This window comes from Semicossyphus pulcher, unplaced genomic scaffold (genome assembly GCF_022749685.1).
Source record: "Semicossyphus pulcher isolate SPU_LCO1_2020_fin unplaced genomic scaffold, fSemPul1.0.p SCAF_13, whole genome shotgun sequence".
In the NCBI taxonomy this organism is placed as follows: domain Eukaryota; kingdom Metazoa; phylum Chordata; class Actinopteri; order Labriformes; family Labridae; genus Semicossyphus; species Semicossyphus pulcher.
In genome coordinates, this window is record NW_027211637.1 from 20,396,099 (window position 1) to 20,540,277 (window position 144,179).

At 44.2% G+C, this 144,179-nt stretch overlaps 4 protein-coding genes across 6 annotated transcripts; 1 reads left to right on the forward strand and 3 right to left on the reverse strand.

Moving 5' to 3' along the window:
• Positions 1-248: 248 nt before the first annotated feature.
• Positions 249-42,658, reverse strand: slc2a4rg (SLC2A4 regulator). 2 transcript variants are annotated; one of them, XM_069660592.1, is made up of 9 exons: positions 42,203-42,658; positions 40,769-41,004; positions 20,876-20,976; positions 17,909-18,147; positions 15,422-15,522; positions 8,440-8,713; positions 7,365-7,505; positions 5,837-5,964; positions 249-4,952 (listed from the first exon to the last, which is right to left on the reverse strand). In XM_069660592.1, exons 1-9 carry the CDS (start codon positions 42,470-42,472, stop codon positions 4,841-4,843), a joined length of 1,602 nt encoding a protein of 533 aa, XP_069516693.1. In that variant the 5' UTR covers positions 42,473-42,658; the 3' UTR covers positions 249-4,840. The 2 variants fall into 2 exon arrangements, with proteins under 2 accessions (XP_069516693.1, XP_069516694.1); XM_069660593.1 differs by lacking the exon at positions 7,365-7,505.
• A 1,218-nt stretch (positions 42,659-43,876) lies between these two features.
• LOC138589374 (uncharacterized) lies at positions 43,877-86,769 on the reverse strand. The gene is made up of 9 exons (XM_069659637.1): positions 86,477-86,769; positions 57,109-57,319; positions 54,755-54,809; positions 54,549-54,636; positions 53,990-54,417; positions 53,587-53,751; positions 52,743-52,904; positions 50,687-50,821; positions 43,877-47,616 (listed from the first exon to the last, which is right to left on the reverse strand). Exons 2-9 carry the CDS (start codon positions 57,237-57,239, stop codon positions 47,053-47,055), a joined length of 1,728 nt encoding a protein of 575 aa, XP_069515738.1. The 5' UTR covers positions 57,240-57,319; positions 86,477-86,769; the 3' UTR covers positions 43,877-47,052.
• Positions 86,770-93,951: 7,182 nt separating this feature from the next.
• Positions 93,952-136,916, forward strand: nkain4 (sodium/potassium transporting ATPase interacting 4). 2 transcript variants are annotated; one of them, XM_069659939.1, is made up of 7 exons: positions 93,952-94,400; positions 111,894-112,031; positions 113,219-113,299; positions 118,119-118,319; positions 127,482-127,542; positions 134,962-135,046; positions 136,811-136,896. In XM_069659939.1, the coding sequence occupies exons 1-7, from the start codon at positions 94,347-94,349 to the stop codon at positions 136,818-136,820; spliced, it is 630 nt and encodes a 209-aa protein (XP_069516040.1). In that variant the 5' UTR covers positions 93,952-94,346; the 3' UTR covers positions 136,821-136,896. The 2 variants fall into 2 exon arrangements, with proteins under 2 accessions (XP_069516040.1, XP_069516041.1); XM_069659940.1 differs by lacking the exon at positions 134,962-135,046 and having other exon boundaries at positions 136,811-136,916.
• A 2,332-nt stretch (positions 136,917-139,248) lies between these two features.
• Positions 139,249-142,163, reverse strand: birc7 (baculoviral IAP repeat containing 7). The gene is given in 6 exon segments (XM_069660900.1): positions 139,249-139,448; positions 139,613-139,678; positions 139,736-140,005; positions 140,847-140,926; positions 141,050-141,149; positions 141,623-142,163. Coding segments are annotated over 6 exon segments (1,257 nt in total).
• Positions 142,164-144,179: the final 2,016 nt, after the last annotated feature.

Below are 144,179 nucleotides of genomic sequence, written 5' to 3' on the forward strand. Positions count from 1 at the left end.
GGAGCTGCCATTGCAATGCATTACATTACATTTGATTTGGAAGGAGATCTATTGGCTTTGCTGCTGCTGGTTTACACACACATGAAAACTGACATTCAAGAAAGCAGCACATACATTTTTTGACATATGTGGAAAAAAAATATGAAGGCTATTTTTTTTTTTTATGCACATTTCAAGGGTTTTTAGTTTAGCTTAATATACTGGGTAAAGGCTTGGGTGGGACCACAGTAAAGCTGGATAGCACGAGAACAGGAAAAGGCTCACTGTAGTGAGTAGAAAACAGGAAGGACGAGTCTATAAGGAAACAAGTGGAAGACACTAAAAAGCGTGCTGTCTGTTGGAATGTGCGGGGCAGGATAAAGATTCCCACAAGGTTAATATTCATCGAAGGTTATCCTGCCGAACAACAACTAAACGTCACAACCACAAACTACAACCACACATAATCAGAAAAAAGACTATTTGGCAGGGAGAAAGACAAAACGTGACAGAGTGAGCGAGTCGCCCACGTGTCACCAAAAAGCTCAGGTTAGTTCTTGTTCCATTATAAAGCATCTCATTGCACGGAGTCAGAAAGTAAAGCAATACTGCATGGTTGTGTTATCTGATATGACTTAGCAGTGTGGCGACAGCTGTCTGTGGGTGTTAGAAGATTTGGATACCAAAATCAGGACGCGCTACAGGTTCACTACGAACTAGCCAGCAAACAAAACAACAAAATAAAAGACGTTTCTTTCTGTGGGTTTTACATTCAACAGGGTTTGTTTTTCTCCCCTTTGCCTCTAAGCTACAATATACATTGAATCTTTACGTGTTATGTTCACTATAGCTTCTCAATTGACTTTTTTTTTTTCTTTTTAAAGAAAGAAAATATTCAAAGCAACTATACTGTAAAAAAAAAACTTTTCATATAACAAGATACAACAACAAAGAAAAACAACAATATATGAAAAAAAGCCTCACGGTTCTCTTTATGTTGCATATGTACAAGAAAGCCCTGAAACTGCGAATCCATCTCCATCGTCACTGCGCGTCTCCAGTCTGCTTTCCATCGACTGTAATCGTTTAAAAATTCCCTGCAAACCCATAAACAGTCGGCTCCAATCTCCATCTCCCATCTTCTGGGTGAAAGTTCTAAATGAATGATCAATTCTGTAGAAAATCACCAATTAAGTTCTCTTATGTGAGATCTGTGCGCAAGAGCAGCTCAGTACCCACAGTTCTGTCTGGTCATAACGACCGACATAATGGCTGCACTCACTGAGCCGAGCTCTTGATGATACGACTTAGGCCTCGATCGTCGCCAGGCCGGTTTTAGTGCAACTTTAAAAAAAGGTGGAAAAGTGGCCAGTGAACGTAGAAACCTGTTAGCTTAAAATATGCCCACGGTTCCATTCACTGCCAGCGAAAGCGTCGGCCTCTGACCCTGCTGGTGGATCTAAAAGTGCTTACACTGAGGATGGAGAGAGACCTGATGGGCTGCGTGCGACACTCCAACAACGAAACCAGAGATAACAGATAAAAAGTGGTATCCAGCACTAATAAAAGTATCTACACAGCTTCTACCTCAGCTCAGTAAAATGTCAATAAGCAGAAACCAGATTTTGAGTGAGTAAAGGAAGCACAAAGATGAGCGTTACGGGTAAAAAGTGTGAGCATTTTGGAAAAACAGTGTAAAAGCATCTGTTAGCAAGACGTGTAGCATCTAACTGAGACCGGTGTTTTCCCATCGCTGAGACAAGGCAGGTGCTGCTTACGGCCCTTGGCACTCCTCCAAGAAAAGGCAAAGTGACTGACTACCTAAGTACCTCTATGTACTCCTCAGTACCGCGCCTCTGAAACAGCCAACACCACTATGTTTAGTACAATAAATCTGACACAGAGAGCAAGTAATTAGCTGTCAACATCACTTGCTAACAATGGGGGGACCCCAGAGGTACAGCACCTCTTTCCCTGACACCCCATTTATTCCATCGGGCAGTGACGACCCCCTCGAACACTTCAAAATGTGTGTATATAAAACGTTTATGTATAAAACACGTCTTTGTGCAGTGCAACGTAGTGCAATTTCATCAGGTCAGTACACCTTTTCCTTTTTATGTTCTTTTCATTGGCACTTTGTGAAGTTTCTGACCGGAAGAGTCACGCGCTGAAAGAGACGGAGACCTAGCTTATCTGGGATGCTGCTGGGAAAAAAACCCACTTACAGGTTTCAAAATAAAATGGTGTGAGTGAGATATTATTAACCACAGTTACGGCGAACGTGTGCTTAACATTTTCTGCCAATTTACTTCACCAATTAACACTCAAGGTTCTGCTTTCACGGCGACGCGATAACTGGTCGCCTATCAGTCGCGTGCAGACAGCACGAGCGGCCCTGTGGTGACAAAGGACAGCACAGGTGTTTTTACGGCGACAGAGTCTTAAGGCGTGCTGTACCGCGGTCAAGGAGTCTGCTCGACGGCCTGCTCGTATAGGAAAGGAAAGGCACTGTGTGTGTGTGTGTGTGTGTGTGTGTGTGTGTGTGTGTGTGTGTCACATGTCTGTGGTGGTCAGGTCAGTGTCAGGAGAGCGGGGGACACACAGAACTTACATTAAAAATATACAAGTACAAGACTCGCCTGTCAGATCTGAGACATACCTGTCAGAGGGTTTGTTTTTTTTTAAGTTGGAGTATCCAAATTGAGTATTTGGGGTCAGTGTGTCAAATGTACTCAGTTTGTGATGTTGGGCTACAGAAGTAAATGAACGGACTTGCCTATAATTAATCGGAAGTAGGTTAGCAACTTAAAAAAGATCAGACTTTTGTTAATTAAAGTCATTTAAATAAAAAATAATAACTGAGGCGAATCAGGGCAAGTTAACAAATAGACCTTAACATTTTTGGGGGGAAATCTAAATGCAGGAACTGCTTAAAAACACTATTTTCTTTACTTAGTTCTGTTCTTTACTTTCACTATTTTCACCACAAATTGTCCCTCTGTAAGTATTATCACCACTAATAGATCACTAACTTGTCTATACATGTTATTAAGCTAATAATAAATAAACGTCACCATGCAGGTGCACAGTTTTAGGCTGTAATCCTTTAAACAAAATCCTAGCTGACTTTTTTTAATGATCTAAAGCAAAGGGCCGAGGACGGGAGCCGAGCCCAGGGCCACCGCATCGAGGACTATAGCCTCCACGCATGGGTCGCAGATTCAACCACTGAGCCAAACCAGCGCCCCATCTTAAGCTCCTCTTAAATGCATCTGCATTATATTCTATTCTTGTATCTTAAAGAAATACAAAACAGTTGACAAAATTCAACGGGTGTTATTTTCATACATTGGCCACTACTTCTACAAATAAATGGGATGTATCAAAAACTACACTTTCTAAACTCTCATAAAATCTACCACTTATATTTAATCGAATGCTTTGAAAAGGAGGCCTGTCATTTGGTGGTACAGACCTGTTCTAAAAAATCTAAACTCCACTTTGGTAACAACATTTTTAAACTCAACGGTTTAAAAGAGAAGAAGAAGACGACGTCGGGTTCCTATGACGTTACAACTGGTATCTAAAAACGTAGTAATGCTGGTCAATGATTGGGTAACGTCTCCGTTTCAAACTGTAAATAATGAATTAGAATGCCTGACTTATTATCAGGTAGTGATTGTGGGTTACAATCTTGAATAATTACCTTAAATACACAAATTACATCAGTCAGACTGTGTGTTAAAGTTTCAAAGGGCTGTCTCATTCACTGTGGTAAACAATCTCTTTAAGCACATCAGCTGTCAAAGGAACAAACGGAGCCTGGACTCACCTTAATAACAACCACAAAGCAAGAAAGACAATATTAAATGCTGTAATCCTGCTGATTGCACGGTGCAACTGCTAGTTGCTTCAGCATGTCACTGCTGAAAATAAAGTCTATATCAGAAATAGATATCCGCTCTCTCAGACACACGCTGTGGTAACAGTGATTTTCTAAAAGAGGACTTATTTCTTCAAGGTGCATATCTTTAGGGTACGAGTAAAGAGAAGAAGAGCTATCTCATGTATTGTGTACGTCTCTCAAAAATATTCCAGGGGAAACTTTTTGTACCACTTACTGTGAGGGTTTTGTGCATCTTTGCAATCTTACAGGAAGTGTAGCTGGCTGTGTTGAATTTGCTTAAAGAAAAAGTAGATAGTGAGCTGTATGTACTCAAACGTGTCGTCAATATCCAGTAAGGCTGCAGAGGACAGTGATGTTAGATTGAGGATTATAACACCTAAACGGTTGGTTGGAAGTGAACAGGCTTTTAGCCTTTGCTAGCTTTGAATTCCCTCAAACAGTGACAATGAAAAGGATATGCTACAAAGGTTTGACCGAGCAAATCTGGTGTTAACCCTTGAACTTCCAAAAAGAGTCATGATCTAGCTCATTAACAGCACATTACATGATGATCCTATACTGAACAGAGTATACCAAAAAGCTTATCTGTAGTCTTTTAACACAGCCTCGAAGTTGAGGCTGTGAAAATGGCAAGTGAAAAAAACATAAAAAATCAAATCAGAATCCAATTTCTCTTCTTGTTGTTTCAGTCTTAGAAAAAGTCTCCAAACCTGCAAAAAGTCATTTTTTCTCGCTGATTTCTTTTTGTTTGTTTTTACCCACCGCTTTTATTTTCTCTTTGTGTTTGGAAAAGGGAAATAGAGAAGGCAAACCCCTGCTGGGCTGGAGAAAGACGCGCTGAGAGATCCATCGTGGTGAAATCTCCTCTCGTCTCCTCGGCGGAAGAGTCCACCTAGCTGTCGCTCCGAATGAGGAAGATCTCTTCTCACGGACTCAGGGAAGGGGACTGGATTAGTCGGTGAATCTCTGACAGGCTTTTTTCCAGCGACAGGCTGTGCACCACATGTCTCTCTTCTCCATGCCGTACACCTTTCGGCACTTCTTTGCCTCCCCACGGGGTTTCCTTGGTAACAGCAGATGTGACAGCATAAGGACATGCACACACAGACATCCAGACGCCCACTCGGGCATAAAAGCACACATGTATGTGCAGCAGAGCTCAAAGGCAAAATGTGCATGTAGAGGCAGGGTCAAGGACACAAGAGCAGACGAGTCTTTCCTTATGATAAATCAATATATAAATGTGATGTCAACAAGGCAGCAGTCACTGAAGGGGCTGATTATTTGATGCAACTGTTTATGATATCAGATGTGACCTGATTCAGCACCGTATATAGCATCCTTGTCGTGGCTCATTCCTGCTGTTATTATTCAGACTTCACAAGAGTCGCTCTGCTAGAAAGGTTTAACGTTTGACCATAACCCAAAATTAGTTTGAACAACCACTTTAAGGCTGCAACTAATTATTTTTAATATTGATTTAACATGAGTAGTAGATGGTTCCTAACATGTAGAAATAAGATGTTTAGTCTGACATTTTCACGTCTGAGCCTGAACCAGAATATGTTGTTTAGTCTGCTTGGAAAAATGACTCGAGTGATTAATCATTATAAAATAGCTAGCGGTTAATTTTCTGTTCATCGGCTAATTGATTAAGAAACTGTTTCAGCCCTAGACCACTTACAATTCATTGCAGCGAATGCCTGTAATTTATCATGATGGCTGCTTAACAACAACCATGGTCACAAAGGAAAAGCAGCTCATTTCAGGCGGCAGTGATATGGCAAACAAACAAAGGAAGAGAGACGAATACAGAAAGATAAAGAAAAAATGTTTTATCTGGAACACAGTCCCACAATTGTGAATCACTACACATAACTGGAGAAAAACTAAACCCACTTTCCTCATATAAGAAGAAGAATTAGACACATGCTTGCTGCAGCGTACCTGGTTCCTGGTGCTGATTTGGGCGCCTGTGTCGTTACCGCATGGTTCTTGTTGACAGTGGTGTGTGTGCTGGCCGCCGGCTGCCTCTTCTCACCGATGCTGACTGTTCGCACTTGAGTCACAGGCCCCTGCAAAAGTGGGAAGACATCATAAGGACACTGTTCAATATCCTACTGACACAGTGCAGCTTAGCTCTATACTATACTCTGACAAAATATACAGGAAGACACAACTTTAACTCTGTCCCTTTCAGAATAAAACACACAAAAAACTAACTAGTGTGAGCCTCTGTTCCAATCGGAGAACTCATTGCACATGTTATGTGCAGGTCATTTTCCTTATATAATTGTTACGTGCCGTAGTTTTGTGTTGTGTTTTCCGTGTGTGTGTGTGTGTGTCTTTCTCCTGTGCTCCTCAGGTGCTGATCTCCCCTTGCTGCAGCAGGTGATCAGGCTCACCTGTTACCACTCCAGCAATCAGGAGAGAGTATAAAGAGCAGCAGAGATGAGACAGCCAGGGCCAGTGGGCCATTCGGCTGTGTGTGTGACACATGTCTTCGGGTTTACTCATTCAGTGGAAGGAGGGCGTTTCTTCGAGGCCTTAGTGTTTATTGTTATTTGCAGTTTTGGTTTATAGTGTTTTGTCTTAAAGAGCAGCTTCTCTTTTGTTTAGAAGAAGCTCGCTTTGTGTTTCCTTTTTGCTTTAGTTTGTTAATAAATCCCTTCAACTTTGCCTATACTTTGTTCATCCCTTCTTTTTCCTGGGTTTTAATTCATTGTTACTCCCCTCATCCCGTAGCCCAGCTTGACATTTATAAGGCTTTTTTATGACCTAAAAAATAATAACATGAATGTTGCTGCTTACGCTGCAAAGCCCAACACTCGCTGGCTACACTATCTTGCTGAAGTCTTTCTGATCTGCCCAAAAACAAAGCAACAGTTCAGAGGCCGCTCATACAAAATTCATCACTACATGTTTTTGGTACAACCAGGAGAGCTCACATTACATGTGTTTTGTGTCCCTGCAGTGGTTTCCTGCCAGTTCTTTTTATTGATTTTAAGCTCTTTTTTATTGGTTTGTAAATCTTTAAACAGTTGTGTGCCTGCAGACGTCTGATGTGCCTTTAAGACACAATATCTGCCCCCTCAGAGTCTTGAGTCACGACAAAGCTGTCTTCAAACATTTTGACCCCCGACCTTTTGTATTTTTTGTTGTTTTAATCCCAATATTTTACTAATTTTTATTTCTATTTAATTGCATAAACCTCACAAAAACAGCATTGCGACACGTACAATATAAAGTTGTTTAATGTTGAACCTGCATGCACATCTTATCTTGATTATATGTGAAGCACTTTGGATGAATTGTGCGATATAAAGAATCTGTGCCTCTGTAAATAAAGAGATGATGGTATTGAGAAGCAAGGGAGTAAAAAACCAGAGAGAGAAAAAGCTGGGAAAAACAGCGGAAAGGGGAGGATAAAAGTAAAGATGAAGATAAAAAGGAGCAAGACAAAAGCCTCACTCACCGGAGCGCCTTTGAAAATGACAGGAGGGGACTGCCACGACACACTGATGCCATTCTCAGTCCCAATTCCAGGCCCGGTCCCATTACCAATGCCTAACTCAGCCAGCTCAGGACCCACTGGGATGCTCACTGGAGCAGTGGCCTGGAACACGGACAAGCGCCCCAACAAAGCCAGGAGAGGAGACGACAGGAGGAGAGGAGGAGGGAGAGGAGAAGTGCAGAGAGGCAGAGAGCACAGAAGTAAAAAAAAATCATGTGAAGAGGAGGAAAGGCAGATCTCTGCTTCCACATGAAATGTGCTTTCATATCAACTCTGTGATTTATATAAAGACTGTTAAACTGTTGCACTCTAACACAGCGTGAAGAATATCAGAGAGGACAGAAGTCAGCAGGAGTGTACAGAGAGTACAGTGGACCACAGAGAAAGTTTACACACTGTAAGCCTATTTTTACAAGCATCTAGTGTTGTCATGACAACTGAGTTCAACACTACCTTGAACCATTGCGAGGGGCTGAATTCACTACTGAATATTTTAAAGATTTGTACTTTAAGCAAATGTGTTCTTCCAGTTAACCCTTCCATTAATACCTCCATAAAATGAGGAGTGCACAGTTAGAGGAAGAAGAAGACGAAAAAGAAGAAGAAGAAAAAGAACGAGAAGAGGAAGAAATAGGAGAAGAAGACGACGGGAAATAAAGGGAGAAGGCACGGATACCCAAAGTTGCTACAAGCAAGTTCAAATCAAAAGTGGCGAGCAGGAATTTGAGCACGATTAAATCAGATGACTAAAACTAAAATATTCAGCCTTCATTCTTCATGTGACCTTATGTTAGTTTTCCCTCATATAAACTCCCACACTGGTGTAGGAGTTAAGTAATTCAGCCTGACCTTAAAGCTTCTTTTCCCACACTGACCTCAGAAACTGCCTCTGCAGATTCCACATGATTGAAAATCTCAAACTTTTAGGTCTGACTGATGTTGTCTTTGGTATTTTAGAAGGAGCCGTGTCAGAGATTAAATTAAGTAATGACTGTTTTTGTCTGCGTGTGTGTGTGTGTGTCTGTCTGTGAGCTACCTGGTAGGCGTGGTCAGTGCGGATGTGGCAGAGCGTGGAGGGAGCCGACTGACTGAGCAGTGTCGGGGCGTGGCTCTGTGAACCGTTCATGTTGATGTGCTCAGAGTGAGGGACGTCATCGAGCGGTGGAGGGAAGACGGGCGGAGGGCCGGCCGTGGTTGGGGAGGTGGGCGTGAGGCTGGACAGGCCCTCTGTCAGGCTGTCCATGTTGACCTCGATCTCTGAGTAGTAGAAGTCCTCCTCTCCGTCGCTGTAGTCCGAGTCGCTGTTTCGCCTGGAGGAGAGGAAGAGCAACAACTTAACGCTTCTGCTTCTCCTTAAACGAAGATTATTTAACATCCAGTATCATTTCACTCTGAGCTTATAAGTCTTAAATGACGGCATTGGATCGCTTCAACTTTGGGTCAAGCAAATTTTGAATAACCAACAACATTAATCACGTATTGCAGCCCTTTCTTCTTGGACTTGCTAAGCATTTTGACAGGAACTTGACTAATGTAGTGCGACAATCTGCTGGCCACACATGCTGTTATGCTAAGTATGATAAATCATATCTGTTGGGCATCTCTCTCTTTATGTATGTCCTCTAAAATTAAAATGATTTGGTCACTTTCAATGCATATTTATAAACAGGGGTGGCAGAAAATGCTTTATACCTTATATTTAAAATTACTTTGATGAATTCTCTCTCATCTCTCGCCAATGATCAGTGAACATTTTAAGGTGGACTGTAACCAAACAAACAATACTGAGAAAAAGAGGATTAAAAAGCTTAAAACATGAGCAGTGGAAAAGCCCTGGGAGGGGCGCACACAGCCTCAATCTGGTGCCAGACACGGCCTCATTCAATTTAAGGTGCTGCATCAAGTCAGGCTGTCCAAGATGTTCCCAGATAAACTCTCCCCTGCCTCCTTAGCACACTCATTCTGGCTATGTCCTAATCTATTCACTTATTGAAATTCAATCCTCCAAACTTTACGTGGCTCCTCTGACAACTTCGACAAAACACGGAAAACATTTTTGAACTACATTAAAGTGAAACTTATGCTGCGTTCCAGACAACCGGGAACTTGAGAACTTCCAAGTGATATTTCCGACTTCTGAACTACCGACTTCTGCAGCCTGTTCTTCATGTGCAGGTGTTTGTTAAACAGGTAACAGGATACAGAGAGAAAACACTGTTACTGTGTTTTATTAGTATTCATACAGAGCACATGTGTGCAGACACAAACAGCTGTTAAAGCAGACTGACAGCTGATCCGTCATCACAAACAGACGTCGCTGCACGTGACGCTTCATCAGAAAGGACGTCTCATGTCTCTTGAAAAACATTCCCTCGTTTCCTCGCTCCTCTCTTGGTTTCCTCGCGTCTCTCCATGCATCTCTGGTGGGAGGGACTAAGACGCAAGTGAAGGATGCAATTTAAGAGACATGAGAAGCAGCCCATATGACAGATGTGACCATAGTTTCCCCTCTGGCATCACTTCTGAATGCTGTCCTCTAACTTAATGTGCCACAAAGAGCACCGAAGACCGCTTGTGGTGGTGGTCAGAGGCCTGGGTTGGTCAAACAGACGGGATTTTCAACCAGGAGACTGGGTGTGATTCGTATTTGAAACCAGTCTGTCGACTTTTTGAAGATGACAACTTCTGTTTGAGTTGATGTTAGTTACGTAACATACATGACAGCAAGATAGACGGACACATCAGTTACATTATTTGCTTAATTTAAACCCAAACATGATCCAAAAGGCGTGAAACGTCTTCAAGAACTTCAACCAAGTCCAGTTGCCTTCTGGATTGACCTTAGAATGACCATGACCTGGATGACTGAGAACCTTCACAGAACAAACATGATCTTTTTTCAAAACCAAACTGTCCCTATATCTCACAATGATAACCAAAAAGTTAATCCACACTGGAAACACTGACAAGGTTTCAAAGAACAACAAAGTGATCGTCATAGAAACCGCCGTAGAATAGAACTGTCTGATGAAGGGAACTGATGTCATCATGGGACTGTGACAGAAATCATGGAATCCTGTTGGGTTAGAAGTTGATCCACTCTTCAGTTCACCTACAGTTGAAGCAGTTCACTACCTACCAGAGCTTGCTGAGATATTTCATTTGTTCATTTGTGTGGAAAACCTCTTTTATTGACAACATGTCACAGAATCCACGATCCTCCAGCTGTTCAACAGCAGACACAGCAGATAAGAAGGAGTCAGAAGAGTGGCTTGAGGTGCAAAAGTACGACGTACTACAAAGCCTCACAAATCGCTACCTCATCCTGGACTTCATTGGAAAGGGAGTCTACGGTAAAGTTGCCAAGTCAGCAGATTTAATCACGGCCAAGGACGTGGCCATGAAGATTCTGGATCCTGAGATGAGCAGAGCCTCTGAAGGAGAGCTCCAAATACTCGAAGCTGTGAGCCTTCTTGATCCAGTCAAGACAAATATTGTGCAGTTCTTCGAAATGTTCCAGCACAAAGGAAATACCTGCCTAGTTTTTGAGATGCTAGACCAGAGTCTTTACCACCTAATGAGTGGCAGACACTGGAAGCCGCTGTCTCTCGGTGAGATTCGGCCAATTGCCCAGCAGCTGCTGACAGCCTTTGACGCCCTCAAGGGCATTGGTGTCATTCACGGTGACCTGAAGACCGACAATATCATGCTTGTAAACCATGACAACCAGCCCTTCAGAGTCAAACTCATAGACTTTGGCTTGTCGCTGAAGACCTCTGAAGTGGAGGATGGTGAGATGTTGCACGTTATCGGTCACAGGGCACCTGAAATGATCCTGGGCCTCCGTTTCTCTGAGGCAATAGACATGTGGGCTCTTGGCTGTGTCCTCTCATCGCTGTACCTCTCCAACCACCTGTTCGGGGTACACTGTGAGTACCAGGTGATGAAGAACATTGTTGACATTGTGGGCCAGCCTGCTGACCACCTCCTCAGTGCTGGCTTTTTCACTGATATGTACTTCAAGGAGAACCAGCACTTGGACTATCAAAAATGGTGGCTGAAGACACCGATGGAATACCAGCTGGAAACTGGCAATGCGCCTAAAATATTCCAAAGGTCTGTCAATTCTCTGGATGACATGATAACAAATGAGCCGGAGATACAAGAGTCCATTGAGGTTGAGGATCGCAGAGCCTTCGTGAGCCTCCTGACGTGTCTCTTAGAAACAGACCCTGAGCAGAGGATCAGTCCTGACGAGGCCCTGAAGCACCCGTTCGTCTCCAGGGTTCACCTAAAAGAGGAGATGGACATCAGCTCATACGCCCAAGACTCCTGCGCCAAAATGAATGTCATCCCAATGGACAACTCAGAGGAGGACCTAACTCCCGCTAATGAGACTGAGGAAGAGCTCAACGCTGAAGATGTTCCGGTTATCTGTCCAACTGCTGCAGGATCAGTCTCTCCTGGCTCCTGTGACGACATTACAAACGTGCCTGATGGAGCAACAGCTGCTGAACGTGCAGATCCAGCTGTCAGCCAACACAGAGCCAGTAGCGGTCCAGCTGAGGTGGAGCCGAGGTCCGACACCGATGGTTCACCCGGTGATGGTGCAACCGTGAAAGTGAAGAGGAGCCGACTGCGAAGGATCAGGAAGTTCTTCAGCAGGGCCATAAGGACCATGTTTGGAATGAGGAAAACTTAGAATGCTGATATATGTGCTTCTAAGTGATTTCAAAAAACAAGAATTAATGAATAAATAACTGAAAGATAAGCTTTTTTGTTATCAGGCATCTGTCTTTATACGTGATCTTGTAAAATCAATATTTTAGAAACGTATTACATTAGTTCTCTGTATTGTAGCTAAGTATAAATTATATTACTGTGATTTTCTTTTTCAGCCCTTAAACTCAAACAACTTTTGAAGCCCCAAAGAATATTTATTTAGATTCATTTAATGTAGTCAAAGTGCAAAGTGTTGTCTAATTACCTGAAGTAACAACTTCTTATCCACTAAGAAATCACTTGGTCAGGGACGGCCCTAAATGTCCCCCGTCCTCAGGTTTTGCTAATGTGATGTAGCCAGAGTTTAACACCTTGTTGTTGTTGAATTAAATGTTTTGAAGTGTGGTAAGTCAAAATGTCACAAACATTAACTATAAATGTCGTCAAGCTGCCGACATACTGCAGCGTGTGCACTTCTTGCAGCAGTCACAGGTACCCCAGGGCACAGTTCTTGGCCCCCTTGTCATCTCCCTCTACATGCTTGGTTAAATAATACATAAGCTGACAACACACAGTTTTATCTATCAAGACTTAATGATCCACAGTGAAGTAAGTGAAAACGAAAACCTTTTCTTCTACCAATGAATGGATCACAAATCAAGTGATTTCTTTGGCATGCTGATTTGGAGGAGATAATTCATGCTTTGATTTCATCCGTTTTTTCATCTTATCTTTTATTCATCTTTTGATTCCTGCCTCTGCCGAAAACGCATCACATGTCTCAAGCTCATCCAAAGTACTAACTTTAACTGGCACTAAATGTAGACCCCATATCACCCCTGCCATAGCACACCTTCTCTGGCAGCAGTGCTCCGGCTTCCTCCTACAGTCCAAAGACATGCTTGTTAGGTTCATTGGTCACTCTAAATTGCCCATAGGTGTGAGCGTGAAAGGTTGTCTGTCTCATGTGTCAGCCCTGTGATTATAATATATATATTATGTATCCCTCAAACTTTGAGCCTAATCAATAATTTTCATAGTTCATGAACAGACAGTATTTGGTCTGATTAAATAATGAATTCAGATCAGATTATCAGTAATCAAAAATGTAAATAATGAATAAATCATATAAAAGCATAGTGCCGGTAGGTGTCTGTATGGCTCTAAGCAGCAGCAACACAGACTGCAGCCTGTTCTTCATGTGCAGGTGTTTGTTAAACAGGTAACAGGATACAGAGAGAAAACACTGTTACTGTGTGTGGCAGACTGACAGCTGATCCAGCGGTTTCCGACTTCTGAAGACAGTCCAGGTGCCAGGTGCAAACATGGCCGACCGTGACGAACTGATGTCTCTTTGGCAAGTCTTTAGCCAATTTAACAGTCAGCGGTTCAGCCTGCTTGCCTAACTTAACTTTTGTGGAGAGAAGATAACTTTCAGAGATTGTTTATAGTAACCAGCTCAGCGACGTTTCTTATCAAACATGTCATGCAGAACATGTCTTACTATATGAGATTAGTTGATATTTAAGTAAATGCAGGCAAATATATAGCATGTTGCTTTCAGTTGATAGTTTACCATTAAAGATTTGCCTCTCCATGGGTGCGGCCACTGTTGTGTGACGTAAGAAATCTGATTTTCGGGGTAGATTAATCTGCCCCGAGTTCTCAAGTAGGAACTCCGACTTTGAATGGCGTTCCAGAGCAATTTTTCTAGACGAAGGTCAGAAAAACTCAAGTTCCCAGTTGTCTCGAACGCAGCATTAGCCCCTCACCCAGTTAAATACAACCTCACAAGAGACAGGCACTGTCTTTGTGACCCAGCACGTACAACGTCTTAATATCATATTTTGTGCAACTGCCCTTTTAATATTTATTTAATATATTTTTTCCTTTTTGTCTGTTGGATCACTTTTCTTTCAGTCAACTCTGTGTTTTTTTTGCCTCTCTTGCTTGTATGTTCTAGAAAGAAAAACTAATAAAAATATGTTTTTATTAAAAAATGTAAAAAAAAAAAATCGAATATGGATTTAAGTGTTAATCAAGGGCGCCAGTATCTTCGCCTGCCACGTTCCATTTTACAAAGTAAGTACACATAAGCACAGCTGTTTGTCAGTTACAGCGCCGACAGGAAGTTGTTCCTCCTCTCAGCAGCAGGGGGCAGTAAAAGCCAGTGTGCTGCAGAGCTCCTCAAACAAACAGGCTGTTGATGAAATGTCAATAACTGCGAGGACACAGTCGAGAGGATGCCTCTTTACTCAAAACTGTACGAGGTTAAACTGAATCACAGAGTTTAAGTTGCACGATCTCTCTCCCTCATTAATTCTCATAATGACAGCCCCTTTCAGATCTTTCTGACAAAACCATCTATTCAAACTGAGAGTTGTAACTGCTCTGTATTGCAAAGGGTGTCAACAGTTATATTTTATATTATAAGTGTGCGTGCTGCATGTGAAGAGGAAAGGAAGTGAAAGTAAACTGATTCAGAGTTACTAAAAACCATAATTCAGATGACTAATGTGATACCTTTTATATTATCATTCAGTCACCTTTTAAGCATTGTGATACAAAAGTATGAGTTGCTCGTATGGTTGGAGAAATGTTACTTCTGTTGGTCCTCATTGGACAATATATCTCTAAGCACACGTGTGAATAAGCAGTAAATCAGCAGCTCTGTAAGTCGGCTGTAAAAGCAGGCAGTTGGACATCATCCAGGCTGTAAAAACTCAGACGAGTGTCACTTTTCTTGTCTTACCACATTATCTAAATCAAAGTTTAACACTACTACCCCGAAGCTGCAGATATAGATTACTTAAGTGACGCCTACACAGTGAAGGTCTTTATCAAAGTGTGAAACACAGCCTGCAGATCTATAAAGCAGCCAGATGTCATCAGTAACAATGTGTGCATTTACAGACTTTATTCTTCACAAAGTACATCAGTATGACTACAGATAGAAACAAACTTTTTAACTACGTCAATGTCACGATGAAGATCACCACTGTGACTCATACAGATCATCATACTGCCCTGCAGCGGTGTGTGTGGGTGGGTGTGTGTAGTGGTTCAGCTAAGACATGTCTAGATGCATAATAAACAACTAGGCAGCAAGTCAGACTGTATAAAGAGAGAAAATACTGAGAGCTAATGATGTGAACTAAACCTTCAAAAACATTGTTCAGCTGTAAGAGAAGATTAAAGCTTGTCGTTGCTCCTAAAGCCTTGTTAATGGGGCAGCTGAAACCCAGGAGACTGAGCACTGTGTGGGTTCAGTTTTCCTTTAATGACGAGCGACTCACCCGAGGTGGACGGTGCGGACGTGTCGCTGGATCCCTGAGGAGGTGCTGAGGACCTTTTCACAGTTCTTCCACAAGCACTTGAACATCACCTTCATGGAGTTCTGAAAGACACCACGAAACCACCATGAGTCAGACGACAACTGATTTTTGTGTCACAATATTTGCAACACAGCGTCTGACAGAAACGGTGTCACAATATTTAATAAACGGGGAAATCACTGATAAGATAAGACAATCAGTGATATCTGTGTATTTATGCTACCACTATCTTTATATAAACTGTTTAACTATTTGGTTTGTGACTCATAGTCTTAAAAAGAAAGAAAACAACAGCTGTCAGCCCTGATAAAACGACAAATGTTAAATGCAGAACAGTGGTGAGATTTTCATGGGAAATAAAGGTCCATGCAGCCTTTTAGATCTCACTGGCAGCCTCAATAGAAAGGCCTTCATGGGGAATTGAGATCCACTCTACAAGGGGCCAAACACTACACCTCATTAGAGAGCTATTACAGCACCAAGCCTATAAAAATAGAAACCAGATATGTGACATGTTCAGACACAGGCTGGGTAAAAGAGAGGAACAGAAAGGACAGGGAGAGAAGGGACAACTGAAACTGCATTGTGTTCTCTCTACCTCCACCTTTCATGTTCACTGACAGATTGACGAGTACACTACATGCTTTAGTTTGATCTCTTCCTGCTGTCTGTGCATGTTGAGGGCTGAGGTGAAAATCTAACAGGAAATAGCTAGGGTAAGGGTGCTGCCAAAGGGGGTGTCCCTAAAGCTTAACATAACATTATGCCTTCAGAGAAGGACATATACATGCATGTGCACCGCTCTGACCTCTTTGTAACCTCTGATCTCAAAAGTAGCATTTCAAATGCGCATTATATCTGATCCTCCTTAAATGGGATTTTACATTACGCCAAGCATAATTCTCCTTGGCTTTAAAAGCAAGCTTGTGGGGAGATGGATAGATAGATGTAATGAGTATTTGCATGTATTATTTTTTCATATCAGGGGCTGGCAGCTGTCCCATGAGCAGGCAGGGACCTGCATCACCACTGAGCAGTGGGTGCGTACTCTCATTACCTTTCAACAGTGTCTGGAGAAGGAAGGGAGGGAGGGAGCAGGAGAGGTAGAGAGGAAAGCTGAGCGAGATAAGTGAGAGTGGAACAGGTTTTTTATCAATGGTTATGTTCACTCTTTTCTCACATTGGTATCTTAGTAGCATCTAGACATTTCCTCTTTGCCTGTCACTCCCTTCTAACAGTCACAGGCCGTTAAACTGCTCTACTGCTGCTGGTTCCCGACCATGCTGCTGAAAACAACCCTGCTAATAAAAATGACACAGCAAAGCTAGCCATTAATCCCACAAACAATCACTTAATTCCCTAAGCGTTTTTCTTGCATCTTAACACTGTTACAGTAAGACTGGTGATTGCCATGTTTAATAATCCTCTTAACCCACTGCCTGCATAAAATCAAACAGCCTGCATTTCAAGGGGCAGCTGCTCACTGAGGGTTAAGACCTCTGGGGTTGGTGTCAGCTATATTGCAGCGCAAAGCTAGCTCACTTTTTTAGCCCTCTTCCACACAACTTATGTGTGTATATTCCCCCCAGCGCCATCCTACTTAATTTCCTGTCTGCTTATCTATGGTATGGCACTGGTCTCTGGCAGCATCGTCCTCTGAGTCTTTACGGTTTTATATATTTGGCAGCTCAATAGTCTCCACTGCAGCTCCACTCATGGGAGATTGAATTGCAAACTCCCACATATTGTACAGTATATGAGCTCTCCTCTGTCACTATATGGCTGCAGGAAATATTGAGATTCATTTCTCCTGCTGTTGCTACCTTCATTGTCGATTCCCCTCTCCTCCTTCGCCCCCCCTCCCGAGTGTGACTGTCCTGATTTCTATGCATCCCTCGAACCTTTGATACCTCCCGCTGTTCAATCCTCGCCTCTCCTTCATTCTTACTAAATCTCCCCACCTCTGACCTGAAAGGACTAAAAAGGGGAAAGAAAAAGGAAAACACTTTACATACTGGGCTGTTTCTATAATCCATCATGCACACAAGCAGAAAGGGATGGGCCTTTTGTCAGAGCCTGTTTAACTGCATGGTGCTTAAAGTTTCTGAATGAATCTTGTGGGTTTTCAGAGGTGTCTTCCTGCTGCTACTTTATAGAAATAACAAAAGCACAACACAGTTGTTTATCTACAACTGTGGCCCTGAAGTACAACGCAGAGTGAGCTCATTTTTGGTTTAAGTTATAGTGGAGAGGAAAGCATCTGATGGTGCTGTGAAAACCATAAAAAACACAGCTGTGTCAAGCAACAACAAAATTGTACATATTAGCTTCCTTACCTGACAACTGACCCTAGAAGTATTACAACATTTCCTGTAATGGGATTTGATGTTAAAAACATGAACACCTTTCCCGTGCTTCTTGCAGCAGGAAGTGAAAATTCATCTCTACCTTTCGCTTTCGAGGTATGGGGTCCTCAAACATGAAGTGCGTGCTCTCTGTGACATCCTCGCTGACATCATCACCCTGGGACGAGAGCAGGAAGTTCTTGTTGGCATCGTTGGAAAGAGGTGGGGACGGCGTGGAGGGCACTGACTGGTCGCTGGCATCCCAGCTCCAGTTGCCGCTGGTCGAACTGCTGTAGCTGGCTGACAGCACCTCCTTCCAAGCCCTGCTGGCTAGCTCTGGGACTGCAGGATCAAAAAAGTTACAGTTAAAGCTCGGGAAGGAAATCTATTTTAGAGTCATATTTGTCAAATTCTTTTTACACTCTGACAGCAATCAGTAGAAATGCAATGTAACCCTAAGTCCCTCCAATCATTTCATTCAGACCAAATCAAATTATTAATCCAGACCAAATTAAATAATGCATAGTCTACCTGTCTGTCCACTTACATACCTAATTACCTGAGCTCACTTTCTCCATGCACTTACCTAAAGCTAAACTAGCTAGCTGGCTGAACAAGAATGACAATGAACAAGAGTTACATAGGGTTAGTGAGAACAATGTCATGATGTGCTCTCCTGTGGACTATTCTGCACTGGTAACCAGGAGGCAGTGCATGTTCAAAAGTTAAGGGTATAATAAGTAGGATTTTCTTAGAAAAATAAAATATAGACATTTACAAATATAATATAATATAAATCATCACTTATGGGCCTCTATACATGTGTGTTGGCAGGTGTGTGAGGCCTTTCACTCTGCATCTATTCTGTTGTTTTGCTTTGCACGGGACATTTTCAGGAGGGGCGCTGTTGTGGTTCCCTGAGCCAATCACAGCGTATAGGTGAGTGTGGGAGTGGTTCAAATTAGCAACTGGGCCCCATTCAGACCGGCGAACATGGCGAAAGAGTGTTGAGAGTTGGCCTTGCAGGGTTGGCCTGCTCTCGCACAAGAGTGAGAGTGAGCTTCTGGTGACAAAGAGCCCAGGAGGAGGGGTCCACAGTTTGAAGGAAGGAAAAATCCTGCTTATTATACCTTTAACTGACTCATGTTTTTCTATCTACCTCAACTTAATATTCCGATTCATAGCATGTTGGCATGGCACATAAGAACACAAGCAACACCAGTTAAACATGGACATGGAGTGTTAGTGTGCTCCACTTTAGAAGGCCTGAAATATGAAAATATTGGCAACATATTGTTGGGACAGGATGCATAAAAACCCTCACCCAAATCCTCACTTTGTTAACGAAATGAAAAAATAAAATCTCTCAAAAGCCCTAAATCATCACAGCCTGTTTGCATTCAATCTTCAATATCCTATATGCAGCAGATACTTTACTGTCCGAACATTTTCATTTGGCTATACAGTGAGCTGACCATTAAGCCAGACACAGCTTTAATTTCCTGGACAAGGTACGATATTATTTCCCTAAGTCTGCGCCCACAAACCCTTTACATACACTTTGGCCTTTTGACCAATCCAATAACGCTTAACCTATAAGACTTGATAATCGCACCGGCTTGATCGGACTTTCAATGAGGCAAAACATGGTCAAAAATAAAACCTAAAGCCCAGCATAGACTGAAGCTTAATGTCATGTATGTTAGGGATTAAATTATACCAACCGATAACTGTCTCCTATAGAAATGTAAAGGGGTGAATCCCAGTTCATCTGACATGTAGCATAGATCAGTTTTTTGGGATTACTGCGCTATTTCACAGAATTACTGAGGCTTTTGGGTGGGACATGTTTCACCCCTAAAATAAAGAAACAGATCAGAGCTTTGGCCGTCCTATTTCATCTCCTAAAGATAAAATATCATCACAAAAAACACATTTTAATGCTACATAAATCATACAAAGTGATTTCATATTTAAGCCTTTATATTGAGGGTTTAGGGGGAGGTGTAGAGTGAGTTGGGCTACATGATGGAGCATTTACCTAAAGTACTGTAGTTTTTATATTTTATCCATAGTGTTTAATTCATGGGCTGCACAGTGGTGCAGTGGTTAGCGCTGTCGCCTCACAGCTAGAAGGTTCCTAGTTCGGGCGAAGTGGGCCTTTCTGTTTGCATGTTCTCCCCGTACATTCGTGGGTTCTCTCCTGGTACTTCCTCCCGCAGTCAAAAGATGTGCTCGTTAGGTTCATTGGTGACTCTAAAATTGCCCGTAGGTGTGAGTGTGAGCGTGTCGGGTTGTCTGTCTGATGGATGTTTCACTTATTTATAGTTTCTTTAAGTCAAACATTGTTTTAAGTTGTTCCTCTTATTCTGTCTGTCTTCCTGTTTTATTCCTACATTCTTGTGTGTGTCTGTTAGGCCCATTTGGTTTTGATAATTGCTTATCATTATTATTATTACCCACTTGAGCACATGCACAGACATTTTTATGAGGCTTGACCAAACTGTGAAAAATCAAAGATATCAACCAACATCCCCTCTCAGCAACACACTGCTGTCGAGCTTAGCTCCTCCCAAACCCACAGCATCCTCTGCTGAACTCTGCATGAAAATTAACATTGCTATAGGCTTCTGTCTACCTTGCCTGACTGGTAATGTCATATGAGGTTGTAATGTCGTATGAGGTGATATGGTATGTGAACTATAAACATGTTGTCTTACTGAGAGCAAAAAAAACAGTAGCCTTGGTTTAATGCTGAGCTTAAAAACAAGTTGGACTTTGACCGTCTGGCAGTGTTGGCATGGTGATGGCAGCCACAGAAGTGGAAACAGCAAGTGGAGCTGTGGTGATAGGGTCAAGGCTGAACAGTTGGCAGTGAGGATAGGGCTCAGGGTAAGCATGTATACAAAGATAAGGGGATAGTGCTTAGAATAAACTAAGACTCTCTTCTGTTAGATGTATTAATGTACATGTATGTTTAGAGTGAGTGACCTTGTTTTTTAATGCATTAGTTAGTATTTGAGCAGGTGTTGGAGGTAGCATGCAGCTTGCTCTGAGGCAGGGCTGTTACCTGTGGGTGCAGAGGAAGGGTTGAGCACCAAAGGGGATGTGGACAGTGAGGTCAGGACGGTGGCTGCCATCACCTCCTTATCAGCGTGACCTGAGGGCTTCCTGCAAAACACACAAAACACACAAATAGAAATTGAGCACACAGGATAAATTCAGGTCAGGATTATAACGGTTGCTGTCCACTTTAATTGGAACCCAGGATTTGTTTGAGCTAATAAACATTCAGCCTTTTAGTAATGGAAAATAATTTTAGAATAAAAAACCAGGTCTTATTCCAAGAGGAAGCAACAAACCACTGCAGCCACCAAAATGACTAATTCATCAGAATTAGCAGAAGTATTCAGCACAGTCAGAAAACTGGGGTAACTCGCTGTTTGTGTGTGTCTCTGAGTACGTGCATTTGTGCGCTCATGAAGTTGTAATTGAGACCCTAGAGTGAAAGTGTCTTGTGGTGTGATTTTGCACAGCTTGTGCAACCATGCTAAGAGAGAGGGAGAGCAATGCTTGTTCCTCCCTTCCTGCTCTCTGCACCCCATGCTGAGCAGTCCACCCTCTGCTTAAACCTTATTTATACTGCCCACTGGAACTAGCAGCGTGCACATAAACACAGCGCACATTCACAAACACAGACACAAGCACAGTGAGCCCACAGAGAGAGCTTTGGCATCCAGTATTCTAATAAAAATGTGAACCAGCAGCAAAAAAAGCAATTTGTGTGTCATCCTGCAAAGAAGTGACGCACTTATTCTTTTAATCTGTTGTGTTGTGCCCTCTTAACCTCTGCTCTTGCTGTCCTTGAAAGCGAAATGCGAGGTAAAGTATTTAAGCCGGGGCCAAGACTCTCTAACACACTTGTGCACACTTGCAAACACATAAAAAGGGTTGAAATTCACGTGTAAAACATGAGCTGTCAAAGGCATTACAATGCGCTGAATATGGATTGATTATGTGTTAAATGTTGAAATATGAACATATACGTAAACACTGATGTACTAATACAGAACAGGCAGACAGAGAGAGACAGAGGCAGAGATCCACATGTTCTGCAGCTTTAAGAGGTCCTCGTCCCGCCCCCAGACTTCTCCACTACACAACCAGAGTAAACTGGTTTGAGGCGTTCTCTCAGCCAAGCCCTAAGCCCTGGCAGAGATCCACGCTGAGTCTCAGTACACTCACACAAACTCAACACAAAAAACTTCGCTCTCGAGTCCCCACAAACACGTACGAAAGTGCGCAGTGAATCAGCATGCGTACGTGCACCTGCTCACACACGCACACACAAACACGGTTAGACTTTAAAACATTTAATGGACACGGAGAAAAGTTTAGAAAGCGTCTGAGCTCTCACAATGATGAGAATGTGTTGGATGGAGAGCAAACAGATCGCGGAGGAATGTAGCAGATATGAAGAAATGTCTCAGAGATAGTCTGAACCCTTCACACAGATTTTCTCACACAAAAAGCTGCTTTTACTTTTTATGTTGGACATCTCTGTGTGCCTGTGTTTTACTCTTTCTGCCCTCTGCAGTTGGCAAAACAGTTGTGTGCAATTATAAAACACTGCATGGAGAGAATCACAGTATGCGAAAAATAATATCCACACCACAGCTTAAAGAGGAGACACAGCCAGAGGAGAGGCGGCTAATGTACACATGCACACACACACACACACACACACACACACACACACACACAAAGCACAGTCTGAACGAGAGATAAAGAGATAACAAGATTAGCCGTGTCCTGTTTCAGTCATTAGCCTTGTTTTCAGTGCTAAACACGGCAAACCAGGGACACGCTTTTGATTTATGGGCCTCTCTCTCTGCCTTAATAACATTTCTGCGCTGTTTTTGCCAATGTGAAAGCCTTGTTTTCAGTTTGACTCTGGAATTCAAGAAATGGTGCTTACAGTCCCACAAAGTTTGGAGGCTTGGTAAAGTCCCATTGGGCCTCCCAACAGTGGGGAAAAGTGGTATACTCATAGCATGCCACTGAAAGTCGTGCATGTCTGCTTTAATGTGTGTGTGTGTCCGTGGGTTATGTGCATGTATGTGTCTACGTGTGTGAGTATTAGTGAAACAGCTGACAGCTAGCCTATTAGCTGATTCAAGCGCTAATTCAAACTTTGCTATCCTTTTCTCTCTCTCTCACACACACACTCACACACACACACAGAGGAATACCAACACACCAGACCCCATTATTACCCCCACCTCCCCCCTAACCCGCTCTGATTTCCTGACATTGAGCTTTTTCCTTCCTCTGCTTCCCGGCAGCACCATGATACACCACCGCAGTTTCATTACATCTGGTGAAAGTATTTGTGTGTGTGCATGTGTAAACACAAACGGCACGCTTTTGCCGTGGTGTGTGTGTGTATGTGTCACCGCTTCAGATTGACTCTGTTGTTGTCACACTATCTTGAATATCAACGTATACACGCAGTTAGGAGCAGATGGCTGCCACACACTGCAAACAGATAACAGCCTCTCCATTCTTGTTCATCGCTTACTCTGCTGAACACAACATCGCCTGCAGATACGTTAAATGACACGGTTCGGTTCTCGCTCTATAACTTCTCGCCTGTCTGTGAAATAACAGCGGAGATGTTAAACTTAGCTGGAGAGGAGGACAGGCAAAAGAGCGACTGCACTGACGCAACAGTAAATCTATCTGCATCTTCTTATGAGAGGCTTTATTTTGGAGCGAGTTAAATTGGGGAAATCTTTATTTAGCGTCCAGAGAGAGTTGATTGGAGAGCAGAGATGGCTGTCAACAAATGTGGGCTGTGTGTGTGGTATATCTACGTATGTTTGTGTGTGTTTGAGAGGGAGGGTGTTCTGGGGTTTTGTGGTTTTCTGACTCCCCAAATCTGGATGTTTACAAAGAGCCTCTCCGTCCAACCGTGGTGCATTTATGGCGTGGCAGTAAATTTAATCATGACATGATAAACATAAATGTCCTCCCCCCATGTACGCAGATGAGCATGTGCAGGCACATACACACTTTGTGGTAACAGAGGTATTTAATGTTGTGTAGTAACACTATTCATAGTGAGAGATGTCAAATTTACGAGCCAAGCCACTGACAAACATCTGTTTTATGACATAGGTACTGTGCCTCAATGGGGAAGTCTAAACCCCTTTAACTGTACCTGCATGTGTGTGTGTGTTACGTGCTTTTAACATTACCTCTGGTTGAACATTTGGCATACTTCAGTTCGTGCACAAACAGTACCATACACTCACTCTCTCACACCCACACACACACACTCAACACACACCCTCTTACCCTCCTTCCTCCCTCTGCTTGGATTGGCCTTGGCTGGGCCAAGAACCAACCCCTCTGGCAGCAGCACAACACATGGGCCGGCTAAAGTCAACAAGCCAGGCCCAGGCACATACAGAGAGGGAGAGAGAGAGAGAGAGAGGGAGGGAGGGGGGGTGGAGGGAGAGAGACTACCGCTAGTGGCAAAAACAAGTTGAAGTGCAGGAAGAGGGGGGAGGTACTGTGCCCTCGCATGTTTGCGTCTGTTTTAACGAGTAATTAATGAATAAGATTTGATACTTATTTAATTTGAATGAGACCAGCCTCAGACTGAAAGTGTTGGTGGTCTGGTTCTGAAGATTAACCTTTTATCAGTTGGATACACACGGTGGAAAACTCAAAACACAGTACATTTCCACACCAGGTCATGCCAGGGGACATTTGGACTTTGATACCGCAAATGGTGATACGATGCTGTCGTGTTTATGTTTGGCATCCCCCCACCCCGATCCAGTACCACAGTGGGCTCTCTGCTGTTGTTGGGGAGATGACTGGGCCTTCCCTCTATATTTAACACAGCATTTGTACTCCAGTTACCATCCCAGCATTAATTGCCCCAATCTGCGTGCGTTACGGCACATACTGCACTTGGTAAAAGCTCATTTAAAGGACCAGTGTTAATGGTTTAGAGGGGGATCTATTGTAGCACTGTAAGATATTGGAAAAAACTAACATTGCGATAACTTTATGTTCTAAAAATTATGTTCTGCAATTTTTATTGCGATTTTAAAGGTCCCATATTATACTCCTTTTCAGCAAGTTCACATAGGTTTCAGAGGTCCCAGAACAGTCAATTTGAAGTCTGTTGCCTAAAAACCCAATTTGTTCCTGGCCTTCAGCCAGCCTGTAACTCCCTCTACTGAGCTCTACTGAGCATAAGCTGTTTCTGTGTCTGTAGCTTTAAATGATAATGAGCTGTGCCTGTCCACGCCCCTCCCGCGCCGGTACCATGCGCTAATTCGGTTGCTATTGGCCGGCTCTGCCTTCAGTCAAAGAGGGACAGGCACCTCCCTTCAACACCGACTCTGGTTGGCTATTGTAGGCTGAGAATCAGAAATGGAAGCTCTTATTGGTTCAAATGAGACCTCTAGAAAGCTAAGAAGCTCGCCTCCACTTTGATACCGGAACGGAGCGGCACTTCAAAGGGAATTTGAAGTTGTAGTAAATACACGGGAAAATGCGGCATTTCTGACGGCTGATTAGTAACGACGAACGGCGATCCATGTATACTTATTAATGGAATAATGCTTTTGGACCAAATACTTTACTGGATTATATCATCTGGACCTTTAGCAATGTACCAGGAGGGAATTTATGAAAATAATATGCATCAGTGGAATACAGCGAGCCTTCATCGGTGAGTTACGTCAATTTTGTAAATGTTTGTTTATGATCTGTTGCCGTTGGTTGCACCCGCTGTGGTGATTGGATCTTTTAATGGTTTATATCAATCGAATCTTGAGCTTGATCGTAGCTTTTCAACGATGTGACACATGAGTGGCAACATAAAGTTATTATCGTTGCTGCAGGGCAAATGTTGTAGTAATTGCGATGACGGCCCTCCGGCGGGCCGTAGAGTGGTAACGGGTTTTAACGTAGTACAAGGAAACTATGTTACCAACAGTAACTTACGTTAGCTGCTATGCTAAAACCACATTCACCAGGCTATCACGCTCGGTAGGCCTACACAGTAAAGCAACATAACCTCAGACGAAGGAGGTAAAAATAGAGTCCTGTGCTCGTTTGTGCAGCCAACAACAGAGCAACTGCCGTGCTTTGCCCGTACCTTCGCCATGTTTATTTTACCGGAGCAGCGTTTGCGAGAGGAATAAAATAGCACCCGCGAGGAAGTTTCAGGGGGCAGACCAAACATTTATCTGAGACTTTTCTCATTTCGGGGGGTTTGTAGACAGGCTGGGGGCGCATATTATTGTTAGAAAACCATTCCAAAGTAAATTTTGCATAATATGGGACCTTTTTATATAAAAAATAATAATAATAATAATAAAAAAATAAAAAAATCAGGAAATTATACCAGATAAATGCAGTGTGTTTGCATGTACATATAATCAATTAACAATCATACTTTTTATTATTACGGACTACTCTCCTCCCACTTTTACCACATTTGGTTCAGTGACTCTGAAGCCCATTCCCACTGGACAAAAAACCCAATAGGCAAGTCTTCCGGGGTCTGAAAAACCTGCGTCAACGCGCTAATTACGGTGGGGAAGGGGTATGACACCCGCATTAAAAAGAGAGTTCAGGTTGAGCGTGTTTACAGGCAGGTGTCACACAGACTCTGCACGCACAGCGGTCTGTTCACTCTGTGCGGTGATGAAAAGCTGCACTAATAAGATTTCTGAAAGGCTAGTCATGAAGGCAAAAAAACGGGCGAGATTTCATTTTGCACCAAGCAACAGGACAGTTACAGCTTGATGTGTTTCAGTTGATTTCCCTCACAACTGCACATCCTGCGATCTGACTATTGCAAATGTGCACATTGCAAAGCCGTTGATTTATCGTGCAGCCCTTATCTATTGCTATGATCACTTATGAAAAAGTAGGGATGCACGATATTGGATTTTTTGCCAATATCTGTTACCGATATATATTTTTTTCCACCTCATCGCAGAGAACATCAAGTCTCCCCTGTAGTGGAATGATGTCATGCCTACTCTTATTGTAGCGGCCCACTGGCAGATGCAGAAATAACATAATACAGTGCTTTTTAAAATGTACACATTCACTGGGCAATATAAGAAAACGACATAAACTTAGGTTATGTACAAAATGCCATATTTGTTTGTTTATTTTAGGTGAATCATCGCGCCTATCTGCCGATGCCGACATGACATTTTCAAGCCATAATCTGCAGATACTGATAACGTTCCGATAATATCGTGCATCATCTTCAACCACCTTAGAATGAGCTCTTTTTCCACAGATGGAGCACTTCCTCTTTCCCCAGAGTTTGCCTGTTATCGTCGGGCCGACGGGCCTGTAACAGATATATCTGCATCGGCATTAATGATTTCTTTAACGCCCCAATATGTGAACTTATGTAAATATATTTAACAGGAGTTGTTTGTTAAAGAAAGCAGCATTCTGAGAACATTTGCATAACCAAATTGATGAGCTGCCATCTTGGTAATAATTGACTTTTTTCAAGGTCTTACAAATCCCACATCGGTCATGCTCTAGTTGCTACAGTTGCCCGGCGTGGACAAACCAAACACTGGCTCTAGACTCGGCTTTCCACGTTTCGCCAGGTTTGCGACCGCCATAGGATCTCCTTAACTCTCTTAAAGGGAGGGGGGATGGGTTATCAGTCGGTTGCAATCTGTAACCTCACCACTAGATGCCACTTAATCCTACACACCAGTCCTTTGAGGTTCAGTCCAACTGCCAAAATGCACTCACAACAACAACCGTGAAAACCAACAAGCATGGCACAAACACAACTAAAATGTTGATGTGTTTATCAGTGCTGTATTTAAAGTCTTAATATGTAAACTAATCTAATCACTCGCCCTGCATGTGTATCCCACTTGCTTTTGCACAGTCAAACCTCCGTTTAGCAGAAAACAACTCTTACACACTTAAACATTTTGCAACAACCCTACAAGTCTCTGGACAGGGGGGGGTGATTGTTTCATTCTCTAAAGACTGGTAGCGATATGAGCCCTGGACAGCACACAAGCGGCCTATCTTGTTTACCAGGAAAAGTCTTGTGTGTGGCGTCGAGTGCTTGGAAGAAACCAGTTTGAAAAGGTCAAGAGGAAGACAGAGTGGAAGGGGCTGGGCGGTATCAGTAGATTTCATTGTTTTTAAGGTGGCTGACCACGAAGCGTAACAACTTTGTATGAGGATGACTCAAAGCAGAGTACAGTATGGTGGGTCTAGTTTTCCCCGGTGTTGTAAACCTGCTAACAATACTCTCTCATCTCCCTCTCAAAGGTGGTTGCTTTAAATAGCACCTATCCACCCAATGTTATCATGTGATCGTCATGATCCCAAAAACATGCATCAGGGTGTACGTGTGTCTGTATGTACTGTATGCGTACGTGCATGTCTGCCGGCGTCTCGATATCCAAAGCAGCTGTGCGAGCCTCAGATCTGCCTGGTGACTGGTTTGTTGCAAACAATTTCCACTTTCAAACACTACGCTGTTTGATTTGTGATGGGAAACACATTCAACACACACTGACCTTGTTTTCATATTGCTTTTTGTCCCTGTCTGCTTCTCTTTTCATCTCTCTCCCTCACAGACAGATGCAAATGCGTGCAGCGGTACAGAAATGCGCACCGAAAATAGGAGAAATGTTTCCAGTCATAAGATAGAATTTTCCTTCGGCACAGCTTCTCGCTTATTCATCTTAAACCGCATGTTTGCATCGCTCGTCCTCACACACACTCAGAGGGAGAGAATGTGAGGGAGGCTGACAGACAAAGCGATGGTAACCACAAAACCACAAGAGCATTGTTAACCATACTGTCGCTTGCTCTAATATGCATCTTCTTTTACCCTTTCAGCATGTTTCAGGCTCAAAGGATCCTGTTGGCTTTAAGTTTTGTTTATGTTTGATGAGCCTGTGTGTGTTATCCTAAAGCGTCAGAGATCATATGTAGATGAAGGCTTTTGTGACTTTAGTGCACACATATTAGGAAAAACATACATTGCAGGGCGAAGGAATGGTATGATGTAGTCAAACTGGTAAATCCTGCACAATGAGGCATCATAGTGACAACCGAGGGCTGACCAGGCTGGTCTTGATGATTGTCTCCGGCTGTGCAACCCCTACAGCTGCACGTCCATATACACTCTATAAATAGAGCACCCGCTGCTCTCTATCCTGCAATCCCCCCGTCCCCCATCATCCTGCCTCGACTCGGCTGAATTACGTAATGTCCTTCGTCTCCCGCTCTCTCTTTCTGTCTCACTCGCCTGCTCGCTCTGCGGGCAGATGGTCATAATTGGCAGTAAACAGTCTTCTCCCCGCAAACCGACACAAGCCTGTGCCCCCCGTGTTTACAGCTGTGATCCTCCTGCTTCTGTCCTCATCTATTCTTCCTGTTTTTTTTCTGTAAGATGTGTGTGCGACGCAGCACGCACAACAGATATAAATATGTTGATATTTACATGTGGCTAGGTGTCTGAATTCAGCCGTAATAGTGCAGTCAGTACACATGTTGCCCCTTATGTAAGTCCCCAGGCTCTGAGCCCCCTGGAGAGGGAGAGGCTGTTAGGCAGGAGCCGTGTCTCTTTAATGTGGGCTGTGAATGTAATGGCTATTCAGTCCCGGGACAAAAAGCCCTCTCTTTCTGTCTCTTGATCCTCGAATGCAATCTGTAGCCTTAGGCCAAAGCACAAACAACGGCCAGCTTTGTCCGAGCAAAATAATAGAGGATAGACACAAAGCAAAAAGGCATAATTCCCACTGTGGTGTCTGACTCCCCAATAATCTACACAGACAGCACAGGGGTTATTCCATGTGCAGCAACCTGTACGGACGCCCTCCCTCAACATCCGAGCCGTGTTTGTAGCACACGGTCCTCCGAGAAGAAAATGTTGACACAGCACGAGCAATTAAGCGGCTGACGACATGAGTGGATCTTGACGCACTACCTGACTTGCATGCCCTGCCAGCATCTTGCGGAAACAGCATGATTGGGTTATTGTGGCTCATTACGTTTGCAGTGAGAGACTTACACAAGTCAGTCGGGTGACGTCAGAACACAGTTTGAACTTCCTTCTTGTTTTATCCCCCCAATAAACCCTTCAACAAGTCCTTTAAAAGTTGAATCTGTTAGCTTCGGCCTGGTTTCACTCAAATTCTAACCCACTTTAATTGATTAATTCCTTATAAAAATGACGCCATGACAAAGAATATTATAATTATAATCTGTAGACAGAGCATTCACTGCACATCTAATAGATAATATGTTAATACACAACAGCTCTAATGCTCATGTCTCTGGGAAAGCTCGCTAACCACTAGCTGAACCATACTTTATTGCCCCACTGTCGCCTAAGGCTACACAACAAGATTAACTTGTAGCTATAGCAACTTCCCTCACAACTTCTGTCAGTCCCCTCCAATAACAATGTTGTTGCTGGGGGAATGCAGGGCAGCCTCTCCTGACTGGTGGCCTTTTTTTCCCCCCTCTTCTGCCAGGGGAAGCAAACAAGATAGACTCCTCTGCCTCAAACACTGCGTCCTAATCAAAATGCTTGTCGTTCTTGATTCGAGTCATGAGTTGAAGTAGCGTGCCAGGGGAGACAGCCCAGTAGCTGCTTTTTTTTCTTTCTTTGTGAAAAACACTTTTATTCCTGTCCGACATGCGTACAAATCATATTTTTATGGATCTAAATAATCCAAACCACTCTGGGCTACAGTGAACTCTTGCTTCTCCGGAATCACAAAGACAAGTCTTCTCCTGAGCCCCGCAGAACAATTGAGCTGCCTCGCTGTTTGTTCTGTGGATGTTAAGAGGAAACCAGATCAAATCAAGTAAGACGAGTTCAAGCTGCATGTAACAAAGTAAGTCTGTTTCCCTCTGACTTGAAAAGAGGAAGGAGGAGAAGCTAGGGGGGAAAAGTCGCAACCCAGACTTTGATTCAAAATTCTGAAGCAAAACAATCAGGACAAAGCGGACAGAAGCCAAAGTAAACAAAAAGGAACATGTCTTCAAACTTTGAACACAAATTAAAATGGCGGGGAGCTCCGAGCAGAGCGGTCAGTCCTCTTTCTGCAGCATTCATCTTCTTATTTTGTTCCTCATTCTTCACTTCCCACTCCCTCTCTCTCGCCTGCTCTTGAGATTTGCCCTTCTGCCATCACAAGCCAGAGCAGGCCTCTGCCTGGTTTCCTGTGTTTTGCGAAAGCAAACCAATGCTGCTCTAAAGCCACTCTGCTCTACTTACTCCCATGAAGCCAAATATCTGCAGGGCGGCCTCAGACAGACAGAGACTCAAGCCAGTGAAATAAACTGATCGGTATAATTTTCTAGAAAAAGAAAGTGAGGGAGCTGCAGCTCGAAAAAAGAGCTTAAAGCAGAAAAGGAGGATGGCTGCAGAGTGTGAGTAAATCTGTGGATGACTCCTTTCATCCAAATATGTAGTAATACAAGTAAAGTAAATGTTAATATTCATAATGGTAACACTTGTGGTTTTTGGGTTTAAACAAGCTGCTGTAGTAAAATGTGCACAAGTAAACAGAAATGAAAACATTCAAAGAAAAACAACTGAATAAATCAGACAAAAAGGCCTTCAGGGATCTTTGAACCCTTAAAAAGTGCATGTTGATTTCATCTGCCTCTCCATGTAAACAGAGCTGTGTAGAATAATAACAAAGAAGGGTAAAAAGGGCACGAGCATGTAAACAGTTTGCTTTTTGGTTGGTTTGGTAAACTAATTATTACAAAACAAAATATATACCATAAATAATATACCAAAAAATATATGTTTTATAATTCTGACCTGGCATAGAAGCTGCCAGGCTTATGAAGGGATGCAATCTACTTTAGAGAGTAAAATACACACACACCTACAGAGCACAGTGTGTGTCTGTCAGAGCTGGCAAGTTTATTGTGCTGCTAGTGCAAATATGTGTCGAGAGTCTGAGGTAAGTAGACGTTTTAAAACACCAAACTTTTCAAGTGAACTGATTCCAAATTCAAGGAAATATTATCATCGCGTTTGTGTGATGAAGAGCACAAATTCAGACTTAGGACCATATATTAAATTTACTTATATTTACATCAAACATCAGAGAAAATGACATATGGAAAAATCATTGTCGTTGATTCCATTTCAACTATCAGTAAATATTCATAACTCAGTTGTTGTGGATAAAAGAAAAAATAGCAGGTTCTCTACTATCTCTCTCATTGTCCCGGTGGTGGTGAGTGGTTGCATGATGTGGCCCCTGTCCCTCAGTAACTGAATACTCCGGGTGTATCACCCCCTCCTTGGCCCCCCCCCACTGGCCAAGTTAGACTGTTTTCTGACTAATACAGCCAAAATTAAACAAAAAAAAAATGTAGCTCTCCCAGCGGACCCTCTGACTCTCAGCCTATAAAAGATTCAGCGTACTCAAAATTATCAGTTTTTCAACATCCTGCAGGAGGAGGCTGTGACACTCTTGGGGATAAGGAAGGGAAAATGGCCCCTCTATCACCCTGCAATGCAAGAGGGGATAGTTAATAAGATAAATGGAGCCAATTAAAGCACATCATGGAAACACTAGAGAGATGATGATGATAAAACTGAGCGTCTACCTTCAGACAGCTGTGGAGCGACAGAGCGCCGCTCATCCATGAGACATAAGGATATTAAATCCTGACTCTGTCCTCTGTTTTTTTAGAAAACATGTTGAAATATGACGGCTGTGTTTCACAAAACGGGAGGAGAATGCCAGGAGGGTGCAACTGGTGGGTTCTCCCTGTGAGGGTTGTGCATTTTCTAAACAGGGCCAAACCCAGGCGATGGTCAGCTGAGGGCAGACTCTTTCTCCTGAGCAGACAAACAGACAGATGGGAGAGCTTGCCAGACGGGCGAGCAGCCGAGGCACAGGGAAAGTCATGCCTTGTGAGACTCAAGTGTTTTTCTGTCGAACAGTCGGGCCTCTCCACAGCCAAGCCTCTTCACTCTCAGAGTCATAGACTCACACACACACACAGATGGGTTTACTTATTATTGCAAAATCTACAACTGCTGACTTAAGGCGGTTATATAAATGCATCAAGCGTTTGTGTATTAATATCAGAACAAGCAACATTTAGCCTGCGACATAATTTGACATTACAGTTTCATGTTTATGCAATTGAGGAAATTCAATCTGCTGATAAGGCCCATGTGATCAGGTCAAAAGCCTCAGAAGTAATCTGACCCTCCACTGCTGAAGTGTCTAAATGTTGTGCAATATATTTCTGGATGATGTATCAATTTTTTTTCTATAGCAGCTCCCTAGTTAAAGGCTGGGTAATACCGACAGCTCAGGACAGACCAAGCCACAGAAATACCAACATACCGCTACACCTCACTCCCGCACAACACACGCAGACGTGCATGAACTCGGCACCTCAAGTCCCCTTTGGTCTATATTCTCTAGTAAATCTGGCCAAATGTAAGAGAGCTGACATGACCCCCTATTAAGGAGAGCTGAAGTGAAACCAGAGACAGAAATAGCTGCTCAGCACACCTATTAAACGTGTAACACCCCCTAGCCCCCTACACCCACATAGGTACAGACATCGCTGGTTAAATAGCCCCTTTTTTCTGTGACTCAAGCTGACAGCTTTAGAGGATAATATTGTTGTCACTCAGTTAAAGCCAATTTACTACAACCAACATCTTGTTTACATTTCCTGCAACTGTAGAACGGTGGCCATATGTTAACAGGAATAAAACAACATGGATGTGACGATTAAATCTAAAGGCAGCATGTGTATGAGGGATTTCTTCATGTCTTCCTGTGGATGTTAAATGACAGCAGGCAGAGCTGGAGTCAGACACTCATAGAAAAACATTGGTAATAATTCAAAGGATATTGCAATATCCGGTGCCATTCCCTTTCTCGCCCTCTCCCTCCGTGTCTCTTCCGTCCCTGCTCTTCCATATTTTCCTCATGGTGTAATTATAGTGAACAAAACACAGTGCAAACACAAGCTAGTATATATATATATATTGTGACCATGGTGTTGATTCTTGGTCCAAACCGGAGCTGGTCGCGAGCTAGAAAAAGCAAATGCTTTGAGTCAGGAGACCGAAGATCAGCCTTGCCCTCTGCGTAAATCACAGAGACGCAAACCTCATGAAATATGTCTGGCTTGAAAGGGAGTAAACCAATGTGTATTGTATGTCAACAGAACAACAACCCAAAAAAATGGGCACATTTCCGTCTGTGGATGAGAAACAAGCGTGGGTGGAGATGCAGCTGATGAGAGAAGAGTAAGAATAACTCCATTGTGAAAATCTCTGAGTATCCGCACGGCTTGGAACAGCTACGAGAGTTTCTGGGGCAGCGATCGGGCGCCCTGCGCTCCACCTGACTGGACGGCCTCATACACTAAATGCTTTGTGCAGTGGCATGTTGGTGCTGGAAGCCACCACCACTAAGATTAAGGAGGGGATACTTTCTAACTTCCCCCCCCCCAGGGCCGGAAATCTCCACGTTGTCTTGGCAGCTGTCAAAGGAGTCCGGGGGCGTGTTTCTGCTCCCGTTTAAAGAAGTAACTGGCTCAAAAACACCTTTTTAAATACCTGTTCACAGGCAGGTTTTTAAATAAGTTGAACTGACCTCACTTCTCTGCCTTTTTTTAAGCACCTGTGGAAACCCTGCATAGGAATAAAGAACAGGATGTGTGAGGTTTAGCTTGTCGCAACAGAGAAGTTATGTTAAAAATCTATCTTTATCTTTTAAAAACAAGTTTATAGCTACAGGGAGACCGCAGATCCCAAGCTAATGCTTGAAAAAACAAACACTGAGTGTGCACATAAAGCAAGAAGCTGTCAACCTATTCCCCCTCCTCTCACCGCCTGCGCTACTTCACAATGAGGGCGCGTGAACACCACATAAAGCCACACACATAAGGAGTCACCTTAATGACTTGGTAAACATATGTGTATCTATTACTGGCTGACTCAGCAGGCCGCAGAAAATGCTATGATGCATGATGTAATATAGAGGAGATGACGGACAAGAGAGCAGCGTTATTAGCAGATCTGTGTTAAATGAAACATGACTAACACTCCACCGGGACAGGCTGAAAAGTGTGTGAGTATTTCATGTGTGTTGGTGAGACAGAAAAGGTAATTTGGGTTTACTCGTGCACAGATCTGCTCACTCGCAGAGCTGCTTGCACTATTCCTTTGAGGGCACGAGGATAAGTCATTATCCCAGGCCCACACAGGCCTATTGTTAAGGACGCGCATGTCTACACAACCGCTTAAGGACACACAGAGAGAGCAAAGGGGCTTTCTAGGAGCTTATGAGGAACTGGGCCCACTGGTTGTAGAAGCCTGGGTGTGGCTCAAATTGTTTATTCAAGCTGGATCTTTGTTTTCAATGACGTTACTATCTGTTTATTAGCCGTTCAATCTATGCAGAGTTTGGGCCTTTTTATTCTGCCTTTGATTTACCCGATCCCTTGCAGGCGCAGACATTTTGAAAGGTCAGCGATCACATTACTTAACTGCGTGAACACAAAATCAATCGGAATGCCAGAAATTCAGTACGACTCTCCTCCACGACTGAACTCCGAGACGGGGCTGTCGATAATCCTTTAATTACAAGGAAGATCGTGGACGTTTGATGTTCCTAGGGATGCAGTAAAACACCTCAGCCAGCTCTGTATTTGTGACCCATATATTCTGCTACAGTGAGGGGACAGCAGCGTTGATGTTTCATGGGTTAATGGGAGAACAGTTGCGATGACAGGAGAGCAGAGGCGTGCTCAGAAACATATAAACTACAGATAATGGATAACGTTTTGGGGGGGAAAAAAGCAGCCTGAAACTTGTTATTATATCTGTAAATATAATGCCAAGCGGAAAAAGAACGTTTTCTCACACAATAAAATGAGAGAAAACTTTCCACAACATGCTGAGTACTAATTAAAACGCAGAAACAATAAAACAGATGTAAGCCACTCAGCTCTGCACAGCACACAGTGTTAGGCGTTACTCAGACTTGTCTCTGTTTGCAGTCTGGACTGAATTTCACTGCTTGTCATGGGCGGCCTGGGATGACTTATGAAAGAGTTGCGCAAGACCGTGTGTGTGTGTGTGTGTGTGTGTGTGTGTGTGTGTGAGGATATTTATAAGTGATTGAGAGCAGGAGAAAGAAAAGAAAAAGCCATGAAACTAAGGGCTTACAGAACATTTTGAAAACAGTTACTTCAGTCTTAAATAGGATTATTCTCAGCCACCAAGGATGTGGTTTCACTGGAGAGCACATTCAGAAACGTATACTTATTTGTTGTGTTGATTAATCTGCCACACTGAGAAGTAAAGAAACTAGTTTTATCAGTATTATCTGCAGTGTAGTGTATTATTACATAATCAGAATCAACGGCAAAATCAACTCTTGGCTTGTGAGATTAAATCTACAGATCTGTACTTCAATGCCAATAGAAACACTGTTAATATTCCAGCGATGGCACTGCTACAATTATAGATGTGTTAGAAGCAGACACTAAAAAGAAGGGAAAATATAAGGAAGTGTGTTTGAGAAAAACAACACATGCTGACATTATGTTCTCTTGAAGTATGGAATAATCTTTCCTAGCACAGAGAGACTCTGCATTGTTCAGAGGGCTTCATCTCCTCTGGATCCGACTAGGATTTAGCCTGTCATCCGTCAAACAAAGGGTCAGAGGGTAAAAGAACGGAAATTAGGATGTATGGGAAAGATGAAACGCACAAAAGAGGGGCAGGGGCATTTTACTAGGGCTGAAAATAAAATCTAACTGTTGACGCACAATGTGACTCCTGAGAGCTTTATACACAATACCAGCAAAGTCAACTCTGACTTCGCTGTGGTGAACTTTTTAGGCACTTATAAAGAGTGGCAATGACTCAAAGAGAGCAAAGGGCGTCATGGGAGCGATATTAGTTGCCTGAAAGAGCAAGAAATGTGGGAGGGATTTGATGAAAGACGAGAGAGCAACGCCTCAGAGCAGCTGCGGGTCGGTATGAGGAGTGGGGCAGAAGGACAGAAGGACTGGTTGAAGGGAGAGGAGAGACAGTTGACTGTGGCATCTCTAAATGCTACTGAGGCAGAACAGGAGGCCTTATGTAAGTGCCGATTGGAGTGGGTGAGCAAGCAATAAAGCATTTTACTGCAGCCGTGCCAGAGCTGCGCAACAAGAGTTTCCTTCCCTCACGATAAGTGTTTCTTTCTCTCCCCGTCCCATCCTGCTGGAGGACAGCTGTACAGTATACAACCAAAAGTTACAGTAAAAAAATGCAACAGAATTTTTGCATAATGTTTTGGAGCCGCTTTTTTCACGTTGTCGACGTAACGTATCTTTTGCAACAGAGCAGACGCTTTGCAGAAAACGTTCCTTCATGCCTCCTACTCTCCTCCTCACGTATGCAATTGATCTTGCTTCTCTTCTTCACTGCATATCAGCAGATGATTAATGTCTCATTAGGGCATTGTACGCATACACACACACACACACACATGCACGGCAAATATTTCAGCCATTAGCCAGAGCGACTTCCAGAGGCCCTCATTAGCGTTAAAGAATGAATGATACAGAGCCAGTCGCAGTGCTGCACCATTAAAACTTAGATTAGATATAAACTTCTATTTCTCTGCTACTCTTTTTTTCCGCTCCTCCCTGCACCTCTAAGGCAGGAGGCAGTTCAGCTTCCTTTTTAGACACTGAGCTGTCTGCAACAATCTTTAGTGGAAATTGTCTATGCAGCACATAACACAGATCCTGAAGCTGAACAAGCGGATGTGCCAGATGCCTGCTTGTGTCCTGATATGACTCGCTCTGCTCCCATGACTCCATTCATTGAGGGCGACCTTTCACCCCTGCCTGTGTCAGTGCAAGGGCTTTAACCTCTTGTGGTATGGCAGCGGGAATTTCAGAAGGAATTCTGCAACTAATGATAGTCATGCTAAATGCATATTGCAGCCAATTAAAAAACACCTGTGAAGAGGCGGGCTTCTTCAAGCAGCAGTCTGGATGTGGGTTAGACACCCCAGACAAGAGTGGGGGCGGGGAGCCTTTCCGCTGACTCTGACCTTCAACAACCGGCTGTAATGTCTCCTTTGGGAGAGGAGGATTGGTGGCGGGGTGGTCGGAGGGGGATGGAAAGGTGGAATACCCTGCTCCAGTCTGCCTGCCCTAAACCTTACTGGTGAGTCTTAGCAGACTGAGACTGGTCAGTAATTATGTTAGCCTCCCCCCTCTCACTGCAGTTGGTTGCTCTGGTGTCTTGTTTATGCAAACTCAGTGTTTTCTATTCATGTAAACCTACTGTGGTGACAGCGTACCTGACCAAGGACAGATAAGAAAGAAAAGCTTTTCACATCAAAACAAGATGCCCCCTCCCCTCTTCATTTCGCTAGACCTCTTTTTTTTCTCCTCTCTTTGTTCTGTTATCTCTGTGCTGGAGCCAACGCTGATGAGTATTGACAGGTAGAACAAGCTCTGCTTTAGGGAGAAAGAGAGAGACTCAATCACAGAGAGAGCACAAGCTCACACAGAGGCACAATTGACAAGACAGGTGGGAGTATAGCAGTATACAGTGTAGGTTTGAATGTGTTTAGTTGAATATGCACATGTGTGAGCAAGTGAATGTATCAGTTCCTCCTCCTTCTTCCACAGAGATGTTTGCCCAGGCTTGTCTAAAGCGTTGTGACCTACTTTGCAGCATTTGCAAACTGACAAGACAAGGTGTGAAAGCACTACATTGTATGTGCGAAACAATACACAACTGATACAGTAGTTAAAGTAAAACATGCAGAACAACAGCTTTATAGCTACAGTCTCTTTAAACCTGCAGCACAATGGCAGTAATACCTAAAGCGTTTGGGAGCAGATGTAAATATGGTTTTGTTTACACAATCCAAAGTATGTCACAGAGTGTGGCAAATGCACAATGGGTCACACCCTCATTCACAGAAGTGTACTTACATACTAAGATGTCAAACATAACCATACCTCTGTCGCTACTGCTAGGAAATAAACAGCTGCCTTCCTCTGCAGTCCAAAGAGTGTAGTTCAAACTATGTTAATCGGTTAAATTGAACTATAAGCAGGTTTTCATGGCAACTACAGTCCATTCTTTCAAACTGCTCTTTGAAAATCGTGATGCACATTCTGGACAGCAGGGACAGCTGGGATGAACTTAATGAAAGTTATGCAAGTATTATCAGATCACCGAATAGTCTTAAACAATATAAATCTAAATCTGAAGAAAGCTCAGTGAGAGGAGAGGAAAACCTCTCGTCACCAACTGCAAAACAAAAGCCAATTTAAGCGAGGTACAGACAGGGACTTAATCTGTGAGGTCAATGGAACAAAAGAGAGGTCTGGCTTATAGGACCACACGGTTATGTAATGTTATGCAACTTCTTTCAGCGGCTGTGCAGTGTCAACTTAGAGTTTTTTTGTATTGTGGTAGCAGTGCTGTGAAAAAGAGATGTTTCAAATCTGCTGAAAAGAATGTGGAGGGAGAGGTGAGAGCTTTGTTGTCTGTAGTGGGCACACACACTCCAACAGACACTCAAAGAGAAGCACGCACAGCAAAATCACTCTGGTTTAAAAGCGTGTTCAGTCTTGCATGCTCCCCGGAGACACACCCGCGCATCATACATGACCAGCGGCACGTGAAGTTCACGTGATGATGAGCGACGGAAGGAAAGAAGTGTGTGGTTCAACCCCCCCCCCCAACCTCTATACACCACTGTCAGCAGTTGAAACCGGTTCTGTGCACTATAATAACTTTAAGATCTAAAATGTTAATATCCTCCTAACATCGACAGAGGCTTAAAAAAACAGCAATTTGTTGATGCAGAATTGATGAAGAGCTGCTCAGTTTTAGGAATGTACTGTACTGTACTGCCAGCAGGCATGTTGTTAATGTGTAAACGCTGTCTGATAGACAGACTGCGTCTTGACACGGGCAGTAACCAATCAGCTGCGTTACAATGAAAAAAAAATGGTAAGGCACCGCCTACAGCCTCTCCCAGCCATCTTTACTGTTACATAATCACTTATCAGTGCACTACGCTTGTCCCTGGATGCATTTTCTGCTCCTTCTGTGGGAAAGAGTCTGTATGTGCTTGTACGTTTAGATAAGGACTATCAAAGAATACATGTGCATATGTCATAAGTGTAACAATGGCTGAACTGCACGTGTAATGTGTGAAGAAAACACACCTTCCTGCCTGATACAAAAGGAGCACATTATAAACTGATACATCCGCTAGCCTGGCCTGCAGAAAGAGGCTCAAATGGGGTCAAACTGAGCTAGCCAGCAAGACGTTAAATTACATGACAAGTTAAAACTGTTTTTTAGTAAACAACACAAACCTACAGTAACTATCTCAGTCCTTCTTTCTCCTCTCCTTCTGTCAAGTGATTGGGCAATCCTGGCCCTCATCTCTGGCTCTCTTAGTGCACATTTCAAAACTATTCTGGATGGAACACCAAACATGTGGTCAGTTGACCAGTACGCCCCCACACCATTCATGCCCAAAACCACTGTACAGTTGTAGCCAGAGGGTAAATTCCACTTCTAGTAAAGACTCTGTTTGGAGTAAAGTATAGAAATGCCTATGTTGTGTATTTTTAATCAAGTTAAATCAGATGTATATAAAAAAGAGACGTGAGCACAAAAATAGGTCAGACTGTAAAGTGTGCTCCAGAATCCTGTGGGGTTGATGATACATCTGCCTAACTGTATTCCTTGGAGATGAAGCTCTTTCACTTAAAAAGCAAACCTTTGTTTAAAAACGACAACATATAAAACAATAACAAATAAATATGGAGAAACAGCAGGGGTTAGTGACTGAAGTTTCCTTCAGCTTCTCCGTACCTGTTTCTGGGGACAGGGATGTGGTTGGAGGGGAGGGGTTGTCTCTCTGTCGGTGGTACGTGCCTCCCCTGTGCTGCCCTGAAGTTGTTGGCCAGCTCTGCCTGTTTCCCTGGGTTCCTGATGTCCAAGTGCATGAAGCCGCCCTGGAACTGCCCGTTTAGGCCTGGGCAGTGAGTGGGACTGGCCCTCTTCAGAATCCCAGTGGAACCGGTGTCTTTATGGTCCCCCAGGCCGGTCTATAGAATGAAACAGTGGCAGTATTTTTAAAAGCTTGCCAAAAGAAGCAAAAAAAATCGTAACACTAGGGCTAAACCTCCCTAAGTAATACTGTAAAAACTTTATAAATAAATACAACAGGTGGGAGTGAGATTGGGAAAGTAACAACTACCATAATCAGACACAATTGGTTAAATGTGGAGTAAAAAAATAGTATTAAATATACACTTAATATAAAAATTACATTCACAGTTTGTTACAGCCTAAACAACTTTTTCAGTTTACTTGTTTTTTCCTGACCAATAGTCTAAAAGTGATTTATCGTTGAAGATCTAAAAAGACGTTTAAGCAAATGTCTCCTCCTCCTGTAAGCCTGGGCTCATACCTAACTGCTATCATCAATTTGCAACGTTAAAATAAACAGTCCAACTCAACTTATTTGAATAAAATGCTATCTGCTCCATTTAAAAAGTAGGAGTGGCAACTTGTCATCTTTGCATATTAAATGTTGCAGGGTCAATTATTAACTATATGACATGATTAAATTCCTGACCCTGAAGGACAACACACCCATGTGCCATACAATGCTGAAAATGAAATGCAAAAACATACAATCAAGTTATAACATGATGCAAACAAAAAGTGCTGCATTAGAAAAACATAAGAATATGTCACATGTCCACAAACTAACTAACGTTACTGTGATGTGTGTGAGAAGCCGGGTCGTGCTGTGCAGCCCAGGAAGCCCTGGCTGTAGCTCCACCCTAAAGTTATGGGGGAGGGGGGTCTGGCTAGTAGTTTGAAGTCCCTGCCCCTCTTTTCTGTAAACTTTGCACACAAAATGAGCCGCCATTTAAAGCGGTTTTGATACGACGTAATTACTGTCGAACAAGCGTTGACAGCAGTTGGTTAAATAACTGACACTTTAAAAGTGGGTGAAGAGTTGAAAGGCGGTAACGTTACTCAACACACAATGTAACTGTTACAGTAGTTATGTTCCTGTGTGAGCTTCACACATCTTGCAGCCGTTAAATGTAACAGTTACAGTTAATAATGGTTTGTGAGAGCGGTATGAGCTGTCACAGGGCTTATTACACAGCGTAATGACAGGTTAACGTTACATTGTTGATATTTTTTGTGCTGTAAGTTGAGGATACAGATGCCTTTGCCGGCTAATGGAGTCGTGCGTAGGCTACAACACGGTTAAACGGCACTTACTTTTTCCACCTCGTGCAATATTCGTCCGCCCGGAGAAAGTGCGCTCACGTTTGAAGAGCTTCTCTCGCTTTTAACCTCCGCTGCTGAGCCGCCGTCCATTACAAATTTGTAGAGGACGGGCCCGTTTGTGTACGCCGGCATGGGACCGTTTCTCTCCACCGTGGGGACCCGGGTGTCGCGGAGCACGGAGCGTCCTGCCCGGCAGTTGAAATCCGCAACACCGACCCTCGTCCCAACCGACGACTTCTCCATCATACACCTTGAATCCATATTCAGACAGGGCGAGTGGAGAATAAAGAAAGAAAACCAGCTTTCTATAGATTTTAGTGCAAATTGCTGGACTTAGATACATTTATCAGGATTGTCGCGAGTTGATAGGTGTTTGTCTGTGTCTGAACTTCTATCTAGTCTACATGTAAAGTTTTCTACCACCACCGCCGCCGCCTCCACCAACACCAACACCAACACTACCCAGGATATCCAAAAAGCCGCCCGGTCAGAGGGATAAAAGATTGTTTTGCCTCTTTCCTCCAAAAGAATGCCACGCCTCCTCCACTTCTCTCCTATTGGTCCGCTGCGTACATAAACATTACACTTTGGCACGCGTCCACGGAGAAGCGGACTCTGATTGGCTGTTTTTTCTGTGTCAATCATGTTTTTTTGTAATCCAAGTAATGTGGGTGGAAGAGGGGAGGGGGCGTGTCCTTCAGTTTACCGGCCGGTGTCTGTCGACGACGAAGAGCCGGCGAGGGAAGCGAGGCAGAGCAGAGAAAAACAGGCTGCAGGCCTCAGCCACAAACTGCGCATTTATATTTTTGGCTCATCTAATGGTGCACGAACCGTACGTTAGTGGCTTATAATCGATTAAATGAACACATTTGGTCCTCACTGAAATTTATGAGTCTATATATTGGCTTTTTGATATGTATTTTCCCATTCTTATAGTTGTTTATAAAATTAATAGAAAAGTGTCTGGACAAAATATCATGAACCCCATGTACATAATAATACAATCCCAGAAAATAGCTCATCAACAGATAATGAGGGTTATAAAGCAAGGTTAAGTTTCCCATATCTGCTTGATTCGTATCTCTTAAAATATTTAGGTCAATTTGCAGGGCTGACTTGATTACATTATCAAGTAGACAAAATAATAGACCCCCATCTGTTACATTGCATTGCATTAGAAGCTTCACAAAGGTCATATTTGTTATATATATATATATATATATATACTTCTTTCTTTAGTCACAGTCTGCTTGTGTTCACATATAGAACATATACTACAGGTTTTAATCATAGTGTAAAATATTTAATCACTCAATCCTATCTCCATTAATATACAAATTTTTAACTACTTCCTTTATCTAGTCTTGGATTTCTTTCTAGAAATGTGGAGCGCATTAACGTTAATAATAACAGCTATTAATGGCAGACATATTGTCATTTGTTTTGTATTTAATTCAATAGTTGGAGGCACCTCAAAGTCTCTCTTTGTAACATATTGATAAATGCCTGCAGACCCCTGACAGCTCTGCTTTATTATCTAATTTTGCACATGTTTTATTGGAAGCTGCATTTATTGCAAGCTACAGTTATTACTCTGAGGCTGCTGTGCTGCCTAGTATGAAACGCTGTACAAAGCAATAAGACCACAGGCAAAAAACACACGTTATAATGTGCCACTTTATTAGAAAAGTAAAAACTCACTTTAATATTTTATGAAGATTAATATAAAACATTACAATCTTTTGCATATCTGCACTGTCACACTATATGTTTAATATATTTATGTTTTTTTTTTAACTAAACCCTGTGCTTTAAGAACATACAACATTGGCTACAGCTGTCACAGCAGTATTGGCCCATAATTATATCTGAAGACAATTAACAAACAGCATCTGTATCTGCATGGAAAGCATGAAACATTTTGCATCCACAAAGTACAATGTGTCTGTGATAACCATCTCTTTTTTTCAACAAATATACTGTATACTGTATGTTACATTGGAACAACATCAGAACAGCAACAGAGTATTTTACACATTTACATCATCATACTGTATTTGTTTGTGCAATGAACATCTGCCTGGATCAGTGTACGACAGTGTTCAACAAAATATATATCAAATCAGTGCTTTCTCTCAGGATAAACAAAATGTGACACGTAAAGTGACAGCCAGAGAAAAAGGATTAGGTGTGATAGCGATTTGCAGCCAGCATTGTCTGAGGGAAGCCTCGACAGAGCTTGTTAAGCGTCTCAGCTGTTGGCCATTTCTCATATCGGGCAGTTGTTGAGCCGTTGGTGCATTGTTGATATCAGACCGGGGCTCGCCTGACCCACAGCTTCTCCCCGCTTCCCGACCCCCCCTCAACCCTCATATAACTCCCTGAGTCCCTCAGAGCTGGACATCAAAGGCCCCTCCCCTGCACAGCGAGGGGGGAGAGGTGAGGCAGAGAAAAGAGAGAGAGGTCTGTGTCGGTTATTGGAGGATGAACACAGCTGGGGGAGGGAGTATCTGCGAGGCCTGACCGAGTGGAAGCAAAATGTGCTTCCCTCCTTAAACTGGAAACACACATGGCTCAATGTTGCAGTGTGTGATTGTGTGCCTGCCGGTGTGTCTGTGTGCGTGTGTGTATGTGTGTGTGTGTGCAAGCACGCATACACATATTGGAAGGAGGAGGGTCCTTAGAGTCTGTCCATTTGCAGTGATCCTCATCCGGCTTTCTACTAGCTGTTCTTCTTCCCCCTCCTCACCTCTATCCCTCTTTTTTGCTCCCCTCACAGCGGAGGATAAACAAAGCTCTGCCCCTAAACTCGCAGCGGCCTCTCTATATTCCTCCTCCGAGTTGTTGCTTTGGAAAACAAACTGAATGCTGCGTTTTGCATCACATGACAAAAAAAGGAAGTACAACAGAAAAGATTAACAAACAAGAGATCAATTAAGAACCACGATATTTGTTTTCATCTCCATATATCAAAGCATGCACTTTTTTGATCAAGCAGGAAAAGATTGCACCAACAACATAAACATATTGTTTTCATGGCAGTGGCATGAGCTATTCAACCAATGGTATTGTCAGTAGGTAAGAAAAAATAAACAGTGCATTAAAATACAGAGTGCATTTTTGTTTTTACATACTTTCTGACACAGTAGCATTTATAAATGTATGTTACTAACCTTTCTAAACCCGTCTTCTCCTTGCATCGTGTCTCACAGTGAGATCATATTGATGTTTTTCTCAGGCTATGAGCAGCTTATTTTTTATCTGACCTTTTATCTTTATGCCCATTTATTAAGCCTCTACTGTTTGTTTTCTTCCTCTTTAATGCTCCCCAAAGCTACACTGGAATGCCATTGTTTATAATGGAAGAGAACGCAGTGCAGAGGCCGGAGACGAGGATGGGGAAAGGGCGAAGGGCATCCTTCCAAAGGACACTCGCTGGTAATTTTCATGCCCAGCTCTGTATTTTCTTTGGAGTCCAAACGTTCTGCTGCTATTTCAACCACCAGACTTCAGTCTGAGGAGCTACAGGAGGCTTTAGCTTTTACATGAGAGCAGAGAGCGAATCAGAATTGTGCTTAGAAACGCCCTAACAGCATGCTTAATGCGCAATTAAGCTAGTCCTGCAGCTGTCCAGTGCAAAATGACAACGCTCATAAAATCAGATGTTTACAGCGCCCAAAGGATGAGACATATTAACCGCACAGGATGAAGCATCAGACACGCTTTCGCTTCCTTATTTTTGTTAAATATTCTTCTCTCATTTATATATTTATACTTAGTTTTAATATAGTAATACACTTAAGGTCTCACATTGTGAAATCCGTCACCCACATCTCTCTGGGGAATTTCTTGCACAACCCGCTCACTGCCCCTGACCTGGTCGCTTTACCCTGCATGACTGTGTTTGGTATGAGTGTGTCTGTGTGTGGGAGTGCTGGGGTGTGTCATCATGCCTCTGGCTACAGATGTTTGTCAAATCTGAGCGTGGATTGTTAACTAATCTCATCATTTGTGAGAAGTTCACAGCATCGATCAAAACTTGCTTTTTATAGTTTTCATGAGGGCTGTTATTAATAAGTTAAGAGTTGGTGCTAAATTGCTATAGCCTGTAATTACGCCTGTGTTTAAGCAGGCCTACATATACTAGGCATATGTTTGAACAAAGCGCCACAATGCTGTCTGCCAGGCAACAGGCGAGCGTGCACACAGAACCTGTTTCAGATGTTTGCTTAGGGAAAGCTAAGCACTGCAAATCTATGTGACATCCATCTGCTTACATTACATAAGTCCCTCCAAGATGAAGCATATACGTGTGCGTGTATGGGGGGGGAAGCTAACAGTGTTCCTCATCATCCTTAAAACCCAGCGTCCTTGCTACTTGTGTTTATTTTCAGGTGCGTGTCAGCACAACGCATGCACATTTATTTTTTTAATATATATTAAAGGTTGTGAGTTACACCAAATACTCTACAAAGAGTACAGTGTTCATATAAAAATAAAGATATTATGGAAAATGATGCACAAACAAGTGAGTATTGTCAGTGACACAGTAGGTTGAAGATGTCTATTCCAGTTTTCTTCTTCTTTTTTTTTTTTTTAGTTAAAACACATTTGGTCCATATTTGGGCTGGACTAGGCTGAGGCTGGTTCTGAAGCACAGACCAATCAAGGGAAGTCTGAACCTGGATTAAGACCCTGTTTGTACCTGATGTCATCACAAAATGGATCGTCATGTTGTTTGTCTATAGAGGGTCTGGTGTCTATGTACAGCAACCTGTTGGCCAGTCAGGAGGGTCCCTTTCATGACTCTGTACCAGTGGGTTCTGGGCCCTCTGAGCCAGCTACAGGCCAGTGACGTACATCTCCATCCCGTCATTGAAGGTGAAGATGGTGGTGGTGCTGGAGCTGTTGCCCCCTTGTTTCACGTCGCTGATGGTCTCATAGAAGTTTTCCCCACCCGGCAGGCCTTTAGCAGGCGGGGCGGCGGGTCCTGAGCCCTGAGGTGCCGCTGGTGCTGCCTGCTGCTGCTGCTGCTTCTGTGGCGGCGGTGGCGGCGGCTGCGGCGGCTGCGGCGGCTGCGGCGGTGTCTGCTTCTTCCTTTTCAGTGTGGCACTACCCCCAGCCGTGCTGTTATTGGTTCCCGCCTGCTCACGTTTCCGGTGGGGGTCGATTGTAGCGTACGCGGGGTCGGACTCGGCCATCGCACATGTGGACCAGGACCTGTCTCCTACCGGCTCGTAGCAGGGCTCCTCCTGGGATCGCGCCTGGCCCTGGACTCCTCGGCCTCGGCCCCGACCTGCGTTTCTGTCTCCGCCGAAGGAGCGGGGGAGGGTCTTTGCTCCGTTGTTTTCCATCGGAGGTTTCTTCTTCTGGCTTTTACACACGATGGAGTAGGTGTCTGCAATCTGAGAGCACAAACACACGAGGAGAGTTTGGTGTCAGTTAATAACACTGAAATACAGTAAAACTCTACACTTCAGTTTATAGGGCAGCTGCTGAAACAGAAGGTTACTGCGTGTCTGCTTCATTCATGACCTTGTTTCAACGAAACTGTAAACACGACTGATACAGAGCTTCCACACGTTAAAAAAGTGGGATTTAACTAAACAGTGACTGTATCAGGTTTCCCACCACTACTGTAAATCCAGATTAGCACTGAGTATGTGCAGACTTCCTATATTTGCGCATGTATATATCCGTATCTGTATGTATGCCTGACATAAAGGTACAATATGTGAGCATGATAATAAACATATAATGCTGCTAATTTGGCGTGTGCAAACGAATGCGTGTGCATGGATTGTGTGGGTGTGCGCGCGGTACTTTGCAAACGTGTTGACAGAGCCTGCTCTGTGCTGTAACCTGACCTATTTCGACGGGGTAGGATAAGACAGAGTAAACTGTGTTATCAGTCTGTTGAGGTCTAGGCAGAGTGACAGAGTTAGCTTTGCAGTGGATGGACCTGTTAAAATTTTACCACAACTGCTTTGGCAACAGAACAGCGAGGTACGGTGTGAAAGATCTGGACGGCAGCCAACTTAAAAAAAAAAACTGCTAAGTGGCGTTCGCTAATGGACTTTGCTCACATCTCACTGCTTTGAATGAGACGTATGTACTTCTGAATTAAATGCAAGTGTGTGCATACAAGTGTCTGCTAATAAAGCGGGTAAGAAATGATATCACAACTGACAGGCATGTGCGAGTTCTTACAGGGAATTTGGACAAACCAGGGCCGTGACCTTTGGCATTTCTGTGTCAAAATTCCTGAAGAGGAGCGCAAGAGAGGAGGATTGTGGGACATGGTAATGTTTACCTTCCGTGTTCACACCCAGACCAGCAAGCTCTGTTCCAGTGGCCCTGAGAAACACTAGCTATGCAAACTCTCTCTCTTGCGCACTCACAGATTAGCCTTGTTTTTGTTCTACTGTCAAAAAACTGAAACCTGAGAGCACAGAGGCGACCACACACACTCTGTGCCTTTACTTTCATGGTGTCTTCACAAAGGAAATATAACATTTGAAGTAAAAACCACTCTGTGTCTCTGACAGACTTCAAATGACACACCTACCCTGCCCCCACGAATCTCTTGTGTGACCTTTTTGGATAAGCAAAGACCCCAGCGTATGCTACAAGTGTGTGCACACAGTGTGCAGACTCTGTGTGTGTGCGTGCGTGTTTGTGCACACAGACTCTGCAGCTCTGTGCAGCAGAGGAAGGAAGTCACAAGATGATGGGGATTTCAAAACTGGGCTGCAGCTGTTGAGGAAGCCTGTGCATTGTATGTTTTCTTTTCTCCTCCCCTTTCTGCCTGCGCTGCTCTCTGTTATGTCTCCTCCGGTTCTGCTGCAGCTCTCTGCTCAGGCCGAGGCTTTGAGGCGTCACATTTTACTTTCAGCATGTACTGATTATCCGTGAAAAAACAACAGTGTGCATGACCGATGCATCTGTGTGTGATCAACGTTATGAATAGCAAATATGGCACACATTTCCAAGCGGTCTGCTAGCAGTCAATATTCATCTGGTATGACATGCTTCGCGCAACGTGATTGGTTGGGGAAGGCAGCGCCTCCTTATAGCCACGAGGGGGGGGGGAGAACTAGAGAGCGCCAGGGAAGAGGAGGAGATTTAGGTGGGAGTGGAAATTCAACACCTCCTGACGGCTGCAACTGACAAACTCCAGAGGATACAAAGTGTAGGGGCATGTTAGGGCAACAGCACACTCTGAAATGGAAAAACACAGAAGCAGAAAAAGTTTGGAAAAACAGGAAAGAAAGTTTGATTAAGAAAAAGAAATTGACAGGGAGAGATTGCAGCAGGCAGTCAAGGCCAGTCGCTCTGTGTGCCAGTTTGATTTGCAGAGGAGGAGTTTAACTCATGAGCCAAACGGCAGAGACTTAACCCTTTAATCTCCACATACAACAGTCAGACTCTTGGCTCAACAGTGGCTTAGACAAGGATCTTACCACTGGATTAAAACTGGTCAGGGCTGCTGGTCCACTTAACTCTATCAGGCCTCACAGAATAAATAAAACCATTCAGCTGGATGATCTTCTCTTACACCCTGTGAACAACATTCTTTAATCACCTCAACTTTCATGACGTTTTGTTTCTGTGTCAAAACTTCGATTTACTCTTCAGTCGTGAATAAACTGCAACACAGTTGCTGGCTTTCCTGCGCTGACGGATATGATCGTGAAAAGGAGAAGTTCAGACACACATAAACTAATAATAGACACACCTCCATCCACTCAGATTAACCGCCCCCAGCCCCCAATATGCATGACAGAAGTTCTCCAACTGCTTGTAACTCTCTGTACACACTGTGTCCAGCGGAGAGCGAAGAAAAGGGGGATTGAGAAGGAAGAAGTGTGGGTGTGGAGGAGGAAGCGGAGGGGCTGGGAGCACATGTAGAGGGGTGTGTGACATGACTGGCGAGTGCAGACCTCCCTCTTTAACCAACAGACATACTAAATCTATTTATTTAATAGTACATTTATATATATGTGTGTATATGGGTCAGTGTGTAGCCCACATCCCAGTCGGCCCTGCTCCTTCTCTGTCTGCACCGCCTGATGAAGCACTGAACAGTTAACCTTTAACAACAATCTCTATGCAAAGTGAGACTTAATTATTCGGCAGCAGGTGATACTGGTGTCCGATCCGTCTGTTGACTTGTGCGTTGGAGACAGACAGAGGGAGTGGGGGGGGGGCAGAGGGAATGGAGGGAATGGGGTCAGGGTTCAGGCAGGGGGTTGGGGGTGCTGCGTCCATGTAACGTAACCTCCGGCTGTAAGCAGAAACCGCGTATGACAGGCAGGTCAAAGGGCAGCCGTGTTATGACGGCGCGCCCAATCAAATGGGCGCCCCGGTGGGTAAACACAGCAGTCACAAATCAGAGAGCTGTCCGTCTGTCTGGCTGTGGAGTGACCCCTCCTCCCGACCACCACCGCACACACACAGATATATGTAGACTACCTCCTTTGCAGTCGGGGGCGATGGGTGCCCCTGTCCGTTCTCTCCGCGGAGCGGAGGTGGGTGAAGGGTGATGATGTCATCTTCCTCAGGAGGCTTCCAGATGTACTGCTCCCCGTTTCCCATGAACACAGCCTCCTGATTCAAACACAAAAACACAAGTATGATCCATTAAAAATTAATCCACACAATTAAAAAAAGGATGATGCAGCAATTTTAAAACCTGTTTTAAAACAGTGTTGCTTTGTGCTCCTGCAGGCTGTGCCTCTGTGTGTGTGGGGGTTTGATTTTCTCCAAGTTGACCTGTGAGCTGCAGAAGTTTCATTCGCTCAATAGATAAGGCGACCATGTCGGACAGTGTGGGCGACTTGTGCATGTAAGTGCATGAAAGAGAGAGAAGAGTATATTTATTTTAAAGGTCAGAGGTCATGATTTCATGGATGGATGACACACATATGCAGTGAGGGGTTATTGTGGACTGCTTTTTTATCAAGTTTGGTTAGTAGTGCTGTCTGAGTTATGGAGCAATCAAGGTTATAGTCACAAAGATGTAACTTTTTCTGTTAGATGTTAGAAAGTTAAATGATCTGGCTCTTTACTTTGTTTTCTCTGTGGGCGTTTGGCACGATCCCCGTGTTTGTATCTGTTTAAAAACAAATATACTGTACAAACGACAAACTATTTACTAGAGTCAAGGAATGCCTGCTCGGTTGTGTAATTTTCAGCTGGAGTTAATCAGTTGCTCTTTGCTCTGGGACCAACTTTTTCCACAAGGTTTTATGCAAATGTGTTTGGTTAAAAATATCCAGATGACAGAGTGACGGATCGATGCACTGACAGAAAATGCTGCAAAACACGACTTGCAATTAGCAAAGTTCCAGTGAAGAGAACATAAATCTGTGTTTAAAAGTCCTTTAAGACTTGAATGAATGCTGTAATCGATTTACTTTACTGTTTGAATTCTCTGTGAGTTTAGTAGCAGATATAAAATAAGGAAAAATAAGGCTACTCTTACACAAAAAAAATAAGTCACTGTGCTAAATATTTAGCACCCCTGGTGATCAAAAGCAATTAGAAAGCATTTAGAAAGCAATTAAAAAGAATGTAGTGGTGTGTGCACATGCGACCGAAGATGATTAAACTTTTATATGCTCCTCCTGTGCAGTGAGAGTGAGTAATAGAAGCCGGGGCAGAGTAAATGGCTTCAATATGGGAACATTATTTATCCCCACTCTGGCTGCTGGCTACCTGTTAGCCGTTTCTACATAGACTTGCTGATAGATTCACACACACATACACGTAAACACACGCACACACAGGCAGCTTGGCAGCCAGCCAAGCTCTTACATAATCCAATCCTTCCACTCTTTACTCTGGCCACTCTAATACTGCGCGGCGCAGCACAGCGCAAAAGGGGTGGAAAGAACTCACATATACACACACAAATACACACCATGAAGGGTTTAGCAGCAAAGATTAAAAGTGCAGGCCAACGACCGGGCCGACATCCACAGCGGAGACAAAACTGTTTAAACAATATTATCAATCTTTCTTAAATCACAAACACAGAAGAGAAAGGCACCTGTGTTATGCTCTGCCAAACACAAAGATAAGCCCACGCACATGAAGAAAATAGGTACATGTGAGCCAGCAAACCCAAGGGAAAGGCTGATCACCATCCGATCATTGTCCCTCTGCTTCCCTCTCAGAACTGCCCTAAACTGCGGCCTTGACTGGTTAAAACACGATCCAGCTGGCACCCACACCTCTATTATGTCAGTAAAATACAAGACAAATTCTCACAAACAGGAGGTTTGTTTGTCACTAAATCTGTGAATCAATCATAATATGCTCCTACAAACCATACACTGACAATAACGGATGATTATGAAGTCAAAACGTGCTGTTAAACCCGACAGAAAGACATCAAGAGAGTAAATAAAATGTAATTATGCTGGGGTCTCTGTTTGTTTGTGGACAGTGCCCTCTGGTGGTACACAGGCAGAGTTACAGTCTGGTCAGGTTAATGCAGAGCATATTGATCCAATGATTCTTGTACCTTTGGGAAGGAGTGAAGGTGAAACGGCTCCAGAGGTTTCCGTGGAAACTCCTGACTGCGATGTAGCGGAGGGGGAGCCGCGGAGGGTGAATCACTCACGCTCGATTGGCTGTCTGACTGGCTGTCGGCCCCGTTATTCTCCTTCCTGTTTGTCTTCTCAACCTTGAGGTATTGAGTCAGCAGCGAAAACATAATATACAACTCATTCAGTGAAAGACGAAGCAAAAAGTCTGCGTAATCAAGTCTACCTGGACATCTCAGACGTGCCAGAGAAGAAAGTGCCGGATATTACAAGTTGATATTTGCTTACTTCAATTATTTTCTTATGATTCACCTAAAAATCTGGATGTTAGGTTGCAGTTTTAGGTGATATTTTCATTATTTTCAGAGCCAGAGAAGCTGATAAATGCATGTCTGAGTCTCTGTGTGCATTTCAAAGTTGATAAAAGTCACCTTCTCTTACTTTAACATTTCATTTTAGGATTTAAAGTATGTGGCAAATCCAAACGTGCATTTCCATGGTACTATCATTTACCCAGTAAATAATTATGTTGCAATACTTTGCTTTTTATCGACAGAGAGGACAGTGGATCGTGTCGGAAACAAGAGAAGAGAGAGTGGGGATGACACGCGGCAAACACAGGGGGCCGCCACAGCGAGGACTATAGCCTCTGCTACTGCTGAGCTAAACCTTTGCTTCTTAACCACAGCTCTTTTTTTAGACTGATTAACATCACAACACCTACTTCACCATAGATACTTTCACATGGCATGAGAGATAAACATCACCTCAGCTGAATCACAAGGAAGAGCATTATTGTCTGAATACATTGAGTATTCGTACCTTTCTGAACTTGCGTATGGAGGCGTACTCGGCTGCAGTGGGATCGTGGCTGGCCAGCGAGTTGGCCGAGGACATAGGGGACCTGTTGGCCCCATTCGCACCGTTGCCTCTCCCTGTCATCGGGCCGTTAATGGTGCCATTGCCTCTGCCATTCCCTCTGCCACCCTTTGAGAAAGAAGACAAAGAAACACACGTTACAGTTTCCAACATACAGGAAGCGTAATGCACTGCAGAAACAACTGTACAGTAACTGCATCCAGATGAGTGTCTGCAGGTCTTAAAAGGTGTGCACTGCTTTTCTGCAGGCAGCACATGTTAGCATATGTAGGCAACCTAGCATTGCTTCCCCCATTCAGAGAATTTCAGTCTTCAAATACTAATCTGTGTGTGTGTGTGTGCTTACATTCCCATGCCCGTTTCCATTGCGGGCTCCATTGGCCTGAGCCGGGGGGCTCTGTGCAGCTCTGACTGAAGCCGGCGTGCTGTTGGAAGATGTGGAAGGCGGGGCTGAGGGAACCTTTGGGCCTGCGTCACCTTCCCGGACACCTACACTTTCATACAGGCCGTCGTCCAGGCAGTGTGTCGGGGTGGGGTTGTTCCGTATGCCCACCTCGGTGTAGGTGTGGTCTCTAGCCTCCCCTCCTCCTCCGCCTCCTCCTCCGCCTCCTCCTCCATCGCCTCCCGCTTCCCCTCCTCCCCCCTGGCCCGATCCCTGGGGACTGGTGGGGATCTGGGGAAGCTGGCGCCCATGGGACGGCCTCAGGTCCGTCTGGGAGCGCCGACTGTGGAGGAGCAGGAGGTCCATGCTGGCTGGACGGCTCTTGCTAACAGCTGCAGAGAGAGGAGAGGGAGTGGGGAGGAGGGGGAGAAAGAAAGAAGCAGAGAGGGCATAACTGAAATAGTGCAACAGCTCCGGGTTGTGTAACATTAAATGTCACATATTAACGTCACTCATCACTTACAGTTTCCATTGCAGGGGAAGCGATTGATCTCGTGCAGCCTGGTGTCAGATTTGCTCATGGAGCTCAGTTTGGGGTGTCGAAGGGTGCCCTGCTGTCACACATAAGGACAGGTTAATACATGCATGTGCATCTGTAAATACAATCAAGCGTTCATGGCTAAAGAAGCAGACGGAGACAGGAGGGAGTAAAGTGGAAGCATGTCTCACCATATTTACAGATGTCCCTTTCTCTCCGGCTGGGGGGTGCTTGCTCTTGCTTTTTCTGACACAACATCAAAGAGAGGAAGGTCAACACGAGCCGGTGGACAGAGAGAGAACATACACACACTCAGAGCAGATAGATGCTATCAGCGTCCGACTCTGGTACGGGCATAAAAGTCCTTGGTTAGTAACAAAAGCCCAGTCAAACAGTGAGTAGATCGTGACTCAGGTTTTTTAAGCCGAAGCGGAGCTTGTCCCTCATTTTCCTTCTCCTTCCTTTCACAATAAAACCCAGCTTTCTTTCCTCTTTTAGAATCTTTAATTCACTTTGCCATCTTACTTTACTACCCTCTGGTATTAGTCATGTGCAACAAATGTATCTATAGTGGTGTTACGCATTCGTTGGGATCCCTGAAGGCTGTAGCTATAGGAAACTGTTGATATGGTGAGAGAGATGAAATAAGACGACGAAAGCTCCTGGGTGCAGGTGTGAATGTGAGAACTCTTCAACCCCCATCCCTTTTTTCCCCTCGCTCTTCTGCATCTCATATAAAGTGAGATGTAACTGCTGTGCTGCAAAACACAATGAAGAAACAGCAAACTGGTGCAGGTAACACAGATACATAGGGATGCACGATATTGGATTTTTTGCCGATATCCGATATTTTCAAACCTTTTTTGCCAATTGCTGATTTCGATACTGATATATTAGACACGCGTTTTTTCCCACATAATAGCAGAGAACATCAAGTCTCCCCTGTCGTGGAATTGATATGGTGCCTACTCTTATTGTAGTGGCCAAAAACTGCCATAAAGCAGGCATCTTGCACCCTCCTTCACGCTTGACAGTAGAGGCGTTATACAAAAGGTCAGATAACTCGCGTTTCTGAGCGCACCTGAATGCAGCATCCCCCTTGAAACACGGCAGCTGCATCACAGCACCTGCACCTACTACGGAGACATCAGCGATCGCAGACAGACTCTTTTCATCGTGTGTGCGTCCATGAATGTGTAAGTTAGTTTTGCACTGATGCTTATGTTACACTCTGCTAGCGTCGGCTTTGGCTGCGAGTGTATTTTTGGCGTGTTTGATGTTGTTAAGTGCGGGTAAAATGACGAGAATGTGAAAGTTGTTTAACTTCTATTCAGTGGCTCAAGTTTCTGTGACTTTTTAGTCTTTATTTGTATAATGTTAAAAACCTTGTGCAGTGCGTGCGCACACTCGCGTCAAGTTAATGTCGTAGCATGAGGTCAAGCTTTTTTAAGGAGTCATCGAGCATTTAGGATAATCAAAGCGCTGTTTTATCAGCAGAAAAATGACATATCTGCCAATGCCGATATGTCATTTTCAAGCCATTATCTGCAGATACCGATAACACATATATATATATCATCTAATTTGTGTCGTGTCTGACTCATGTTACTGGACCCACTTTACTGTCTCCTCCAGTGAGCCACAACTCAATCCTGTTCCTACAAACATATGGCCGCCATACCCCGAGGGACCCATGAGAAGGTGAGCAGAGCTCCCGTTGGAGTTGTCATTATAACACGGTACAGGAGGAGGTTTAGCGTAAAATGTCATGAAGGTATGAAGACATTTAAAGAATGGCAACAATTACTTTTGCAAGTTTCAGATTAAGACCTTTAGAGGTGTCCTCTGTGATCCTCTGGATCTCAGGGAACCAGTGTGGGATTGATTCATTTTGAAGTCACTAGTAAGAAATCAATAGACGTAGGTCTCTATTATCAGGATGTGTCGAGTTTGTACATGACAAATGAATTATATGTATTTCATCTTTAGATCTTAACAATAGTGCTGTTTTATTTCCATGACACGAGCTGGTTTGACATTTCTCTACATCCTTATCTGTGTATCCCATGGCAACAAAGCCACAGTGCAGCCTCTGATTGGTCCCTAAAGGTTCTGAAAAAAACAGGCCGCTCTATTGCTCCCGCCTGGCTCAGAGTCTGATCCTCTTTAAACCGCAGGGTGCTCCATTGCTTCTGCCTTTCCTGAGGAGTCAGCTACAGAGAGAGGGGGGGGGGTGGCGTGAGGCTGCTCTGACTCCGGCCTGTCTCCTCAGTGTCCCGTAAACATCATCTCATCTGATCTGACACTCACAGCCATTAACATTCATTACTGCCACTCTGCTCGGAGCAGGGGATAAAAGAGACGGTGAGGACGGACGGAGGGAGGGAGGGAGGGGAAGAGTTCAGAAGAAGTAGGGACACATAAAAGGAGGAGAGGATGATGAGAGGGATCTGGGAGGGCACGGAAGGCTGGAGGCAGAGATGATCAAACTCTGGTTGTTTTTTTAAATCTCAGTCAGGCCCAAGTCACGTGACCGTCCTCTTACCTCTGGCAGCCAACGCAGACGAGGACAATAAGGATGGTGACCACGAAGGCGGACGCTGCCGCGATGGCTCCCAGGAGCAGCAAGTTTTGGTAGGTGGGGTCCTCGACATTTGTCCCTTGACCGTAATCCATGACACCCGCTCCCTCTCGCTCAATCACTCACTTCCACTCGAGCTCGAACTCGGCCACACAGACCGTCTGCACAGGAAAACCTGCAGAGACACGAAGGGAGGCAGACAGAACATATGAGTGACATGAGAGACGAGAACAATGTGAAGAAACGCTGCAGAGAGTGAGATGAGTTTTGTTGTGTGTGTGTGCGAGCTAAGTTTGCCTCTGGCTTTCTGTCACTGTCTCGTTCTGACATATCTGTTTCTATTTTTGACTCATTAGACGGAGAATAATGCACAGAAAATAGAACACCTTACAAGGCAGCCGGTGCGAGCGTGCCAAAAAAGGTTTCATCACACTCGTCCCTTTTTTGTTGTTAAAAAAAGATCAAATGATAGCGGAACATTCATTTGACTAGCCAGAGAGATACTTGTGTTAGTTTAACAGGAAAAACCAACTGAGCTCCCCAGAGTGGTGTCTCACTGACGGAGGGACCAGATCAACTGCTGCCACACTTCATTTCCTGGCAGAGTACTTTCTTCTTTCTCCAAACAACAGGGGCTCAAACACTAACAACAAGATTTTCAAGCTTTTAAAACAGCGGTACATGGAGCGAGTGTTGTTCGACAAACAAGGTAGCGCTGTTACCTCTCTTACGCCTCAAGTTCTGCTACCTCTCCGATACACGGGGACAAATTAACCCTCCAGAACCGCCCACTCGATATACACACGCTCAATCCATGTCAGAGCGAATTATGTCTGAGGCTGCATGCTGTTCCTTCACTGCTGGATTAGTTAGGACAGATTTGAGTGAGGTAGTTTCTTATTTTTGCTCAATTTCAAATCATCGTAAGAGTAAAGCTGTTTAGGCAGCTGAGATGAGTCTGGGCCAGCGGTGTAAAACAAGTATATATGGTCCCTTTAAATAAGTTTCACTCCCTTATATTTCCAGTTGGATTATATTACACTCTATTAATTTGCAGTATATTTAGGTTAATGTAAAAACGTACCGTGTGCCAAGAGGTCGTGTGTTTAAGAGTTTTAAAGCAGTAGTTTTGCTTTCTTAAAGTGAGATGAGAAGTAATGACCGAGTTACAGCAGTGAGTCATTGATCTATTTTTAGGTTTGTGTGCAATCCTTTAGTTCCTTGTAACTATTAACCTGTTTCAAACTAAGGCCTTACTTGATGTGGTTGCCATTAAACCTGACTTTTAATGCCTAAATCATTTGTTAGGAAACATCTGTTAAAAGAGAGTCTCTGCAGCTTCACAAGCTGCAATGTAGCTACCAAAAATAAATATTTTAAGGCCAAATATTTTTTTTAACTAGATGCAACACCTTTGTAAATGTAGGTGTTACTTCAGGGTGCTGGTTTAGCTCAGTGGGTAGAGCAGGCGCCTCGTATACAGAGGCTACAGTGCTTGACGCAGTGGCCGCAGGTTGACTCCCACCCTCGGTCCTTTTCTGCATGTCATTGCCCACTGTCCTCTCCCAATACTTCCTGTCTCTCTTCAGCTGTCCTATCATTAAGGAAAAAAGTAGGTATTACTTTGTTTTATTAATTTACAGTGTGCATACAAAAAGAAACGTTAATAGGATACATGCAAACTATATATTTATTGGGAAATATTCAATTATGCTAACTTAACCAATGCTAATTCAATGCTAATGTTATGTATGTTAGTTACGACCAAGTAATCTGATTGAATAAGATGGAACAACATCACTGGGACTTTTCACTCTGTGTATCACTCCGCCTCAGCCAGGTGTGAATTGAATTCTGTTCATTACAGCAGAGCGTGTGTGTCTACATTAATCAAGCCTGTACCTCTGAATCACACAGCAGACTCTTATTTCACCGGTTGATGAAAGCATACAGATATATGTACATGCTGATCTGTGGTAACCTGTAGACACAGAGCGCAGGAGAATGTTTGGGTTGCTTGGCAACAACAGTCCAGTTTCAGTTAAATTGTGGCACTAGTTGATGATGTGTTGATTATACTGTTTACTACTATTTGCTGCGTGTACGACTATTGCCTTGTGCCTACAACTGAATCACAGATGCTTTGGTCCATACTTCATATCATGCTCCATCTAAATGGGTCGTATGTATATGAGCCAGCTTTTATTAGCTTTGTCAGCTAGCCTAATTCAGTTACCTTGAGTTAAACCTGGTAGCCACTGGGTGCAAACAAATAAGGGCGAGTTGTGTGGTGCAACCTGTTTTAGTTTACAGCATAAATCTCCATCACACGATATACAAACATCTACATTATAAGTAGGCTAGTGTGTGTGTGATCGCCTCCTAAAGTAGAGCATGCAACATTCAGACAACATGATATTCAGTTTGAGTTAGTGTTCACAAGTCTTGACATATCAGCACAAGACATTTGGAATCTGACACACTCGTCAATGGCCGCACTCACTGACCAGACGCACACCAACAACACACACGCACGTGCGCGCATACTCCATATATGCAGAACATTCCTGTATAAACAGAGACAATGGCAGCAACGTGGTTATAATATTAGATTAGACAGAAAGCTGAACGTCGGGGATCCGAATGACAAAGCAAGCAGTGAGCAGAAGGAGGTCATGGCAAGCGACTGTGTATGTTGTTTGCGTGAGAGAGAGAGATTGTGGAATACACCACCACAGGATCTGGCTCTGGCTTTCTGTTTCTTGGAGATAAAACTGCATCTTTTTTTTTTTTCTTCTCCATGTCCTCTTTTCTTGGTCCCTCTCTTCCTCCAGATCTCCTCTCCTCCTCCTCCTCTTTTTCCTCCCTCTCTCTCTCTCTCCCTGTCTGTCTGCCTGACCCTGCAGATATGTGAGGCGATGCACAGCGAATGAATTAGAAGAGCAGAGGCCTCAGACAGCCCTTTATGGAAAAGACAGACAGGCAGGGAGACAGACGGAGAACAGAAGGGGGGAAAAAAAAGAGAGAGAGGGAGAGAGGATGAATGAAAGGGAGAGGTAAGAGAGAGGTGATGAGACACAGGAGCAAATGAGTGGGATGAAAGGACAGACAGGTGGGTGGAAGATGCAAGAAACCTGGGGGGAAGCAGGGAAAGTGGGGGCGCACACTTATAACATGAAGGAGGAACGAGGAGGAGAGGGCGCGATAAACAGAGGGGGAGGGAAGGGAGAGAAGAGAGTGATGAGACGAGGAAGATGAAGACAGTGAGAGGAATAGCGGGGAAGCCTGGGAGAATGTGCGATGAGCGCAGGGAGGTGGGGGGGAACAGAGAGCGAGAGAGCGAGCGAGAGGAAAAAAAGAGAGGCGATGAGAAGGAGGTCATCAGCGGTCTGTTTCTGCCTGCGTTTTTTGTCAGCCCCCCTTCTGAAATATTCAGAGGAGAAACACATCGAAGGGGGCGCGTTTGTGAGCGAACACAATGCAGGATGGGAGCACATGTTTGCAGCGTACTTAACAGTATGTGAAGCGCACAAGTGGCGGCTGAGACTCGGGAGGAGGAGGAGGAGGAGGAGAGGCAGTTTCTGTGCGACGCCCCTGCACCACGCTTCGACAACGACGCGCACTCGGGGCGCAATAATTTATCCCAGCATCTGTCTTCATTTCATGAGTAAAAATGATGACAGTGATAATAACAGCATAGTGAGAATGATAACGATGCTGGTGATAGCCCTATTGATGCCCGCTGCTGGTGATGATTATCATAAAGAGGGCTGCGATGATGATGATGAAGGGCGCAGCTACTAAAACCGATGGTAATGATGGTGATAATGAGGTCAAACTGAGAGCTGCGAAGACGCGTCGAGGGGCGGATGCAGGCAGCAGAGCTGGCAGAGCAGCGAGCAGGATGCAGCGGTGCAGCGCAACCACAGGGTGGAAGGTTTCCTCTGTGTGTCTGAGATCACACACACACACACAGAACAAAACACAAGCACACACACACAAATGTAACTCTAAATTCTTGTGTTGCAACTCTAACTTCAATCAGTTTGCAACAAAAAGTCAAACTGATGTTCTGTTTCACCCTCAGATGTGAACCGGGGTCTGACAGACTCTGCAGCCTCTTTGTTATGCAATATGAACTCAACAAAGCTAATTGTATTCTACTCCAAGTTGTGCTTAAAATAGACGGTGGAAAAGAAAATCAGCTACATTTTCATGTGCCCTAAAAACAGTAAGAGGTTTATGTGCTTAATTTGCAGCTCTTGGCTTAAACAGACCCCATTTCATATTCAGTTTGTGTGCCTTTAACGCGTTCTCTCAGGAGTGCAGCTATCACTCACAATGCAAGAAATAAAGTAACGTTTGTCTCCTAACAGGATTCAGCAGACTCTCGTAACATAATGCCGGCTCTCTTGCGCAAATGAATGAATATTACAGTGTTTCTTAACGTGTCATCTGTTTAATTAGATATTTAAATGAGTATTTAATTACCAAGAGGCTGTCTCTACGAGGAGCGCGTTTCACTGTGGAAGCATCTTAGTGAGGTCTCGCAGCTCTTACCTCAAAAGTGGGACATTTTTCTTCTGTTTAAAAATAACCGTAACCTGATTTCAGTTACAATTCAGGGATGACATTTACATTTACAGTTACATTTTGAATTACATCACGAGGCGGTATGAATTGTTAATGCTTTCAGTAGTCGGGGGGGGGATGTTCAGCTTTTAACTGAAATAGCAGAACGACTGATAGGAGCGGCTTCAGTAACAACGCTGCACGAAGCACAGACTGGGCAGCTTCTGGGAGGCTGAGTGTATATAAAGTATATTAAGGTTAACATCAGCGTTTCTCAGGTGATTCCCTACAGTCATCTAAAATTAAAGAAATCTGTTCGGCTCACAGGTTCAGCTGCTGTTTGCGTCCTCGTGTACTGGAAGGATCTTTATACATTCTCACTTCTGATTGACGAGCTGTACGAAAGAGAGTTTGGGGAGTATTGAGCGGGGTGTTGTTCCCGCGCTGAAGCACGCAGGTGTATAATCGATACGGGAAAATCAGGGAAGGTAATTAGTGTTGATTGATTTATTTGAATCGTCATCAACATCAAGTAATCGGTCATTAGTACCTGTGAAGACAGCCCGTATAAAGCAGTGCTGAAAGAAGTACGGTACTTCACTCCTTCATTTAGCTGCAGCAACAGATGATTACATGTAAAAGTCCTGCATTCAAGGCATCATTAAAGAAGGGGTAAAAGTATGTTGGAGTAATCCCCAGGCTTCTCAGCTCAGTCTGCAGGCCGCTGTGAACGCCAGATTTCACACTGTTTTTTCTACACGTTGCACTTTGTGACGTCACAATGTCGGAGCTGGACAATCAGAAGAAAGTGGGCTTGTAGGGGCGGGGTTTCTTAAAGGAACAGAGGTGACTGAGTCGTTTCAGGCAGGGGCCGTGTGAGGGCCTGCACAGAGCAGCAGTGTGAGAGTTTTATTAACTGTAAATGATGTTAAACTACTCCACAGGTATACCAGAGTGAAACATGAAGCTTGAAATTAGCATAATACCCCCCTTTAAGGAAAAATGTCCAAGTATTATTGGTAAAAATTACTTAAAATTTCAAATTAAAAGTACCCATTCTGCAGAAAAATAGTTCCCCTTTGGGAATTACTACTAAATATGGTGTTTTTGACTGTTTTTGTTTCTATACTGTCGGACTATTGAATCTGCAGCAAAGCATCATGTACTGTAAGATCATGGTATATTTATAGCATCACGTCCCTGTGAGACTTTTCATGAGCTCAGAAGAATCCAGTGATATCTGTCTGGACATCAGTGAGTACACTGCAAACAGGAACTGCTAAAAGCTTACTTGGCATCTTTAACTCCATTATACTTCCTTCTACATCCCCCAAAGCCCCCAAAGCCCCCAAATACGGGGAACTGTAATTTCAATGCGTGGAGCATGGTTATGCTAATAATCAAAGAATGACAAAGAATAGTAAGGAGTGGCTGTGAGATATATATTTTTTTATGTTGCACTGTCAAAATATTTACAGATTGTCTCATCAGCATTTTGGATGATATAAGCCCAAGTGCAAAAATGTCAACTAGGTTTCAGGTCATTAAAATGTTCCACTCTGACAGCATCTTCGTAACAGAAAGGAAAAAGTACAAATCTAAGTCATCCATATTTTGATTATTCGTTCATATTATATGCTCAGTTAAAAAAACCACAACTTTGGGACATTTTTTACACATCTTTTAAACCTCTCACTTATCAATATCAGTACCCACCTGACAAATCCAGTATCGATTCGGCTATAGTTAGTGATATCGGTCACTGTGTCTGGATCCAATTAAACACAAAGAAGGCAAATAGAAAATGTTTTCTACTGAAAGTAATATTGAAAATCTCTTTTTTTTTTTAAATATCATGTTCCATCTTTACATTAGGACAGCCTTACATTACACACAGGCCCCAGTAAGAACAGTGTTTAGTGGAACTACTTTAAGACGAAGAAACAGGGGGGTGGGGCGACGGATGTCATGTGTCTTGTAAGCTACTGGATGCCTAAATTTCCCACGGGATCAATAAAGCATCAACTATCCCGATCAGTCCTGATGAAAAGTGTTAATGAGGACTTTGTTGTTGTTTTGACCGCCTGAAGCAGAACAGATGAACGCCTGTGCTTTCTTTTAATAATGTTTCATCATGCTAAACTATTACTACTATAGTGTTTGGTATGGTTGGTTAGACACTGTAAAGGTGTTATGAAAACTTCTAATCTTACTTTAGAAAATGTTCTGAATACTTCCTCCACCACTATCGACGGATGATGATACTACATACTCAAGCTGCCTTTATATAAACCTTTCCACTGTCTGGATATGACCCATATAACCTTGTCCGCTTCCTCATCTGGAAACACTTCACACTCATGTGTTCACTGTTTCTTGTGTTTCCCGCCCAAAGCAGCCGGCATGTATTACATAAAGTTCCCCTTTTTCCTTCTGTTTCCCACATTGGATTAACGAAGTCAGCATCCATGCAATTTTCCTAATTGTAGCAAGAGATTCACAAGGCCCATACTTCCTGTCATGTTCCTGAACGCAGCTTTCAGTCTCTGTCATCACATTAGGACAAATCTAACTAAGTGATTATTATCAAGGGCAACAATAGAGGAGACCCCCGAGATGTGAGGACGGCTGCGAATGAGTGTGAGGGAGAATTAAGCACTACTACTGCTTCAATTAAATTAACTAAGCACGTGCCACTTCCCAGGCTGAACACAATCTATGCATCAGTTAGAGGCTAACAATCCTCATCAGGCAGAGGGAGATAGTTTTAATGACGTCACCTCTTCAGCACTGACCTGTTACAGGATATGAACCTGTAAAGCGGCCTGCCCTCTACACGCTCCACCTCCAAATCAATCTATCACGCCATCTGAAGATCAGGCATCCGTGCACACGTAATCTGTGATGGACAGACATAAATGGCGATGATAGGAGGAAAAGAAAGGAGCGGATAGAGGACAGCAAACATCGCGAGTTCATCAGAGGCCCTGACGACAGCATATTACATCTGAGAGGAGACGAGAAATCACATCATGTCCACGGCAATCTGCGGCCCCGTGGGACACCGCTGCACTGTGCATAACAACACGGAGTGATGGGGAGACAGAGAGGGAGAAAAGGGCGAGCGAGGCAGGCAGGGAGACAGCAGTTGGAGGGAGGGGAGGGTTACGGCTTAACCCTCTGACATTTTTTTTGCCATCAGCTGCAATGCCTATCTCTAAGCCTCACACACACACACATGAAGCCAGGAATCAGGCCTTGTAACCGCACTTCAGGCTGCAGTTTTATCCCAGAGTGACCTGTTACAGGCGTTCACGTGACAGATGCAGGGAACTGTACCTGTGGAGATATGTGTCCTGGACTAACATCCTAATCTCAATCTATAAACGTTTAATAGGATCATGGCTTCTGGTGCTATATTATCTGTTCGAGCATAATGTTGGTGATTTTCTACTTTTGTTTGTCATTAAATCCTGTACACACATGTATAAAAAGATGGACGACATGACAGCTCCCTAAAAGTGAAGCCAAATCATTTCAAGCGCCCCCTGCTGACTGGCTGCAGTATAGGTCATAAAGCCCGCCTCCTCCATGTTAACAGATGGGACATGAGTCAAACTATAAAATCAAAATACACGCCAAATAAATGTTTCTCAAACAATGTTTAGTTTTAATTAGTTATTTGATGCTGTAAAAAGGATGATTGACAGCTCTGTTGTCAAATACGCCTCCTGCAGCCGATCTGTTCCTGATTGTCAGAGTGGAGGAGGAACGGCGAGACGAGACGTAACTAAAACAATCTGTGAACGTCTGCTTCAGACCAACACTAGAAGCTGTTCTGCTGTGAAACACACCAACCTGAGGAATCTTTGCCAGCTTTTCTAGAAGGTTAAATGTGTGCTTTAGTTAGCGGAAGGACAGGGCGGGATGCCCATACCCAAGCTCCACCAGCCGATATCTACTGTGCAGACTCTGGCTCCAAATGCGCAACATGGCGGCACTCGTGCATTTTGACCTCACTGGCAGAGATGCGTCGTCCATCTTTATATACAGTTATTGTGCCAGACATAAAAGTAACACTTCAGTTTATTTGAGTCAATCCCTGCTGTTTCATGCTCTTAAGTGCCACACACTGGCGGTAATCCGTAATTATGGTGGCACACTTTCCAATTTAATCAGACGTCTACAACTGGCTCCCTTTTCCTCGCTGACGGTCGCTTTCCTTTTTAGACTGTTTGCCTTCATCTGAGCGTCGAATTAGTTTCTTTTTCTTTGGATTTTCACTTATTGTTGAAGTTGTATCTGTAGTCATTGATCTTTTCTTTGTTTGTTCAGCCATAGTAGATTACTGTTTACTTGCAACACTTGCAGAGACCGGAAATGCAGCCGCTTAGTTCCGCCTACCCTCTATGGCAGACCAACCACTGCTGGCGGATGTAAACGCGTCACTAACTGGGCGCCGCTTGTGATATTTTCTGCTAAAGTCGCACCAGATACCCAGTCCATAATGATACTATATACCGCAAATCCAAAAGCTTTCATCAGTGGGCCATAGGCTCAATCACCATTGTGTTAGCTCACTTGGTGACAGATAGTGATATAAAAGACATTTATTTACATGAAAAGGTTCGAGATTGTTACTTTAAACTTAAAAAATAGTCCACAATAAATATGCAATTCACTTCTCTTTGAGTAACATTTTCAAAATCCTGAAGTGTCAAATTATTTTAGGAAATTACTGAGCACTAAAAGGAATTTATTTTGACCTATTTTTAGCTTTTTCTTGTGATTTGTGGATAAAAATCAGATTAAAGTCAGACTTTGTTCTGATGGTTTCTATCCTGGTCTGTGGTTTGTGAAATTTTTGATGTTTTTTTTAAGAGTAAAATTTGGGCAACTGTGACACACTGTAAAAACCTATTATGTAATGTGTATATAAATAAGTAATAGGCTGTACATTATATATGACTGCACGCTGACCTGCTGTGCCATTGTGCTGCTATTTAAGCCTCCTGTTGTTCATCCGTTAAATCTGCCATGACGATCAGGGGAGGTACAATCTCCTTTCTAATCTCCAAATGTTAAACACATAAACATTTGTAAAACCCACTCCTCTGTATTCTCAGCAGAGGACAGTTGGCAGCTCCACTCCACGGTTGCTGTTGGGTATAAAGAACTGTTTGTTTCATCTGTTCCACACCCGATCGTGGCGCCTATGATGTCCTCAAATGGCAACCCTTGTGTTGTGTTATTTTTAGAGTTACACAGGATTTTTGACATTTCACTCGTTTGCCTCATCCTGTGTCGCATGGCGAAATCTCTCCACCATAAAAACAACAAAGAAAATCCCAAAGGTTGCTCGGCAGATTTCTTTGTTCCTCTGGATTTCAGGGTGGATGTGCGGTGCTGGATGTGCAGAGCAAAAAATAAAAACAACATGGCTAAAGTGTTATAAATAAAAGTCTGTTAGCGTACAACACGGTTCTGAATGGAAGCATTTACTTTGTATGCATGTAAATGTAAGACCGGAGGGGGAGCGAGTGCGAGAGTTTCCATGTGTAAGGAGGCTGCGCGGGTCAAGCTAATAAAAATAGGAGGAATAGACTGGAGACAGTTTGTTCTATCTCTGCTGTCTGAGTGCACAGAGGACAGTTCCAGTGAGAGACTTCATAAGCCGCGAACACAGTATAGTGCTGATCCTACACACTCAGCCAAGGCAAGACCCCATTTTCCTCTCACTTGACTCGACTTAATTAACCAGAATGAGTCAGAAGCAACATTCAGGATTTAAGATTCATCCTTATGGGATTGGGGATCTCTCTCTCTCTCTCCCTCTTCTCCGCTCTCTCTCTCTCTATTCCTCTGTTTATGGTTGACTTCAGTGCTAACTTCCTGCTCATTACTTTAATGATGGTGCTACTGCGAGCTTATGCTCACGAGTGCAGTTTGCTTTTCAACACGGCAGTTTGGGAATAGCACGAAATAGCGAGACACGCGCGCATGCACAAACTCGTGCGTACGGCGACAGAGAATCAAATGAAATCAAAATCGCACGCATGCATTATGTATGTGCGTCGTTGCAAAAATAAAAAAACAAGCAGCAGCCTTGTCGAAAAACTTCCAAAATTCACACAGCATGCGTCTGTGTGCGAGCTGCATGACACCCAAAGGGCTCTGTGTCCACGCATGCACACAATCACTGACAATGAGAGCTAATGACAGAGGGGAGAAGCTGGGTGAAAAGCGACAAACATCTTTTTTCCTCCTCAGAAGTATCATCCTAACTCCCAACATAACTGTAATACAGAGAAAGAGTCTGACAGACAGATATATCCAACCCCAGCTCTCTGCTTCTGCTTTAGATGCATTATTCATCTGTGTGCCAATTTGGAGGAACCCTCCCAATCCCCCAGCAAGCACCAAAAAGAGGAGAAGCAAAAGAGAGAGAGAGAGAGGGAGAGACAGGGAGACTAGAGAGAACCAAGTCGCAGCGAGAAAGTCAGAAAAGAAGACGAGGAGAGAGGAGAGGGAGAGGAAAACAGCAGAACAAAAGAACGAGCGAGACAGACGCGGAAGAAGCGGGAGCAGGATCGGGCTCAATCTCTCCGCTGCAATGTGGTGAAACATCCAAACAGGATTTCAAATGATCCAGGGAGACTTCGCCCCATATATGTTTTGATATTCCCAGCTCTGCCTGGCTGTGCGCGCAGAGCAGATTAATGACGATTTCCATGTTAAAGACTCTTAACCCTGCTGCAAACACAGAGGGAGCGCAGACCGAGGGCCTGAACGTCACTGCTTTCAGCCCCGAGAGTGAAACTGCGCACTTTGGCTGAATCGCACGCTGCAGAGTCACAGAACTGCAAGCGTGCTCTGGAACATATGCAAACTTTTACTGCATGAGGACAGTGGGAACTTCTATGCTTGCTCATCACCTTCACATAAAGCATCACACCAGCATCCACACCGGCAGCTGTTGAATCTGTCCATCCTGGGACAGCTTGCCCCAGATTTAACCCCACACATGAATCAGCCCTCCGCCTCACCCCCCCCTTCTCCTCCTCCTCCTTCTTTTCCAGGTTTGTTACCAATTATGGCAGCAGGCTGTCACACGTGCGGGCCAGATCCTCTTTAGCATCATAGCCTCGCAGACGATAAAGTGGTCACTCATAGACAGCAGCGCCTCTTCAGCATGACGGATGTGTGTGTGTACGAGGGGGAAGGGTTGGGGGGGGAGTGTGTGGGCTGGATCAGTAGGATTGCTGTTTAATCTGCTGCCGTCTCCCCACGACGGAGCTCTGAGCTTTTACACCAAACAGCTGGTTGCGTCCCCGTTTCCCCCCCCTCAGAGTTACAGCACTACCTCTGACTGTGGACCTCACTGTTTAACCTCCTTTAACCCTCCCCTGTACTTCTATCTGCATCACATCCGACATGCGAGGCTGGGTTCATTATTTCACGCAGCCCTGCTCCTGTGTGATCATCCCTACTGTAGTGTTATGAAATAGCATTAATGAATGGTGCTGCTGCTGCTGCTGCTGCGAAGGGCGTTGGCTTGCGCTCCTCTGCTGAAGGATCTGTCAAAGCGCGATGCTGCTGTGAGGATTCGCCTGTCAGATTTGGCCTTATTTGTCAGTTTGCTGTGATTCTGCTCCCTCAGCTTTGTCGTGTCACCGTTCGGATTGCTTCAGAGGGCTCCTGGGAGTCGCGCGCACGGAGGGTGTGTGCCAGGCCTCGGGGCTGATTTACATGGGGTCAGTCTTTACAGAGGCGCGCTGGAATATTAAAGATCACCACACGACATTAGTTATGGGGGTTTAAGCAGTCGTGATAATCTCAGGAGGGGCTGTCATGAAAATCAAACTGGTGTGTAAAAATAGGTCTCACTGTTTCGGATGGCTTTGACTATTTAGTTAGTATTGAGGATGCGCTTCATATATGCAGAAACATAGTTGTTTCTTTAACATCTTAATATACTGTAGAATTACAAAAGCAAGTTGGCTTTGCTGCACACCTGCAAAAGCTTTTATATGTAAAAAGAGACGGACAGAATATTAGACTCATGCGTCAGTGATGCGTTACAACTCTCCTGCTAACTATCTTTTAAAGTAATAATCTCGAAGATCTCAGTTTTGTTCTATTTGGCGCCACCTTATGGTGATAAACGGGAATTACGAGCGCATACATCCACAGTTGTAACTCTTGATTTTCCTAGCTGACCGTCGCATTCCTTTTTAGACTGTTTGCCTTCATCTGAGCGTCAAATTTGTTTCTTTTTCTTTGGATTTTCACTTATTTTTGAAGTTGTATCTGAAGTCATCGATCTTGTCTTTGTTTGTTAAGTAGATTACGGTTTACTCGCAACACTCGCAGAGACTGGAAAAGCAGCCGCTTAGCTCCTTCGCGATTCCACAGGATCCGTCTCCGGCTTGTTCCGTGTGCGGCGCGACCTCCGGAGTCGATCGCGCCCATTCAAGTCAATCATAGTGATTCCACAGCGCGCCGCGGTCCGTCTCCGCCGCGCCGGGTCTATTTTTGACGGAGGCCGCTTCAAACACGCATCAAGCTGATCAGAGCAGATCGTTCCAACAGGAAGTCACACATGAAAGCAGCACACAGCATCCGGTTATTTCAAAATAAAACACCATGTTCAGACTGGTACAGACTCCCGTTTTTTCCGTTTATTTTACGATCAACACACTGAAATCTCGAAAAAAGAACACTTTTAATTAAGTAGTGTACTCCTCCATGGTTGAAGCACAAAAATCACGGAATGATCCAAATGAGCAGATAATCAACCTCGGATGTGCAAACTAAACTGTAGTTTGTGCAGCTGTCCAGTTTGCTTGGGCCAGCGCAAAAAACATAAGCATCAAAAATGAAGGATACATGGCAGGCCCAGATTAGATCGTACAGCTCTACACCACTCAATATATGCAAGACATCTTTTCTACGCTTCAGGCTGTGTGCACAGTTTTTTTACCATGATCGAGAAACAATATGTTTCTGTTATTTAAGATGGACTCAAAAGCATCCCAGAGTCACACTCTCATCCACAAATCATGTGTGTCAGCCTGCAGGGATCACAATCACGACTCGACTTGATGAAGAGATGCGACAGGCTGACGAGGAAGGCCGCTCAGATTTTGCCACTTTATTTTTTTAATTTGTAAAAATCTAAATTGATCAGTTTTTGCTTCGTGGTCTTTTTTTTTTTGTAGCTTCGATCCACAAATGTCACAAACTTCATGCGACATCTTACGACCTCATGTTCACATAAAAGAGAAACACAAAAGTCAGACAAGCACGAGTGCAAACACACACACACGTGCAGACCCACATGGCAGCGCTACTTCCCAGGTCTCGGGTGGCGAGTGATGTTTTCACACTTGTGTGGGGAGATTGCTATTTCTGCGCGGAGCCAGATAACTCAATTATTCATCGCGGATGCTGGTGCACTCACTTTACCTCTACGAGGGAGGGGTGGGGTTGGAGCGGGGTGGCTGGTGTGTCTTGCTCAGATTGTACGTTTCTATATGCGTGTCTATGTATGGCTCTGACTGCGCCAGCGTGTGTGTGAGAAGACCTCCAACAGAAGCTGAACCGCTGACATGCCACACCACACAGTAGGAGAGGAAAGAGGCAAGAGGAGAAAAAGGCAAAGGAGCTGTCGTAAACATGGCAATCAAAGAGATATGAAGCTCGAGGTGAGGATCAAAGAGCACGAGCAGAAGAGGGAAGGAATTAGTTCCCTTATCTTCTCTCTAAGCCAAGTGTGCACCTTCCAATCCTCTCTCGCTCAATAAACGGTTACAAAGAAAAGGACTTTTTGAATTAGCAGCAAAACTGAAACTCAGCTAACCTTTCTGCACGAGAGGGGCTTTTTAAGCACCTTGTACAGTCGTGCTCCTGTGGTCTGAGACTAAAGCAGAACATTGTGAGTCTGCTACTGAAGTCCTGCACTTTTTATTAATCCCACATGATGTTTTATTCATAACCTTTCTGCCAGTCATTATTTCTACAACAAATACAGAAGGACGAGACGTAAAGGACGGGTGAAAGGTGCCCTGAGTGGATTCAAACTCGGGCTGCAAAGATTAGTCTGCATTGTTGAAAGAAAAAAATCGATGACGAAATTAGTTGCTAACAAATGTAATTGTAGGTAATTAGTTGGTTACGTCATCACGCATGTTTTTCATGCTGTGCGCGGATATAACATTGTTTTCAGGTAAACAAAACACAGCAAAATGGCGGCGGGCGATGCAACACCATCGTGTCCTTAAAATTCTAAAGCACTATAGCACTTTTAAATGGACAAAAACTTCTGTACAATCTTTTGTATCAGTCGTAGCCAAATCAGCAGCAAAGTTTGACAAAAGACAGAGAACAGAGAACAGAGAACTCATATTTATTGTCTTAATTGTTAGTTAGCACATGCTTAAAAGCTAGCTAGATAGCTTAAAGTTATAATCTCAAAGTTCTCAGTTTCGTTCTATTATGCGGCACCTCATGGCGTCCCAGGTAACCAGACGTCTCTGGCTCCCTATGTTACAACTGTAACATAATTTTCCTCGCTGACGGTCGCTTTCCTTTTTAGACTGTTTGCCTTCATCTGAGCGTCGAATTTGTTTCTTTTTTCTTTGGATTTTCACTTATTTCTGAAGTTGTATCTGTAGTCATCGATCTTTTCTTTGTTTGTTCAGCCAAATTAGATTACTGTTTACTCGCAACACTTGCAAAGGCCAGAAAAGCAGCCGCTAAGCTCCGCCTACCCTCTCTGACAGACCAACCACTGCTGGCTGATGGAAAGCGCGTCACTAACTGGGCGCAGCTTGTGATTTTTTCCACAAAAGTTGCGCCAGACACCCAGTCTGTACTGCAAATGCAAAGGCGTTCATCAGTGGGCCATCGGCTCAATCTCCATTGTGTTACCTCACTCGGAAATAGTGGCTTCTTTAAATGAGATTATATCTTTAAAATCTCATCCTGCTTTCTTTAACACTCACATGTATCACACAATTTTTGTCCTGGAAAATGTAAACAAAGGCAGAGTGCAGTTAACCGCTTCGTCTGGCACCTTCCCCCCCCCCGCCTGCAGTTTCAGGCATTAAAAATAACTACATGGAAATAATCAATCTTGTTGCTGATGGTCTGGTTTGCTTTTGTAGGTCATATAGAGACATCAGAATGTATTTCAGTCTGTTTCAGAACCAGTGGAAAACTCCTCACAGGAGCTTTAAGTGAACAAAAACTTGATATTAAATTATTTATTAATCTTTTGTTTCTGTAGGAAAAAAAATCAGCAGCAAAGTTTATTAAAGGACATATTTTTTAATGAAGAACTCGTTTATTGTTTTTATTAATAGTTAGCACATCCTCTAAGAACCTCTTACTACATTTAAAAGCTGATTTAAAAAGCTGAGCCATTAAGTTGGCTAATTGTGCAACTAATCGTGTCAATAATCGATGACTACTCGACTATCAACATAGTCGTTAGTTGCAGCCCTAACATAGGGAGTGTGCGTGGCCACAGACCTTTACCCATGAGAGTTAAAAAGGCCGCGGTTCAGTGTGTTCTGCCGTGAGTCCACAAACAGCTGCTGGGTGCTGCCCCTGGAGCGCATTCATCACCCCTGACACCATATGGACTCCTGAACAAACACACAGCCTGTAGATGCGAAAACAAGCCCACTTATGCACGCACTGTGCATGTAAACAAAGACAAATACACACAGGCTATTAAAAGAATTAAATATGCATGTTCATAAAAATATACTACACACATACACACATACAAACACCAGAATTTAAATGATTTTTTTCCCCTATGCTCGCACATTTTGGAGTTTGTTGCACATCAAGCCTCGACTTAAAACAAGTGAAAAGGGCGCACATGTGGGACACACACATAACTCTTTGTCAGTGGCAGCCTATCTCTGCTTGTGCTGCTCCCCTTATTTCCCTGAGGACAACTCCAGAGAGCCAATTGGAGCAGTTACACATGTCGACACTTCCATGCAACCATTTACCACCGCACACCCGCCCAGTGGCTCTTTTCATTAGCTTTACAGTCTGTAAGTCGCACGCAGACGCGCGCACTGTAAATTCACACATGGACACACACACACACACACAAACTTAGCTGTCTCATTTTTACACACACATGCGTTCACACACACTTTAATCTTTAAGGCAGGCAGAATCTATGAGTGATTTATTTTCAACCGTTCCCCGGGGGTTTTTTACGGGACTGAGCCGGTGCTCAATCTGATCACAGCGTTCGCTCTCTATGTCAGCAGTTTATGAATCCTCCCCTTCAGCCGGAGTTTGTCTGCGTGTGCATGTGTGTTTGCGAGCAAGCTAATGAGGGATGGGGAGAGAGAGGAAGAGGAGACGGGGAGGGAGACACAGGAAGATGAACTGGCGCTGTGATGAGTGCATACTGTAAGTTAGCATACTTTCTGTAGCACACGCCCCCGCGGTTTTGGGTGAGTCACTCTCTGCACTTGCAAGCTTGCATCCCATCTTTCATGCTTCAATATGCAACGCTTCTTCTGTTAGTGTGTTTGGGTGTGTAATTTTTTTTTTAAGCAAACCCCGAAGAAAGCTCAACATGAAACTCATTTGCGCCGTAAAGGCTAAGCTGCGGCGCAACAAAGCCGAAGCGCGACACACCCATAAACCGTCGCTGCACCATCGCCCATTCACCGCCCAGCACCACGCACCATCCAGATGACTGAGTCTAATTTGCACTGGATATTCCATTTCCATTTGAAAGGTGGTTAGTGCCCATTGAGCAGTGTTATCGTGGCTGTGCAGACAGAGAGAGGCTTCCCCCGCTCCTCCCAGCCTCAGACGGAGGAGCCATCGATTTGATTCAGTCTTAAAAGCCGGGTCAGCCTCAACAATGGAGGCTTATGGAAAAACCATTACCCCAGGTGAATTGCGAAATGTTAACCTACATACATGTTTGCACTCTCCAGTCTTCGCTCATGTTACCCCACACTGCACCACAGATGGCCAGGAGACGAGAGAGAGAGAGCGAGAGAGAGAGTGAGAGAGGGAGAGCTGTGGGTTGCTTCTCAATGGAGTGTGCAGGCTCCTCTCGAGGTGAGTCATGCTGCCTTTTCTTTACACTTCTCGTCCGAGGCCACCTACCTTACACCTCCACTCTAGCATGGCTACTGCCAAGCTACTACGCCTGCTCATCCAGTACGCTTCTCACAGCTTCTGACACCGAAGAAAAGTCGCGGATGACTAATCTGATCTGACTGAAACGCCTGCTGCTGCACTGAAGATGATATGTGGTGTTTAAAGCTGGAGGCCATAACTTCTATTACAGAGAATATCATTATTATTGTATCTGTTTCACCTTGTTGATTACTGTTAGGTGACAAGAGTGGCAAGGACAACACACACAAGCTTCTGTTTAAACGTCCAATGGGAGTTCAGGATGTATTCATGTTGATGCCAGATGAATGGGTGTTAAGGGAAGGAGTGAAGATTAATGTCTGAAGAGGGAAACCCCAAATGGGGGTTGTGGCTCAGGTGTGATTCCACCTGAGCTGATTATGATCAAGACTGTGCCAAGAATGAGAAGCGGGAGAGAGGGGGCCGGGGTTGAGTGGGACAGGGCGGAAAGACAAAGCGATGATGTTCGAGACACATGGAAACAGAATGAGTTCACTGAGTGTAACCAGGCTGCTCAGCTGATTAAAGGTGTGGTTGAGGCGTATAAGTTAACACATTTTCTCCATTATTGGCACAATATTAAAGGGATAGTTCTTTTTATAAGTGGGGATGTATGCGGTACTTTTCAATAGTAAGTGTAAATGATGGTCAGGAGAAGCCGGCCGGAGTTCCTACACGGAAGCTAAGCTATACACCACTGCAGACGGGGCCAAGAGTACTGTAGCACTGCAGCTAGCACACACTGATATCAAGCTTCAGTTTTCATCACCGTGAACAGCTTTTTGTAGTTTCTATAATATTGTATTTTGTTTTACTTGTTGTCTCTTCTTCTGCTGACCCAAACAGATGGTCCGACACTGTGCGCTGCATGCGTCAGTGTACAGGGCCCACCAGGGAAACGGCCGTCTGACACCGAGTGGAAGCGGTGACAAAAATAAAAAATACACTTAAACTGAAATGGTTGTTTATGTGTAGTGCTCTTTTAAGTGGCTCGAGTACGCGGTACTCCTGACCCCGTCTGCAACGTTACGTAGCTTAGCTTCTGCGTAGGAGCGCAGGCCTGCTTCTCCTAACAGAGGCTGTGCTGACTGTCATCTACTGTAAATACCTCATATAACCCCACTTAAAAAAAAAGAACTATCCCTTTAAGTAATAAAGCTTGTTCTTTATAGCTCTCTGATTCACAATCCTAACAGCAGGTTAAAAAGGTTCAAACTAGGTTCCCCAAGCAGGGAGAGATGTGACGTCGTCACTGATGATCATCTGCTGCTGGTTCAATCCAGTGAGTTTTACTTTACATCTTATTAAGGCGTTTTTTTCTGTTAACGTGTATTTTCTTTTCTTATTAAAAAGCACTTTGAGCTGCATTTCCCATATGTAAGGTTTTATACAGATAAAATGTATTATTACATCATCATGATTATTGTATGTCCGGTCATTTTTCATGTTTATAATACTTTGTGTACAAGCACATATTGGATTAAGGGGCAACAATCAATTATAGGGATAGACCGATTATCGGCCCGGGCCGATTATCGGCGCCGATATTCGGCATTTTGACGCATATCGGCATCGGCCTTTTTTTTTTTTTTTAATCCGACGGCCGACAAGAGATACATTTAAAACTGGGTTATTTTGGCTCTGATGCATATGCTTAAAGGCATTTAAACAAAGTTAAGTGTTGGAGTTTGTATTATTCAAAATTTTGACGCCAATATTTTCACTTTTACTGCAAATGAATATCGGCTTCAAATATCGGTTATCGGCCTCGTTGACTACTAATAATCGATATCAGTATCGGCCCTGAAAAAACCATATCGGTCTATCTCTAATCAATTACTGGCATTATTTATTAATCTGAGGATTATTTTTTTAATTCACCGTTTTGATTACATAATGTCTGAAATATAGCGATTCAAACTTTCCACAGCTCAACTTAACATCTTCAAATGTCTTAATTTGGCCGAACAGAAGTCAAAAACACAAAGATATTTAGTTCACCATCATTTACCAAAAAGGAAAGCATTACATCCTCACATTACAGAAGCTACAACCAGAAAAATGACTTGTTAATTTGTATGAAAACATCAAACTGTGTATCTGCTGTTATGACGGAAGCAAAAAAAGGCACAAAAATAAGAATGCATTAATATTTTAGAGGAGTTGCTGCTCAGTGTGACAGAAGCAGATCATACCCGCGGTGTTTACACTTGTTGTTTGACCTGCTGGCCCGGCATGTTCGACGCCAGTGAGACTCATGTGCGCGACAGTGTGAACCGGGTTAATATAGTGCAGAGGTTCTGATAATTGGGTTAGAGCACAGTTTGGTTAATTGGGTTAGCAGCGATCCAGTGACAGCCGCCACGCTGACAGAGCCAGCTTGCTATCGATCAGATGGGTGACTGAAGAGCACAAACACAGCAGGTGCCCGTACACGCAAACACAATGAACTGCACTCACACACAAGCGTGGCGGATCACGCTGGAAGTTTCTGCTGCGAGGGAGGGCGGAGGCATACGGTTACTATCAAATCAAATATAAAAGTGCTGACAGTTTGAAGGAAGTGGTAGCAAGTGGCTAACTAAATATGGGTTTTAATGTGCGTGTGCATGAAAGAGAAGAAAAGTGTGTGCGGGAGGAAAAAGACAGAGACCACTTGGGACCTCAGATCTCTTTCATGTGGAGGTGAATACATAAATAATAAAATTAAATCATCAAAAACAGCCTAAAATAGTTCCTGCTCTTCTCTCAATAATACACACGCGCAGAAAGAATCATACGTCCCACATTCTTCAAAGTTACATGAGTCGATATGATGCTTCAAATCCCACAATGTACATTTTAAAATGTCAAGATGATGACAAAAATATCTCTTTTTTTTGCGCAAGAATTAAATTGACCTTTAGAGACAACAGTTTCCCTTCTTAGAAATGTTTTACTATAAAAAGTAGCAGAATAAATGTCAGAAGTGTGTGTTGTGTGTGTGTTTCTTCCTGCTCTGATACGCGGCTTGCTTCCTGTGGCAGCCCATTATCTGATTGTAGCTAGGTGCAATCTGCAAAGGTGTCAGGGGAGCAGCGTGCTGCTAAATAAAGATATTTTCAAGGTTTTCAGGCAAGAAGGAATCTCAACCCCAGTTGTGTCACTTCACTTCCTCGCTTAACACAATCTGCTGCCTCCTAAAATAGCTCGGCTGTTTCTCTGAAGCCGCGACTTAACACCAAGATAGACGGATGAGGGGACGTGCAGCAAAAGAAGCTGTGTCAATGCAACAAAAACCGCAACATCCAGGCTGCGACGAGCACACAAAGCCACTGCAAGACACGGAGGTCGGTTTCGTGTGATCCGGCTGCGTGCCGTGTGATAGGTACATGCAGAGTTTTGCAGGGAGATCACGCACCTGTAAAGATGGGCCTTGCAGAAAAGTTTATGACCTTTATATGACATTTGAAATGCTAAAAAAGTACAACTGCCCTCATTGAAAAAGTGTCAACCCGACGTGTAAAGAGTTATTGAGTGCCCAAAACCATAATCTAAATGGATTAGCCTCGTCTCTGGCTTATGTTTTGATTTCTGCCGTGAACTATTCTTTAAAGCCGAAGGCAGCCTCTGGAGTGGAGTTCAGCTGATGCGATCTCTCTTTCCACAAGCCGCTCTTATTAAGAAGCACCACTAAAAGCCGGAGGATTCTCTTACTAAACCAATCAATATAGGATCTGCCTCGCCACGGTCCCCAGAGCCCTCGACTCCACCCTTCATTCTTCCCTTCCTCCGGCTTTCACTGTCCCTCCAGCCCTGCTCGTTCACGGTAGGCAAACGGGCTGGATGCTGCCGCGAATGTGTGTGTGTGATCCTGCCGGATCTGATACCGAACACGGCAGCTATCTCGAACCTCAGGAGGTGAAACAGGTGAAAGCGCTCCTCTGAGGCAGAGCCGAGGAGCAAACCGCCTGTTAATGAATAAATAAACACAGCAGTCGGCATGAACGCCCCGCTGTCCTCGCGCTCGCTGAGTGCAGAGGCTGATCCTCCATCGCTAACACCTGTGCGACTGTCAGAGGAATCGATAAACAGCTACTGTTGCAAAGGTGAACTCGCCCACCAGCGCGCACGCTGCTGCCTGTCTGCGTCTGAAACAGGAAGAGACACTTATGGCACACTGACACAGCTCATATACACGTCGATACTATAACTGTGTTGACAATTAACGGGAAAACGTACAAATATATGCAGACTGTTGACATTCAAACACAGACAGATGGCTTCGAAAGGTGCAGACACATACATGCATACTTGCACAAACACACACTGCATTACATCCTGTTGTGTAGAATGTTTCTCAGCCAGCCTGCACAGTTTTAATCTATTCAACACCCTATACACACACTGACACTTTGGACGCTTATTATACATTTAGCTGTCACTGAGTACAAAGCTACTTACTCTCTTTTGTATTATTTCTTGCTGATATACACGCTCATAATAATACTGCAATCTAGCTGCTGCACATAATGGCATCAGAAAGTCTATCATGAGCTGATGCAACAGCCCCCCATTATAACCGCAGCTGTGTTTGCCAGCAGATGATGTGAGCTTAAGCTTCATTATAATGTACAAAGAGTGATCTGATGTTAAATTGGCTGGGTGGAAGTGTGAAGCAAAAGTCTGAACCTATGCTCAGACTGGCTCTGACTCTCAACCCAGAGCAGAGCATGCAACGTGGTTACGTAACTTCCTTAAAGCAGCAGCAGGCGATATCGTCATGTCCAAGTGCGCCGATCCAACGGCACAAACCAGCCAGCTAGAAGTGCCACAGAGAGGAGCATCCTGTCGCCCGCTAATGAGACCCAGATGATTCGCCGTGTTTGCGCAGATTAAACTGCTGTTGGTATAAACACTTCTCCGCCCACCACAAGTGACAAACTTTAAGAATGGAGAACAAAAGCGGCTCGTCTTCACAGATACAGAGCATCCTGCCGTACTGCAGCTGCGAGGCTCTTTCACTGTGGGCGCTGAACACTGAGAAGGACATTGAGGTCACAGTAGTTGCATATTCACGGTGCTAAAAGGGGTCATGCTACTGTAAGTCAAATTTCCAAAGGTCAATAAAGACTAGAAGATTGATTTAACGTTACTTCAAAAGTGGCTTTGTGCAGTTACAAATTCCAATTTGGTACCTTTGACCGAGCAGAAGGAGAGGAAGCGGCATCTGCAGGTTCTGACTTCAAACTTAAAGCCTCTTTTACACTGCCACTTCAAGGTGGGATTGTTTTGTCTCTGCTTGGCTGAATCAACCATACATACACATGAAAGCCAGACGAGAGAAACATATACATTCCTTTATGTACATGTTGCACTTGTTTTGTCAATAAAGACAACAAATGTATATATTTACAGCAGTAAATGTCGTAAAGCATTTTCTGCTCTACATTTTCATGTGCTCTTTCACTTCCGAGGGCCACCTGCCTTTGGAAGATGAGTGGAATTTAACTGAAGGGATCGGCATGCCAGTCTAATGACTGGCACATGCCGCTGGCCCCTTAGTGGCATGCCATCGGCAATGGCACACACCGCTGAACTACCAGCACACATAGTGGCACATGCCGTGGCACGCCATCGGCCACTTTTCGATGTCCACACTTCTAGTTTCGCCTCATCTTTTATGTAAAACAGATGCAGAATTGGGGGACGAAGCTGCTCCGCCTCTGAGCTGGCTTCGGCGGTCGTAACAGTGACAGTGTATGAGAAGTTTGCGCTTTTGTTTACGTGGCGAGCGCCTTTTGCTTCTGCAACCCCTGAGCGCTGTGCAAAAACACACACTGGGAAGACTTCATGCTGGTGTAGCTTGGTTCAAAAATCTGTTGCGCCGCTGCAATTTGCTGCAACTCGCTTATGCCTTTTACTACAGTGGCATAAAATAACCAGTTGGTGCCTCATGTATCACCATTATGTCTGAGTCACTGGGCCAAGCATCTCATTTTCCAAATAACGACTACCTGCTGAAGTTGTTCACCTGAAATGTCCTTTGTTGTTGCATCAAAGACTCTCCTAAACATGTGGAAGATAAAATATTCAACCTGTTGCAACATAAAAATGATTTCCCCAAAGTTGTGCGACTGTATTTCCTGTATTAGAAAGGCACAAACCGAGGCGGCGGTTGCACCTACGCTTGCTCAGAATTTCAAAGGAAAAAAGGCTTAGGTGACAGCGACCATGATCAATGATAACTAAAAAGCCACACACACACACGCATATATTAAAGAGGGTTTTATACACCATCACCAGAAGGCTAAAAAATCAAAGAGCAGCGGTAATACGCAACATGAGTTGAAGGTTGAGGGACTATTTCCTGAGTGGAGAGCTGGAGCTTCACCTGCTGCTAAGACCTTGAAAGATTTTCTAAACCAGTCGGTTGAAATGACGTTTAAAAGTTGTGCTCCTGTGCGGAGGGCTCATTCCCTTCACATGAAACTTGTTAGAAATTTCTACTAAATAAAGCATGAAGAACTGGCACAATTTCCAGCACAGAAGTCTCTCAGTTCATGTGTTTGGCTGCTAAATGGGAGCAGAAAATAGAGCACATTATCTACATGTGATAATGGACTTGAATATGAACGAGCATATTATTGCATGTATAGTGATTGTACAAGATTAGACATAATGGGGAGCTGATGGCATATCCGTGTAAATCGCTTCCTTTTCTTCGCTGCTTTATTTATTATTGTGCTTGCTCTTGTATATAGTTCAGGGACATTATGCTGTAATGCTGCTCAGACATGAATCAATACTTATGAATTACAGAGCTCCTGCTCTAATGGCAAGCTGCTGCAATGCTGTACCTAGGCTGAAATGTATTTAGTGCACGCAGAGACGACGGATACTAAACTACCGGTGCACTCAGCAATTAATGATGAGGAGACTTTTGTACGACTGGATTAAAACATCAGACTTTTGACACAAAAACCGAGGTGTGTTCTAAGATGCTATTGTGCTGTGGTGTGAAAGAGATGAAGGTCTAACTGTTCCCTAAAGAAGAGTAATAGCGAGCATCAACAATAAGATGTAGAATCACGTTTTTTTAATTTGTTGCCATGGTGATCTTATTTTGTTTAAACATGGTTTAAAGTGGCAACGTCAGTGTTCAGCGCACTATAAATTGCCCTTGAAGTAAACTCTTCAGAAATGTGTCTTTACATTCATTTAATCTTCTCCTTTCATTAACTGTCGACTCCTTCACACTCTCTTTTTTCCTCTCCTTCCTTCAGAGCCCATTTCCTCGTCCCCTCCCTCCCTCCCTCCCTCCCTCCCTCCCTCCGCCCGTGCGTTGCCCTATACGCAGCATTAATAATTGAGAGCGTTTTATGCAGACAGTGAGTTTCAGTGCCCTGAGCTCTTTGGTCATGGATCCATGGCACTAATGCTGGGTGGCAGGCCAGTTTGAGGCCCCCTTGCACTCCGAGTCCAGGCCGGGGCACATCTGTCTGGCTGACTGGCCAATCCACGGCCCCCCGATCCCTGAGCTATTATGCACACAGCTGACATGCACACACACGTGTGCGCACACACACTTGGAGGATTCACGGACCATTTGCGCCGTTATCCGGGAAGCTCGCGTCACACTTTTGCACCTTTTACCGGCAATCAAAGGACACGGACGACGAGCGACGTCTTCAAAAGGCCAAATAACAGAGAGGTGCTGTGTTTGCTCTTTTAACACTATCATCCTCAGTCACAGGCAAACCATCATATTCCCTCTTTATGTAATCCATGAGAGATCGAATGGTTGTTTGTGTTAGACAAATTACAGTGCTTATAAGAGAATGATGGTGTGCGTGAGCCAGTGGAAAGACTATAATTGTGTGTGAGAGTGTATGATCACCAACAAGACAGAGGAAAGGATGGTGCGTGTGTAGGAAGAGTGAGTTTCTGAAGTTTCTTGAAACAGTCCGGTTCTCCTGAGCGGCATTTCTAGCAACGTTTAGGATTGAAGGAGAATATAAATCAAGCAACGGAACATTTAAGGACGACTTCAAAACTCACAGAGCTCTGTTAGAAGAATAGCAAGGTCACCTGCACCATGATTGTTTAGCTATTGTAAGGCACATATTCTCTGACATACAGGATAATACGACTGTTTTTACACATTACTATTCTCAATTACTCTTGCAATGCAGTCTTATGATACGCCTCCTATCAAATTTGCTCACTATGTTTTTGCAGCCCGTTTACATGCCCAAAAAGCCAGTGTAGCATCGATACATTTCCTAACAAGCAACTACGCATTGCCTGAGTGTGCACTGAGCGAGCCAACCGATGACTGTATATAAAGATGGACGACGCGTCTCCATCTGCTATCATTGTGTGCGAAACTGAAGCTAAAATAGCCCCCGTGATAGGCGCTGCCGTCTTCTGATGGTGACGTCATTTGGAGCCAGAGACTGTGCCGTAGAGAGCGGCCGTAGCCACTTACGCTAACTAAAACACACACTTAAATTACCGAAAAAAGATCCCAGACGTCGGCTTATTTAACAGCAGAACAGCTTCTTGTGTTGGTCTGAAGCAGACGTTCACAGATATGCAAACTTCACTGACTGTAGAGATTGTTTAAGTTACGTTTCCTCTCGCCTTTCCTCCTCTACTCTGCTTATCAGGAACAGATCGGCTGCAGGAGCAGTATTTGTCAAGAGAGCTGTCAATCATCCTTTTTACAGCATCAAATAACTAATTAAAAATAAACTTGTCAGAAAGACTTGGATTTAAATCAGCGTGATAAAAACTAACTACAATGACAGAAACCATGTTTGAGAAATAATTATTTGGCGTGTATTTTTTCCCTCATTTGAGGCTCATGTCCCATCTGTTAACATGGAGGAGGCGGGCTTTACGACCTATACTGCAGCCAGTCAGCAGGGGGCGCTCGACATGATTTTGCTTCACTTTTAGGGAGATGTCCTTTTATGCAGTCTATGGAGCCAACATGTAAGTTTGTGTGACCTCAAAACTAGGGATAGACCGATTATCGGCCGGGCCGATTATCGGCGCCGATATTCGGCATTTTGGTGCATATCGGCTTTGGCCTTTTTTTTTTTTTAATCAGACGGCCGATAAGAGATCAATTTACAACTGGGTTATTTTGGCTCTGATGAATATGCTTAAAGGCATTTAAACAAAGTTAAGTGTTGGAGTTTGTATTATTCAAAATTTTGACGCCAATATTTTCACTTTTACTGCAAATGAATATCGGCTTCAAATATCGGTTATCGGCCTCCTTGACTACTTTTAATCGGTATCGGTATCGGCCCTGAAAAAACTATATCGGTCTATCTCTACTCAAAACGTACAACAAGCAACAGTCCTTATAATATTTACCACCAGTTTTTCTCCCATTTCTTCTTGTTTCTGCAGAAGAATCACTGAATCATAATTAGCGTCCATTCACTTCTACACTACTGCATGTCTCCATTGTTCTGTGTGCACTCACACTGGCTTTAAAATTTGCATTGCTATTACGGTGAACATGTTTAAATTGACCTAAAGGGTCCAGATGCATGTGTAAGAGAGAATATTACAATGTGCAGGACATTGCGATGGTGTGTATTAGAGAGTGTACACACAGTGGCCACTGTGTTATTGAATTTAATACATCTGCACTGCAAAAAAGTGCCACTTTTACTTAATTTGATATTGTTCTTTTTGTTGAAATTCATTCAAACTCCTTAGGCATATGTCTGCATGTGTTTAGAGAGACAATATATGTGTGCATATAAGCAGGCGTGCGTAGGTGACGAAGGGAGACAGAAGGAGTGCAGAATCTGACGTGCAGGTGTGCAGGTGAACCCGAGAGAGTGTGTTTATTTCCATGACATGGAGGTGGGGAGGGGATGATGGGATTGAGGGGTGGATGAGACGGGAGGGAGGAGAAGAGGAGCGCTCCAGTCCTGTCGCCTTGGGTGCATCAGCAGCAGGAATTGTTCTGTGCCCTGTGGGGGCCATCTGACTGTTCTGTCACCCTCCACAGAAGGCTGACTCTGCCTTAAAGTGCTCGGCCCCACGCCTGCGGATCGACATGCTTGATGTTTAATACATACACAGGGAGAATATTGAGAACGCCTCAGGAGAATGCAGTACACAGGCTGTAAGGGAGACAGAGGTTTTTTTTGTCAGTTTGTAGAACAACCAAGAATAGAGGAGCTCCTGTACAAAGTGTGCGTGGGCGGGCTGTGAACGTAATTGCCTGGAATTCGAACCAGAGCTGGAGCTCCGTCGCAAATTCAAAATATACGAGATCCAGGAGTTAAGCACCTCTCAGCGAAAACGCACTCGTCGAGAGTGGCCGGCAGTTTCATGGTGATTGTGCGATGCACTGACTTCCGTGCCAGGAAATATACGTCACATTCATACATGATGTTTCAGTCAAAATGAACGGAGCAGAAACGCCTCTCCCGGTGTGCCCCTGTATGTCAGGCATGGTGTAATTCAGGGCATCACTCCTCAATAAGGCAAGAGAACGGGCCTCAGGGGTGACCCTCCTGCTTAAGTCAACACAATGAGTGTAATGAGGTGAGATACACACACACACACACACGAGCATGCACGCACACATACACACTGGATGTGGGAACCCTTGCTGCATAGTAAGTGGATTTCATTCATCTACATGCACCGAGCCTGCTGGAGAAGTTCTACTCACACCCACACATTCAGCAGCACAGAAGGCATCTCACAGCGGAGCTTATTATTACAGGTGAGAGCATCATTACAGGCTGATTTAGATACACAGGCGAGGATTTATATACTGCTTTATGTGCTGGGAAATTACGTCATCTCAAAGTACACAGCCTTAATTTAAGCCACTGTGTGTCTCAACAGGGAGAAGTTGCCTTGTGGGGGGGGATCATCGTCAGTGTCACAGATCAATGGTGAAAATGAAACACAAAATTGCCACTAAAGGCCATTCTTTCTGTTTGACATGTCTGTGTCTCCTCTTGTGCACCTAACTGTCTGTGAGTTCATCAGATCTAAGTCCATAATTAATCGACCCTGCTGTGTAAGTAGGACTGCTGCCTTTCTCTTATCATCACGTACTGTACAGCAACCCACGCCCTCCGGGCCATCAGCGGATTAATGATGAGTGCCTGTGATAGCAGAGCCCCTCACAAAGCCTTTATTAATTAGCCTGGCACCGACACTGTGGCTGCAGCGTGCAACACATGTTCCCTCTAATCAAAACTTTAAAGGGACACGATCGACCCCCCTCCCAAATCACCCACTGTAATGCACCGCATGATATTAAACCTCGATGCGTGCATGCATTAAGTTACACTGATTTGTGCAACGGGGGGGAAGTGCAGCGTTTCCAAATTAGCAAGGCAACTTTCACACATCGCTGACCAACCGGTTATGCTGCACTTTACTAAGAAGCCTATGAATGATTGATCAGACAGGTGGGATCGAGAATAATTCAGATGCGATAAAGAGGGGAGGGCACGCTGAACGGTCCAAAACTGTGCAGATGTCACCAAAGTGAAAGCAGAAATAGAGAGACATAGATCAGATGGATGGTACTCACTAGCCCCCCGGTGCGTTATAGGAGCATCCCGGTCTCTCAGGGCCAGCTCTTCAGATGAGTTCTCCCGGGACAGCGCGCCTTGATCCTCACTATCATTCTTTGCAGAGCTCCAGCCTCCTCACAGCCTCACCTTACTCTTCTTCTTTGACATCACATGAAAAAAAACAGCTGCATGCCAGATGAAATTCGCTTTAATTTGTTGTTTCGGGGTTGTAGTCGTCCGCCTGTCAGTATGTGGAGCACAAGTGACAGCAGCGGATTGCTATTTGAGGGGATGCTGACGCGCAACCGGAGGGGCTCGCCTCCTGCCTTTCTCATCTGGCTCCATCAGCTCTCCGTTAGGCAGCACCATGTGACTGAAAGCACTGTCAAGAGAGACGTAATAGGAAACTGGTTTCCGGTAAGAGCTTCCAAAATAAAAGCTTCATTAATGAGGATTCATTAAAGTTAAGAACAAATTACATCATTTGACCTTAATAAGATAAGATAAGATAAGATAAGATAAGCTTTATTGATCCTCCACTGGGGAAATGTACTCGTTACAGCAGCTCACAAAACAGGCTAATTAAATAAAGTACTAAAGTAATGAAAATAGACAAAAAGTGCAGGTGGCATTAAAAAGATTAAATATATATATATAAATAATAAAAGTAACAAATTAATTAAAAGACTGCTCACACTATGTATACATTTTTCCTTGTCGAAAGATATGCAGTTATTTTTCTGCACAGAAAATTGAACAATTGCCCTTTTTTTTTAATCATAACACACATGGTGTGTAGTATTAATCAGAATGAGATAGAAAAACATTGCTGTAATATTGCACAGTGTAGCAGAAATTATTGCACAGCATGATGAACTAGGCTATGTATGGAAAATACAGCGAATTTAAAATTTGCATGACAACGTCGAAAAACAATCGAAATGGCAAATGAGGAAATGCAGTAATAACAGTAAAAGTAAAGTTTACCGAAGCTTCTACTGGTGTGATGCACATTGCAAAAGTATAATTGAACCAAAGCCTATGTAACAGAGTGTAACCTGAGTGTCAGTTAGTTGCAGTCAGTGTTCTCAGTCAGTCAGCTGGCTGCCAACACAAGCTAACGTTACAACTACACAATTTGATAGTAGTAGACGCTTTAGTCCAAAGCGACGTAGGCCTACATCTGACGTTACCTGTATATCCAACGTAAGCATAAACCTGCCCCAATGCTTTAATCTCGAGGCTTGGTAAACCAAACCAGGCGTGGCTAAAATACCCAAGAAAATTGGACTTACCTTCAAAAAATGTCCCGAGGAAAAGGACCCAAAAGGTATGCTCCTGTTTTTCTGTTTCTGCTGACGTCACCGTGAAATATTTTTTAAGTTAGTGTTAGCTCGTGGGTAGCTAACATTTTAGCAAAAATAGTTCCAAACAAACTATCAAAACATAATGTTTATAATATATAATACTATAATTCGTTTTCACAAAGAATTACAGGGCCTCATTATTCAAACATATTAGTCCATGCAGGTTACAGAAATGTGTTTAAAAATAAGACCATGGCCTCATATTAGACATAGTTTACCTCTCCTGCTCCGGAATGAAGTAAAGTGATGCTTGGTTTTATGTATAGGCTATCAGGTAACGATACTGAGCAAACGCCTTGCTAACATCAATGTACAGGTACGAATTTGAGAAGAAAAAGCAGATTATATGGATACATTGTTACATTTACTCGATTAACATCATGTTTTTATTGCTTGGGTTGAGTGTGACCATGCTTTTTCTCAAATTTCTTACCTAATGTCAACATTCGGTATGTTAGTTCTTTTCATAAAATGTCAGTTGACATTTATCAGGTTAACAGGTAACATTTCTCGTCATTTCTTGATAAGAATGACAACTAGTGACATGCTTTTATTTTGATGGAAACCGGCTTAATTTCCTGTGTGTGTCCAGCTTGTGTCTGCCTTGACGCACCATCGAATGCAATTCAATTAAAACCGACCTCACAGACGAGTGCCTCCAAGCGGCCGTCATTAAAATAACATCAAAAATCATTCTGGGGGACCATTATTTCTTCTACAAAGCGTAATCCCATAATAAATTATTGACATGCTCCTCATAATAGCCTCTGTATTTATTCTTCATTGAGTCTGGAACTTTCTTCATGGTGAAATAGTGAAGACGCGATGAGACTGTGGCTCAGAGGGCACATGCATATTGTTAAACTTTTATGAGTGTGGGCCTAAATAAAGAAAGCATTCATATGCTTGTCAGGCAGCCAGTGGTGGCTGTAATTTGCAGCTATGTAGGGAAGCTTGTGTTGATAAATGTCCTGTAGAGCTGATGGGAGCAGCTCGTTTTGCTGATATGTAGTGGTTATGATGTATTGTTTTTGCACAGCTGGTGTTTGCTGCAACAATTCAAAACAGGCCGTGGTGGTCCTGTTACCTGCAGCAGCTCCCCAGGTGACATATAGTCTTTTAGCTGAATAATGGCATCTTTTGTAAGGCTGTGGTGAAAGCAGACTTCAATTTCCCCACAATAATTCAGGGAAATCAAATTAGTTTGGCAGCTGTGAGTTTAGGAAGGATACAATCTTGTTTTACTCTGTGTATTTCAGCTCCAAAATATGGGACAAGAGAAACAGAGAGGGAAAAAAGAGAGACGGGGAGAGAAAGAGGGAGCGGGAACTCGAAGCGACAGCCTGAGACGCTTTCAAAGAGAGAAAAGGCCTTGTCCTTTTGAGGTCTTTTTGCCATTGTTGTCCACTACGAGCCAGACTCTCGGGTCTCCTCCACAATGCAGGTCCCCTTAGAGCAGCGCACCACTGGCTGTCCTGTCACTTCACATTAGTGTCCTGGTGGAGAACAGCAGCCCCTGAGGGCTCGGACACACTTGTCATGAAAGAAATGTTCTGGACACACACACAACGACACACACACACAGAGAGAGTCGATAAGGAGGTGTTGGTTAAAATGGGCAAAATGGGAACAAGAGGAGAACCTCCATAAAGGCTTCTAATAGAACTATAACAGTGACCCTGTTTCAGCCTCGGCTCTCCTCTTTCAGTCTCTCCCCTCCACCCACCAACACACACACACACACACACACACAGACATTTTTATGACACACATTCAGGAAACATGTTCTCATAAGAAATGCAGTTGTGAATGAGCGAGCTTCATGCGTGCAAGAAGGGCAGGACACTAATGTATTCTACTTGTGGCACTTGCACTTACCGCCTTGAAGTGAAACTGTAAAACATGACAGACAGTACGAACAAATTGCTCAATGCCCTTTACCCTACACACAAAAAATAGTTCCTACATTTAATAACATGTAAGACCACTACTGTAGCTGTGTTTAAACCCAGCTTTATGTCCAAAGAAAATAACCACATTGTGCAGTCTTTGTCATCATTGTTGACATGCAAACTCTGTAGCTGGCTTTCAGAACGTAGGCACTTGTTCTGCCTGTTCTTACTCTGTTTATTTTATTGGTTGTACATTTAGTACATTCAAAGGTAAAGACACTCATGTCTTGGTATGGATAGAGATAAATATTATACAGCTACATAACATACTATATCTACTCAGCTCTCTTGTCCTCTAAACCAGACCTCTGTTTAAAATTTGATGTCTGATTGATCAGCTGCGCTTCTTCATCTTCAGCTGCTTTTCTTGTTCCTCCAGATCGGGCCTGGCTCTCCCGCTGGGTGCTGCTTGAAGGAAGAGTGCTGTCAGGGATGCTCATCCGATCAGGCCGATGTCTGAGAGTGTGGGAAGAACTTTGGCTGCTGCTGTTTCTGGCCCCTCTTCCTCTCGCGAGCTGACCTGTCATAGGAGTCGTATCCAAAGTCTTCGTCATGAGCTGTCTTCCTCTTGGCTGTAGGTGAGACATGTTTTTGTTGACAACATATAAACTAAATAAAACTCAAAACCCATAAGACTTTAAGCTTCTTTCCATTCATGATAGCAAAACCAGTTCGAGCAACCACTTTCTGAAGCATGGTGGAGTTGGTGTCTTTCAGAATAAATATGAATTCACGCAAATTCAACCAATTGCCGCAACTTTTTCTCGACCTTACAGTTTTGACCAATTGCCGCAAGTTTCCTGCAAATTGGAACAATCATCCTGTGTCCCTGTGCACGTGAAGTCATTTATGTCACCACACTCACTTCCTTGTTATTCAGAATATTGATCCCTGAGGTCTGCAATTGTGTAGAAACATCTGAGGGCATCTTTGACTGTATTACTAGCTTGTTACTGGTGTTAGTGTCAGCACTGATTTTAAATAGTTATTGTACAGTGAGATCGTAATCCACCTGTCTCCTATCAATTGTTTTATTCTGCTGCAGCAACAGAAATAACAAGTACAACAGTGTAAATGTAATAAATAATGTGTAGCTTCTCCCTGGCATATGGATAGCATTAAATGTGCACATGCAGTGTGAAATGAGCATTTCATGGCTGTTGACTTCAGTTTTTACACTTTATTTTGTCTTTACGCAGAAATCGTCAGGAAGTGATGTCAGAAGACAAACAGCTGGCTCAGCCATTTGTCCCAGTCGCTCACATTGGATGTGTAATGTGTTACACAGGACAAAAAAAAGGCCTCAAAACACAACAACTTTCATTGCAATTTTTTTTTTGCTAATACCAGACCTATCAATAGAGCTGATTGAATGCGTTAAGTGAGACTTGAGGAGTCCTCTGAGGGTCCAAGAGCCAGGTGTCTGCCAGGAGAGACAGTCTGATGATTAACCCCCTCGCAATGCTTACAGAAACTGGAAGTGCAGCCACTTAGCTCCGCCTACACTGTCTGACAGACCAACCACTGCTGGGTGATGGAAAACGCGTCACTAACTGGGCGCTACTTGTGATTTTCTTCCGCAAATGTCGCCACAGACACCCAGTCTGTAAAAATATGAAAAGATGGATGACTACAGATACAACTTCAAAAATAAGTGAGAATCCAAAGAAAAAGAAACAAATTCGACGCTCAGATGAAGGCAAACAGTCTAAAAAGGAATGCAAGGACAATCAAGAGTTACAACCATGACAAAGACGTCTGGTGGTCAGTGGGAGGCGCTCAAGAGCACAAAAATGTAATTATTCATACGTGAAGTTGACATATATATGCAGAACCATTGTAAAATGTTTCCTTCCAGATCTTTGCACACATTTGTTGCACCGTTGATCATCAGAAATGGGTCAACTTTCCTTTTGTAGCTTGTTTTTGAAAAGGAGGGAAAGCTTTCTTGGGCCCAAATGCTCGGGTGGGTTGCTGTGCTGAAATTCTTCCTGAAGTTGATGTTGTTTGAAAATGGAAACCCCCTTTCCTGAAGTCCTGAGTCTTTTCAATCCTTACCGTATCAGGACCTGCACATAAGTCCAGATGCCAGAAAAGCAAGGAGAAGATAAAAAGGGGCTAGCGAGGGCTTTTTACCCCCCAAAAAATGTGCTGACCAACTTTCAGTAGCTCACAAATCTGCTCTGAGCCAGGGATAAGACATGAACGATAGCCAGGAGGCTAATGCTAAAGCTATTAGGACACGGAAAAGAGAGGGAACATATACTGAAAGGGATTGTCCAGTGAAAAATGTTATCGTAACGTCAATTTTGTCCTTGATATTGTCAAGATATGTCTGCATCAGTACCTATACCATGGAGTGGGATGTGGACATGTACTATAAGGTTAAAAATGGCAATATAAGGCGAACAGTACTACTACTAAAATAGTACTGAACAGACTCAACTGTCAACCTAGAACTGCAACATCATCGCTACCTTTTCTCGTTTCTTCTTTTTAAAGATGACACCGAAAACTTTCGATGCTCAAGACTCTCAAGGAATAGTTTCTGTTTTTTATTGATTTTAATAATCTCACTGCCATCCTCGAAGAACAAATCTTGAGGGTTACTCCATCAATGTAATGTCGAACAAAAAAAGAAACAAACAATGGTGCTTGGGAAAAAAAAAAACACGAGTGGTCGTTCTGAAAAACTGATACGTATTCACTTTTCAGTCTTCTCTAACGGGCGGACTCTGGGGTTGCTCTTTAAAACATGTCGAGGTGACCACATTGTTGTTGTGTGGAAACGTGCTGTTCTTAATAACTCCTCATCCTCTTTTGTTTTATAGGTAGCAAGTGGACCTTGCCAAAAAGAATATAGCCTATATTGTCATAAAACGTGTCTACACTACACAGTCTATAGCTTCACATTAAAAAAACAATAAAAGAACCAGAGCGTAAACTATCAATCATCAAAAGAGTGAAACCTAGAGAGCAGGTGCACATGGGGGATATTTGTGATGCATGAGCTGCTTCAAATTGATCATGATGTTTATCTTTTTTCAGATGATGAAAGAATTTTTTGTTGAAAAAAATGCTCAGTTCGTGCCTGCCTTCTCAACGGCCTCCATAAACACCCCGAGGTTATTTTTGGCGGTGGGGGAGGAGTCCCTCCTGGGCCCAGGGCTGGACGCATGCAGGTGGGCCGGGCAGCGTGGGACGCCAGAGAAGAGAGGGAGAGAGAGAGAGAGAGGAGAAGAGAGGAACTTTAAAGGAGCAGAGCGGAGGAGGAGGAGGAGTGTGTGATGAAATGAGATGTGAAGTGTTCCCTCACTCAGCCAGCAGACGCGTAAAAGATTCATCAAGCTGGTTGAGGAGAGAGGTGGGACCAGCCTCCCATGCACGAGGAGAGAGGAGGGAGGAGGAGGACTGAGAGAGCTGCTTTTAAGATCTTTTCTATTATAAATCACACCAAGCAGTGGCTACCCAGAAGGCAAATGCAGATCCAAACAAAAGGCCCGTGGAGAAAGGGAGGCAGGGCTGGAGGGATTTTGAGAGAAGAAAGAGTGAGACAACAGAGAGTGTGGAAAGTAGACAAGAGTGGAAGTTTTATGTAAAGCATATGAAAAACGATAATTAAACCAGGAAAGGGCCTCACTAAGATAAAGGCTTCTTTTACAGGAGTGTCCAGAAAATGCCTGCCTTAATTGATTTAAGTGTCATTGTGTACACGCCCAAAGTGAAGACCTTTGTCTTTATGCAAAATTTGGACAATGACAGATAATTTTGGCTTCCATTTTGAATAATGACCCTGCACTCACATGTGCATGCGATGGTTTTTCCCCCCTAATTTGCCAGAGCGTGCTTCATGGTGTCGTCACAAGAGGGCGCCTGTCCTCTATCGCGAGCTTTAATGGACTCTCATTTAACCCGGTGCCCCTCCTCAGCGCACGCTCACAGATTTCGAAATGTGTTAAGATTAGTTTTCAAACACCTTTAACGTTTCCCCACCATGTAAATAAATGAACACATTGTGGTTTTATTGATTTATCTGTCCGTCTTAATGCGATACAGCCGCATATATTGGTTGAATAGAAATGTATTCGTTCAACAAAACGATATTTTCATTGCTACTGCTAAGCATTTGAAATAGCACGCGCGCACGTTCTCGGCTGCGACATCACTAACAGTCTTCTGCAAACCAGTTCACACCCTCAGTTAGCCACTTCCCGGCCCCTCTGTGGCTACCCCACCACCGACACCACCACCTACCAGCTCACCCCACCCCCTCCTCCCTTTTACACACCGGCTCACAACCACCCACCCAGCCAGCCAGGCAGCCAGTCAGTCAGTCACCTCAAGTGCTACCACCGTCCGGCTGGAGCAGAGTCACACACGGACCCAGAGCAGCCAGGGCGACCCTGCCGCGTGTTTTTGGCTCATCATAGAGACACCGGAGAAGAAGAGGAGAATGGGACGCCGGTGCTTGGATCAGGACTGAGTCTGGTCGGCACATTTAAAGCTCCTCAGACCCGTTTTCAAGTCCTTTTCTCCCGGCGCAGAGTCACGTTTTCGCCGCTGACACAATGGGCTGCTGCAGCGGACGATGCACCCTCATCTTTATTTGCACTTTACAGCTGGTGAGTGGACCCACACTTCTTTACTTGTTGTTTTTCAAGTTTGAACTGCAAGAAATGGTTACAGTATCGCGGTATTGTTGCTTGTAGGATAAAGTATACTTTACAACTGTCTATTTAACGTGGGCAGCAGCCTATTTTGTGTTAAAGGCTGGTTATTACATGTTGAAAACCGATGTCAGAATATGTTGTACAAATATCTGTACATTCAAAAAGTTCTGTAACTTACTACAGTATAAGTAAGCTACAGGACGCACACTACAAACAGGTCCCCATGTTGTCGTGTCTGCTCCCACACTCCCCTCTCATGTGTTGATCCTGAAATCGTTTTTGAATACAAATCATGACCCTGAAATATTATTATTTTGAGGGTTGGACCCATTTCCAGTGGGTAGCCTATTAGTGTTGTTTATTTATATTCCTGATCCGTGAGGAAATTTACTGTTGTGACAGGAAACATATGGTGCTGTTGGTGTTAGGAAGTCAGCCCTTCCCAGCACCAACAGCCTTAAGTAGGGGCACAGTGATGGACAGTATTGGGGCAACTATTCTGTGTGATACATGATGAAAGCACATCAACAAATAAGTGGAATGCTCTTTTGAATATTTTAATGGTTGCTGAGATATATTCTTAAATAGTATACATCATCACGTGGCTCTGCTATTTATAAGCAGAAGCCCATCTCTGTGTTTCAGATTTGTACCCAGAGTTACTGATGCCTTGATGTAACACATCTAAGACATCATGCATTCCTCATCTGATCTTAAGATATGTTGAAAAAGTTCAACAAGCCATCTTGGGAAGTGTTGATCCACAAATCACAGCGGATGTAAAGACTTATATCTCGTTGCAGCGTCTCAGCTTCTGATCAGTGAACTTGACATCTTACAGATAGTATCCGTGCAGTCTCAGACGATGCTTCCCGTCTACTCGCAGGCCGACTTGCCTCTGCCACTATCCCTGAGTGGAGTTTACTTGACAGGGTGTGACTAGGTTATTTATGGCTGCATTAAAACCGAGCTTGCTCACACCGAAAGCCCCTCAAGTAAATGTCGCTGTTAACAGCTAAGGGAGCAATAAAAATCTTCCTCAGACAAAGAGGGAAATGGGAAAGTTGTGATAGATTGTGTCATGCATGAGGGCATAGGAAAACAAAGACAAATGGAACACATAACAAAAGGAAAGCATTTTATGGCAAGTGGTCGTTGGTATCAGTTATTACTCTGTCTGAAAAGAAACCAAAGTGTCATACCTCTAACTATTAACACCCACCACTCTTATTTAATCATCTTGTATTAGACTCCTTCAGAGTTCCCTGAGAGCTACAGGTTTCTGCCTGCTGCTTGGTTGGCTGCACAAAGTGTATACATGCAATATACAAATATAAGAGGAGATCAGTATCGCTGTAAAATAGTGTCTTGTTCTCTAATGACACACACAAAAAAAGGGCTATGAACCCAACTTCAGGGACACACCTGTTTTTCCTTCCCAGACTCCGGACCTTTTTGCCTCATTAGAGAGGAGGAGGAGGAGGTCGACCATTTGTTAAGAGGTTTATAAAGCTGTCAGCGGGCTGCCTAAAAAGTCCCTGAAGACTCCTGAAGCAGCTTTATTTTCCCCCGGCTCTATTTCTTACTGACCTGACACTTCCTGTCTGCAGCCATACACACCTGCACACTTCTGATGAGTTTAACCTGCAAAGAGGGGTCGCATTAAACTCAGCGTGACCTTTCCAAAGGTCATCAGGCGGAAGGCGTGTGTGTGTATATGTGTGCAGGTCCACATAAATATACATGTGCGCATGAGTGTGGAGCAGCACAAGGGGCCCCAGCTCTCCCTGTGCAGAAACCTATGCATTGACAATGAGCCAGGTTATTCCCAGTCCATTACAGGGTAAAACTACCATTAACAAAACAACCTGCAGTGCTCCTCAGATGTAAAAATAAGCCCTGTGAACTGCCGTGTGAGCTAATTAGCCGGGCAGAGTGCTTTGATCAAACCTCTTTTGGCATCTCGGCCATCCCCTAATTGAATTGTGGTGCGCTTTCCTCATCAACAGGCCGAGCGGAGGGACTCATCTCTCTGGGACAGAAGGCAACAGATAATGAGCCGGTATTGATCGGAACGCCTCGGTTCCCTCTTCCCTCTGCAGACTAACCATTCCAGACAGTAGGGTTGGATCGTTGTCAGAACCCCGATCAGCCCTAGAGAATGGCAAGCGTTGGCAGGAAGCCCTGTCTGTCTAATGATTTGTTTGTACTCCGAGACACAGGCGAGCTCGTTTTGTGTCTCAACGGGTCGGTTGTGTGAGGTGTTGACCTAAAGCTGACCTCGGCGTGGAAGCGTTCCGATTGGTCAGATATGGACAGACATATTGTGAATGTCAGCGACTGGCCATGAGGAGGGACTGTTGTTCTGAAAGGATTTGATGGTTAATGCGGGGCGGTGGACAGTGGGTGATTGATGAAGGAGGCCTCTTGGTTGGTCATGGTGGTTTTCAGGGAAAGGGCAGACGAGCGGACACGCACATAATCACGCTGAAGAAGGGTAATGAGCTCAGAACTGAACATTGACCCTGAAAATGCCGGGCCATAACAGCGACTGCAGCACTGACGGATGCAACCTCACAAGCGACGGACACTATTTCATGCACCCCTGTTCACGCTCAGACACAGCTGTGCAGTCTGACCTGTGAGTTATAGGTTAGTAGGGCTTGTGTTGGGTGAATATTACAGCCTTTGTGTGTGGGGAGGACGTGCAGCAAGGTGAGAGAAATGAAGGAAAGGCCTGGAAGGGGTTTCATTTGATCACAAGCCAGGAGAAGAAAAATCTGCCCATGTTGTCAAAGTGAATCGCTTCATTTGTTCTCATGTAGAACAAAGTGCTTTCAGTGAAGTGATTCACAGAGTTCTACCTCATCCTCACCCTACAGTCAGACTACCCACCAGCGCGCCGTGAGTGTGTGTGTGTGTGTGTGTAATATCTTACATCACACTGCCCACTTTCCCTCCACTCTTTTGATGACATAGCGAGAGAAAAACTAACTTTGTAGCGAAAGGCTTCACAGGAGAAGACCGGGTTCAACCAAAGTGCTTCCAAGAAAGTTTGAGCGGAGAAGAAGAGCGCCTCCTCCTGAGGAGCGTTATCTCTAAAGGCATGACATTATCCCTTGGCAGGCATCACGTCATCTCCCACACATTACAAAGGATTTAAGCTGTTTTTTCCCCCCCCTGCTTACTCATTTGCTATATGGAAGCACTAACGTTCGGATTTCCTTCTGAATATTTATGAGCTCACAGATTCTGGATGTCTGTCAAAATACAGTCTCTCTCACCTCACTGGTGTACACATGTACGTCTGCTGACACACATGGCCCTGGCCCCGTGGCTTTGATACTCACGCCTCACACAGCTGTAATTAAGAATAATTATTGCAGCCGGGGCAGATTGCGCGGCCGTATAACACTGTGAGGCCAGCAGACCCGGGTGTGAGAGTTACTGCTACTGTATAATCCTGTTCTGTGTTGGCGTTTCTCAGGAGAGGTGATATATCACAACCTGGTAACTAGTTAAATATGAAGCTGTTTGGGGGGATTTTATTAGCTACAGATGCTTCAGACATCTGTTTTGCAGAGTGTGTAACTTCTTGTGTGAGTGCAGAGTCTGCTGTGATCAATGATAATGAACTGTATTTCCTTGGCTCTGCCAGGTTGATGGAGGAGATAGGCCAGCGGGAATAGAGTGGACGGTCACAGCTCTTTTATCTCTTTGTTTCTCTCCCCTCTTTGTCGCCTCTCTGGGTCCGCTATTAAGTTCTCCCAAAGCCTCCCCCGACTCTGATTCATATCACCGTGAGCAGAAACGCATTTTTATTTTTTTTTCACTATTTGCTTTGGCCCCCACAGATGGCGGCAGAATATGATAGTATCCCTATCTAAATTATCCATGCAGATACAGACTGTGGTGTCTGTGTGTGTTAGACACAGCCTGCTGTACAGACATGGGCTCCCCATAAACCAGGGAGTATTTGCCAAATAGGAGCAGATGCCAGAAGCAATACATTTAACTGGCTTATTTTGGAAAGTTGATTTAAATGGAGCGGTACCAGTATGTGCTCCGGGTTTTAAAGACAGACATCATCATTAACGTTCAGGTTATATTCACTGATGACATAAGTGACCTGGACTGGGGTTTTACTCCACTACGTCTGAGGTGACTCATAGTCAATTATCTGGTAGCCAGCAGGCATTTGTCAACACATTAGAAGCCAAAGTTTGAGCTGGCCTCATTAGCCTCTTAGACAAAGGAAAGAGCATTCGAGGCAGCAGTAACAACGTTGATAATGACGTTTATGGAATGCTCTCATGACTAATATTATTTGACTTTATTCAATCACAACTCTTTGATGTAGTTTAATCTGCTTCACCCCCCATAATTCACAATATAATTTCCCCCATGTGTTGTCATACAACCGCCCTTTGTGTAGTAAGATTGCCGTGCAACGTGTCTCCTGTTCTGTTATTCCCATTCCCAGCTTCGTCCAGTAACAATACCAACGGGGCGTGTAACATTGCATGTGAATCATGCAATCTTTCAGTGAGCCTTTTTACAAGTGTCTGGCTGTAGTCCTGAGGATGAGTGTGGCTGATATAACGCAGTCAGAAGAGGCGGTACATTGTTGTTGATTCACTCGTTTCTAGCGAGTTTGACATTTAAGGGTACCAGAACGTTATTACTGACATTACTTGAAGAAGAGGAGCATGGCTAGAATTACTGCAGCAGACACATTTTAAGTAACAATATAAAGAAAGATGTAGCAATAAAATCTCTGTTGAATGTGACAAGCCCACTTATTTCAAAGAATGAAAGGCCTATCTATTACTCTCGGTCCCTACGGTAATGTCTTGGTAGTTTGCACTGTCAAGCCAGCTGTAGCCTGCTGGCTGAGATGGTTCAGCCGCTGAGAGATTGGAGGGATCTGGTCAGAGGACTAGATTTATTAATTTACAAGTCGCTGTTTAGACAATTAAATCTGCCTGATGATAATAAGGAACCATTGTTAACAGTATCTCTGCTTTTTAGGACTCGGTTATTCAGCGTATACAATCAACAAATGTCAAAGGAAAGTACAGTTTTTAGTTTTCCAGCTTCTTAAAGGAGGGTTCATGTGGTGGCCTATTTCTTTTCTTGCCAGAGACGTTGTGAGAGGTAGAAGTGGAAGGCAGAGGACTAACAGTATGTGCTGGTGGTCCACAGACGCTCTAGAGGTTCATGTGTCTAAATAAAGGTCCTCACCCTGTCTGTGGGCTCTTATTCTTTTCTTTTTGAAGGTCAAGCAGGTCGCCGCATTAAGTCACAATAGGTGTGTGAGGGCTGTCAAATGGACCCCTGGCGTTCAGTGCTGATTGTGGTCCTGACCTGGGCCGCGTTGATTGCCGTGCCTGAACAGCCCTCATCCACACAAGAGCGGAGCCTGATGCTTCCTGCCTCGCCTTAGCTGCAAACACCACAAAAAGTAGACGAAACAACCGCTCGCAGATTTTTGAGAACGTGTGTGTGTGTGTGCCGTAGGTCGCGAGGCAAGGTGACTTTATAATAAATTCACACTCACACTCCAGACTTTTGGAGCTCCCTCTTGTGTGCCATCATCTCACCTGAGAGCCCAAAGCAAACCTGAGCACTCGGGGATGAGAAGCGCCGCTTGAATGTGTAATCACCGTTTTAAGCTCCGCCCCTAACGTGTATCCTTTGTTAAAACACAACAAGGCTTTGTGTCATCTCCCTCTCCCCTTCCAATCCTCTTCCCCATTTTCTCCCCTTGCTGTGAATATGTTTGAATTATTGATCAGAATGTGATTTATCAGCAGGGCCAGAGTCACTGGAGATTTAGGGGAGATGCAGATGGAAAGGTAGAGGGAGAAAAGGGGGGATGGGTGGTGCTCGACCTCTCACTCTGGGCCAGTTACGAGGATGACCCCAGAGACCTGAGCTCTCTATGTTTAGCTTTCCCTTTTCCTCACTCTTTTCGTCCCTCTCTCTCTCTCTGGCGCACCGTTACCACAGAAACCTTTACATACACAACAGAGAGGAGCCTGCAGGAATTAAAAACCAACCTGTCAAAGGGAGACAGGGGAATGCATGATGCAAATGTGAGTGAGCGTGCCGAGGAGAGAGACGAGTGCGCGCCGAGTAACCTCGGGGGGGGCTGAGCTGCATAAAAGACGAGGCTCAGAACACATCCCGCTCTCAGGACAACTGTCACTCTAAAGATAGCTCTACTTATATATTTAGCCTAAAACCGTACCACAAGAAGACCCACCCAGAATGCAACAGAAAAACCAGTCAGATGCAGCTGAAGGGTTTGCTTTGGACCGGCTGCATGCGAGCTGTGCTTATTCTGCATGTTTGTCCGCGCTTGCTTGTTAAACAGAGATAAAGCAGCAGTGTTTTATGCTAATTAAGACGAGGCGCTGACCTTCCTCTTGTTCCCCGACCTTCCCTGGAGTTTGGAGTCACCGCCCTCGCTGGCTGCGTGTTGGGTTATAATAATATGTGTGTTCTCGGAAAAACCGTACCCTCTTTGTCCCTGGTGGCCCTTTTTACAACTGCTCGCCATTTTAATGTCTTCAATTTAACACACCATTAATTACGTGGTCGTTGTGGAAACCTTGGGCTGGCAAATGCGAGCGTGTGTGCGCGCACATGTACCCATCCATGCAGGGCGTGTGAGCGTGTCTGTGTGTGTTCCACATCGGTGACACTGCAATATTAAGCCATAATGGAGATAAAAGTAGAACTATTTGCAAGCCCATTTCTCTCTTTCCATTCCAACGGTTCCAGCGGTGTCATTTGTTATAGTGTGGCATCAAATAAATTGCTTTGGGAGCGCCACAGCTGGGATGACTATCTTGACAGATCACACTCAGCTGAATGGCTGCGAAGCATATTCGTCTCACTCAAATCCCCCCACTGTTTTGGGCATTCAGCGCTTGTTTTACAAGCGGCTGATGACTTCACGGATGTTTTCGCTCTAATTGTGTTGTGTGATCAAACAGTTGGACAGCAGGGCGGCACACAGCATAACTTCCTCTGCTGGTGGATGAAAGATTAAGAGTGATGGTATTATGATGAAAAGAGCAACATTACTGATTCAATTATGGAAAAGAGAGCTGGAGGGTACAAACTGCTGACAGCTGTTTGCCGCTCCTGACTGCGAGGACTTGATGAGAATTTCCTCCGTCATCGCTAAATTGCCTGCTTGTTAATTGGGGCGAAACCTGAACACTTTTTGTGGGATCTGGGACATGGGGAGGGAGAGGAATGAGCTGTTCTCATTTCGTCACTTTCCCTTCCATCCTATCCATTGTTAGTGGGTTTGGGTTTTATCCATCGCTGTATTCTTGTCCTTCTTTTCTTCCATCAGCTCCTCTGAGAAATCAAAGTATCTGCGTCTGCTGCAGTCTGCTGTCTCATCTCTCATTTTCCATCAGACACCCACACGACAAAAAATTAGGAGCCACAAGAAAAGGAGACAAAACCTCACATGTGACATTAATCCCCTGGCTGAGGCTGAAATCACAGCAGCCGGTGCCGCTGCATCCCTCTTCAAGTTGATGCAGCAGAGTCGAAATTAGCCTCTAATAATCCAAACAGTGCTGCCACCTTAGCAGATAAAAGTAAATGAAATGTTGGCTGACGGCAAAGCGAGGAAGAGAGATAAAGGGAGGAAGAGGGGGAGAGCGAGATAAGGGTTTTACGACAGATAGCAGCCGTGTGAGGACGGATGTTCTCTGTCGCAGTGTGTGAATTTGGGTCATATCTCAGTGAACTTTGCCTCATCGTCCAATAGGCTTATTGATTTTTGTGTCTTGTTAATGTTATTTTTCTTAAGCTATGATAAACAGAGGAATTTGTGAAAGCTCTTTTACACATGTAGTGATTATTCTGTCTGATCGCACAGCAAGTCTTACATGGACAGGTCTCAATCACGTCTTAACAGGCAGCGGCAGCCGTAGTTACTTAAACAGACATATTATGTAAATGTACTGAGCTCCTTTCCCTGTGCTCTCACTATTCCAGGTGTTACTAATGTCATTAACTATGGCTGAGGCTCTGTTCTATTCACTTTAAGTAGGCTGCAGCAGACAACCAAGATGCACTTTACAAGGAGGACCCTAAAACTGGAGCAGCTAAATGGAATTCAGCCATCGTTAATTTATTATTTAGACCTGTACTTAAGCCTGTGACTTTTTTTAGTAATGCAATACAAGTTAACTCAACTTTAAAAGTATGTAATCTTTACACAGTGCACTGTTAAATTGTAATACAGGCAGACACTTGTGCACATGCATTATTTAAAGTGGAGGGGCTAATTGCAAAGCCTAGTTTGCACGACACGCTAATCTCCTCCCCCTTTTCCGGCGCGATGCTGCCACCGCCACCACCGTCTCCGTCCAAGCAGCGCTTGAACAACACCAAGTTTGATAAGCAGACTGAATGAGTAATAGACACAATAAAGACCTAAGCACCTTAACATCTTCACTGGCCTCCATGCTGCTTACCAAAGAGTATAATAAGTTCTAGTATAGTAGGGTTAGGGAGTATAGTTAGTTCTTTGTGTGTACTTATTGTTTACTAACCCTGTTTCCGTCAGACGTTGATGCAGAAGAAAAGAGACAGAAAGGAGTGCACTTCACTGGCAGTGGGAACAGAGACAATCGGCATTTATTAGCGGGTCTGAAAGACCCACGTCAACATGCTAATTTTGGGGGTGAAAGGGGTATTAAAGTGGGACAACTACCAAGGCTAGCCAACAGATCAGACAGGGTTTATGCTCTGAATTGGTCTCAACATGGACGGCGTACAGAGAAAAGAGAGCTTCATTTAAATATACCGAGCACAGCTGCTCTCATTGAACCGCGCTGAAAAGATGTTACCGCCTAAATCTCAAAGTCACCAACAGTAACGGTTATAGAGGGACAACACTACACACCACAAAAGTAGAAAGTTGAAAGTAGTTTGCCAAAGTCCGGAGGGAGAGTCGGTTCAAAGCACCAGCTTTTTATCATGTTTCTTTCAGTGGGATGGATTTATGTGTTGTGTGTTCCCAATAGCGCTGAGAGATTAGCATGTTATTAGCACTAAGAGCACTGGAGGTTTAACATATTTAATCTTAAATAAAGGGCTCTTTCATTCATGGTGCTCTCAATGGTCACTTTGCAGCAACCGGAGCTGCAGTGTGCGCTCCGCTCCGTGTCTGTTTAGCACCGCTGCCTAAAACAAGTGGGTACTTAGTGAGCTACAAAGGGACTAGCTGCTGTGTTTCGCTGTGCGGCCCATATTTCAAACAGTGAAGAAGAAAGTGGCTTATGCAGGCACCCTACCTCTTAATCCCTGTCCCAGCTCTGCTAGACCAGGCACCACCAAGGGCTATCTATCTATCCAAACCTCCATGTACCAGATGAAAGCCACACACACACACATGCACACACAGCGTCACACACATACTGAGATTGGCACCATTAGTTACACAAGGACCAGCCAGGCACCAGAGTATAATGACTTTACCCAGGCGAGAGGTGAAAAATTGGATTGGAGAAAGTTTTTGAGAAGTACTTTACTGCCTGCTGGGAGTCACTGAGTGCAGACAAGCCAGGGCAAAGCATGGCACATAAAAAATAAAAAAGCACTGCTAGCCTCTGAATCATTACTCGTCTCTGACTTTCCTTTATTTAAATTTGGAATAGAGCACTTGTTGTTTTGATTTATCTGGGGATTGTAGTAACCTGCTGCCTAAACCGGTTCTGTGAGTCTGTGTGCAGCCCTTAAACGGCTTTATTAAATCCATTAGCACAGACGCTCTGTGCCCTTTGGACTAAGTTTGGAGAGGAAAAGGGGCCAACCCAACTTTCTCCCAACCTTTTTTTGCGGGTATCCCCTGAAAGTAAAGCTTCTATGCTTCAAGGACTTCATATATAATCACCTAAAGCACGAGAATCGAACATCCTGTTGCCAAGAAGATCATTATTTTCTGCCCCTTTTAATACCCATGAATCAAATTCCAAAAGAATAACTGTCATTTAATAGCACACATCTTTTATAAAGGCTGCTAATCCCAAGAAATAATTGTTTGTGCAGTACCAGGTGATCCGAGCTCATACAAAGCACGCTTAGATCCATTTGGGTCCAATCAGGTATCAGACATATCGACCCAAAGAGCCATGATAGTAAACCCTGAGTGACCAGATTACACCAAGTAATCTGTATTTACCAGATTATACATAGAAATGTAGAAAACAGGGACGTGGATTTTAGGGATGTCCGTTTGTACTACGCTTGTAGTCTGAGTAATATTGACTAACCGCGTATCAGCAGGCTGCGGCGTGTGCAGGAAAAACAGTCTGTGTGGAGAGCAGAAGCACCGTGATGACATCTCGCCTCCCATCAGCATCATCTGACAATGATTTCTTATTTATCTCTATAAACAGACATCTGCATGCTAACAGCTAACAATCTGTTCCAGATCAAAAATTCTACTTGAGATAAATTCCCTTGACGCTTCATCACGAAAGCCGCTCAGCCTTTAAATATCCCGACGTCCTCGAATGCATCAGAAGTGATCGATCCGACCTTCGCTCAACAAACGAGCATTTTAAAAGTAGTTTTCTTTTCCTCTTGAGGACAGACCTGACAAAGCTTCACTTTTACCTTTTACAAATCTGCATCATGATGTTGAAATTTCAGCCAAGGTAAGACTCGTTGATTAAAGCACGTGGAAAAGGAAGTCGTTTATAGCTAACCGCTGGCTACACGCCCGGCACCGTCGTCCCCTATATCGTCCTCAGAATAGCCGATGGGATCCGTAGTATAATATAGTATAATTTGGATCCTGTTTGACCTTAAACCCAGGTCAAATCTCGATCCGTACAAACCAAGGGAACCTTGTGAAACTGAAATGTGTCATCCAAAGTTCATCCAAAGGCCACGTCTTCTCTCCTCTGTTTATCTTATCTTAATTATGTTTACAGCCCTGAAGAGGAAAATGGAAACAAAACTAAGCAAATTAAGTAATTTTGTGTAGCAGACAGATTTTCTTTTCTTCCTTTCAATCCTGTTAACCATCTCTCAACCCCTCAGATGTGGGTTTTTGTTGCCCTTTGGGAGGATCCCGAGAGCCAGATTTAGAACCACTGATGTAAAAGCGGTATGCGAGCGCTCGCAGAACTGGAGTTCCTCCAAGACGATTCCCATATTCATGAGGGAAATCCAAACCAGTGTTTTGTGTCAAACTATAAGAAGAGGCAAGCGATGAATCAGAGGCTGGCTGTGTTTTCATACTGTGCCATGTTTTGACTCGGCAGTCACTCGCAGTGACACGCAGCAGGCAGGAAAGCACCTCTGCCAGATGGAGTGCGAGACAGGTACCAAACACAGCTGAGAGTTTGGATATTGCACACAAATTACCCTTCTGATTGTTATCGCTTTATCAGGCCTGGCCTCACCGGCTAATGTGCTTCTATGTGTCTGAGTAGAAAACAACCCATTAGTGAAGCCATTGAAAAAACAACAACAGATCACTTGTTAGAAGGGTTTCTCTGTGATTCACCTCTCCTGGATGTCGTCCTCCTGCCTGACTCTGTGAGTCACAGCGATACGCTTTAACATGAAGAACTGACTCATGCAGCCTCGAGTCATACACCGGCACACGCACGCACAGATCGACAGACAGGCTGGATTTTCAAAGCCACAGATCCTGATGACACATTCGGTAACATGTTATCAGAGGGCATTTCACTGAGGACGTACAGAGAATGAGAGCCACTCATGGGTTTTATAGCATCTGGAGGCGGAGGTGGAGATGAGAGGGTCGCCAGTCAGCTCTGTCTTTTGCTCCGGGGGATCTTCATCAGGTCGTCTCTCCCTTTCTGACCTGATCAGAAAATGTGCTGTCACTAAGTTTTGACGGCACAGTTAAGTTTTAAATCATATATATCTGTCAAGCCACCCTGTCACACGTTTTCTACGTTTGATGCTTCAGCAAAGCAACTGTTTTTCACACATTTCAGCCTCTCACTTTGAGCACACATACACATCTTAATTAGCTCTCAAATGATGCGCATCAAACAGTTTTTCCCTCTCAAACACGTTCACTCTGATCCTTCATTGCTCTTTTATGTGTAGCTTATTGCTCTCATCTTCTTCATGGCATGTTAAAGAAGGTGGCTGTAAAAGAAATGTTTTGGCACTTTGATTTTCTGGATTTAGGTTTTGAGGGAAGGAGGGATTATAGTGAAAGACTGTGGCCACTTGTGTGCTCTTTAAAGGAGCAGTTCGCCCCTGGAAGAAGCCACCGTCAGTCAAAGCTGGTGTTCTCTGTAATCGATAGAAGCAATGATATTTGAAATTGGCGGCATAGCTGTGGAGGAAGATGTACAAACAACTCGGAGTTTCGCCTATTCTACAGTCCTACAACACCCATTGTGCATTGCGCCCCTCCCTCTGAAAGGAACAGCCCAGCGAGAGACGCTGGAGTGAAAAACTACACTACTCGCTGCAGGCAATGGCTCAGAGCGGTACAGAATCTGTAATACGACGAGAATATACCGGTGGATCGTCTAAAAAATCTTCAGGTCTGCAGTCTACATTTCAAACCTGACGATTTTGAACAAGACATGACATCGGAGGCGGGCGTCCTAGATTAAGGAAGTGTAGTTAAGCTCCCTGGCGGAGGTTTTCCAGGGCCCCTTGGAGAAGCGGATAGCGTCTTCCACCATAATGGCATTAGCTCCCCATAATAGCATGATAGGACTGAGGTTGAAAATCGGCGTACTGGCCCTTTAATGCTCAGTTTTTTATTCACATCTCCAGAAACTGAGAGGATACACACAAGCTAACATCATCGAAAGGAAGCGGCGGGATTGAGAGCTGCGATCATTGTTAATAATCTGGTCTCACATGGGTGAAGGAGGGGATAATTGACGGTTTCAGAGAGATAGAGAGATAGTGTGAAAACAGACAGAAGGATGGAGCGAGGTGAGAGAGGGGCTTGTTGCATCCTGCTGCCGTACCCACCCCCTAATTGCTCAGTATTTATGGTGGGAGGAGTGGTATGTGTGGGCAACATGCTCCTCCACATATACACACCCCAAACCAAACTACACACTAAGAGATTCCGTCACCCTATAGGGAGTCATTTGTGCTCGCGGGAGGTCGGAGGGAGGCTTTTACGGGCCGTTATGTAGCCGGCCCGCTATTCCTGGAAGAGCGTCGGTATCTTTTGATCAAATTCTGCCCCACTCTCCAGTAACCGGCTTCCTATGAATTGTGGGCTAATTGTGCCATATGGGTTTGAGTGATTGTGTGTGTGCGCGCCTGCGCGTGTGTGTCTGGGTGGGCTGAGGCCTCTCTACCCTTGATTGATTGTTGTCATCTTGGTGGATTATTGAGTTAGCAGGGAATGTGATAGGCTTACTACAGCATCTCAGAGGAGAGGATGCACATGCGCACACACACTCATGCGCATATATACGCACATCCCTCATGCCTATACACTGTTTAATTCAATGACCAGTGGAAATATTTCAGGGAAAGGGTCCGTGTGTAACGAATGCATCGAGAGATCTAAAGTGTGCGTGTTGGATGGATGAAGGTTTATGTTCATTAGCATCAATATTACCCAGTGCTGGGAGGTGCAGCAGCCCATGTAGGGGACATCGTGTGTGTTTCTGCGAGTGTCTGAATAACAGAAAGATTTTGAACACGTCACAACAAACTTTTTATCCTATAGAGATACATCCAGTTGCATTCATGCCCGAGATGTTCCCAGTGAATGTAAATACATTAATCACATTTTATTCAGCTGATTAGGTGAAGAAAAGATGTAAATGGGTTTAAAATGTCTTTATTCATTTGGCTTGTTCATAATTGCAATGGAAAAATGGTACAAAGTAAAGCCAGATAACATCCCAAGGCTATTTGCATTCATCCAGCCAAATAGAATAAAAGCTGTTTAACAGATTCTGCAGAGCCGTTGGATCTCTTTTTTTTCCACCAGGATTACCAGAGGACATTTTCAGAGCTCAGCGCTGCTATCTCCGACACGAGGCGATAACTGCTCCCTATTTCCTCTGATATGGAGTGGAGGGAGGGACAATTTAACAGACCGTGACTTGGATGATGGTCACAGGAGGTCATATGCACACTATGCTGTGTTATACTTTCAGCTAACTACGGAGGCGTGTTTTGCCATTTTTTATTGCCTTAAGCAAGGGCAGACAGTGTGTGACAGTGGGTTTAAGTGTGATGCTTCTCTATTCTGCTCACATTTCTATTCTCTGTTTCTCAATGTCAGCACAGTTGGATTGATGGCTGCATTTCATCAATAAGAAAAAGTAACTGTGAATTTGGCACAGTGAATGAACTGTAAACCTGTTCATCTTCAGCTCCGGAAAAAGAGACCACTGCAAAAAAAGTTTTTTTTGTTTGTGTTAAATGAACTTTAGTTTTATTGTAAACAACATTTCTCATACTTGCAAATAAAATTTTCTTATTTAGGTCTTTTATTTGCAGAAAATAACAACTGGTTATGATAACAAAAAGATGCAAAAAAAAAAATGTTTTTCTGACCTTGAATAATGCAAAGAAAACAAATTCATATTCATGTTTAAGCAACAGAATACTAATGTTTAAACTTCGGAAGAGTTCAGAAACCTAGATTTGGTGGATTAACCTGTTTTTTAATTCCAGCGTTCATGCATCTTGGAAGCGCTGTTGGGTGACATTAGGTCACTTTTTTGAGGGACAACTGAAGAGAGACAGGAAATGGTGCAAGTAGAGAGTTGGAGATGACATGCACCAAATAGAACGGCAGACCGGGAGTCCAACCTGCGATCAGTGCGTAGCCTCTGTACATGGGGCACTTGCACCGACTGAGCTAAACCAGCGCCCCAGACGTTAGGCCACTCTTGCCGCAAAAATTCAAGCAGCTCAGCTCTGTTCGATGGCTTGTTAACATCCATCTTCCTCTTGATCACATTCAGGAGGTTTTCAATGGGGTCCAGATCTGATTGGGCTGGCCATGTAGAGAGAGATGCTGATTTAAGGAACATTTGGAGTGCTCTCTGAAGAGCTGTATGAATGAAGTTTGACTCAATATCTGCTAAAGATGAAATGATCCTTAAAGTTGTAATCTCAAAGATCTCAGTTTCCTTCTCTTTGGCGGCACCCATGGTGATAAACGGTAATTGCGGGAGCACACGTCCCAGATATCCAGACAGTGTCGCATGTGTGACGTCCACGGTCGGCTCCGGTTGTAACTCTTGATTTTCCTCGTTGACGGTCGCTTTCCTTTTTAGACTGTTTGCCTTCATCAGAGCGTCGAGTTTGTTTCTTTTTCTTTGGATTTTCACAAATTTTTGAAGTTGTATCTGTAGTCATCGATCTTTTGTTTGTTTGTTCAGCCAGAGTAGATTACTGTTTACTCGCAACACTTGCAGAGAGCGGAAAAGCAGCCGCTTAGCTCCGCCTACCCTCTCTGGCAGACCAACCACTGCTGGAAAACGCGTCACTAACTGGGCGCCGCTTGAGATTTTTTTCCGTTGAAGTCGCACCAGACACTCAGTCCGTAATACTGCAAATGCAAAGGCTTTCATCAGTGGGCCATAGTCTCAATCACCATTGTGTTACCTCACTCGGCGATAGATAGTGACTAACAGACATTTATTTAAATGAAAATCTTCGAGATTATTACTTCAAAGTTTAGAGTCACAGGTTTACTGTACATGTTAAGGGGAAAAGCTCTTTCATCGCTATTTTATAAATGTATTTTCTAGCTGAGAACCTTGACACCATCAAAGCCTCATAAGAAAGAGAGAGTCTTAGAGTTGGGTTATGCTCAAAAGGTATCTAGTCCATCCTTGTCTAAAGGCAAAAGCCAAAGCTGAGTAATAACTCCACAAGTGTCGTCAATTCAAAGGGGTCAGTCCTCTAAGGTCCCAAACCTATTTAACCGCAGCCTCTCCCTCATCTTTATTGACATGACTTTTATTGAGCTCTCTAAGCATGGCCAGCAGCACGCCAGAAGGTATTTATCTCTCTCGCCTTTATTCATTTCCTCCAGCTCCTCCATCCGGGGGGAAAGACAGAGGTTATTAAGAGGGAGGAGGCTCAGCCTTTCTACGTCAGCACATGTCGTGTGTGATACCCTCTGCGTTTCCTCTCATCTCCCCATTTATCTGTTCTGCCATCCCCTTTTTCATAATATTCCCTCCGTCGATCTCAATTGTGTTCCCCAGCTGTTTTTCATTCTGTGTCTCTGAGCAGAGTGAAGGATTTTATCTGCGTCTACTTTGGGGAGATAATGCCGGGTGCAGGTCGCAGTTCACTCACCTCGCCCTCTGTCGCCTGTGCAGTTATTGCCCTCGCCCTCTGTGCGCAGGAGTGCTCATTTTTAATTATCGCTCAGTATTTGATCATCTCCCTCCCCTGCCTGTCACAATGTCTCATCGGGCTGCTGGTAACATTTCCATTACATTAGGGAGAGCAGCCATGGCTGTGTATCGAGTGCGTGCGTGTGTGTGTGTGTGTGTGTTTGCGTGATTGTGCTCGGCGGTGCGTTCCTATCATTGCGGCAGAGACGAGATTCCCCCCTCCCAGCCTCATCCATCTTCAAGCGCTTGGCTGGAAATGACATGTCGACACACAAGGAAACACATCGTTGCTTGAGACACACACACACACACGCGCACACATGGGATTGGATTGGCAATGGAATTCTAATTAAATGGTTCCCACTCTCTCCCTGTATTTCCCCCCACATGGCATGCTAATTGAGTTGATGCAAATAGGCACTCGCAGTCTTAAAGGGCCATATTCCTTTGTTTTCTTCTTGCTGTTGCGCAAAAATGTTGCGTGCAAAGAGCGCAGGTATTTGGAAGGAAGAAACAAAGGGTATCATAAATGAATCAATCTTTTTGTATAAAGAATTGCCCTGAAACCACTGCTCCCAAAGAAGCGGAAAGGAGGAGTCGGTATCGGAAAAAGAGCGGAATTCCTGTCTTTATTGTGGAGGATTTAACGTAGCTTATGCACGTCCGTGTGGACGTTCACGTGCGTTTATACACGTTGTTTGTGAGCAAGTATTTTAATAAGCACCTGAGCTCACCGCGGTGGTATTATTAAGCAGGGCTCTCGCCTCCCGTAAAGTTCCCACAGCTTTTCTCCTTCCTGGAGGCCATTGGCAGGTCGCTTGGAAAGACTGAGCTCGTCTTTAGCTCAGCGGGGGCGCAATCGATAAACCTGTCATTGTTTATTCTGTAAAACTTGTTGTGTTCACCTCTGGGCGCTCCCACAGTCGGGGGGCTAAACACTCAGGCTGTTCATGTTTGCTCGCTCAATGGAGGATTGTTGGCTTGCTGCTGTGAGGTTAAAAGATGTTGTCCTTTATATATGACATTTTCACTAACATTCGTCTCTATCTTTTTCCTCTCGCCCCTGTAGGTGTTGGCTTTAGAGAGGCAGGTCTTCGACTTCCTGGGTTACCAATGGGCCCCAATCCTCGCCAACTTCTTCCACATCATCATCGTCATCCTCGGCCTCTTCGGCACCATCCAGTACCGGCCGCGCTACATTATAGTGGTGAGTGCACACAGCTGAGGACTAGTAGTTCACATGAGGCTCTGCGCAGTCTGTCCTTTAATCCAATTCCTCGCTGTTTTTTTCGTTAAGCGCTGTCGCATCACTTTGCATTAGTCCGCTGTCCGGACATGTTGTTGCCTTTCGCGTCTAATTGCAAAGTGTGGCGCACTCTCTTGTGCATTGTGCGACACCCTTAAATCACTCTAATCCCAGGGTAATTAGGGCTAATTAAACGGGGGTGGTGGTGGGGGGGTTTGGGGGAGGCTAAGGAGCTCATCAGATTTATACTGTGTGTGGAGTTTCAGGACAGAGAAGGTCATTCTTTGAAACACGGTGCAAAGCATGTGCTTAGAAAACGCCACTATGCAGCGTCAGGAACGTTCTCATATGCACTACAGGTTGTATCTGAAAGCATAACGCTCATCTTAGGCATTAAAAGCCTATTTTGAGCAGCAGGAGTGCTGGAACAGATGGTGATGTTGATGACAGGAAAAGATTGGAGGGTGTAAAGAGAGTAAATAAAGAGAGACAGGGGCGATGTAGGAGGGTGCCGCACAGGATACGATGAAGAAACAGAGGAAGCAGGGATTGAAGGGAGGAGAGGAAGGAGGAAAAGTCGAGCTATTGTCTGGAAAAATGGGAGAGGGCGAGCTCGGGGGTTTCATGATTCAACATGTATGTTTTTTTTTACGGAGGTGTTTCACCCTCTGCTCTTCCTCTGACACCTCTGACATTTTAAAACCCACAAATCATGAGTCAGAAGATTTCACAACCTTCCCACAACAATGATGCCTCTCTCTGTCTGTCAGTGAGTAGGCTCGGTGTCTGTCTGTCAACAGGCCGCCGTCTGACTTGACTTTTATAAACGGCTGAACTCGTGAACTTAATTCAGCCTCGGCAGTTTAAGAAGCTGCGGCTCCCTCGGGGCTCAGATAGACTCGCTGAACTTACAGGGACCTTTTTAAAGAGAGAAAAAAGGTCTCACTAAATGTATGTCTGGTGTCTGTGTGCGTATACAGCATAGGGGTGTGTAATCTTAATCTGTGTGTGTGTGTGTGTGTGTGTGTGTGTGTGTGTCCAGAGCTCATTCATCGCCCTGTCATTTAATTTCGGTAGCTGTCATATCCTGTTCTGTTCACTCCATCTAGTTGCCATGGAGCTAATCTGTCTGTGTCTTTGCCCTCCAGTACACGGTGTGGGCCGCGCTGTGGGTGGCCTGGAACGTCTTCGTCATCTGCTTCTACCTGGACGTAGGAGGCCTGTCCAAGGTGAGACTTTCATAATATCAGTCTGCCGTCAGATCTTTTTGTCCGGCGTCTGTCGCCCGAGTCGGACGGCTTTGTCTGCTGTCTGTGATGAACGTTCGTTTCCCTTCTGAGGTCATGGTTGCAGACAGAGAATTATTAATCAGACCGCACGCCCCCATCTGTCTGCACCACCTACACTGCAGGTGTCTTTCTAGGCGTGTAAAGCACAGCATTGCCACAGAACATGCCGCTTTCTGATTGGCTGGATGTATGAGATTTATTTTAGCTCCTTTTATAGGTAAATTCACACTAGAGTTTTGAAACTGAGTAACTTCTACATTAACACATGTCAATGTCATCCTAAGAGGCTGTTAAGTATTTACCTGCATGTATCTGTATGTATCTGTAGTTGTTGCGTCCGTGTAACAGTTAAGCAGCCTCTCACGGGTAAAACAGCAACAAGCAAACATTAAAAAATGGATGATGTTTTTCTGTTTGTTTTTAAGCGGCCATGACAGAAGCATGTTCGTACACACTGAGCCGTCCTGAGCCTCAGAAATAAACTCTGAATTCTTTCCTCTGCCAGGAAAAAAGCCTCAAGTCTGAGCTTGTTTGTTTCCTTTGTGAAAAAATATTCAGATTAAATTCTGACCTTGTGCCAGTGTTTGTTTCTTTTCCTCTTTTATTACACCGGGCACAGCTGCTCCAGGAACTGTTGCTGTAAAATATAAAAGTCTAATTTTGAGCGTTCTTGAGCGTTATCAGCGCTGAAGATATACAGTAGTTTAGCTTTAATTAGATGTGATGCACAGCTGCAGGGTGTTTTTCTTTTTGCATATGTCAAGCCTGGTGTACTTAACAGACACAGCCCAAGCAAGCTTGATTACTTGGGGTATATAATCACTACATGACACAGTCAGCTATTATGAATGCTGCTTTAAGTCTCTCACCAAGCATTAGGAATCTAACAGCTGCCACACCTCTACATAGATGTGTTGTTTGTGTGGTGTTTCTCATACATCCCTTTTCAAATGTGAACGTATATTTAAATGTGCACAAACTCTCCCTCCTTCTCTCAACTTTCTCTCCTCATTTCACTCTGCTCACTGCCCCTTTGATCTTTTTTTAATTTATGCTGCATATTTTGCAAGTTTCTTATCTCGCCTTTTTAATTTCAACATCCTCTTCTCTTCTCTCACCTCTTCTTACCTCTTCTCATTTCCCCTCTTCTTACCTCTTCTCCCCTCCTCTCCCCTCTTTTCCTGTCTCCTCTCCTCTCCTCTCCTCTATTGATGGCTATCGTGCCCAATTGCCTGTCTGACCATCAGAAATAATGAATTCATGTAGGCGACGCTCATCTCACACCAGCTCAGACAGCCAGAAATTAATTTCAGAAACACCTTCCCAAGCTCTGGCGACTTTGTCATTGTGTGATCGACCATGGCTCCATCAAGTGTGTCTGTCTCTCACTGCATGTGTGTGTGTGGTAGTGTGTTCCTGCATGTTTCCTGCTAGAATAATGAGGCTTGTAGGGGCCAGCTGCTTGGGGCTGAGGCTGGGCATTAACCCGACAGATGGAGCCAGCCCGGGCTCCCAGCTCTGCATATGGTGGCCAGGAGGAGAGCTGGCTAATGGAGCACACGCACCCACCCGCACCCACACACCCGCACCCCGTGCGTACATGCTCGACCAAACATGGCACACCGAGAGGTCCTCAACACATTTTATCATAAAACACTCAGCTCATTCTGTCTGACTCGGCTTGACTGCTGCTGACAGGACTCTACCGGAGGGTGTGTTCATATGTGTGTAAATGTGTGTGTGAGCGGTGTGTATGTGTGACGGGGCCGTCAGAGAGAGGGGGGGCAGGTTGTTGGAGTCATATGCCACATGCTCTGTCACCTCCTATTGATCCCTGATCCCCTCCCCCATGGTGAGAGACAGACTGACAGACAGACCCCTGCTACTCTACACACACCTCTGTTTTAAACAGTCCAAAGTCACTCGCTGCCTCGCTGTCTGTCTCTGTATTCATTCCCTCTCTCGGTCTGCACACAGTGACTGCAGGCACAGAGGCTTTTGACATGTCTGCATGCAGCTGTCTGAATGTGGAAACGCTTCTCTCCCTTCTTATTTTGCTCTCAGTAACCGAGCTGTTCAGAATCACTATGTTGAATCCTCTGCATGTACCACCTCTTTGGATTGTCTGTATAGTTAATCACACAGTAAGGATGGTGTCAATAACATGTATGAGACAGCGCAGAAACTCTTTGTACTTTACACTCTCCGGCCTCTTCATTAGGTACGCCTGTTCAACTGCTTGTTAAGGTGAAAAGACAATCGTGTAGCTGAAATGATCATTTTGGTGTTTTCAGATTCACCTCCTCAGCGTAAATGAAACTCTCTCTCTCTCATCCCCCCCCACAAACAATGCCTTCAACCTCCATCATAAAGAATGACAGCGTGCCGTTCGAAGCGCTCTCTCCAGCTCCTGAATCAATATGCAGTCACCGTGCGCGCACCTCTTTATGACCCTTAACTAAATACCTCGTCACAGCCAGAAGAGGCTGCAGCACCCAGTCAGCCTCTCAGGTTTGCTCCCCAAAGTGATCGACGTTAATTCTGCTCTCCGTATTTCAGAAAGGATAAATCCTGAGAAGTAACACTGTAATCATTTGATGTTTATCTTTATAGAAAGCCTCGCGTCTCTGGTGAGTCCAGTAACAGGATTGTCTTTAAGTATGTATCGACTTTTGTTAAGGAAAATAGTTAGAGCGGTATTAGAAGTCTAACCTTGAATGTATGATATGAGGGGATTGATTTTGTTCTTTGCGGTGCATGGAAGCATAACAACAACACTCCTGACAGTCAGTTGCCGAAAGCTTCTTCTATCGACTGCTGACGTCCTCCCGCCGTGAGCGCGGCTGCAGCTGGGATAGAGACGGCTTCCCGAGCTCGCGGGCTCAATCAATGGCATCTGTCAAGTCATTAGTTTGCGCAATCCTACCTATTGACCTTCAGCCGCCCTTGTTTTTGTGACAGTGAGAGAGAATGACAAAATAACAGACTGAAAATCGAGAGATGATGAGCGATCAGAATAGAGAAAGCGAGCAGCATCTCTGAGTATTGTTCATGACTCCTGTTGCACAGGTCTGTTGCTGCTACCAGAGATGCGTGCGTGTTGTTGACATGTAAGTGTGAGTGGGGGTGGATGGGAATCAGAAATGTTTCCTGACAGCACTCGGCTCCGTTAATAATGCATGCCTTGTCACCGAGGGGGCAGATGCGGGGTTAGATTGCCGTATTGGGGTATTGATTGGTGTGAGCGTCTGTGCGTCTGTGTGTGTGGGCTCATGTGCCTGTGTGCAAATTGAACATCGCCTGGCTGTAAAACAGCAACATGCACAAAGTGCTGCAGGGGCTGAAAGTTTCTAAACTAAATCTATGCAAGTGAATTTTTTTTTTTGCCCTCGTATGTCTCTGAGAGTTCTGCCTCCATCCCATTAAAGTGCAGGTCGATGGAGATTCATTGTAGAAGTGAAAAAATCTGCTCAATTAATTAGACAGGAGCATTTCTCTAATGAAGCGCCGTCCCTGTGACCCTGGACAAACCACATAACACGTTCTTAGCTACTTAAAAAGGATTATTTATTTCCAGACATGGAAAGTAGTTCCAAATAAAACTGTGGACCGTGAAGTCTGCGTACTGCCGAGAGAAACAAACACATTTCTGCTCCAAAATTAAATTGCCATTTCTCAGCTTTAAGCACCACGAACAGAGCTTTTCCTACAGCGCCACCATCAACATTTCCATTTGTGTAACACTTTTGTTTATGAGCAAATACAGTGATAATGTTACCATGCTAACACCATAGACTGTGTGAAAGGATGGAAGACATGACAGCTCCCTAAAAGTGAAGCCTAAAAATCTCTATCGCCCCCTGCTGACTGACTGCAGTATGGGTCATAAAGCCCGCCTCTTCCATGTTAACAGATGGGACATGAGTCAAACTATAAAATCAGAATACATGTCAAATAAATGTTTCTCAAACATGGTTTCTGTCATTATAGTTAGTTATCATCATGCTGATTTATGTCCAAGTGTTAATTTTTCGGAAAAGTTTATTTTTAATTAGTTATTTGATGCTGTCAAAAGGATGATTGACAGCCGATCTGTTCCAGATTAGCAGAGTAGAGGAGGAACGGCGAGAGGAGACGTAACTAAAACAATCACTACAGTAACTGAAGTTTACATATCTGTGAACGTCTGCTTCAGACCAACACAAGAAGCTGTTTTGCTGTTAAACACGCCGACGTGTGGGATGTGTAGATCTTTGCTGTTTTTTTCCCGGCAAGTTAAGTGTGTGTTTTGGTTAGCGGAAGTGGCTACGGCTCCACCTGCCGATCTCTACTCTCTTGGCTCAAAATGACGTCACCATTGCAAGATGGCAGCGCCCTTCATGGGCCCGATTTTGGCTTCAATTTTGTACAATGAGAGCAGATGGAGATGCGTCGTCCATCTATATATACAGTCATTGGCTAACACGCTAAATAAGGATCAGTGAACATGGTAAACCTGCCTCACATCAGCCTGTTAGCAGTGTTATTTTGAGTATGTTGTTATATATGCTGCTTGCGTTTAGCTCAAATCGCCACTGTGCTGAAGTACTGCAGAGTTGTTAGCATTTAATCAAGAGAGAGCAGACAAAAAGAACATCCGACCTATGCCCTGGTTGTCCGGAGAAAAGCTCCCTGCTTCACCTGTGATCCAGCACAAGTGTTTTTTTACATGAATGAATAGAATCCAACCAAAGAGTGTCATGTTTTCTTCTCCTTTCAGGACAGCGACCTGCTGACCTTTAACATCTCGGCCCATCACTCTTGGTGGAGCGAACACGGGCCGGGCTGCGTGAGGAGAGAGATGCCACAGGCTCCGGGGGTCCGCACCACGGAGAGCCACTCCTACATCAGCGTCATGGGCTGCCTCATGGACTACCAGTACATCGAGGTGGTGCACAGCGGCACGCAGATTCTTATGGCTGTAAGTACAAGTTTGCAATTCTGACTGTCTAGACCTCATTCACATGCAGATACGCACTCAGCGTGGGATCCTTGTACGTGAAAGGTGAACATGACAGAAAGGAAGGTGACGCTTTTGTTTCCCGTCAAACGTTTTTCTCGATATAATTCAACGGCGCTCTTTTATTTTGTCTATCGCGGCCTCCCTTCCTCTCCCCCGGCCGCTGAATGAAAAATTGATCTGTTGTTTTGTCTGGCGGCGACTCAGACCTGCCAGCTGCTAACAGGTTACTCAAACACTGGAAGGACTGTTATTGTCCTCTTTCTACGGCTCCGTATGAAAACACGAGAAACTCACATCCTGCCAGCATGCACATTTGCACACACTCATGTACGACTCACTAACCTCTCATTGGACGGGGGCCAGGACACTCTTTCAGCTGCCAGCGCAGCAGGTACTTGGGTTCAGACATGCACATTACACACATTTACTCACAGTAGCAATCACTTACACACACCTTGACTCTTACCTTTTTTTTGTCACACTCATTTTCATTTTAGTACTCGTGGAGTGGATGTAATGGTGTCAGCAGCTTCATCATTCATCCTTCATTGGGTCCAGAGTCATGTTGGTTTCCATCTAATCTCGGACTAATTTACACCTGGAGGAGCTCAGTGAATGTAGCTAACTACCTGGTAGATTAGAAAGTAGCAGAGTTGGGAAGCGCTGGATCGTACCATTCATCCTACACCCCCATGGAGAAAGCTAATAAAACGGCTGACCTCTCTTAATAGCCCCAACTCTCTCACTGAACCTCATTAGCCTCTGCTCTACAGGCAGTGAATTCCTGAAATTACATCGAATGTTACTTCTTTATATGAGATGGAAACACCTTTCCTGTGTTTTTTTTTTACGTGGTTTTGTCCAACCAAGCATTCAAAGGCGACGTGAGAGCAGGAGGAGGGCAATCGGTACTGAAATCCTTGTAGTCTGGCTGAAAGCAGAGAATTCAGGAAGAAAAAAGAACAAACTGTGGATGAAGCGGTGGAGACGGCGTTAACATGGGCTCTGCATGTTGCTTTATGCTCCTCGTTTGCTTTTGTCACCATGGCTGCGGTTGTTGTGCTTCCTTCTTCAGTTAGCTTGCTTCCCCATTGGCTATTGTTGGCTGACCGCTGGGGTCAGCCCTACACATGGGTTTGTATGTGACTGAGTAACTGACTGACTGAATGAGTGAGTGAGCGATGGTACTTTCACAGCCGTAGAGAGAGAGAGAGTTGCGACATTGCAATGGCGGATCATGGAGCATATTGGACCTCCAGTGATGCGATTCTCTGTCTGTATGGCTCTGGATACTTTGTTCGGGGAGTAGGCGGGGCTGCTCCTCCGCTGCTCGTCTGCAGCGCGCACCTGCTTTCAAACACGTTGTCATCGGCCTCATAAGGACAGTCCTTGGAACACAATGCCCACAAAAGTGCAAGTTGACCTGATGCGGTCAGCCACACACTCGGTTTTGGCCCAGTCTTGTGTCATTCCACGTGACAATCCACAGACTGCGTGTGCCCGGCTCTCATCGGGGTTCCTGCCACACACCAGGATAACGGATTGTAAATATTATAAATATTTACAATTTGATTTACGATTTCGGTGCGGCCACGACGGCCTTTCCGAGCAGATCGGGGGAAGTAGAAACCACTCTTAGCATCCCTCACACCACAGCAGGGTTCTTTTTGGCAGCGACTTTAGATTCAGTCTCAGTCTTAGTCTTCAGACAAAAATCTTTTTAGATTTAGTCACATTTGAGTCATTTTTACCCTTTATAGCTTTAGTCGACGAAAACTCAAAACATTTTAGTCCAGTTTTAGTCAATAAAAAGTCATCACATTTTAGTCATTACTTTTAATCAAAACATTTTCTCTCTTGAGAAAATATGACCCCCCCTCCCCCTCCAGTGTCCTCCTTCTCTTTTTGACCTGTTTGCTTCAGGTAAAATTAAGACTTTCAGCAGAACATCCATACAGTAAACGGACGATGAAGACACCGCATCTAAAGATTACCCTTCTCATTTAACAGACAGCCAGTGAGCGCTCCTTTCTGTGCTGAAGAAGCGGCAAATGACGCGGAAAACGCCCCTTTTTCTCTCAGTGTGTGCAGAGCCTGAAGCAGAAAGCCTGAGCGACACAGAGAAAGTTCACAACCACCTTTGGATACCTGTTACTAAGTTACAGGGATGCATTGCTTGTATTTTGACAGATTAGACGCACAGTAGAGGAAAGTATGCATTTTGAATATCCGACAGCACACCGCTAACATTTCAGTCCTATCTCGTTAACGAAAACAAAACATTTGTGTCGTTTTTTTTAAGCAACAATCTATTTTTACGTCTCATCTTCGTCATGGAAAATAGATCATTGACGAACATTTTTCGTCATTATTCTCGTTAATGAAATTAACACTGCACCACAGGGACATCTGACAAGATAATCTTTAGAACCATGAAAAAATCGGGCCCAAAATCGGCCTGATCATCTTGTAGTGTGAACCCGGCTTCAGGAAAATGGAGTCCTCTCTTGGTTTGGTTTGTCCCGTCTCTTCTATAGTGGAGAAAGAGGCCCAGGCACAAAAAGAGAGACAAAGGGAAACATGAAAAAAAAGGAAGTGGGTGTCCCTTTGTCTTTGTTACAGGGGTTTCAAGGTCGCCGTGAGAGGCCATTAAATATTTAGTTTGAGCTCCAAGGAGCATGTTTCATTAAGATGAAAAATGTGGACTCATTGGCCAGACGTCATTGTCATCTCTGCTCAGATTCATCACCAGCTGAAAGGAATCCATTCAGAAGTGAAGCTTCGGATTTGTTAAAGTCAGCCTTGTGTTGTTGATATCGCCGCTACAGGCAACATGCAGTCAAGAAGTAACTTCAAGGTTTAAAGGATGAGCTTGAAGTGGAGCAACCTTTTCAAACCGGGGTCATGTATTATTCAGCGATCCATCACTAAGGGGAATATTCTGCTCAATGTCTGCCCTTATCCTATTCTTTGCTGCCTTCCAACTCACCCATCCATCCGACAATACATATTGCATTTGAGTGGCTTTGCTTTTCTGCTGCTGTCATAAAAATAACCATTTCCCCCTTTCTGTGTAGTCTGCAGAAAATCCACACACACACTTTTTTTTACCCCCTCTTTTTATCCTCCCATCATCCTGTCTTCTTCTTTTATTTTATTTTTTTCCCGCGCGCAGCCTCCGCTCTTAAATAAAACAGTCGAGTCTGAGAAAACATCTCCGGTGAGACGGAGGGTAGTTAGAAAGAAAGGTACGAGAGAAGAGAAGAAATACGGAGCAATATGTGATATTCGGTTTACATCTGTAGACATAACTCATACGCGCTAAAGGGAGCTGTGAGGGATGTCAGAGGGTTGTCAGGGCTGCTCGTAAACCAGCTAAAGAAAGTGCTCACGCTCTCTCTCTCTCTCACACACACACAGATATCGTATCATTTAGTGGAGGTTATTGCTGCCACAGGCAATGCTTTCTTCTGCTGCCTCTCTATTCCCTGGAAACCTGCATTGGGGGGGATTGTGGGGAAGTTGATAATGGGAGAAAGCGGCGCCCTGCGTCACTCTCTCTTTCCATTGCTCATTTCCTCCCTTTTTTCCATCTCTCTCTTCCTGTCCCCTTTTCCTGCCCTGATCTCACCCTGTTTGACCTCAACCTCGATCAAACTCTCTCAACTTTTATGACAAAAATGGAATGCACTTCTTTCTTGTCCTGTTTTATGTGGAGGTTAGACGGCCGTGCATGTGCTGCTTGTTCAGCGCCAGAGGCCATGGCACTGTGGGAAACGAGTAACAGCCCCTGGATGATTACAAGCCCCCTCCCTCCCTCCCTACCCAGCAGGCCCTGTGTGGTCAGACCCCTGTGATTATACCTTGAGGCTATGGTGGCCTGTAGGCTTGTATGTAGGTTTCGCGGCTCAGTCCAGCTGCATGAAAACAGCATGGCCGCACCCCGACCTATCCACCCCCTCAATCATCCAAAAGGTCAGGGTGCTCGCTTTGTGAGTCCATTAGTCCGTGTTGTGTTGCCAAACTCTCATGCCAGCTCCAATGTTGTGACTTTCTTTCCGTCTGCGTGCATGCTGCACAGATCTTTGATGTTCTCTATTTGAAGTCCAGCATCTTGTCCAGAATCTGCCGCACATTGTCTTGTACAATAAAAGCCCCTCTGCAGTGTGTCGGCGCTGACATTGCTTTGTAACTGCTCTGTAAGTTTTACAGCATTTGCTTCAAAGGATTATAAAGATCCCCGGATTAAAAGCCTGACGCTGCAGCAGTGAGCACTTATTAGGGCCTGCTGGTTGCAGGGTGGAGAAGAGAGAGACCCCGAGTCCAGAGGAGAGAATTAGTCTCCAGCAGGCCACTGAATATTGTGTCAGGCTACTCGCCGAACATCATACAAACACGACTCGCTGCCCGACATCGTACTTCAAAGGCCGTCTCCGCCGAGAGCTTTAATTGTTAATCTGTTTGGAAGCGAAATGGATTTTGCCCAGATTAATTTTCCTCTAATATTTGGTCTTTTTAAAACTTCTGAGAGCGAGCGCAGAGGAGGACTCGGGAAGTGAAAAACAAGCAATATTCAAATAGTGAAACTTCTCTAGTGGCATGCTTGTTTTTCTTGTTGCTTGTGGAGTGTGAGCCGGTTGTCTGCTGTGTTATTTACCTTCTTGTTTTGCCTCTTTTTCCATTTATTTTCTTGGACCAGAGCGCCTTCACAGACCTCATGTAAAATCCTCTGCATGTGAAGACCAAACAGTTTGTATTCCCCTTGTGTTTGTGTGTCGTGTTTACGTGATGCAGAAGATGCAAATCAGCACTATACACGCTGAACAACCCCACGCGGTCCACTGAAAGCTGTATAGATCTCTGTGTGTGTGTGTGTGTGCGTGTGTGTGCGTGTGTGTTGTAGAGAGAGAACAGGTGGATGAGGTCTCTGCAGTCCCTATCTCATCATGTTTTGTCATTAAACATGCAGCTGCCTACACACACACACACAAGCGCACACATCTAATTTTGAGCAGAGAAGCCTGTGCCTTTTTGTCAGGCAGACTGTCCTGTGTAATTAACCTACAAGACACCTGCACCACCCCCCTCCCTCCCTCCCTCCCTCTCTCTCTCCCTCTCTCTCGCCCATGTGATCTATTTTACCTACAAATTCCTTTCATTATAGTACACGGAGCGCATTCTCTCCTGACACTGAGCCGCAATCAATAGTTTGTTAATTGGCTCGTAGATGGACTCCGATATCCATCACCGCACACACATGTGCGCAGGCTGCGGACGGGACGCGTCTCTGAATTCATCTGGATGTTGAAAAAAAACAACCGACATTATTAAATTATTGATTATTTTTGAGTAACTTTCTTATATAAGTCGCCAAGGACATTACTAACAACAAAAGAAGGCCTTTCTCATTTTCTCAGCCCCCAGAGGTTGATTGTTTTGTCCAATAAACCATCAAGAAATGAAAGAGAATTTAATTTACTATTCAATAAAACAGAGCGAAACCAAGTGTCTGTCCATCACTGCGATCCAGACTAGGGATGGGCATTTCCAGGAATCTTAATATTCAAATATGCGAACGAGTAATTGAGTACTGCAAATTATATTTAAAAAAACACACACATCGGACACGGACCTCCCGGCCCGGAAATAGTAGGCTATATGCCTGTAAGAGAACATTCCTATCAAACACTTTTACATTAATGTAAATTAATTGCCAACAATGGAAAGCAAGTGCAATTTCAAATGCATTGAACAACCCTAACAGGCCCTTCACTTAACGCTGTAACATTCTGTTGTCAAACGCCACAGCGGTAGTGGACTGTAGGGACTTCTGTTCTGTGTAGCTTCACACATAACTAATTTTTTCCACTCTCGTAGCTGTGGCGGTGGTTTGTACTCCGGCTCCACAAACCATCAGCTCACAAAGCCTTCTCCTTCCACAACACTTAATGGGAGCAAATATCTCCAGTCACCATGTTCGTTGTTAGCAGGCTAATCTTCTCCGCTCTGGTGTCGCGACAACGACGTGTGCTAACAGGGCTAAGCAAATGATGTGATTCGAGACTACCTGTTGTCTGTCTCCGCTGGCTTCTCCTTGTGCTTTAAGCGCGTGTGGTTAAGCATCAAACTATTTCTATGATATACAAGTTTAACACCACATATATTGCACAGCATGTTATCGTTATTTTTTGTCAGAGTACTTCCAGACATCACTTTTCCTGGTCGCGGCTGACATGGTGCATGTAACTACTCTAGCCGAAAACAACCAGACAATTATATTTCATCCAAATACCTCCCTGGATTGCCATGATATGTTGTACTAACATTCATGCTCCCAAGAGGATGAATCCCACTGACTTTGGTGAACACCTGGCTTTTCCTCTGGGGCCACCAGCAGGTCAAATCCTTCATTTATCCAGTGTTACATCTCAAGATCTACCTTAGAGATTGGCACCCGATTTTATTACACAGTCACGGTTCATGACGGGTGATCCTTTTGACTGAAAAACTAAACTGGAAAGTTTTGGGTTCGATCCCTGACTGCTACAGTCCACATGTTGAAGTGTCCTTGGGCAAGATGCTGAACCCCAAATGCTCCCAAAGGCCTTCGCGCGTATGAACAAATAGATCCTGATTGGAGAAAGCCTTTGCCATCACTGTGTGAATGTCGGTGTGGATGGGTGATAAACAATTATGATTATTAATTAAATCAATATATTTTCAGAAAATTGATTTATTAACTACCAACTTATTAATTAACAAGGTATTTAGGATTATTAAAGTCTTAAGTCGTACAAAAACTGCACTATAAACCTGTCTTATTGTAGGTGTAACAGAGAAAAGTGCACTCTCCTCATAATGAAAAAGAGTCATGTTTAATGGACTCCTGCGTGTGAGTGATTGTGCTTTGTCAGTGGTGATTGTGTGTCTTTCTGGACTGGCACATTCAGTATTAACCTGACCTTCATTAGCCTATGTAAATACAAGTAACCTTCCTTTCTGGCTCCGCAGCTGGCCTGCTTCTCACTCACTCACACACACATGAACGCTGGAGCCTTGAACTCTCCTCCGCCCTCATTATCCGAGGGAGAGAAAAAAACATAGATAATGCTGAACTATCACAAATACCCCCTTTTAGCTTCCTCCACATCAGAGTACATAGTAAATGAAGGGGCCCACTGGAGGACAGCTCTGCTTTTGATGTTTTTCCACATCCGGGGCTGAACTTTTCGTGCCCGACTTTCTGCCTCCTCGCTTCCTCCTGTCAGTTTTCCAGATAGCAGTTTACTGCTCGACAACCTGCAGTAGGAGGAGAGAGGACAGCGAGAGGGTGACAGCTTCGGCTTCGCTAAAAACAAGGGCACATAGTTAGAGAGCGTAAAAAAAAAGTGCAAGGAAAACTGAATGAATGGCAGCCAAGCGAGTTAGCTTAAGTGTGGCACGTCTTAAAAGACAGTCTGAGATCAAGCCTCTGAGGACATGCGGGGCTTTACGAGCTTAATTAATTTGACATTAGTCTCTAAAATGATCCCTGAACTCTTGAAGTGACAGGACGAAGTCAGAGCTCGGGTTGTGTGTGTGTGTGGATTAATGAACGTGATTTACGACCATTTAATATGCAAGGATGTATACGTGCAATTGTCACTTTTTATCGAGGACGCTGACCTATATCGGCTAAGGACAGCGATGCCTCCAGCGAGAGGCGGGCAAGTGCTCACTCCTCTGATCGAATTAGCTCGCTGTACATCACGTTAAATGTAGCGAAGCCATAGGAAAGAAAGCCGGGGGACAAATCAGTTTAAGATCATCTCAACATTAAAAGCAAACGTGTAGATTTAATCCCTCATTGAGCTTCCAAGGTTTGGCATTTATATCCTTAACTCCGCATCGTGTGAGATGCCGCATGGTTTCCCTGCCTCTGCTGTGACACGTTGTCTGCACTATGTTTAATTCAATCCCAGACCACAGCAGCATTCAGTCCCCCTTTATGAAAATTAAACAAATGTGCACCCAAGCACGTGAGTACACGCTTTGTGCGCACGTTTACACACGCGGACACAATGCAGTTGCAAACAGGGTGTGCCCCCCTGCTGTTAACACCATCTTGTGTTTGACACTGGCTTTTTTTTTTTACGTATGCTAATTCACCTCCATTTCCCCGCCACCGTAATGGACGGGGTGAGACCAGCAATTACACAGTGGAGAGAGAGAGAGAAGCGGAGAGAGGGTTATGTATCTTATCGAGCCCACACAGGCACAGAGCCATTTTCACCTGAGTTTCATTCATAAATAAAACATTTCATCTACATGTGGATGAAGTTCAGTAAAAGCTGAATGTATTCCAGGCATGAAAAATACAATAAAACCCAAATGATAAGAGAGGAAATACCTGCAAACTGCACGTCAGCTTTGTTGCTGTTATGATTGCGGCGGCCAAGTTAAGTTATAGGTTGAGTGTATGTTGTATAAATAGCCACCGTCACACACAGGCCGCCCCTCCCTCCTGGGTTTTGTGTTTGTGTACCCAGTGTGCGAGGAGGGCAGCGGGCCCGACGCTGCTTTAATTGGCATGGCAGAGTGCCAACTGATGGATGGATGTCTGGGCGGAGAGAGAGACTGTCTCTCAGTGTCTGTCTCGGAGTCGATGACAGCCATCTGCCAGTTCCTCGGGCTATTCTCAGCTCTGTGTCAGCGGGCGGAGAGTCACTTGTGAGCTCGCGCTGTTAGTTTATGGTGTGTTTGTGCGTTTGAGCCGCTGTATGTATCAACTCGGAAAGCATTGTAAACACAGAAGAGCCGCGAACACAACTAGGACACCTTTTTATGTCGGTTGCTTCATAGTTCCTCTTGTCAAATGTCTGAAAAGATTCCTTCATCACAGCAACTGTTAGATCATTTTCTATCAAATAATCAGCTGATCTTTCCAGCTCACTAAGTGCTGTTCTTTGCACGGTGTCACTTCATCTGCACGTCTCTGATGGCGAGCGACTGTGGCTCTTTTCCAGATGTTCCGTGTGATCTTTCTCGTCATCAAAGCAAACACGCAGCTGTTTATCAGCCGCACGCTGCCAGCTCTGCGGAGTCTAACCCCTCTCTCCTGTTGTGCTTGTGTGTTCACAGCTCCTGGGCTTCGTGTACGCCTGTTACGTCGTCAGCGCCATCACCGAGGAGGAGGACAGCTGTGAGTCGTTTAACCTCACCCTCACGCACACACACACAGAATCATTCTTAAAACAGAGCATTGCAACCGTTAATGAATCACACCCAGACAAAAAGTCCCGAGTTGAGAAGCTACATCTTTCTCCATCTCCCTCTCCTCCTATCCAACCCCACACTGTCGCCGCTCCAGCTCTCCTCCCCCACGCCAGCTGGGCCCCCTCTCTTTCTCCCTCCAGAACCAAAGGAGCCATGTGTTCCCTCTCCAGACCTCCTTCAGCCCATTCTTTCCCTTCTCTTTCAGCGTGCGCTCGTCGCCTCGTCTCCCCTCATCGTCGCTCTGTGTGGTCCTTTAATGTACTCTCGCTTTCACTTTTCTCACTTTCTTCTCTCCATGTGCCCCTTGTTTGTCGTTCCAGCTGTCTGTTGCCTGGCTGGGTGTGTGTGTGTGTGTGTGTGTGTTTATGCAGCAGGATTGAACCTCCCCCACTCTCTTATACACACACACACACCTTTCTTCATCATGCATCCTTCTTCTAAACAGGCTCCTTAGTGTCTTATCTCTACTTACTTTAGCACGTATGCTAGCCTGTGTTAAACCTTTACAATGGAGTCAAATGAGCTCAGGACCTAGCCTTTAAGCTAACCCTTTCCTAACGCGGGCAGAGAGCGAGTTAAGGTTGTGGGAAAAGGCGACGGGGGAGCCGTGAAATGAGTCATAAGAGAAGAGACACTTTTGATAAATGACTCAGCTGCTGTGACCTCATAGGCAGCAGGTCAGAGGTCAGAGTGGAGGTTAGCCAACCAGAGGGCAGGAAGCATTTGATCTAAGGGTCGGTGGGAGTCATAAATATCTGATCGGCGCTGCAGTTGCTCTCCAGCGTGCATAGCGATGTCCACATGCGTGAGAATTCATTCCTTTACATCGTTTGGCCTTGGTACATTTTAGCTCTCTCTGCGAGGATTAGCTAAGATTAAGTCGAGCGTTCATACGCGCTGTATGCGCTCGTTAGGATGCTAATTATAGAGCCAGGTGTAATCATGTAAGTCTCTTTTGTAGGCAGCCAAAACTCTTATTTAATTGGAGTGATGAGCAAAGCACTACATGCACTAATTCCCTCTTAAACAGCCGACTCCTGTGATTTAGGTGGTTTCTGTGTGTGCCTGCTATAGAAGTCAAAGCAGTCACATACCAGAGATTCACTGGCTGTAAGTGGTTAGAATCACTACCCAGCTAACCCCCCCCCCCTCAGTACCGGGCAGTACCACTTAATCAGCAGTCACCCTTAAGTAATCCCAGGAGGGCAATACCAATCCAGCACAAATGGAAAGAGTTTCCAACCTCGACAACTTTTCCTTTTCCGTTTGTTTTTGTAACTCCGTTCGTTCCCCCCTGTGTGGACTGTTGCGACAAACTGTGTTTGTTTAAGCTCGTAGCGGAGGGTCATCCACACTCAAACTCAGAGATAACACAGCAAAGGGAGCAGTAGGGAAAGGTTGGTTTAAAGAAACTTGGGGTGAAAGCAGAACATGCTGTTATTTTTTATTGGTTTAATTATCGTGTTGTTCTCCTCTGATCCTCGCTGTGCGGGAGGAAAGCGCTTCTACATCCCTTCCAACTGCTAGCTCTTTGTTATTGTAATCAGCCCTTTGCCTGCGCACACACATACACGTGTATTTGGACATGCAGACACAGGTGCACAGAAACACACACACACTCTCACAGCAACACAGCCAAGGCACTTTGCTGCTCTCATTTCCCCCTCTCATTTGATGTGTAGATTAAAGCCGGTCTCCCTGGCTGCCTCAGCATCTCTCCTCCTACTCAGAACTTTTCCTCTCCTCTCGCAGGCTTTATTTCTGCTCCCATTTCTTCACATAGATGGAATCATCATGTATCAGAATCCAATTTCTGTGTGTTTAAGGAATCTCTCTGTCTCCTCTCCCATCGAAGCTTTAATGAGGTGTGCTTGTAAAAGTTAGAGGTCTCCGGTCACTCGTCGTGTCGGCCTCATTAAGCGGCTTGCCGGTCAATAACTTCCACAGTTGATTGCGTCTCGCCAAGAGGAGGAAAGGTGGGTCGAATCCTCAGGAGGAAGAGAGGGAAAGGTGGAAAGGGGAGTATATGAGGCGAGCAAAGGGAGAGGTTGCTGAGGAGGGGGGAAGAAAGGAGAATGAGGCAAAAATGCAAGAACAAACAAGACGGGCTTTTTACCAATAAAGAGATAAGACAGGAATTCCTCTCACGCCGAGCACTCTCTCTCTATCTCAAGGGAGACGGGCGAGTTAGATTTGAGTGCTCAAGCTTGCGTAAAAAATAGCGGAAAGAAACACACACATGCACGCACACGCTCGCAAGAAGCAAAGGAGGCAAAATGGGCAGAATAACAAGCATCATATACTATCAGCTCAGGGTTTGACACGGCTCTCAGGCTTTATTACTGATACTGAGTGTGTGTGTGTCAGATCCCCCTTCCTCTCATCTCTCCTGTACCTGCATACATCCTGTATTTGTGTAGTAGTGTGTTTGTGTGTGTGAATTTGTTACACAGTTATCGGTGGTGAGCAGACGCACCGACCGAGTGAGTGGTGGGGAAAATCCTCTTTGTAAAGTAGGTCATGGAGTTAGAAGCCTAGCGCCGGGATAAGCTCGCTTTAGCATGTCTGCTAATTATGCTGCCGCCCTCTGTGCTGAGTCACATCCCCAGAAAATCCTCCGCAGCAGACAGAGGAGCTGGAGGGCTGGATGGATGTCTGGGTGGCAGCAGGGTGTCCTCAGGTTGGAGAAAAGGGAGGGAAGGTCACAACATCAAAAAAAAAGCCTCATCTTGATTTTATGTTATCACTTCAGATGGTCGTGAATGTGTCCGCTTCATGCCACCGTATGAAAAGCACAGGTGTAAATAATTGAATGAATGATGGCTGGATTCCATTTAGCTGCTTAGATTTCAGCGTCCTCCTATTGTTCATGTTGGCTCGCTGTCACACGTACTGTGTCTCAATTCAGGGGCCGATCCTTCAAAGGCTGCATTTGAAGACGGATTGTGTCATGGTGGCAGGACAAGGCTGTCCCATTTCGAAGGCCCCCTTCAAATGCGGCCAAGAAATTCTGCCTTTTTCTCCCATAATTGGAGAATGCGTTGAGGGAATCGTTTTTTGGCCCAACCTGTCCCAAGATACATTGCACATTGATTTTTTTCTAAAGTGGCCTGAGATGCATTGCACGCTGGCAGGAAGCATGTTCATTTCCTATAATAAATGGTAAAACAAACAAACAAAACCTCTGGCTTTCCCCACAATATTGCTGTTTAGTATCCTGTGTGCATGTCGTACCCTCTCTCTCTCCTCTGTTTTCTGTCTAACTTTGCCTCCATAAAAAAACCCTCAAATTATCTTCTAAAAACAATGAAAAAATGACTCAGTTTCCACCAGCTGTGTTTTTATTAGGGTAATCAAATAACCCATCTCAAAGTACTTAAAAATGTCACTTGTGGCTGGTCGTAAATAACTACCTCTAAATATCAATTGAGTGACATTTATTTCCAACGCCTGTGTGTAATGTATATCAAAATGTTAAAACGTAAGATTGCACCAGAAAAACTACAATCCCATCATTCTCATTTGTCAAAAAGATATGTCTGATACTATTATTTAAAGCCCCCCTCCAGTGAAAATCAAGTGTTTAACCTTATAAACATCTCAATGTGGTGTTCTTCATGTGCTACAAGACATATCAGGGACAACATGAGCAGTCATCTCCACGGCTGGACCTGTCTGCTTTTAAACTGCAGTGTACCAAGGACAGGCTGAACAACACGTTTTCAGATTGGCAGGTTTGAGACGTCACAAACCTAAGGAGCCAATCCCGTTAATGGACGGGGTGACGCTATGCATATCATTATGTGCAACCACTTCGGCGGTGCGCGAGCCAGCTGTAACCGCTACTAACGTTAACGTTACTGCTACTAATTACTACATTTCAAGCGAGCCAAGTTTGAAGAAGTTGCCACTAAACGATGGCAGAGACGTGTTGTGTTTGCAGCTGTAGTTTTACGAAAGCAGAAACGTGGCACATAGTGGGCGGGGACGATGCAGATTCTGGAGTTTTTAACGAGGGAGAAGGAGGAGATGTCTTATTACAATTTATTAGTTTATATATATATATGTAAAACGTGACTGGAGCTGGCCTTCTGTCACACTGCTTTATTTGTTGATATTTGTCTAATGAAAGCGTCTAATAGTCTCCTCACAGGTGTTTTCACTTGCTGCCTAATTAGCACCAGCCTGTACAGACAGGGCTTGATTGACAGCTCCCCTCACTCCCTAGTTTTGTTGCACCTGTTGTTGCACATTTATCCTTCTTATTAGTACAGAGAGGTTGAATTTATGTCACTCCACCCAACACAACAAGACCCGGACAGACACAGATTATATTGATGGAGAGATATTAAACTGGGAGTTATTCTGAACAAAATAATAATAATAAAGAAACAAACACAGCGGGGTTATTTTCTGTACAGTTTTTATTGAAACATAATCCAGCCAGACAGACTCTCCAGAGGCTCTCCTGCTCTGTACCAACATTAAACCGTTTTTTTTTTTGCATGGATTATTAACTTTAAATATACTCTCAGTCAAACACACCTGAAGTTTTCATATGCAAAATAACGACTCATTTACTTTAAAGGCCGGTTAAGCTGTTTTATGCTCAGCCTGTATAGCAATGATGGCTGTGTAATGGTGTGTGAGGGCAGAGATGCAGTACCGCAAAGTGGAGCCAACTATGAAAAGCTCCCTTATATATCCAGTGCGTGTGAGGCCGAGCGAGAGAGAGAGAGAGAGAGTGCAGCTGTGTATTGTATCTCACCCCTCACAGCTCGTCTCGGCTGTGAAGTCTTGAACTGTCTGCCCTTTATCTCTCCCTCTCTTTGTCTCTGCCCCGTCTCTCCTTGTTTTTCTCCATCTTCCTCACACTGCGCTCTTTTATCCTCACCCTGTTTTTCCCTCCTGGCTTTTTTCCTTTTATCTCTGTGTCTGTGTTTCTTTCTACTGTCCACACCAAACACACGCACACACACACACACACGGTTGCAGATGCAGCTCTGCTGTTGTTTGACTGTGAGTTTCTCTCCGGGTTCAGCACAGATCCTCTGATTTCAGCCGGTTTCCACTTAAACAGCAACATAACCGTCGAACATTGCTCCCAGCTTGTTTAGGGAGCACTACATAGATGCCTAAAGTATTGACCTACATACCTTTCATTTCTTGCGTGTGTCCACACAAGTTTAAAAATCAGCTTGCGCCGTCTTCCTGGAAGAAACTGAGCTCGCCATTTCAGTTTTTACAGGATCACACGCAGATCATCTGCCAATATCTGTTTCAAAGGCTGCTGTCAGCTGTAGAGAGGACAAATTGAATACACTGTGTCACGCTGTAAGTTTCCCTTTTTATTTTGATCATCTTTTGCCATCCACCATGGAAATGCCAAACGTTAGAGGAGCGCTTGGACCGTCTTCTAAGAGTGAAAAGGCCGTTTAAACATGCAGCTTTCCAACATTTCATCTAAGCAGCTTTTAACCCTCATTTTGTATGTGCTGTTTAAGCCTCAAACTCACCCGGAGGTATGCCACATTACAGGGAGATATAACCTTAACATAACATTTAATGACAAAAAACTCAGCTCTACTTCATTGTTCAGCGAGCTGCAGAGAAGATCCACATCAAGGTCAGAGTCAAACCAACGTGTGAGAAGATTAATGGGAAAGACGGTTCAGCAGTGGAGATGCAATTAACTGGCTGACATAGACTTCACAGTATGTAGGAGGGAGGGAGCACAGGGTTATAAATGTGATTTAAATAAGGTGCAACAGCTAATGTTTTGACACATTGGATGTCTTTATTAGAGTAAGAGCAGGGAGTGACACTCGGGGGCACCTGTTGAGGCTCCGACGCTCAGCTTTCAGACTTTGGATTTGCCGTTCCTGTGCCAATTATGAAAATGTGAAATGACTTTCCCTTCAATGCACAAGAAGCATGAGAGGAAATGTTCTATTAATTTTAAGACATCCTGTCATGAATGGAAATTTTGACCTATTTTTGGTGCAACCAGAAACCACCAAAGTCATTAGAATTCATCCTCAGGAGATCTTCAATCTGTGCCACATCTCACATCAATCCATCCGACAGTCATCAGGATGTTTCCCTCCCACACCAAACTTTTAAGTAGACAAACATGACGGATGGATCGACCGACAAGACGCCGCCTCTCCCCAGAGCTGCCAGTGTGTCTAAAAATGGCAGCCGTCATTATCATCCGACTGTATTCCTCAGCACAGTTTATCATGGCGGGGGGGGACGGGTCCCCACCTGCTTATAATGAGAAAATCACGGGTACAGAAAAGATCAGGGAAGAGGTCTTTGTGTGTCTGATGTGTGTGTGGAGATGAAATCCCGGGAAACCAGGACAGGGTCAGAGGAAAGGGACAGACCCCTCCCTCACACACGCACACCCAACACCCTGTGGCTGTCTCCGCTCATCCTGTCCAGCTATCAGTATTCAGCAGACCCCCTCTTATCAGGATGGAGCTGATTTGGCCGTACAGTAGTTTCCATGGCTGGCGTGTATGTTTTTCCCCCTTCAGCTGTTTGAACGCGGAAAGTAACACATCTGCCCATTTTTCTCTGCCGTCCTCTTCAGTGTTTGTTTGGTGTCTTTTTTTTCCCCCCCTGAATCGGCTTCAATCTCAGTCTCACATGATGTTTACAGAAGCTCCTGGCCTCTTCCACATGCACCCCTCAAGCCTAATCTCTTTGGCCCGCTGTCAGTCAGACCGACAAGCGTGACACGCCCCGTCCTCCCCCTCTCAGCCTTTGTGTCCCCTCAAGAGCCGCGAGCCTTTCCCTTCACCTCAGAACATTTCTGAATCTGTAAAAGGCACACAGCACTTTGGTCGGCAGCATCTCTCCCTTTCTCCCTCCACATAACACCCTTTGGCTTCGTCTGCACCTCGACAGAGTCCGAACTCTTAACTGAGGAAAAAAAACCGAGTTGAGCGTGGTGTGTTTGGGCTGAAGGTCACCTCTGTTTCTGAGCGATAAAAAAGGGCTGTTTTGACAGCTGGCCGGCTCTCACCTGCTCTGAGTTTCCCCCTCTGGCTGCAGGCAGATGCACAGATGTGAAAGTTTAAGCAGGGATGTTTTTTATTCCTTTTATTTGTTGACTTTTCAAAGTGAAACTTAACAACAAACACTTTAACTCTTCCCTTCAAGTCTACCTTTCAATCCCCCTGCATCCCACTTGTTCCCACTGCGTCTTTTGTTTCCATGTCACTTCTTATTTTAGCTCATGTTTTTCTGTCTTTTTATTTACTTCAGTGTCTTATTCTGTTGTTGTCTGTCTTTTGATTTACTCATAATTTATGTGTTGAATTCCTTTTGTTTTCAGTTGATTTTATTGGTGGATTTGACCCATTCCCACTCTACCATGTCAATGAGAAACCATCTCACCTCCTCTTAAAGCCCATGTACCTGTAAGTATGAATGAGCTGCCATGCCGTATGCGTACATGTCCTTGTGTGTTTATTCACATTCACAATCATCCCAAAAAATATTCAAAGTAATAGTTTTTAATTTGGGTTTAAGCTATTCTATTCTCTGCGTGTAATTGTTTCCTGTTGAAAGTTAAAGCTGTAATCCCTATGGCGATAAACGGTATTTACGGGAGCACACTTGTGTGTGACGTTTTTCCTCGCTGACGGTTGCTGTTTGCCTTCATCTGAGCGTCGAATTTGTTTCTTTTTCTTTGGATTTTCACTTATTTTTGAAGTTGTATCTGTAGTCATCGATCTTATCTTTGTTTGTTCAGCCATAGTACATTACTGTTTATTCGCAGACATTTGCAGAGACCGGAAGAACAGCCGCTTTACACACAAGTGTGTTTGTTGCTTTAGCTCCGCCCTCCCTCTCTGGCAGACCGACCACTGTTTGGTGATGGAAAACGTGTCACTAAAGCCACTTTCCCACTGGTCAAAAAACCTGCTAACCCTCAGCTCATTGCTTGGTAGGAAAGGTTACAATCAGCATTCAGACCCGGGTCAAATTACTGCAGTAGACCCAGGTAATTATCGCCTCAGCATTAATGGGAACACAAAACCTGTGCCGACATGCAAATCTCCGCCCCCTTTCCAGCACAATCATATGCTCCGCCTGTAACTTCTGCGACTCCTCGTCATCTCAGCTACAAATTCCGCCCGTCTCCCTCCAAGCAGCGCTCGAACATCGTTCCAAATTTGTCGGCGCCAAGTTTAATATACAGACTGAATGAGTAATAGAGTAATAGATAAAATAAAGACCTAACCACCGTAACATCTTCGCTGTTTATTAACCCTGTTTGGGCGAGTTGTGACGTCAGACGGTAACGCAGCAGAAAAGAGACCGCCAGGAGGATACTTCAGTGGCAATTTGAACAGAGACAATCGGCATCTATAAGCAGGTCTTCCCGGGTCTAAAAAGCCCGCGTCAACATGCTACATTTTGGTGGAAAAGGGTTATAACTGGGCGCTGCTTGTGATTTTTTTCCGCGAAAGTCGCACCAGACATCCAGTCCATAATACTGTAAATGCAAAGGCTTACATCAGTGGGCCATAGGCTCAATCACCGTTGTGTCCCCTCATTCGGCAATAGATAATCTTCCAGATAATTCCCCAAAAACTGCAAGAACTGATTTATGTGTTGACTAAATATCTAAACTCAAAGTGCAGAGCTTTTTGTTATTTCATCCGGATCAAGAAGGTTACAAAACGACACAGACCAGCTGCAGTTAGAAGAACTTGCTTTCTCCGTCCGTGCAGATTTGAGCCGTACACGGGGAGGTGACTTCCCTCTGAAACATGCTGCATCCTGTCAGAGGGCTGTAGGCAGAATACGAACACCTTTCCTGACACTTGTGTGCGTTTGTGTGTGTGTGTCACGCGCTGCAGGCAGTTACTGATAGCAGCATATGGAGAAAAACATACAAAAAAATCTGTCTAAAATTGGATTAATCAATTAGGGTTGTGCAGAGGACTTAATAACAATAAGCCAGGGAAGTCATGTAATAATTCTCTGCCAACATGACATGAATATTTTATTAGCTCCTTGACAGTTTAATCAGCTCCGTCTCTAATGGGAGGGAGGAAGTTTTTGTCTCCCCAATCTAGTGGGAGTCATATCCTGGAGAAATTTATCCAGGAGAGAGAGTGTGTATGTGTGATCTCTAACTCGGCCCCTTTCTGCCCTTTTTCTCTCCTCTGCAGGTCTACGTAAATAGAAGAGAGAGCGTCCAGCGGGGAGGTGACACAGCAAGTTCCCACGGAGACAAAATGGCTGTTTTGACACAAACATCCCGGTGCACGAGGGGGGGTGGGGGGGCACGCCAGACATTCCTCCTCCTCTTGATTTCAGTCCTTCAAACATGTCATTTACTGGTGTGCAGCCCAGAAAAAGCAACAATCCTCAGTAAGGGTCCATTGTTTTCCATAATGGGTTCAGGAATGAGGGGATTACAGCGAAACAAAGCCTCATATTTTGTATTTCGGGAAGTATCAATCATTGTGTTCTCTGCTGAGGTCTCGTTGCTGTGACCTGCCCGTAATGGTCTAATTCTCCCCAAGAACACGACTGTATAGAACATGTACAGTATATAAATACAGTGTGTATGTAATCAGGGACTGTCCAGCGTTCCCAGTCTGTGGTGCCGTGTCTTAGAGGACGCAGTGATTTAGCATGTTATTGCTGGTTTGGCTCAGATCTTGGCCGGAGGGCTGAATTACAGTGCAGCCTGTGGAATGAGGCATTGTGCGCTGCCTGTTTACTTTAGGCCAGGATCTGTGTGCATAAATACACGAGCAGAGCAGGAAGAGGCAGGGGAAGGGGGGAGGCAGACGGGGAAATGTGCGGGGACAAAGGCACCAAACCTACAGGGGGGAAGGCATCCAAAATAGAAAATGTAAATAATGAATTTAGATTTAGAGTTTGAAATGTGAGCTATCATGAATGCAAAAAGAGCGTTAGCAAGTGTTCAAAAAGCAGGAGCAGCATGTGAGTCTTAACTTTTATTTCTGGAGTCTTTTTATTGTGACTATTTTCACCGACAGCAGGTCGGTGCTTCTGAAGTGTCAGATGTTTCGTTAGAAGAGAAGCTTTGCTTTCACTTCTCTAACTACTGACACACAGGGCTGCTGACAGCAGTGATCATTACAAACACTCATGCAAAAGATTACACAGCATATTTTTAACTTCAAAAGCGATGGAAGTTATTTCACAAACAGCGCTGAGTCGTCTGGGTATGGTCGTCGGTGTAGAAGTAGCATGGCTGTGCCTGAGTGAACCAGAGCAGTGTCTCCTGTCAGTGTAGATTCAAATGGTGATAGTCTCAGTCGTGATTGTTTTCTAGCATGTTTTTTACAGGGTTTGTATTGTAATTATGTGTATAACATATTCAGTGATGACAAAATAGCAGAACTGACGTCTGCGTGTGAGGTGGAGAGGCAGCAGCTGAACGTTGCTGAATGCAGATTTATGCGAGCAACAAATTAACACGTCTTTATTTAGACTAAAAGTGAACACACGTGGGTCTTATCTCCTATACTCACTGATTTGTAGCACTTTTTGTTGATGTGAGATCTTACAGACCTGAAGTCGATCTGACGCCTTACTGCTCGTGTGAATCACTACTGCCCTCTGGTGTTCAAAGTGTTCATGTACAAGTTTCCATAGATGCATAAAATTGTCTTTAAAGTATTTTTTGTCTGCAGATAAGACAGTCAGTCTTTGTCTCCATCATTTACAGTAGGATCTATTTTTAGCCACTATGTTTAAATCCTAAATGTGTCAGTATGTTGCTGTCTGTCCAAAACGAGTTTATGAACAAAGCAAATCTTTTTGTTTACTCTGCTCTTATTTTGTCATCACCTAAAAATATCCAGCTGGGTGTTGGTTTCCTCTCTGATACGAGATCTTTTCCACTGCCACACACACGGTCCTCGAGCTGTTAGGATTGGGAAAACAATTTGACCACTTTGTTCGCTAATTTTAATACAAAGAGACATTTGTTTCTGTTGGCAGGATGCAATACTTTATACGCCATTATTGTCTTTTTTATCAGTTTACACACTCCTGCTAGGCTAGCTGGTGTGTGTATCAATAAAAACACAAAGCACCTCATATTGTAATCAGTATTGGTAGTAAATGCTACTAAAATCGTCATGTAAAAACAAGTCTTCCTCTCAGTGCAATACAGCCTCTTCCTGAAGCCCAGTAACTGGAATTAGCTGAAACCTGTTACGGTTGTGTATGTGTGTGCTAGTCTCACTGAACAGGGATACACCTGTTTGTAGATAATTCCTTTTCTTTGTATAGAAAGTGTTAAAAAAAATGCTTTTTTGTATTTCTCTTTCTTCTATTTTGTGTTCTGTGTTGCCCCCAAACCATGTGACCTGATTGTGTAATGCTATTTATCCAGAACTGTGCTTTGTGGTCATGTAAATAGATGTTTGTTAATAAAAGAATGTGATCTTTTACAGGCAGTGTGTGTGTGTTTTCTGTAAAGTGCAAAACCCAGGAAGCCCAAAATAATAATCAAGCAACCAGCAGTAATCTTTTTAATTTTATTAGTACAAGGGAAAAGGAGTACAGAGGAAAACTCAAGGTCACTCATGCAACATGTGTCTGCCAGCGTCCTCTCACTGGAGCCTCAGGACATGAAAGCTCGCACGCTGCCTCTGATGACTGCCCTGCAGATGGGGCAGTGACGCAGGCTGGCAGCGCAGTCCCCACACACCACCAGATGTCCACAGGGGATGAAGACAATGGACACCAGTTTGTCCATACACACCTTACACGTCCTCTCCTCCTGCAGCTGCCTCAGCAGCTCCTCTGGGCTCGGGTCCTTCACTGTTGGAGAAACGCACACAAATACATGAAACGAGCTAATACAAGCTAACTATTGTATGTGCAGTGTAATGGCTGCAGGATAGACACTTATATGTCAGCTGCTCTAATTGATTATACATTTACACAAGGACAAAAGTTGCTTTTTTTTGGGGTTGACCTCTGACCTCTTTCTCTGATGGGCGTTTGTGTCCTCACATTTCCTGTACTGGGACCCTGCCTCGTCTCTGGATCTGAGGACACACACACGAATAAATAAATGTGTTTTTGCAGATTGAATTAGAGATTACTGTGGAAAATGACAACGTTACCTCTGCTCTGTGGCCCCCTCTGTCCGTCCTCATGCTCCGCCTGCAGCACGTCAGAGACCAGGTCAGACACAGAGGTGTAGTGCTGGCCTGTCAGCAGGTACTTGGTCTGGACCAGACTCTCCACCAGGCTGGATTCAAAGCCCATCTGAAGCACCGTCTGCACCACAGGAGACAGCATGGCCGAGGAAGCTGCCAGACCTCCGACCACATCTGGAAGAAGTGAGGAAGACGAGACCAGTTACCAGCCACAGAGCAGGACAAAAAAACAATATCCAATCTATGAGAATTCTGTTCAATAAGTGGGGAAATCGATCACAAATTGTGCAGCTTACCTTCGTTTGCCAATACATTAACATGTTAACTGCAGACATCTTCAGTATATGTGCTGAAATGGACTATAATTGTGATTCCTTATTATGTGGAATAATTGCTTTCTCGTGACTTCAATGCAACCGTGAGCAGCAGCCGAATGGTTTCCACAGCTCTCCCTAATTACTCCAATCATACAGCAAACATTAGCTCAGGTAATTGAGCGTGCTGTTATTTCATTTTCTGCAGCCTCCCAAAGAAAACTGATGGACCTCATTTCTGACAAAGCTAAGTGTCTAATTTAAGAATGTTGTTTTATTCTAAAGTAGTTCACCCAGGCTGATCTAAGAATGATTTAAACAACTGGTTGCAGCCATTTTTTTCTCACTTTTTACACCCTGAAATGCAACTTACTCAAACGTTCTCCTTTTATGGAAACAAAGGAGTTCAAGTTGACTCTTAGCATTGCAGGACACGTCAAGATAGTTCTTGACGTCATAGCCGGATGCTATCTTGTTACCCAAGTTAAAGTTTGTTGACACCCATAGTTCCTTGCCTTGTTTTAATTCTGCATGACTTACCGTTTCTGGATCCGATATCTCTGCCCATGGTTGTCTGTGATCCACCCTGAAATCACATTTTTCAATTCACAATGAAACTTGTGAATCTTTTCAAATCCAGCAATGACAAAGTGTCATTTGTTATGGCATTATTATCATGCGTGCTTTGTGCCAAACAGATTGTACTCTGAGCAGATAAGAGGGATGAAAGGCTCTCACCACAGTCTCACCCAGATGGAAATGAGCATCCTGTATGTTGCTGATATACTCCTGCCCTCTCGACTGGATTAAAAACTCACATCTGGGAAACACAAAGACGCTGTTTTTTAATAAGCTAAAGCGTGAATAAAAAACACAACAAAAACTTGACACTAGATGTTTATGTCACAACATGTATCTGCTTTGTCACAAATCCTGCGTTTACCGTGGAAACCACTTGGCATGTTCCTGCCAGGGGTCGTCTCCCGGCTCCCAGTTCCTCAGCCCTCCATCGCAGTAGAAGCATTTGACGTTGTCACCGTGACCTGTCAGGATGTACAGGACTACAGTGAGAAGAGACGCTAAATCTGTACCTGCAAAGGTTTAAAATCTACCACAGGATATCTCTTTACGCTCATTGTGTCCTTAAACAACAATTCTATGTCTAATTCTATCTTATTCCCAAGCTGAAACCTGTTTAAATAAAGTTGAACCAACCCTCAACAACTCATTCGTGTTGGTTTTCATGATATTGTGTCCACAGCCTGTGTTGCCTGAAGCTGTGGAGCCCTACTTCTTTAGCAGCCCCAGCTTTGTCCAGGTTGTTCTGTCCACAACAAGATGACTCAGCAGGACAATTGTACCATGAACTCTCTCACAAAGAGAGGTCACTCTAGCATCCACTAGGTCAGTGCTGAATATTTTACAGAAAAAAAGCTCAAATGTTGCGCATAGAAAGTAAAGACGCAGGTGATTAGGATTGAAATGCTTTCAGGCTTTATAGTGAGACAATGAGCACCTGTGTAGAAAAATCCAGCTCGGGCGAGAACATCTGGCTGGACCGAGGCGTCGGTGGGCCAGTTGTGGAAAGTGGTGAGCCGGGAATCCTCCGCGTCCATCTCTGGGTAAACCGCTTGTCCAGCCGTGCCCTGGTCGTCCATAGTCATCCTCTGGAGTTGACTCAGCAGCTGGCCGTCCACAGAGTCGGAGGATCCCACCTGGAGAGGAATATTTCCCACAGCTTGACCCAGAATAAAGCTGCAAGCGGGGAAATGCCTCTTGTGCTCCACTGCCGGGCTGTCCCCGTGCACCCAACATCTTAAAATCCCTCCACAGCAGAAACATTGGACTTTATCCCCAGAACCAAGAAAGAAGAAGCCCGCCTTGGCCAGTTCTCCAGATGTGACAGGTGCATCTGCTGGCCAGTTGTGAAAAGTTCGAATTCTCTCCCCCTCCCTCCTCATCTGAGGCTCTTCCAGGATGTGCAGCATAGTACTCCTGTCATCCGTCATTCTGTGGCATGTAGGTCTTCCTTTCCCTTCTTGTCCTGTGCCAGTCATCCCTTTTGCGGTCCATAGTGGAGCGCGCACTGAAGGTGAGTGCAGCACACCAGTTGAAATAATATGATCAGCTGCGGGGGCCTGCACAGCGGCCTACAGGAGACTGCTTTCCAGAAAAGCCACCAAATGCCAGAATGTATGCTCATTGATGCTTGAATGAATGAAAGCCTGAACATGCCATGTAGCTCCGCCTCTAACCATGTGAAACATTTCAGAAGCACACTATGGCCTATAGCAACGAATATGACTGTTAAAGGGATAGAACAGTTTTTTTTAAATATCATTTAGCACAAGAAGGAATGACAGAAAACCATTTCAACCTACGTCCCTGTAAGTATAAAGGAAGCACTTTTCATTTGAGAGATACTGGATTTCAAATTAGGCGGATGGAAACTCAGCCTTTAAAAGTATTACACGCACAAAGGTGTCTCTTTTTCCTAAATAGCCTATATAGTATGTCGACTTATCTTCCTCTCTTTTGGGTGTTTGTGTCCTAAAAGACCAACTGGATGTCTCTTGCCTGTGATCTTGGCATTGTAAGATTAAGGGAGAGGATGATTATGTTAACTAGATAAACAAGTAAAATAATCTGTCGATGATATTGGTTGTGCCAATGTTCGTGGGAATTGGTGTGTTCCTTTAAAGCTTTTGAGAATTTACATTTCTGTCTATAATGACGACAATACTGAATATTCTGCCACATCAAAACGCCATCTACACAAACTGGGAAACTATCTGCTCTTAGGTGTTAGCATTATGATAAAATTGTTAAAACCCATAGCTGTAAACAGATTAATAAAGGTTTGACCTTTGACTGAGTTTAGGGGACTATGGATGCAACATTGCTGCCTCCTGGTGGTGAAAGGGAGTAATAACGTATGTCATTTACTGCAGGCCAGAACCTAACCAGTTCATGATAAATTGCGAGTCACGCTGAAAAGAAAAGACATCCGAGTTGGTCTGCAGTTATATGTTTCAACTATTACACAACATTTATGGGATGAACGCATTCCGACAACATACATTTCATAATAGTCAGAACTCCAATAGAAAATCCTATTAAAGCTACATTTCTACTGATAGTCTGAGTTTTCTGTGTCTGTGTCCAAAACTAGCTTCAGGCAGGAAGGAGTGCAATATTATTAGAGATTAGACGTATGCCTTAGATATCAAAGTCTGCAATCTTCAGTTTGATTTTGTAAATTTTCACATGCGAGTAAGTCTCACGTGAGCAGGGTGGTTGACACCGTTGAGGGAGAGTAGGAATAATTTGATTACTTTGGCAGGAGTAATCTGAGTAATAGTAATTTAATTACTTTGGCAGGAGTAATCTGATTAATAGTAATTTGATTACATTTCTAAAAGTAATCTGATCTAAGTAATCTAAACCCGAGTGTTTTTTTGTTTTTTAATCTGAACCCGAGTGTTGTCTTGTTACTGGACATTCTGTACTCGTCATTTGTTGGCCATAACAAACACCATGTTCGAGCATAGGGTGATTCATAAGTTTATCTGGTACCGAAACACCCTAGGCCGCTGATCAATGATCGACTTTGTTGTTGTTGTATCATCAGATCTGCAGCCGTATGTTTTGAGAGAGGAGCAGAGCTGTCTCACGCGCCTTTTCACTTCCGTATGGAGGTTTTGGGACAGTATCTGTGGAATGGCAGACCGGGTTGGTGGATCCCATTTTCAAAAAGGGGGACCGGAGGGTGTGCCCTAATTATGTGTTTGTGATATTCATGGAACGGATCTCAAGGCGCAGCTAGGGAGAGGCGGGTTTCAAGTTTTGGGACCTCAGAATTTCCTCTCTGCTTTTTGCAGTTTGTGTGGTTCTGTTGGCTTCATCAAACTACGACCTCCAGCAGGCGTCGGGGCGGTTTGCAGCTGAGTGTGAAGCGGTTGGGATGAGAGTCAGCACCTGCAAGTCTGAGGCCATGGTTCTCTGCCAGTATATGGTGGATTGCTCCCTCCGAGTGGGAAGTGAGGCGATGAAAGGTCGACAAACCCAAAAAG

Coding starts and splice junctions, on each gene's coding strand:
- slc2a4rg (XM_069660592.1), bottom strand. CDS start 42,472: ATGGATTCAAGGTGTATGATGGAGAAGTCGTCGGTTGGGACGAGGGTC. Junction 20,977..40,768: donor ATCCCTGTCCCCAGAAACAG/GTACGGAGAAGC, acceptor TGTGTTTTGCAG/GAAGCCCTCAGGTCACGCTG. Junction 4,953..5,836: donor AAATCAGCACCAGGAACCAG/GTACGCTGCAGC, acceptor GCTGTTACCAAG/GAAACCCCGTGGGGAGGCAA.
- LOC138589374 (XM_069659637.1), bottom strand. CDS start 57,239: ATGGATTACGGTCAAGGGACAAATGTCGAGGACCCCACCTACCAAAAC. Junction 54,810..57,108: donor GTCTGCGTTGGCTGCCAGAG/GTAAGAGGACGG, acceptor ATGTTGTGTCAG/AAAAAGCAAGAGCAAGCACC. Junction 47,617..50,686: donor CGCCCCCGACTGCAAAGGAG/GTAGTCTACATA, acceptor TTGTGCTCTCAG/ATTGCAGACACCTACTCCAT.
- nkain4 (XM_069659939.1), top strand. CDS start 94,347: ATGGGCTGCTGCAGCGGACGATGCACCCTCATCTTTATTTGCACTTTA. Junction 113,300..118,118: donor ACGTAGGAGGCCTGTCCAAG/GTGAGACTTTCA, acceptor TTCTCCTTTCAG/GACAGCGACCTGCTGACCTT. Junction 118,320..127,481: donor GCACGCAGATTCTTATGGCT/GTAAGTACAAGT, acceptor GTGTGTTCACAG/CTCCTGGGCTTCGTGTACGC.